Genomic DNA, 136,165 nt, shown 5'->3' with positions numbered 1-136,165 from the left:
AGCAGCAAGAGAGAGCACCTGGAATGCTGCTGGGGGGCAGCGGGGGGGCTGAGGACACCTTCTGCCTTATCATGGACCACCCTCGTTCAGCTACCTGGGGCAGTCACTTACTTTCTCCAGGCTGTCTTTACTCAACAGCACTGCTCGCTATGAAGCTAGTTGTCTCCTATTAACAGCCTGGGGTGAAACCCAAGATATCTGGGTGTCCCCCATTGCTACAGCCCCCCCCGGCAGTGTCCCGTCCCCTGGTCAGGGCAGTGCAGGGCCCCAGCCTGGCCAGGGCTCTTGAGGAGCAACGGGAATGCAAATAGAGCTTGTATTTCAAAAGTATTAGTTGTTGTTTCAGAATTATTAAATCTAGGGAGAAAAAAATTATTAAATCTAGGGTTGGAAGGTGTCTATTTGGTTGAGCACTGCAGAAGGGTGGCAGCGGAGGGACCAAGGGTCCCTCCTTTCCTCAAGCACTTTGCTTGCAACGTCCCTGTCACAAACATGGTATTTTTCATGATGAGAGCATGTGTATTGGACAGCATGCACAGAGGGTGCACATATGGGCCCACGTATGCCAGGTCCTATACCTTGTGCCAGCGTCTCCTGCTCTGAGCGGTGGCTGGGGACGCAGCGAGGCCAAAGGCTATGGTGGCTTCAGCTGGAGGAGCCACCAGCCCCTCGCTGGCCGCAGCTGCCTGACACCCCAAGCCGTGGAGCAGAGCAGAGCCGTGGTGGGTCGCTCGTCACAGCCCGGGCTCTACCAGGGTACAGCCACCCCTGGGTGTTGGCAGGGACCGGCTGGATGAGGCTGAGCCCCCGGCGGGGGGGACGGGCAGGAGGCTGGTGCCATTATGCTCCAAAATGGCTTTGGGCAAGATGCCTCACGCGAGGTGGGGGGCTTGAAAAATTGCTTGAGATGTGCAGCCAGCCCTGGCACGTCTCTTAAATGAGAGCCATCTTTTTAGCTGGGATAATCTGTCATACTTGAAACATCCTGAAAGGCTGTATCTTTCCCCCTAACCATGTTTATCATTTTAATTTAAAAGCTTTTTAAAATTATCACCCAAATAAATGATAAACAGTAACAGGGTAAACTGCTCTGAGCTCTCCATTAGTGCAAACAATGTAAAGCGACTGTGCTCTATTTACAGAAAATTAATGAACGTAAAAAAGATGAACTGCACGTCATTCTAGTGATCGTAAGTTGTTTTTCATGCAAGGAGGCTTGCAGCTTTATACATTAAATTCTGGGACAAAAGAAACATCTCCACAATATTAATAGTTGTAATATATGATTGTATGTGAAGGGAATAGAAATAACATTTATTTTATTTAATGAAGACTAATGAAGTTGTTCTGATCTTTCCATTACAGTTCCAACAAGTTTTTCTAATCAAGAAGATCCTTCTTTTTGAAAGCTAATTTTTCATTTTAAACTTCTGAAATGCCAGCAGAACAGTGAAATGCAAAGGCAGTATTGTAGGATGTCAGAACGTTTCCAGTTCTAATCGGAAATCGATGCGTTTCAGGGGTTTGGTTTTCTTTTTGATTAAAAGAAAAAAAAAAAATCAGGCTACTACAGAAAAGTTTGTTTTTCTGTCATGGTCCTTTATCTGTAGACAAACACGGCCGATACTGTTCAGCGGGCTTATCCACGGCTGGATGGAAAAAGGGTGTCTCATTCCTGAATCCGATCAGGGCGGGATAGTGTGCAGTTTGAAATAAAGGACATAGTGTTGAGGGATGGAGAGAAGGAAAGAGGTAATTACTGAAGCCAACTCCTCGAGGGGCACCAGAGGCAGCACGGGTAGTCTTTGAAAAGTACCCTCAGCTCTCTAAGCCTGGTTACAAATACCGGAAAACAAATAAGACCAGAATTTTTTCTGGGGGGAGGGTGTTCATATTCAGCTTCACAAAGGAGCATGGCCATAGGAACCCACCCGTCTTTGGGACGATGCAAAGGGAGGGCACGGACCTGGCCAACCATATGCACGGCTGGCAGCAGGGGAGAAGGGCACTGATGGTCCCTCTGGTGTTGAGGGCACCCAGACCAGCTCACGGACACGACAGAGTGCCTAGGGCGGGAGAGGGGAAGCTCCTTAAGAGGGGACACAATTTAAACCTGTAACTCATCTGGTTCCTGGGCAAATGAGCTAGCAACAGAAACATGGAGGAAGGGGGAAAAGACAGCTCTGCCCTTTCATTGCCACCTGCTCCCGAAAACCCCGTGGGAATGCCCGAGGGATGCTTATTGCCGATGGGCGTCTCTGTTTAGGTGGACCTGCCCCATGTCCCTCTGGCAGCTGCTGGGTTTCAGGCCACGTGTTGCAGCGCCGGCTCTAGAAGAAAAAAATGGGGAGTAGTTGCACAGAATTTTGTTGTCTTAATTTCTGTCGTATATATCTTATGCTGTATTGGTGCTGCTACATAAATCTGCTGTCTGACAACTTCTCATAGCATTAATAGGGTTGTTGAGCCTTCAACATTTTTCACACCTGACAGTTTCTTAGAATGCATCAATTATTTTCCTACCTGTGTTCACAGTTTTGTTGTCATTTGGAAGAAGGAAAAAAAAAAAGAAAGAACAGAAAGGATTGATTTTATTTGTGATTTAAACAGAAGAACTGAAGTCTTTCTTAGCCTTTACATAAGAACAAATGTGATAACCACCAAAGCTGATGGTGAAATCTGAACTGGTGAACTGCCATTTTCAGGCCGGCAGGTGTGAAGCTGAAGAAGCAGGACAAGAAAGTCATGCTGAAAATAAGATAAATAAAAATCACTACCTGTTAGTGCCATTTCTAGCTGCATTGATGCACCGAAGCACATGTAAACACCCACAGACAGACACAGAAAATGTTTCTGTTCTATAACATTTTATTGCTGTGCATTGGATAAAATTTCCCAGTATCATTTGTCTTGGGCTGAGAAACAACTGTCTTCTTCCATTCCTCCTTTCTTTCCTTAGCGATTTGGCTTTATTTTTGCGACAGCCTTGTGCCCCAGGTCCCCCCCCGCCTCAGTTTCTCTTCATTCCTCTGCTCTCCCCATTAGACACCACCTCTCCTCCAGCTTTACGCTGGAATGATGCCCTGGAGGTGGCAGGCTGGCGAGACCTTCATGGCACCTTCTGCTGTCTCTGATGTTTCTGGCACAGCAGCACGGCACGCAATGGCAGACAGGTTCTTGTCATACTCATGAGCCCTGACGTCATACTAGTCTTTTTTTTTTAAAAAAAAAAAAAAAAAAAGAGACAAAAAGGCTTTTGTCCCCATGTACTTTGTGCTTTCCCTCAGCAGTGTCACCCACACATTTGCTTGACTTCTTTCTTGCCCTTACACTCATAAAATAGAAAGCTGACAATTTTAATAAGTATAGACTTTTCTGCCTAATTGAGATTAACATAGACAGTTAAAGTATTAGCACAGGAGCTGAACCTTGCTGCCTTTCAGGAATTGCTCATCTATTTGCTGGGTCAGGTTCTGATTAGTTATTTTAACACTTACTTAAATATTTGCAGTGCAATGTCATGGGATAGACCCACTTACGCCGTCCTGCCCTTCACTGCAAGCACAGGGAGAGAACCCCTCCCCAGCATGTACACACACACGTGTGCACGTGTACGCACACATATATGTGATGGTCATGCTCTGCCATACTCTTTGGTGTTAGCCAAAACCGTGAGCATCACAGCCGTGTGTGGTCAGGAACCAGCTTGACCCAGCAACCTGCCCCTTTGCAGCCCGCGGCTCCTCCTCGTGCTGGTGCGGGTGACGCGAGACGCTGCTGCCCTCCAGGTGAAACGGAGCAATACAGCGGCTCCAGAAGAAACAGACGTCACATTAAATTTGTAGTGGTTGCAACCACCAGTAACCGCTCGCTGGGTTGGTGACCTTGAGCAAGTCACCTTCACCCATGCCTCTGCCATCCCCAGGAACACAATGTGATTTCTGGAAGACCTGCCCCGCTGGCCGTGAGCGCTTTACGAAGCAGAGGTGGAATTTCTCTAGGGGTTTTTTTGGTACTTTTGTGCCATGTGGTGGGGGACTGACAGCGTTCTCATGCACCAGCCATTGCTGGCTCGGGGGGGGTGGCAGGACGGGGGGAAGCAGGGCGGGGGGGGCAGAGGCTCAGCCCGCACCCCAGGGAAGGGCAGTGAGGTGACTTCTTGGCCGTACCCCGAACCCCGCACCCCGCTGGTATGTGTTTCTCCTTCTGGATGCTTCCAGCAGAGTCCCAGCCCCGCGGGAGCTCTGAGCTTTGCCTGCAAATGACAGCCGGGGGTGGGTGGATGCAAGAGGTAAATCTGGAAGGGGCCATAACCCCCCGACCCCCACGGCCCTGCTGTATTTGCCAAGAGGTGGCTCTGTCTCCAGCTACCCTCCCCCTTCTCCTCCTTCCTTGCCCCCTCTCAGTTTCGGGGGTGTAGAGGTCTCTGCTGGCTCTTCGCATCACAATTTATAACAAAAACCCCATTCCATGTTGCAATGGAAGCAGTTCAAGGCAGAATTTGGCACCCGGGGGAGCGGGGACCCATCTGTGGCTCCAGCCATCGCGGCTGCTCCCGGGAGGGCAGCACAGGGCCGGGGCTGCGGGCGCAGAGCAGGGAGCAACGGGAGAGGGGAAAAAAATAACACCCAGGGAAATTATTTACGTGACTTTGATTTCTGCACAAATCTTGCCCTAAAAAGGGCACAGCTGTCACTCCATTTGTCAACATCAGCAAGTAATTATGTAAAGAAAAACATCATTGTACTTTTGACTTTGATGCTTGTCGTATCGTCCAGAGACCGATAGATGGACCACTTGGATTACGCGAGGTAATCGCACGGTGTGAATGCGCAAAGCTGGAAGGCTCCTCTGGCTTCAGCTAAGCTTGTTATTTTTTCCCCCTAATAATAGAGTGAGAATTGAGAAAGAGAGAGAAAATTAGCAGGAGAAAAAGCAGCTCCTCTTTGTTGAATAGACAGTTTAATTTATTCCTGAGCACAATGTACCTGAAGAATGATAAGAAACAACTTTGATATCGTGCTAAATAAATAAAAAAGAGCTTACATAACCTAATTTTCTCTGGGTTTTACAGCAGTTTCTATTTTATCAGCTTTCATTTAACCGGAGCAAAATTAATAAGGCAAGAAACGTAGGGCTACCTGGAATACTACGAGATTCCTTAAAAAGAAAAAGAAAGTGTCTGTGAGCTAATTATTTTGTGTGCAGGTCGCTGTGTGGCAACTCAGGAGGGCTGACCTCCAGGAGAAGCTGACGCTGGGCGAGTGGCACCGACGGCTGTGTCCCCAGGCCCCCGGGTGACTCCGCGGGGGGGTCCTCGCCCCAGCGCTGGGGCTGGCCAGGGGCTTGGGCTCGGCACGCCAACGGCAGCGTCGTGGGGGCAAGGGGACCAGGGCAGGAGAAACGTCCACCTGAGCCTCAGCCGTGTTGAGCGCAAGCTCAGTGCTCCCGAGCATTGCAAACACCCCCAAGATTTCAGAGGAAACCGATGAAAACAAATTAAAATGATTTACTCCGTGTGAGAGCACAAACAGCCCTTTAGTCAATAATTTCCGCCTGTTCTCCCCCCTGGTTCCCCAAGAACAAGAACTAAGTAGAAAAGAAAGCAAAAGATGAAATAAACATTTATATCTATATATTTCCAGGTTTTGATTCTGCTTGATTTAGAGATGAACCAATACTGCAACTGCAACAAGAGGGGACGGTGACAGCCCCGTGTGTCCCTTCCCCACAGCGTCTGACATTCACGCGCAGGAACACAGAACCCATCGGTCTGCCACCAGCTGAAGGTGGCTTCAGGCTTTAGCCTCTTCGGCTTTGAGTATGTTTTAAAATCAGCCTGGAATGAATAGTGGATAGGAGGGTTCAGATGTAAAATCCCCCAATAAAAAAGCAGTGGTGGGCAGTTTTATGATTTATTTTATTATTTAAATATATTTTATAAATATATTTATTTATTATATAAATAAATATATTTAATATTTATTAATTTTTAATAAAATATTATTATATTTTATTTATTATTTATCTCCAGTTGCATTGCAAAGGGGGGTGGGGGTGCGTGCACATGTAGAGAAAAGCAAAAAAAACCCACCCCACCTGTGAAGAGGCTCCTTTGCGGCAGTTTTACTTTTGATGAGTAAATCTACCGTTAACCCGAAAGGAGAGTGTTGGTGTGTCTCACCAGCTGGGCAGGGGGAATGGCCCTGGTGCAGGAATCCAGCCTGCAAAGCTGCCGCAGGTCGCGCTGCAGCAACCTCTGTTGGGCTCCGTGTTTCCGAGAGGCTTTAAACCGCCACAGCAAAAGGGGGAAAATCCCGTCCTTCAGCTGAGGGGCCCGTGCAGCTGCCAGGCACCTGGCAGGTCCTGCTTTTCCACCCTTGGGCTGAGCTTAAAGGCTTCTGGTATCGAGCGGGGCCAATACCAGGAGTGCCTGGGAGCTGGCTCACCCTGCTCCCGACGGCGATGCCCGGCTGCCAGCTGCTGGTCCCAGGGCAAAAATGACTCTCGTAATGGCCTGACACGGAACTGAGCCTCTTACTTTACAGGCGTTGTAACCGTGCTGCTGGAAGTGAACTTGTATATGCAAATTGTACATCAGTAAACAGTGACAAATGTGGCCTGATTCCTCGGGCGTCAGGCATTTACACTGGTATCTTTTGTGCGCTGGAAACATGAAATGGGACTGGGAGAATAAATCAGCCAGTGTTAAGGCTTATTTCACTAGAACTTATCTTTTTTTACAAAAGGAAGAAACTCCCTGGTTGTGCAGCACACTGAGAGACGCCAGCCGTGAGGACGCAAGGGGCGCTTCTGGCTTGCTCCCTGCAGCGCCTATCGCTGCCCACCGCTCAAATAATGCCAAAACGTGGGTGCGCGTGGCTCAGCGAGTCATTGCGCAGTGCAGTTCCCCCTCTGGCCCGCGGTGCCAGCCTCACTGCTTGTCCCACAGGGACGAGTGACGTACGGAGAGGGGTCACAGGCAGAGGTTTGCTGCCACTCCTGCAAGGGCACCCCTCGCCCCAAACGCACCTGAGACGGGGCAGCGTCACGTCCGAGCCGCGCTGGCACCATGGCTGGGACTCACCGTCGCCGTACCAATGGGCTTCCCACCATAGAGAAGATAACGCAGGAAGATAGCAGGCTGCAGATATGCCTTGCGCTAGGTTGTGGTATAGAAATATATTGCAGATGGCATTTACTTAAGAGACAAGTAAATTTTTATTTGTGTGTCTGCTCGGAATAAACTTAATTAAAAGCTAAGCAGAGTGTTTTCCTCTTCACTTAAAATATTACAATTAGAGGCAACATCTGCGTTGCACAATTTATTATGTGTATATGCGGTGTTGTAAAATACACTTTCCCAACATTATAAACTGGTGCACAAAAATCCTGCAACTAACTAATTAAACAACATTAAAATGCTAATCTAAATTGGAGTAAGAGAACTCAATATACTTTCTTGTCTTTAAAGTGCTTTTCTTATTCCATTACAGAACCCCGGGGAAATTGTGCTCTGGGGTGAGCTGGGGGGGGTCCTTTCACCATATATAAGGTCTGTTAAATATTGTGTTGAACTCAGTATTGGGATGTTAGAACTGGAGAAATGTTGCGCAGACTGTCCTTGAAACAGCAAGATTTGAGTCAAACAAGACTTCAGGGGTCACAGTCACTGCCCTGCGTGTCGCAGGGAACAGACAATCTCTGCGCTTTACGGCACATGGCGAGGACGGCTTTTCATCCCCAGAAGTCACCCACCACAGAACACGATGGGAGTCCTCGCTGCAAGGACAAAAAGAATGGCTCGCTGCCACGCAAGTGTCCAGCTGTATTCAGCTTTCTTTTGCGCTGGTGTTGCATCCTCTCCCTCCCTCCCTCCCTCCCTCCCTCCCTCCCTCCCTCCCTCCCTCTCCCCTTATCTCCAACCTCAGACAACTCCTTAAACAGTCCCCTCCGCTTCCACCCATCCTGCTGTTAAACCCCAGCGGGGTTGCACCCTCCCGGGCGCTGCAGTGCTTGCAGAAGACCTTTAATCCTGTGCCTCCAGCTGCATGGGCAGGAAGGTTGAGAGACACGGGAGGCAGAGCAGCTGCTCATCCTCTGGTGTGTGGTAGGTGCTCGACCCTTCGTGGAGTGACTCACACCCTCAGGAGACTGATTAAGCAGAGGAATACCTCTGTGTGGGTTATAAATAGCCTAAGGAGTACATAGCCCATTTCGAGGCAAAGTCAAGGGTTGACCTTGATTGTCGTCATGGCAGCTTAAATCAGCCTGTGTGCCTTTGCCCAGGGGTGGATCAAGCAGGAGCGCCGGCAAGAGCAGGGAGAGCTGCGAGGAGAAACTCCTTCTCTGGGGACTCTCCTCCGCCGCTGCGTTACCCGTGACTGCAGCTCCCGCCCCGCATCAATAACTCCGGGTGTAAATGCAGACGCATTGCATGCTAGCAGGCATGCGGTGAAGAAGCCTCAGGCAGGACCCTTCACACCAGGTACGTTTAGTCTGAGGTGATGGATTTAGCCGGCGTACAAGGGAGCAGCCTTTCCCACCACCGCAGCCAAGTTTATCAGGGACTGTGAATCGACGCCTACAAGTAGAGCCCTGCGATTAGCGAGCAGAAGTGGGGACACATCAATAGCATGTCTTTTTTGGAAAGACCCATTAACCCCACCACCACTGTTAGTCCAGAGATATTCAACAGGGGGTTGTCTCGTCTCTGCGCTTTTAACCTCAGCTGTGAGCTGCTGCTTCAGCTCTGAGAGTTGATTGCGTTCCCAATTCTACTTAAGCTGGCAGAGTATCTTCATACAGCCCATTACGGCTGCCAGTCATCTAAATTGCATAACTCGCATTGATTTGATTAATACAAAGAGTTTTTACCCATTTGGAACGGAAACTGGTTTTCCGTTGCCGTTGGGCACGCAACGCCTGGAGACGAAGGTACGCCGGGCTCGCTTTGCTCCCCGACGTCTCCCTGCCCACCATGCGGCTGGTGTGCATCAGCTCACGGAGGTACCTCGCCGTGCAGTCAGCGAGGCACGTTTCAGGCCGTTCCTGCTCGTTTCCCACCCACCCGCAATCATGTTCACAATGCTGCGTTTCCGTGTGCTCTTGCCACTTGTCTTCTATCAATGAGATGGAACACAACCACCCGGTGCTATGACACAGCCATGAGGGAACGCACCAAACAATCTCATCACCTCAACAGCCTACGTATTTAAACAAAGTCTTTAAACAACAAAGCAAACTCTTTTCCTCCAAAATGAGGCCATTTGTCTCCTAAATGGGAACTTCCCTATGATGAAGAAATCCAAACTTCCATTGTGGTCACAGCTTCACTTCAACACTGCTTTTCTCCAGTAGCTATGGAGAAATGTAATGATAAAAAAGTAGAAAATTGTATTTTATTGTGTCAGTGAAAGGTGGGATGAAGAGAAAGGAAAAGCTTATTTAAAGAAAAAAAAAAGACAGACAGAGTTTCTATTACAGATGAAAGGTGTAACTGAAAACTCTGGAAAGCCAGATCAAATGCCATACAGATAGATTCCCTCAGTGATTAATTAGTTTGTCAGAAAAAAAATCAAATAAACTGTGTTTTTCACTGTTTCTTTTGCTGGATCCCATGTTATGCTCTTGGCAATCCCAAGGGGAGCCCTCTACTGCTGTATGTCACAAACCACTTTGTTCTGGTGCTCTCTGCTCAGTCCCAGGCTGCTCCCGCCTACAGAGAGCACGAAAAGATGACAGAAAAACCTTGATGCCTGTGGGGAACAGTTATCGTTGGGGGAGGGATCGTCACTTTACCTTTTATTGCACTCTGTTTGGAGGCAACAAGGCTTTTGCCGTTGAGTCCTTTGCACTGCAGTCTGCATTGCTCGCTGACTTTAGGACAAAATGAGCTGCTCATTCTCCCTCATGAAAAATACCCCATGTCTGGAGAGGGAGAAAGCGTCATATATAGCCACATATATATATATAGCCATATATATAGCCATATATATATATAGCCATATATATATATATAACCATATATATATATCTCTATCTGGCTGAACCCTGTTTGTTGTACAGCCAGTGTAACAGAAAAATTGGTCAATAAAAGTTTTGTGAAGCTATGGGAACTGTGCAGCACAAATGGAAGTGTATACATTGGTGTCAGACCTTGTGGCATATGATATATGTTCTTAAGGGGAAAAAAAAAATCCTATTTAACCACTGTGGTAGTAATAGTGCTTTCATCTTGCACTAGACGCCCCCTGGACTGCCACCTTACCCCACGTGGCAGGCCTGGCACACGCCGCTCTGCCCTGCAAACCTGCAGCGCTCTGCCGAATGTCGTGTCTCAGCTCGGCTCATGGCTCAGCTGCGGGAAGAAAGATGGACGAAGACAGGAATTAAAATGATGTAACACTCAAGGAATCAACAGTTTCCTCAGCTGCGCTTGTTGAGGGAATCTGGGAGTAAAATCTGCTACCCCACCAGTCTGATCCTGCCGGCCCCGCGTGGCAGTTTACAGGCAGGCGCAAAGCCCCGCTGCCCCCGCACTGACCCAGGAGCCAGTGGGTATTTTTGTGATTCCTCCAGCTGCTGCCGGAGGCACCTTGCTCCGTCCTGCCGCAAGCTTGGGCTCCTCTCCCAGCCCACACTTACCTTCTGGGGCACACCAGGGTACCACGTCCCACTGACTGTGCTGCAAAACACGGCATGTCGTTCTGCTGAGGAATCGGCTCCTCGCTCCTTTCTGTTTCTTGCTCCTTTTTCTTCTGGTCCTGAGGGTCCCTGGGGCCGTGCGGAGCGGGGCACGGGCGAGATGCTCTCAGTCCTGCATGAGCAGGATGAGCCCCGTGCCACGAGCACCTGAATGCTGGAGCAGAAATCGTGAAATTTGAGCCTTATTTCAGGCTACTGAAAGAGGACTGGCTGTGCCAACGATGTTTAACAAAACATCAGTTTGTCCTGGGTCAGCAGGCACCAAAGGCAGCCGCCTGTTCCTGCCCATCCGCTGCCCGGCTGAGCAGCCTGGACCTGCCTGCTGGCCGGGCTTCTCGGTCATCCGGCTGCCATCAGTTTTCTTCAAGGCTGAAGAAACCAGAGTCCTCCCAGAAGCAGAAGAAATCCTCAGCACGTTATTTTTCTGCAGTTTGTCCTGTGCCCTTCACAGCCAGACTTTCTGTCTGCCGCCACTGGCAACTTTGTCCAGGAAATTGGGAGCCTTTTCCTCTTACACTCCATCGCGAAGGAAAAAACGTGCGTGACTGGGACCTGTGTTTATCAATGTATAGAAAAGAAGTCGGTTGGTGCCAAAATAGCCAGAGACACCTGCCCTGGCCTTTAGATGTACGAGGAAGATATCCATGAGCATGAAGCAATTAAATCTAAGGGAAATGAAGCCGTGTGGAGGTAGGCAGCGGGCTGCCCGGCCTGGCTGCCTCCCCGCTCCCTGTGGCTGACCCGCACCGCGCCAGGGAAGGGAGCGCGCGGGAGCTGTTCGCCCCTCTACCAAACCGGGCGTAGGCTTGTGGAAGATAAAAAAAGGCAGCAAAGATATCGCTTGTGCCCTCCCAGGGCAGAAATGACGGGGAGCTGAGCCCGGGGAGCTGTTCCACTTTGGAGCAGCCAGAGGTATCCAACCTGCCCATCCTCGGTTTTACCGCAGGTAAAGCCCAGGGGTGACAGGAGACAGGAGGAAAGCAGAAAGGAAAGGTTTTGAGGTAGAACCATTAACAAATCCCTGTAAAATATTTTTTCCACTCTCGCTGGTTTTAAAGTATTTTCTTTTTTTTTTTTTTTTTAACCGCTCAAATGATTCCTCTTTTCCAGGCTGAGATTTGATTTAAAGCGCTGCTGGCCTGCTTGGATCTGTTCGGACAAGCCTGCAGGCAGATCCCATTAGCACCTACTCTTTCCCCCACCTTGGTGAAGTCCCTTTGCGTGACCCGGAGGGTGATGAAGGGCTGGAAGTGTGAACTCAGAGACAAGCAGAGACCGCAGTGGTGAGGACACGTGCAGCGACCAACTAAATCACCCACAGAGGCCACGTGGGGAAAGAAAAAATACCGCAAAGAGCCAGACAGTGCAGTGTAATACATACCCACATGCCTCTGTTTCTAGAATATTTGCAACTTCTATTTCCCTTACTTTTAGCAAATGGACCGATGCATCACATGTCTGATAATTCTTAGGAAAGCTCCCTGTCTAAATTTTTTTCTTCTGTGAAAGCTTTTAATAATTCAAATTCAACCTAGAAAATCACCGCAAGGGACACTTTTTCTTCTCAGCTGCGGAGCGGAGAGCTCAGACCCTGCCTCTCTGCTGCTGGACTACTCAAGACTTCCCCTCACAAATTATTAGTCCTAATTTAGCTTTTATTAATTGTGTTTTTTCCTAATTTTAATTCATTGGCCCGAGAGATTGGCTGGTTGACATGACCCTCATGTCAGCCCATCCATTAGCCAAAATCAGCCTAAATTTTGCCGGCCATCATGCCTGTTAATCCGGGCAGCTGTGGCAGCACTAATTCAAGGGGAAGGTACTGGATTTCAACAGTAGGGACCACCATGGCGCTCCATGCCTCGATCCTTAGGCGGGCTGGCAGAGCAGGGGAGGTTATCAACTTACCAAAGAATAAGGAATTGTACATATTAGGAGGTATTAAATAGTACGGGCAAAATGTAACAGATTAATCTGTCTTTTTTGTTAACATAAGTACCTGGCAAAACATGGAACTTATTGGAAATGATACACACAGACACATGCATAGATATATGTATATAAATCTTATGGGTGTGCATGGGTTGCAAAGCAGGGAGGTTGGAAATGCACACCTTTGCTTCCCAGGGCTACAGTATTTCACGATTACTGGGTTTAGATCCTCCCACTACGTAACTGCCAGGAAGAAAATTATTTTTTGGTTCCTTTCCTCCTGTACACTGTTAATTTTTTAATGTCAAATGTAATGCTTTTGACACTCATAAAAAGTACTAATTTGTAAATTAATTTATTTATAGGCTTTTCTACAGAGTTCGGCACCATCGAGTCTGAGTGCCCTTCAGAAGTTGCTAGGTGACACTGTCATACCTCAGTCTGATGAACAAATGAGAGCTCGTAACGTTGATGCAGTGGCTTCAACCAAACATCCTGCTTTCAGTTTGATAGAGGCTTTTTGGTTTGTTTTTTTTTTGCAAATCATTGTAGGTTTGTTATGAACTGCAAAGCAAGATCAAATTATACTTTTCACCAGTTATGATTTAGTTCATAACTAAAGTAGTTCATAAAGACAATGCAAATCTTTCCATGTTGTTTTCATAGAAAGCAGAGCGAATTCATATGTTTGCATGAGCAACAATATTCAGAGACTGATCCAGAAAAAAAACATTTTCACAACTTCTAACCTGAATTGTGTTTATCAAAGATGTCGCGAATTCCTTGTTTTCCTGCCTGCGCTGAAATGGGGCACAGCCGATCTGAAGAGCGCATCATCTTTGTAACACTCCTTCCCGTTCAGGAAGACTAGTTAAAAACCCACCCGTACAGGGGAGCCGAGGTCCTGCATACAAACCAGGAACGTAGGTGTGTACGTACGTGCTTGTGAACCCCGGACAGAGGAGTCGCTTCTGACATACGGATCCTTTATCAGAACATGTGTATTTTTTTCCAGCTCCTTCCCAGTAGCTGGAATCCATAATAGCTAATATTAGAGCTTTATGGCAGGGAAAAGGATGAAAACAGCAAATACACTTTTATTTTTTTCACATAATTTTCCTTATTTTCTGTTCTTTTTTTTAATTTTTTCCTTAGAACATACATTTCCTATTTTTTTTCCTCCCTGTTTTGAAATAGTAAAGACGCCACATTGACTCAGGGTGTTCACAAGGTGTTTCCACTTCCATGGAATTGGTGAGAAATGTGTTTCTAACAATTTCTCTGCAGGCAGGAACCCATGGAGCTGGGAAATGTCTCTCAGTGGGCGTCGTGCAGCAAAGCTGGGAGTTTGAAAAGGGGCTGGCGATGGGCTTTCAAGGCTTTGGCCTGGCTCTCTCTAGCAATATTTTTGAGATCCAAATTGGCGTTGATGCGAGATGTGTTCCTGTGCAGGGTAAACAATAGCTTAAAGCAGCTGCTAATTAGCTCGGCTCTATTCTTTTCTGGCTTTTCATGTCTAGATACCTCCTTCAGAAATAAGAAGCAGACGGAAAACATCCAAGCAGAAGAATCAGAAGGCAAAGTAATGGATGGGGATTGCAAGTGAAAAATTAATGAGGAAAGACCTCGTTTCACAAAGCTGATATAAAGCCGGGCTGCATCTGTGCACAGAACAGTGACCCAGAAAGAGAAATCTGTAAAAATTTAGAGCGCGGTGCAAAACTTGGTGGCCTCTTACCCTCTGAGATGTACCTACAGTCACAAACAAGGATCCCTTGTTTATGGCCACTGCGATTTGGCGATTGGGGATATCGAACCTCCTTCCTTATGCAGTCATTTTTTTCCTGTGCATTCATCATATATAAATATAAATGTTATGTATATATATAAATAAAAGCACTTAGCTTCTGGCCAAGACGAAACCCTTTGTAACACCGCTGCTGCCCATCCGGCTGCCTGACAAGAACTGCCTTTCTGGAAAGCTTGGGATCGTTCCCAGCGCAGGTGAGCAGGTCAAACCTGTGTTTGCGGGTGCAGCAGTAGTCTGCAGAAAGTCATTCTTGTGAAAAAAAAAAAAAAAATTATTTTAAAAAATTATATTTTTATATATATACTAAATGGCACCTGGATAGTATTTAAAAGGATGGAGAATATTTCTCATTATTTTACAATTCAAACCCTCAAATAATGGGCATCTCCTTTCATAGCCGATCCCGGGAGAAAAAGACCTTCGGTACCTCGCATGACAGGGCTGAGATTCTCACCCCAAACACTTGCTACTTAATGCCTGGAAACAGAACTCTTCACAGTTTGCCCGGGAGAGAGAGGAGCATCTGCAGGAGTGCCAAATCAGCACGCCAGTTTGAATTACAGCCCTTGCTCGGTGCCCGTTGCCCTGAGTGGAAACTTAGGAGAATGATTTAAAATGAAAACTTTTGTCTTCTATATTAAGAACATCTCAGGTAAGACTGAGCAGCTCATTCTCTGCTATTAAGGAGTCTCCAGGTATTACCACAGCACTTATCTCTCCTACTAATTTCTCCTGACAATCTTTGCCTTACAATTGGAATAAAGGGATCGAGGCATCATCTGCTATCGCATTGCATGCATAAGTAGCATCATTCGTTAGCAGTCAGTCTAATTTGATTGTTTCCAAACCAGAAAGGATGATTTTCAGCCACCTCCCAGAACAGATTCAAAGGCTATAATCAAAAAGTCTTCTCCGAGAAGTTGTTCAAAGCTGGTGTTTATCACTCTTCAAAAGACTGTGAAGACAATAAACTACTCAATTTACTCTAATGAACAGGTGCAATCTGAGTATTTACTGTCTCGTTAGTATTGACTGGCAAGACCTAAAGGAATCTGAATGCCATGGATGTCAGCTGCTAGACTGGCAGGACGTGAAGCAGTGATGATAAATATTTGTAGTTGCACAAGAGGCTAATTCCAGTTTATTTTCTGAGGTGTTAACTACTGAAATTAATAACATTTAAAACTTGCACTTTGTGAATCTGTTCAGATTTCCCTTTGAAATAATCGTTGTTAGTTCTCCTAAGGTTGCAAGGAACCACCATACATCGGCAGGGATTTCTCCTGATGAATCTCATCTGGGTTCTCTACATTTGGCACCAACACTTCCTGCCCTCTCCCGACTCCCCCACTTCTGCCAGCATCCCAGCCACCGACGACTTAAAAGCATGCTTATGCTCATATCACTTGTGCCAGCCAGGCAGGGCAAAGGACTGATATTTCCCCACTTACACACTGGGAGGGCAACCACAGAAAGACTGGTCCCCCCTCCTGGAAGGTATTTAGCTCTGTCAGCATCACCGAGCGGCACCTGCAACTGATGAACCCTGAAGCCGCGGGTTTTACTTTCCTACATCAGAGCTGCCCAGAGCCTGGGCGATGTCAGCTGGCAAAGCAGCCTCACCATGATTGTTTTAGGGTATTCATGTATTTTTTGTTTAAGACTGCTGTTGCAGAGGGAGAGACTATTAGACCATCTGTTGCACAGCTTTAGGTCTAGAAAAATACACACATCCCAAAGTCTGGTTTCTTTCTGTCTTAGCAGCACATTATCCCTTTTGCTACTGGCAACTGCATCTTTCTGACCCTGGGACCTCTGCACTGAGGGAAGAGCATCCCCGGGGGCTGGCTCAGGAAAGCCTGGGTAGCCAGAAAGTGGCTTCTTCACCTCAAGATACTAATTAAAAAATGCCCTTGAGTTACCTCCAAGTCAGGTAACACAACAAAAGGCCCCAAAAGGCCTGGAGAGGGATGATGTTCAGTAAATAACAGGACCTGTAAGACTCCACAGTTGGTGACAGGCAGACAGTTTCAATACATACAGCTTAAGTCTTACTGAAAGTTGTTTAAAACCATGTATGTACAGTTTCTTTTTCAGAAATAAAAGCAACTTGTTCACTTTCCTTTTCCCAAATATCTGATTATTTAGCAGAGTTGAACTATTAGTAGCTAAAAAAAGAAAGAAGTATACACAAGCTATTAACAATATTTTTACAATAAATTCACTGGTTTGCTTTTTGTGAGCTGAAACAATCTTTTCGATGCTGACAGACAACTGATTAGAGCTAGATAAACAGTATTACGCAGACCAAATATTTCTTGAATGTGAGCATTTAGGGGATTCTGAATAATTTCCTATCCCTTATCAATCTTTAAAATGATTTTCATTTTTCCCTGAACAGCGTATCTAAATAAATTGCAAAACAGGTTTGTCCGTAAACCGTTGACTTTGACTATCTGCTTTTTCTCAAACACGACTAATTTGCCCTTTAAGCTATTTCCTGCTTATTTTTAGGTGATTGTAACTTTCCAGTATGAGAATAAAGCATTATTATATGTAACAAATAGAGCACATCTAAGGACGTACTTTCATTGAGGTAGTTTTCAAACTTTTGAAGTTTGTGACCGTTATCTTGAAGGTTAATGATGATAGGAACAATAGCAAGGCAAGAGGTGCTGAAACTCTTACAATGAAGGAGCAACAAAGTGGATATGAAGCTTTAAGGTACTGACATTTATTTGTATCTATTATCCTGTATTTGACTAACTCCGCAAATTCCATTTTGCTTCAAGATTTCTGCGTGTTTATAGCAAAAGCATTGTATGGAAAGCTGATGTTTTGAAAATGGACTGATCTCATATTAATTCCGCATCATGATAAAACTTTTGCCATTATCCACGTGGCTGCTATGAAATATATGATTCTATTTCAGTTGATTTAGAAAAAAAAGTATCAATTTCTATATACTGATACAGAAATCCAGAAAATCTAGACTGCAGTGAAAGTGATGAAGCCAATTTAATTAGAAAAAAAGTGCAAACATCAAAGATTTTCCCATTTCTCAGTATATGCAGGACCTATCCCTGTGCCACTGAATGCAGCAGAGGCTTTGCCACTGACCCCAGAGGGTGGCGGGGGCTCCCTCCAGCACAGCACCCACCCCTCCTTTCACAAGAGAATTCCCCTGTCTCTTCCAACCTGCCCGTTAAGTCCAGTATGTGCTAATGAAATTGCTCTAATGCATTTGTGATTACTGATCCAAATAAAAAATGTAGCTCCCCTCAGCAGAAACCAAAGATGATGAAGCTTACAACAAAAAAAATATACATTTTCAAATGCTGTGATTAAAAATCCAGTTTCAGAAACACATAATAAATATACACCAGAGAGCATTCTTAAAGATGGGCTATAGATGATTTCCCCGTACAGCTTGTCTTTTAGTTTCTCCGGTTGCTAAGATACTAGCAGTATTACCTTTTGCTATGTCTTTGGGATTTGAAGATTTATATTCTCTTACCCCCTGTAAAAGTCTCCTCCATGTATTGCATCCATACATTTACCTGCACCTTTCCTTTCGGAAAGAGCAGGTGGAGAGCGTAGGTGAGATTCTCCACACGTATAAAGCCACGGTTACTCCAGCGGAGCACTCCTACCTTACAACCACTTACAATCTGGCCTGGGAAATGCAACTGCTTTATTTGGAAATTAACAGTTTTGAGGTTGTCATACCAGGTAATGTAGACTCTTCTATAAATGCAAACAACTTCACTGTCCCAAAAGATGCCAGAATTATTTTATATGAGCTTTCTAATTTTCCAAGTTAACTTTCAAATTCTATGCTCAAATACCTGATTGCCTCAATCAAAATAATTTTGATGTCTAAATGGTTTTGTATTTTACTGCCCTACCATCAGCCTTGAACCATCGCGAAGCCTCCAGGCTGGGGAAGTTATCCTCAGGATGTTATAAATGATGATGTCCATTTCCAGGAGAACGGAAGATGGAGTGATTTGAAAGAAACTCATTCTTTAAAGTTCATCACTCTCACTAAGCGTGATTAAACACTATATAATTTAACATTATTTGCTGATAGAAAATCAAAGCATTTGCCCCCAGCATGCTGACATTTACAGCAGTGGAGAACATTTGCACATTTTATGCTTATAATAACAGATGAGGTATGAAATGGATTCTGATAATGCTTTGAACACCATGGAAGTCTTGTCGTTTATCACAGCATATGAGCTTGCTCTGGATCCTTACCATTATTGTAATATATTTCTATACAGTAGAAGTAAAGAAAAGCTTTATTTCAATGATGGATAGTGAATCTTCAAAAGTCCAGTACGCGGGTTCTCTTCAGGCAAGCCCCACTGTAGTGCTAATCTAATTTCTAGCAGTTTTTTTGTTGTTTTGTTTTTGTTAATAAAGACTTGGGTAGAAAAATAGCTGGTGTGGATTGTCTGTAACTCCTTCCTGCAAGGAGATCAGATTCTGTCTTGAGGTGCCCTACTGTCTTATATTTCTGTGAAACTACGATCTATCACAAATAACCGGTTATGTGGAATAATCTCAAGAAACTGCAAATCAGCCTAAATTTTAAATGAATGCAAGTCAAATGCACACATGGTGCCAGATTACTCCTTTTAAATAAGCTGCTTTCCAAATCAGTTATTAGGATTTAAAATATTTATCTGGTGTGTGCTTGGACTCTTTTATTGAAAGGTGCTGGAGACTTAGATTTCTTTGCGCTGTAAATTTTAGCTTTGGGTTTTTTTTCATCTGAGGACTAATAGCTGCAAGCACAATTCTGGCTCTTTGATGCGTCTGGACTATATTCCCTCCTTACTGTGAAATTGAAGATTATGAAAAGGAGCAAAAGATCTCAAGAACAGATTCCCATCATTTATATACGTTCAAAATTTTTCAGAAATCGTAACTGAATCTTTACAGCACTACCTCCTCTCAAAACAAGATCAAAACCAAAATAATTTTAGCCAACTACAAGTGTGGGGCCATTCTTCACAGTCCTCCATGATTAACCAAGAATGGCTACCATGGATGCATAGTTACTCGTTTTACTCATAAAACCTGTTAGATATGCACTTCAAGCCCCGAGTGACTTCTGAACGATGCTTGAAAGTAGTTTAAGATTTTCGTCTGGAAATCTCCAGAAGGCCTTGGACATGTTCTTGTTCTTTTATCATTGTGGAGCGCTCTCAGTCTTGATACTTAGTCCACCTCCCGCTCTATCCCACGTACACAGTAACAGAATGAAGAATCTGCTCTCTGCTCCAGATCTTGGTTTAGACTGTGACATTACTGGCCACAAGCTGCCTAAACACTGTGAAAGAGGAACCATTCAGATCGAGCATATATAGATGTTTGTTCTTCCTGGCAAAAGTCTTTAGAATTACAGTATTAACAAAACATAATAGGCACTAATAACATTTCAGTTGAATCCAGCTGATTTTAAATGAGGTCTATTGACCTGCCTGCAGCTTACTGATTTACATTTGTCCTTTTTTGAATAAAAGCAATAAATGTACAGGAGCTCCCTAAATGATCTGGTGGAGGTTAAATAGAACAATGTTAGTAAACCAGGGAGGAATACCAGCATACAAAAGGAAGGCCCCAGCTGTGTTTGGACTCATCTTCCAACGTACTGGCTACTTATTTAAAATATTTTTCAGTCTTTGGGAATAATACATTCTTTCTGTTTGAGGTTCTTTAGATGCCCAGCATCTCATGCAAGGTATGATGCCCAGGAGGACTAAAGTATCTGCTGACCCAGTGAAACAGCCAGTGGTACTATAAACATAGCAGCTATGAAACCAACGCATTCATCGTTAGAGCCCAGCTGCACTTTCTGGCTGGCTTCAAACTCTTGTTATCTACTTGGATTTTTGTAAAGATTTTGACACCGTTTCCCACAGCATTCTCCTGGAGAAACTGGCTGCTCATGGCCTGGACAGGTGTACTCTTCGCTGGGTAAAAAACTGGCTGGATGGCCGTGCCCAGAGAGTGGTGGTAAATGGAGTTAAATCCAGTTGGTGTCTGGTCACAAGTGGTGTTCCCCAGGGCTTGGTGCTGGGGCCGGTTCTCTTTAATATCTTTATCAATGATCTGGATGAAGGGATCGAATGCACCCTCAGTAAGTTCGCAGATGACACTAAACTGGGCGGGCGTGTCGATCTGCTTGAGGGTAGGTTGGCTCTGAAGAGGGATCTGGACAGGCTGGACCGATGGGCTGAGACCAATGGTATGAGGTTCAACAAGGCCAAGTGCCGGGTCCTGCACTTGGGTCACAACAACCCCATGCAGCGCTACAGGATTGGGGCAGAGTGGCTCGAAAGCAGCCCGGCAGAAAAGGACCTGGGGGTGTTGGTTGACAGCCGGCTGAATATGAGCCAGCAGTGTGCCCAGGTGGCCAAGAAGGCCAACAGCATCCTAGCCTGTATCAGGAACAGTGTGGTGAGCCGGACTAGGGAAGTGATCGTCCCCCTGTACTCGGCACTGGTGAGGCCCCACCTCGAGTACTGCGTTCAGTTTTGGGCCCCTCGCTACAAGAGGGACATTGAGGTGTTGGAGCGTGTCCAGAGAAGGGCTACAAAGCTGGTGAGGGGTCTGGAGGACAAACCTTATGAAGAACGACTGAGGGAGCTGGGCATGTTTAGCTTGGAGAAGAGGAGGCTGAGGGGAGACCTCATCACCCTCTACAACTACCTGAAAGGAGGTTGTAGAGAGATGGGGGCTGACCTCTTCTCCCTGGTGACAAGTGATAGGACGAGAGAAAACGGGTTCAAAGTTACGTCAGGGGAGGTTTAGATTGGATATTAGGAAACATTTTTTCACTGAAAGGGTTATTAAACATTCTAATAGGCTGCCCAGGGAGGTGGTGGATTCACCATCCCTGGAGGTGTTTAAAAAAAGGGTAGATGGGGCACTGAGGGACATGGTTTAGAAGTGGCTTTTGTCAGGGTAGGTTAAAGGTTGGACTCGATGTTCTTAAAGGTCCCTTCCAACCTCAGCAATTCTATGATTCTATGATTCTTCCAGGGACTGCAGCCAAAATGGAGAACAAGATCTAAACAATTGAAAGCATAACTGAGAGCTCTGACAAGTTTCTTGTCAGGGTTATCTGAAGCAGTTGAAGAGATTAGCTGTGGCAGTTGTGCCACCCTCTTGATGAGGGCAATAAACTGTGGCAGAGAAATAGCCCCCAGGGCTGGCAGCAATGACATGCTAAACTGCTCCCCCCGCCCCAAGTCCCATAAAGACCTTGACTCAGCTTTGTGGGGTTGAACCCATGGGAACAGCAAAGCAGAAGCCAATGACTCGGTTTCTGTGAAGTCAAGGTCAAAATTCAGTTTCTTTGGAGCCAAAACTTGACCCTTTAGTTATAGCGTTGATCATTCATAGAGCTCTGCTCTCCTGCTGAAGAACACAATAACCACACAAGTTCTCTGGGCACTAACAGGGAAAGAAACCTGCAAAGTATGACTGGAGGTGGGATCCTTCAGTAGCTGCACTGGGGATGGTGGATAACCATCGCCTTCAATGCCTTCAGACAACAGACAGTTGCCTCTCTGACGTTTTTAGAAAAAATAGTGATTCAGATTCTATTCAATCTCAGTCTTGTTTATGTAGCTGAAAATAATCAGGTGTTATATTAAAGAGCCGGGCACCGAGTTCTGTTCACAGTTGTCTCATGTACTGATAATTGCAGCAAGTTCCAATCACTGGCAATGTCAAAAGTACTTTGTAGATCTTCAGTGTTATTTGGTCAGCTCTCACCCTCTGTGATCATTATCTTCAAGAGTCTCTTGTCTCCGCATTTATATTTTTACTCATCAGTGCTGCTTACAAGTACCTAATCATGCCACATCCTGCCTGCAGTCACCTTACCCCTAAAGCAAATAGCTCTGTACTCACACACCACCTCAAACTGCAATCAAACAAATGAATTAAACATTGCGGCATCAGCCAACAAAGTGGCAAAATATACACAATTCAGCCTTGGGAAAAGTGGTTTCTGTGCTGGAGCACGATGCACATCTATCTCTACATAGTTTAAAACCTGGTTTTGTATTTCTGAGTCATATAAGAAAAGAAAACGAACTGGATTCTCCCTCTATCACACCTGAATAATTCTGGATTTTTGACTGAACAGGTATTGCTGATATCAAGCAGATAACCAGCTATAACTGCCAAAGGCCACATCTCCAAGATGCTGTCCTAAGACAGACACGAATGAAGTGTAGACGTGTGTGTATTTCCCGCACCTTGTCTTCAAAGAAACTCCAAACAACTTGCCTCATTGGGAACATGAGCGATGGCTCTTCACCGCCCATTGCGAGCAGCCTGGGACTGCAGCTGTTACTCAGCCAATAGACCTGCAAAGTCAGCTCCTCTTCACCTCTATATGAGATGCCACCTTCAGTTTGTCACATAGGTATAGCTCTGTATAGCTGTTGCACATGCAGTATCATTATTATAATAATATCATAGACCAAAATAAAAAGTACACGGTAATTTCACAACAAACCCCATTTACGTTAGTGTTTTATAGTTCAAGTGTATGAAATGTTGAATATCACCAGAGGATACATTGAAAAGTGAGACACCTGTTCTGTTGTGAAGCATTCGCATTAGAACTAATGGAACATGTATCTTGACAGTATTATTAAGTATGTCTGGAAATAAAAAAAAAAACCTACCAAGGAAATCCAGTTAGGTCTTAATAACCCGTTTAGTAAATACACTTCCCCTCTTGCAAATAAATTCATTGGAAGGCTTGCTTTCTTACTGTAGGCTTGCTTTCATTGGAAAAAAATAACGTTATTAAACTCTAGATCCTAATTCCCAAAGGGACTGATAGTCCTCACTAATTTACCTCATGATCAAAGCAAAGTGCCTGATCACCATCTTTTTAACACGAGACAGTTCATGGTCACTGCTTACCTGGGAGCACAGAAACAACCGCACTGTTCAGCAGTGAATGTAGGTCCTGAGCCATGGCAGCATCCGCTTCGGAGGAGGGATGGCAGCATCCTCACCCAGGAGGAGGGGTACCAGGGGAGAGCATTATAAAGCTGCAGAGCCAGCTGGGGTGCAGAGCCCAGGTCTTGCTTGCTTTTGTTTCTGGTTGTTCCAGCTTTCTCTGTCCTCAAGGGTCAGGGACGCTTTTCCTCTGTGTTGCAAACTCTCCAGGTAAATGAACCTATTGGACCGTTTTGTTATAATCCACCACACAACAGAAGTAACAGATTGTAGGTCCAGCTGTAGTGTTATTTAAGCCATGCGAATTTGGATTCTTTCTTTCTTTTAACTGAAATAACTATTTTTGGTTACAGCCTAGAAGCTACTTAGAGAGGGACTGTCTTCCACTTCTTTCATGACCTGACATAGCAGGGACTCCATCGCTATAGAGCTTTTAGGGGCTATTTCGCTGAAGATCATAAGCAATCCTTCCTTCATGCCCCTTCTTAAAAGGACCCTCTCTTAATTATATGCCATTTCTGAACGGTTGCCAGAAACGGTTGCCCAGCTGTCAGGGCAAAATGCATGGCAGAATGGGTCTGCAGAAGCTGTGATGAGAAAACATAAAATTAATTATTGACTTTGAATTCAGGAACGTCTACAGGTCTTCCAGATTTGCTTAAACAGAACCTGTCTGGCCCTTTTCCGTATAAACTCAGTCCCCTCGCACATTCAGGTAAATTTGTTATCTATTTTTGATGATAAGCGTGGCCTACCAGACAGAGGGGTGGCCTCTGAAAACATGAGTTTGCCACTCGCAGATGACAACAGGAAAACCAATCCTCTGCCTCCATTTTTATCCTCTCAACAACACACCAAGTCATGACCATATTGCATTTATTACTATAAAAACACTTCACATTTTGTAATAAAATGAAAAAGAAATTGCATCTTCTTTAAGTTCAAAGGAAACAGGCCATTTAATGTAAAAAAATAGCTGTGAATCTCAAAGACTTGATCTTGTCACCCAAGGTCCGTTCCCAGCTAGTGAGCAAACATTTGAGCAATCTCACACTCCATTAACAATAATCTCAGCTATGCCTAATTCCCTTCCTTTTGTACATCATACAAAAAAAATCTCCTTCTGAATTGTTTTACAGCTGACAATTAATACTTTAACAATTACAGTTCTATATGTGCTCTTGCTCTGGCTACCAGAAACCCCAGTAGCAGATACGCTATTCGATTTTGCCCGAGTTGCTTTAAAGTAACATCTTGAATACTCTAGTGACAGTAATTATTATAACACACATAAGTTAAATTAGTATTTGCTAAATAGGTTATTAAACAGATCACACACTGACAAGCAGTAAATAACTAAATTAATATAGCATGTATAAAAAAGGCTAAAAACCTACTTAAATCAGAACCAGTGGTAGATACAGAAAAGTTCAGATGGCTTGAATTTAAAACGTAGCTAACATTTCACCCCACATTGTGAAGAAAAACTTGGGAAATGGTCTTATTAGTCAACATTTCTATAAGAAATACCAAAGTCAACTTTCATTGCATTGCAATAGTGATGATGGTGACATTTTATGTTGGTTTTTTTTTTTTTTCCTGCATCTTGTTGCCCCGAGATACTGAAAAGTATGAATGTATGATGCATATTTTGGCCATTCTATACCATGTAATTACTGCAATGTGATTAGTGACCTTCATATATTGCTTGTCAAAATCTCCGTTAATGAGATCTCCATCAACTATTAAATGTAACCACCTGTGGGGAGGAGCATGATTTATACTTGATTGAATGCAACAATATTATATAATAATATACGGAATGGAAGGAAGAAACAGAATTTCTAGATGAAAAAGCAGGAACAACTTCAGAATTCTAGAACATAAATCCTTGAATTTGACTTGCTATATCTGTCTGCTTTTGTAGGTATGAAGACGTAGACTCCACGTATCCCTGAGTTATCCTGTCAGTTCTCGTAGTCCAGTATTTGCATCCTTCTACTTCATAAACTCATTTGTCCTTTTCTTAACAGTATCAGGTCAAACCGCAGCCTGCATAAAAATACTGAGCTTACCATTCAGGGAAAACAGACTATAGACCTGACGGTGTAATATGTATAAAGTCCATATATTAGAAACCAGAATATTCTCTGTTTTCTTTCCAATGCTGTTATTCTGCAAATACCTTTAGTACCAGGAGGTAACATTTTTTTTTCCAGGCAGAACTGTGATTTTCAAGTTAGTAAGGTCTTTTTAAGACTTTGATTGTAAAAACCAGAGTGTGATGTGTTACTCTAAGACTTGGCTTCATATAGAACGGCTCCTCTTTCTATTACCTCAATAGCATAATAACATTGAAACATCACTATTACTGTGAAATAAAAATATTTCTTGTTGAAAGGAAGTAATTGTACGTTTCTCAGCAACTGTGTGATGCTCATATAACATTCCTCAAACGAGACAAAACCAGGAAGATCAAGAAGTCATGCAACGACAAACCCAAACTATATATGCACTTAGGGAAAGTTGCGCGTTAGAGATGTTACTGCAGTGCTCCAGCAGGTTTGTAACTCCACGTGCCTCTCTCTCCTTTTGTAGTAAGCATCATGGTTAGGTATAAATAGACTTTTTATTATCCCTATGGTAGCCTTCTCCACAGCTCCAGCGGGCTGTGGATCCCATTTCTAAATGTTTCTTCAGAGTGTCACTGCACTCACAGATCGCCGATGGCTTCCATGGTTAAAACTGTGAGCATTACCTTCAGTCAGTTTGCCACCGTCCTGCCCATGAGTTGTTACCCTGCTGGGTACAAGGGGGTAGTGGCCAGAGAAAGGTCCTGCTGAAGAGTCTGTAGCAGTAGATTCCTCCTCTGCCCACCTATTAAAGAAATAGTAGCCGTCTTCGGGTGTTTGTTTCCTGAAAGGATTCACTTCAGAGGCAGAAAGTCCCTGACTTTCTGCGTCCCCATGAGACACAGCTGCTGCTGCTGGATGTAAAAATGGTGACACGCATAAGTGGCTGATGTTTTGCTCTAGGTCATCATTAGATACAGGTGATGCACCAGAAGTAGTTTGCTTTCTTGATCTCAATTTCTGGATTTCCAGATCCTGTTGTCCTTTAGGAAGCTTATCTAGTTGCTGTGCTTTCAGAATCAGAGATGCTCCAAAGGTTCCTCGTAGAGCAAAAATAACAAACCTGATGAAAGAAGAAGAGAATGGATTGTCTTACCGGTGGGTTCCTTCCATAATCGGCATCACATAACACAAATCCAGTTGCTAATTTTCCATTGCTCTACAGGCATCTGGTAGACACCTTGTACCTGGTAGATGAAAGTGGACTCCTGAATATTAATACAACATGTAACTATACACATCTTGACCTGTATAGAGTCAACTACATGTACATAAATACTAAATAAATGATAATAGAACCATTTGATTGCTGAACAGTACAAGAAAGATACACAGAACCTCACCAAGAGATGCAGCATTTGAGGAGATTGAGATTGCGGTTATACTGCTAAAAAAGGCTAAAGAAGGGATCTTAATTTGGTAGATAACATAAACCCAGAAATCAAAAAACCTCAGCTTGTGGATTTGCTCAGGAACCAGTAAAAAAAATATAATTGTCCTACCTGCCCTTTGCCCGACAATGAACTTATGTAACTATAGACTGCATGCAGTGAGGGGGCACAAGCCCTCTGTCCATGTCATGCCAGTTTTTTCTGAAAACCAAAGTCTCTTTCAAAGCATCTTTCTAATAGGATTTGACCTTTACGTACATGGCCTCAATACACATTTTAAAACAAACGTGGGGACTCTTTGAAATTGCATTAATAAAGCTGTCGTCTTCACATCCTGCTGCTAAACATATGCATAAATAACAAGATTAAAAAGCCCAACAAACTAGACTGAGTAAAGAAAGGGCTTTTAAGGTGATGGATTACTCAGGCCTATCTGCATAAGTAGGAGCGGGTAGACATGTATTTGGTGTGCCTATGCTCGGGCTGATCAACCTCATAGCACCTGGGAACCGTGCAGTTGCCAGTTACAGTTGGGCAGCTAAGGGCACAACTACAGAGGGCCCAGGTTCGTCTCTGCAGATCTGGTGCGGATCATATTGTCCTCTGTCTGTCCTCTCAAGTTGTCCTCTGCATCTTCTGTGCAAGTTGTGTGTGGAGGAAGGAGGAGGACCTTCTGACCAGGAAGGAGGACAGAGAAGGGAAGGAAAACTGTGTCTCACATCCCATGTGCTGCTTTCACTTGCTCCTGCCCTTCCCACAGCCCTGCAGGGTGTGAGACTCAAATACCTGTGGGGCCTCTGCAGGGCTTCCTGGCAGACCACTCTGTCTTCCATGGCTGGAGAAATACATCTGGTTTGTATGTTGAAATCCCCTTCCCTTGCCAATGAATGAACATGAAATTCAGATCCCTTTCTTCTTCTTAGACTCAAGGGTTTTAGTACCTAACGCTGTGCAGTTTGTGTCCCAAAAAAATGTTCAGAGGCAGTTTTGAGATGCAGCTGCAGAGACGATGCACTGGCAGAGGGTGGGCCGGGGAAAGCCTGGGGGCAGGCAGGGCACAGGCGAGCCCCGCAGAGCGCCCCAGTGTCTCAGGAATGTCACCTAGCACAGGCGGCAGTAGCAAGAGGAAGAACTAAAGAGAACAAGGATTTTAACAAAGCTTCTTACAAAGAGACCAGAATCTCAAGGCTCCTACTGGTTTCTGAAGGAGATAGGGAGCAGGCAGCGTGGTGAGATGAGCCAACTGAAACTTAAAATTAAGTGCATTTTAACAAAGGGTGGTTTCACCACTGCTGTGATATGCTGACACAGCTAAGTTGTAGCAGAAACTAGGGGCTGGATATTCTGTGAACTGAGGACTCTGTCGAAAATAATCTGGGGTACCTACATGAAGAAACAGCAGTTCTCCAACTCTGAAGATATCAAGATACAAATCTTTAAGCTCAGTATCCTGCTGAGGCAGCAACACGTTTAACCTTGCTGAATGCCCAAGCTGGAGATACGAGCTCTCTAATCACGTGTTTGATGTAGCTCATAGAAAGCTCAGGGTCAAAAATGACACTGTGAATGAGGGCTGATAGGAAAACGAAAATCACACAGGACCAAAACAGACTGGAAAAGGATGCCCTGCCTAGAAGACATGAGACCTTACTGAACTATGTGTTGTTTATCCTGACCTGAAGTTATATAATGTAACATGAAATCACAAGGGCATCTCAACTCAAATGGGGAAATAATAATAATAATTTGAAGAAAAATATTTAGTCTTAGACAAAGTTAGGTCTCAGATTCTAATGCCTTAAAGAACTTACAAAACCAGATGCTAAAAATATTTTCCTGATTCTTTCAATATTGGTGTGCTGCACCACTGCTTGACAATTAGGATGAGGAGAGCAGCAACGAAGTCAAACCAATTTTTTTTCATTGTCCAAGCAGGAAGAAAAATTTTAAGTAAGTGGTGCAACTCGGACAAAGCATATCTACGTAAGGAATGATTAAGGTATGAAGCATCAAAAGTAGTAAGGTTACCATATACATATATGGGAACAGAATCATTACGTTTTTCGAACCAGATTTTTTCAGCAACCTATCAGAAAAATTATCCCTCTGCAAATATTATTCAGCCTCAGCTAAAGCTATCTTGGACATACCTGATCTTTGCACAGGGGAAAACTAAGATTCTGGATGCAGAAAATTATTTGATATAGAATAGAATATAGAATAGAAACAGGTTCTTAAATTTGGCTTAGTAATGCGTTGCGTAACATACTAAAGAAATAGAATACATTTTGTAACTCTCAAAGCATATAGGAATATTTCAAAGACTTGCTTTCTAGTCTTGATCAGCTCAACAACATTTTGTTTGTAATAGTGAACAACTATGTAGCAGATTTGTACCGGTAAACTTTGAAGCACCCCAGAAAGGAAGGTTTTCCTGATGGGAGAACAAAAGCAGTAGATATATAGTGACTTATCTAGGGCTACGTAACTGAATAAATGAATGGTTCGTGAACTGGAAAGTCGAACCTGGGCATGTGACTTCCACACTGATCACCCATCCCTGTGCAACACATGTGCCCGACATCTCTCATTTCTATATACAACATTATTGTTATTTCACTTAAATGCCTACACATCCACAAAACGAAAATTGAGAGGAAAAAAGTGCATCATCCAAACCTTGGCAAGAGTGCGATGACTGGGGTAACAAGGCACAGTAAGTAGAAGGTGGGGTCTGAAAGCTGTTTCTCCATAATCCAGTAGGGGCTGGTGGGAGGGTTGCAGATCACGCAGGCGGCGTTGTAGATCAGAGAGAAGACGAAGTAAAACACCACGCTGCCCATCATCGTTACCAAGTGGAACAGGGTCTGTAAGCAGAATTGCAGGAAAAGACAGTGATGCTGGTGAGACTGACTCTGAATGTAAGACAGGAGGATAGAAAGAGGGATTAGAAAGAACGTATCCAACAGGTCCCTGTTACTGAAAAGTGCAGCAGGAGAAATACCTAGGAATTAACTTACAAAACAACAGTGACAGGGAATACAGTTCTTTAAGAAACATGTCCTCATATAATGATGTACCAATTGTGTACTGTCCTGTCCAAAGGCACAGTAGAAGCAAATTCTGTCACTGTGCACGTGAAGATCTTATCCTGAGGCAAATAATCAATTCTGGCACATCGGGAAATCTCAGTGCATCTGTTACTTACTTTTTGTGACCCAGAATTCAGGTAAATGACTCTGAAAGACAATGCCAGGTCTACACAGTATGCTATGTTCAGAAAAGAAAAATAGTCACGTGAACAGGACAGGTCAAACACATACCCACGTGTTCATTTCTAGAGCCTGGTGCAAGAGAATGGTCAGGAGGGAGATGGTATTGATGGGGTTTCCAAAGGAAAACACATCTATGTCAGAGTCCTTGTACGTCTAGAAAACAGGCAGATAGGCTGTGAGGAACCTGACTATTCGGAAGTGAATTTTTCTATTTTTTAAGAAGGATGGAAGAACGAGAATATTAATGACGCCGGTACTTACCAAATAGGGGACAAAGAAGCAAATGAGGCTCTGATAGAAGGCATCCAACATTGTAATAATAAAAGTTGACAGGTTGTATATCTGCAGGAGTTTATAGATAACAGTCATTATGATGGGACACACATCCCTAGTCTGATCTGCAGACATAGTTGCTGTCAGTTTTTGTTCCATTCAGACTATTGATTATAGCTAACTGGTCTCCCTTCATGAGTAAACGCCTCTTGAGCAGCTGATTTACACCATCTCTGAACAGGCATTTTCTCTGTATTAACTAAAGAAAGACCTTAGGAAGACTAGGTAGTAAACTAAGGGTCTTAAACGCTCAATGTCATGAATACCCCATCCCCACCCCCACCCCCCCCAACCCCATTCCTTGAATTCTTTTTCAAATACAGCTCTTCCTAAACCTATAGAATTGGTCAAAAATTGCCAAAGCAACAACAATGACCTCTTCAAAATGGTAAATAACATGCATTTCGCACATATGTAAGGTCCAAGAGCTTCTAAGAAAAGGGATGGAAAATCCTTCAGAGAGAATCCTCAGATTCTGCACTCCCTTGCGTAGGTTTCTCAAAACATCATTAAACATGATATGAACGACCAGTGACCATCAGTGCTAAAAATCACGGTCCAGGATAAAAAAAGCAGGTATTAGGAGAAAAAGAAGGAGAGAGAAGAATTCTTAAGTACCCTGCAATTTTGTGATTTAAAACTAAGGTCACTTCAATTTTTGCTCCTTAATATTTTCATAATTTCCTATTAAAATTGTTAAGGCAATTTGGGAATAAGTGCTACTGCACTGTATGTATATGCAAAACCAGGTATGTATGTCTGTACATGTGCACTCCTCGCAAACATACAGAGATCAGACTGGTTCTCTAAACAGGACAGGCAGATTGAGGTAAAAACATAACATACTTCTTGCATATTTTCTGAGGGTTATGAATACTGACTATTCAAAGTAAAAGAAGTAAACAAATGAAAGTTCATCTCTGGAATAGCCTAGGCACCGTACTGTGACAAAATCCTTTGTGTATTAAAAGGTGTATTTCTGAACCTGAGAGTAGAAAAACTGTCGGTCTGTTTATTGATTTAAGGGTTTGCATTTTCTTGTCACTTTTTGCTGTAATCTTTTTAACAAGCTTTTCTTCTTCAGTAGGTTGAGACTGTTCAAATCCGAGCAGGGACCAGCTAAGCTACTTTACCCTCATTCGTCACATTTCTCATCCTATTTTATTTATTTCTCCCTATGCCTTCACTGAGAAATTTTCTATATATATGGTGTGCACATACATACATACATACAGACACACACACACGCGTGTGCACACTTGCTCCATCATCTCTTCTTCAGATCAGAAAGACCAAACACAGGGCTGATTCACTAGCACATCACCTTACTTAGTACAGTGCGGCATGCTGGTACCAAACTGGATTGCTCCATATATTTAATGGCAGAATAAACCTTCCCATTTACATCTTCTAACTCTGACCAAGTAACCCAGCCTCGCTTCCAGGAAGCAACTTCAATCATACGTTCCTTACCAGTTCTTCTGACAGCTACAATCATACCTTCTCTTAGCGGACATCAGTAAACTAGAAACCATAAATGGATCATTTCATTCCAAGTAAGTCTAAACTTGTCTTCCCTCCCCCCTCACAAAACCAAAAAGCCTGTGGTCCTTCGGCTTATTGAGCAGTTATTTCAGCAACCAAGACATACCTCTGAATTTTGTCCATTTTTGTACAACTCCGGCAAACCTAAAAGTGTTTCTGCAGAAACATCTTTATCCAGGACTCCAAAGACAAGAGGGGGCACCGAGGTGAAGAAGAGATTGAAAAAAATCATCTGCCAGTAGTCTATCATTGTGCTGCCTGAGAACCCACAGAAGAACTGGTACCAGAAGAGCAGATTGACGTAGCTCTGTGGAGAAGAAAATACAAACATGATATTCTGTTAGAAGCTGAACTGTGGGTCCCCACATGCACAGAAGCACATCCGTCGTGCTGATGTGATTTCATTTCTCTTTGGGTTGTGGGAGTCGTGAAGCTGCACTTTTCCTGTGGCCACCCCTTTATGTCCTCTGTTCCCTACTATTACAGCTGCTCTGGGCCCTTTAGTTTGCAATGCATACACCGTCTACGTGTCTCTTCGTTCCTTCCACCTATGAGGTTTGTGTAGTACATTGGTTATTAACAGAGTCTCCCAAGAACACATAATTTTGGTTAAAGGTACCGTCAGTAGACAGCTCTGCACTTTATTCCATAAAGCAGTGTATCTTAAAGGAACTACTTCACACCAATCCACGGTGATACAGCTTTTTAAAAGCCATTAGGTTTCTTTAAGAAAATATCAGAGAATAATTAAGTAAACTGTTCACATCTCTGAGCACCAGATTTTAAAATCCTTTTACAAACTGGTTGTCCATGCAGAGTCAAAGGCCTCCTGTTCCCTAATGGCACTGGGGAGATAATAGGACAGCAGCATCCCAGTCTGGAGAGCTGTTTCACGCTGCAAGGAAATATCCTTTGAACTCAAAAAGGATGCCCAATCAAGAAAAAAAAAGTTTCCATTTCCACTATAAATTTTAACACTTATAAGAAGTAATCCTTATTCAAAATTATTAAAAAAAATCCTCCAACAGATACTTTGAATTCTAAGTAAATACTCTTTCATGCTCAGAGTGTATTTCATGTCAAATAGACTTGTTTGCACAGTCTTGTAGAAACTGTATTACTATCAGGTTTTTCCACTTTACATTATTCTTCAATGCACAGCTCATTTGCATATACATTAAATTTTTAATAAAAATGCCAGATATGACTGCATCATTATTTGCAAGTGGTTCCTATCAAACTAAATGCAAAAATTCCGAGGTTTCACAGGCAACCAATTCTTAGTGCAGAGTCATCTTCTATATTCTAGCACTAATAATCCGCTCTTCCTTATGCAAATTTTATTTTGAGGCTCATGGGTATTATTAATAAAGTTTCTTGAACTACCATATAAAAGTTACTAAGCCTCGAGTCCTTTTTCCCTCAGGAATAATGTGCTTTCAAAATACATCTAGAATCCATATTTTTCTCAACGCTTTATGTGGCACATTTCTAAGAAGGAGGTAGCATACTATAAACTTGCAAAGTAAAGAAACAGGAACGGTAGCTTCATTCAAAGTAAGAGAGTATAACCTGCAAAAAAAACCCCCAAAACAAACGCCCTCCGAGCCCTGGACTTAACCCTTGCTAGGATGAAAACTTCCAGAATTTTAATAATCTTACCACATTTTTGTAGAAAAAGTAAATCACCATCTTTGCCAGGCGAGCATAACACCAATGTCCGTGGACAAGAAGCAGTTTTTTGAGATGCTTAAATCGGGATATTGCAAAGTCACTAGCCATCACAGCCTTTGGTAAAAAGAATAGAAGTTAATTTACAAATATCTTTTTCCCACCCAATATGATGAAATATGAACACGGACACTGAAATTATTTCCTACTATTGAATATTGTAGAAAAAAACCCAACACCTTGAGAAAATAGTTGGAAATTTCTATCTCTGCAGATCTTTCCATCTTAGGAGGATAAGGAAGGGAGTTATGTGGGAAAGAATTTGGGGCAGAAAACACTGAAAGAGAATCAACAAAACTTGGAAATACTATAGCAGAGATGATTCAGAAACCAGATGCTAACCTAACACTGGACAGGCATCTGCTGATTTTCCAGGCTTATGAGCAAACACACATTTGTCCATGCATGCTAATTGTTGGCTCCAAATGCTCTTTTTTGGCTGGACCCATAATTATGAACTGCATATTAATTTATGACAGTAATGATGCCAACTTGCATTTTAAGTTTGACACTCAAGAGTATACGGCTGCTATGAAACTTATTAAGCAGCAAGAGACCACGTAACAAAAGAGGAAAGGAAATAAAGTGAAGGGATACCTGCATGCCTTCTTGGCCAGATATTCCAATTCCAACATCAGCTGCTTGAATCATACTTACATCATTTGCACCATCACCTAGAATAGGAAGACAAGAGGGAACAATAAAGGTGCAAGAAAGGGTACTTAATACAAAATGCCTCTATCAAAACAAGAAAAAAACCCCAGCTATGCTGATAAACAAAGCCTACTGTGTACTACAATACATCTTAATTAGCGTAACAGATACTCAGCATCAAGCAATCATGACCTCTAGGCTCTGATCTTGGTTGGAACATCCTCCTTCCCAGCAGACCTAGATCCACCAGGGCTAAGCACGACATTGGGACCTGCTGGGTGGTGGCCTGGACACCCCATTACCATCTATATCTGCATCACTTTGTATGTTTCTGCTTGGTGAACTCCATATGCTCAGCAACATGCTTTGCAGCACCCTATTCACTGAATTCTCCAAAGTACATCATAAATTTTATTGCAGTTGACAATGTATCAAACCAATTTCAGGAGTTATTCTGCTCATTTCAACTTGCAGCAACATGTTAAATACATAACCAAATTTCCATGGAAAGAACAGCCATGGTTGCTGCCTGGAGTGTGGAGATTGTGAATAAGGTTGGCTGGTGAAGCAAAACAAATGAAGCAGAAGGCTGAAAACTTATATTTTGAACTCTAAGGCAAAGCAAGAAATTTTAAAATACATCAGACTCTTCTGGTTGGCAAGGAATTTAGTGGGATCACTTACCAAAAGTGGAGCAGGAAACTCAAAGCGTTTCACATTATTTGGAGGTAGATAGCAAATGAGTCAGCGCTTAATACCGCTCTGGGGATAACTGTGTTTTTACCAGCTGGGAAAATCTGACAGCAAAAGGGCTTTATGAAAAGACAAACCAGTGACTACTATTGATGGCTTTCCATGCCCAAAAGCGAGGGCATTCTGGAGGGAATGCGTACACACGTTTGCACTGGTGTGCCTGAAAGGGACTGCTGGGAGATTCTGAATTTGGAGTGCCTTCATCTTGTTTAAATGGGGGCCAGATTTGCTTAGTGAAAGCTGAAGGAGGACTTTCATATCGCTTTTGATCAAGAAACACTATTCAATACTATTTTCCCGCTGTATCTATCTGAGGCACAAGAAATAGCTCATAAAATATATTCCATACGTTCCTATAACTCATAAAGAAAGAACCTGCTTCCCATTTCTCCCATGAGATTCAGAATGGAAGTACCTATCGACAGGGTCATCACTTTAAGCTGCCTCCGGACGAGCTTGACCACCATGCTCTTCTGGAGAGGGGTGGAACGGCAGCACAGCACCGAGCGGCAGTGCTTCGTCAGCGCCAGGAACTTCTCCTCCAGACCCCCCTGGAAGATGATGTTCAGCGTCCGTCCGTCAATCACCAGTCCGAATTCGGGACTGGGGGCCTCAGAGGCTGAGAAAGATGTTGGGATAAGGCCAAAAAATTTCCTCTGTGGTTTTTCAACCTTGTAATTCTTCCTCACCTCTTCCAAGGTTAAATTCAAGAGAGATTCACAAGTTTCCTGTGAGAAAACAGAAGTGGTTCTAGAAATAGTTATCTCCATCTCCCTTTACAGCACAGCACCTTACAAAGCGTATGTAAAATCATGCCAGTGAGTTTAAGCCTATCAGATAAACATTAGGGAAAACTGACTGGGAAATGCAATCATTCATCAGACTATTTCAATGATGTCATCAAATCCTTCAGTGAAAACGCTGTGCATCTTTGCAGCTAGTTACCTGTAGCAAGGAATTATTTTAAAAGAAAAGGAGGACATATTTGTATTTACAATGATGAGAGTTCCAAAATTTTTTTTAAAATTCCTTTATTTCTAAAGGAAATTTTAAAAATGTAGTTCTGATATGAATGATGTGAGATAGCGCAACATTTGCTTCCCTCAGAAATAAACTGCGGTAGAGAGACAGAGGTCCAGATTTTCAAAATTACCCAGTAACTTTGAAAGTTTGGCCTTTTCTAAGTCACAAATCAGCTGTGTGTCACAGCTGGAGACAGAAATAAACTTCATATTGCCCAGCACTGTGCCTCAAAAACACAAACGAAGTCTTTCCCTCTTCCCAAATCTGCCTCATTTTGGACCAAAGTCCCCTTTTAGATGCAAACAACCAGAACTGACTTAGTATCAAATACAAACAGATTTAAGGGGACCACTTTCACTTCTCCCATACAGATGTCCTAAACTGGCACACTGCTATCAGAGAAAACCCAGAATGATCTAAAAGTTATTTTGCTGCCTGTTAGTACCAGAAATCCTCCTTCTGTGGCATGGCACTGAATACCTGAGGAGCTAATCACTCCCTTTTCTACCTTTTCTGTCAGCTTTATTGAGTGATGATTCAGTTCTAAAATGTTATTTTCACTTTATGTTGCATAAGGTACATGTGTAGGATGTTTGCAAGATTTAAATTACACTTAAGTGGGAGGTTCTGGAATCAAATGTACCTCTGACATCTAATAAAAAGCTGCATCTAGCCTGCATGCTGAAAACCTCTAAAAAATATCGAAGCAGCATCATCTTTCTGTGAACAAACCAAAAATTGCAGTGGAAATTCCTGGTTTGCCTTGGCTTGCCTTTTTAAATGAATCCCCCAAACTACCTACTTGTGTTGCTTCTTCCTAGAAGATATTTAGTTTTCAGTGTTTGAATAAACTGCTGGGCTCAGGAGGGACAGAGAGTCCCTTCCCACTGAAGCCAGTTAAAGGGTTAACTTTGGCAAATTAGTGGGTTAAACGCTTTGCATGTATTATTTGTTTTCCTCCAGCCACTGCCATTGGGAGACTCAGAACCAGTGTCCTCGGGTTCATTTTGAAAGGGAGGGAACCAAATGCTATTGTGGAGCAACGCCAGTGCCCACTGAGCCACAGGGGATCACACAAGCGCCCGCGCGCGCAGATTGCGTCCGAGCCTGGATGGAGGGCCCTACACCGTGCTCTAGGTGCGCGCAGGCGCCTGTGTTTCCTGGAGCCAGGGTGGTCCCGCCTGCAGCATCACTTCTCTGACAGAAACCATCTTCTAATTTCCATCCCAAATATATTCATTCTGCCTTCCGTTAAAGCAGATATGCGTATCAAATGAAATTACACATTGAAGCAAGGAATGTATTCCGTGCCAAATTCCATATCATCTTTGTGTGTTTCCCTATTTCCGTGACATTAAAAGAGAGAGACATTTGCATAGGATTTTATTCTTGTTTGGAGAGCTACTAACTGCAGACAAAAGCAGCTAGAAAGTAGGCCATCTCACCGCTCTATACAATTGCCTATCACAGCAAAAACAGTCGGTATTTTAACTGCATTTAATTAATCCTCACAATAGCTTTATGGAGAAAGGCAAGCTTGTATCTGTAACCCCTCTCCTATGGGGAGAAAAACCGAGGCAACCAAGACCAGTGAGTTGCCTAGTGGCAGTCAGAAGCCCTGCCTTCCCTCCTCATCCTCCCGTCCACCTGCGGAAAGGCTGGGTTACATGTGACCCACGGTAACTCCTGTTACTGCTGAGCAGGGCCACAAGGACAGAGCGGCACACCGGGAAAGGGCAGCGGCTGCTGCCTGGGGCACCTCAGGGACACCCGGGGCTATGCGGGAAGTAAGAGGTCACCAGCAAGGCAGTAAACAGGGCAGCACAGCTGGCACTTTGGACCCTGTTTTGGGGCTTTAGAAATGGTCAGGGCTGACCTCTCCTTAGTAAACGGGTCTGGTTTAGCCATAACGTCTGAACTCAGTCTCCCCTAAATCCACCTCACAAAGCCATCTGGCCCACCAGGATGCCCGGAGAGATGTAGGCGTGCACAGCTGAGGCCATTCTGCTTTCCAAAAGCAAGGCATAGTTTTCCTGGTACCCTACTTATGGTGCTTCACAACCTGCAAAAGCCAAAGTTGCTTTCCTAAAACCTTTTCCTTTCACCATCCTTAATGGCATTTACCCTCTTCAAAAGTTAGGACTCTATTTTGTCTCTTCCGTTCAGACGGTTTCAGGAATAGCCATAGATTGCACCACAGATTGTTCACTGTATTTTAGTGAGTCACAGGAGCTGACAGACGCGCCCTTGAAGCGATTATCCTCATTTTGAAGTATGGTTGCTTTGCCTACTGCCTGACCTTCTTATTGCCCATGCAAATTCAGGGAATATCTGTGCACATCAACAACCACGTGTGCCACCATGGAATGTCAAGAAAGTGACTGTGTTTTTAACTGCCCCACAAGAGCTATATTAGGTTTCCAAGAAGGTGAAATGCTGCTTACACAAAAAGATACTGGATTAAACTGTTCACTAATAAATTTCTGATTAAGGCTAATCCTATTAGGGAACAGGCGACTGGAAAGTTCTGAATTTAATTAAATCTACACCTGCATGCTTTTTCCAGGCTGACTCATACAGCACTTTCCAAACGTCTTCTTACAGATATCACCTAGGGTTAAAATATCATTGTAACTAAAATTTCTATTGCAAGGTGAAAAGACAGTTGTCAGTATTATTAAGGAATCAGGCACTTAAACTGCATATTACCTTCTTTCTAAAGCTCGCTATTCACGTAATTTTTTTAAAGAATATTTTCATTTGGAAAAAACATTGTATTTTAATTGATTAAAACTCTACATAATTGTCTTGTGTTTCAATTCATCCTATTATGTGTGGTCTAAAGAGTTTCTGGCCTAATGCTGCTATATGAGTTTTTGGTTGGCTGTTTTGTGTTGAACGCAGCTTAAAGCAAAATAATGCCAAGCTGCAAGACACAAGAAAGGGAAAAAGATAGCAAATTCTGTGTGTCTCTCTGTACTCACCTTGTTTTCAGTGTTAATGGTGAAGACGGTGTCTCTTTGGTTCAGGAGTTTACAGGAATATGCAATGTTAACTGCTGTTTCCTGTTTGTCTCCTGTCAAGACCCAGATTTGTATCCCAGCTTCTCGAAGAGCCGCAATAGTGTCAGGCACTCCGTCTTGCAGCCGATCTTCAATCCCTGTGGCTCCTGGGCAGACAGGAAGAGAAGAAATGAACTAGTTTTCTTTCATTTGGAAATGATTTCGCTATTTTCTTTTTTAAGAAAAGGTCTTTGACTTCCAGTCATGATCCTGAACTTATCAAGAGCTGAGCCAAGGCAGTGTCCAGCAAATAAACACACCGGTGCAAGATCTGTGTTTGGATTAAGATCTGAATGTCAGCAATCAAGTCCTGGCTCTTCATTTTACTCGTTGCTAGAACAATGTGTTTCATTTCTTCTTAATAATCCAAAGTGGCAACGTGCTGGCAGAGGAATTACACCATATGCATTTTTAAAGTACTGCATTAAGTCCCATCAAAGCAACCAGAGAAAAGAAGAACTTTGACTATTTCGATGAATGCTATCCCTCTTGTCAAGTTAGATACTTCGCCCATCAAAGCGAGAATAAACGTTACAGTAACTTTTCTTTTTTAAAATGCACAAACTTAGAAGCAGATGCCAACACTCATCCTGATGGTAAATCACCATCTGAATGTTATAATGCTCCTCTTCCTATCTCTTCCACTAGAGGTCAGTTTGAAGATGCCGAACTGTGACACATTAAAGATAGATACTGATTTAAGCTAAAAGAACACTTTTTGTGAAATAAAGTATGAAAGCACACAGAGCCTTAAGAGTTGGCAAAGGTAACAGACTCTGACAAGATCTACAGTATCTCTTATGTGGTTCTGCTTATGGCATTTACTGTTATTACTCTAATTTTTTAAATCACTGCAGAGCTTATGAGAAGCCATAATGCTAATAGCTTGCAATCAGAGAAATTAATGATAATGAAGTATGGGCACAGATTGTATTCACAGAAAGATGAGACTGAGACAAGTCTGAAAATCAAAGTCTTAAAGAACAAAATTTTTCAAAATAAAATAGAAAAGAGAGCACTGAAGCGCTGTGTAATTTAACAGAATAGTGTTGTCAGATAAGACGGTGATGGATGATGCACAAGTGCCAATGAATGTAAGTTTTAACATGAAATATCCTTTTTATAAGGTGCAAAAAGCAAACATGACAATGCAACAACAGCATGAATTCACTAGCAAAAATCCTTACATGTGGACAGCATTTTAAGTTACCGTTTTTTATAATACAGTGTAATTACCAAAATTGCCTTGGAATTTGTGCTCAAAACTGAAGTTAATTTATATTATTTTATAGGTTTATCTAAGGACACACACACGATTGGATTATGGGAACTTCATTATCTACTATGCCAGCTGAGCCACAGTTAACAGCTGATGTACATGTTCTTTGCTTCTGGCACATGATAGTTTCAGTAGACTTTTTCAAAGTTACTGCTGCTCAAAATGCACGAGAACTCGTTTAGACACTGTCATTGGACTGTATACCCTAGCCCTGAGATTTCCAAACCTCAGAGGAAGACTTTTTGATATAAATTAGTATAAGCTGTTGTCTGTCTGATTGCCAAGAATATCACAGGAGAGCAAGTGATACTTTATGCAAAGACGATTCTTATTTTTAGCTACCCAGCAAGGTGAGTTTGGTCTCCAGATGCTGCGCTGTCTCCATTAACAGTTCTTCTCTGTTGTCAATTGCAGCTTCTGCCTCCCGACGAAAATTGGCCCATTTTTGAAAGTCATCTTCATTCAAGACCTGCATAACACAATTTAAACAGGCCTCATTTTAATTTTAAATAAGAGAAGAATGCCAACATTCTGGATCACAGAGACTTAACTCCTATCCAGGCTGGTAAAGTACTGTGTTGTCTTTAAAATAACACAAACTTTTCCAAGAGAAGATGACAAGAACTAGTAGTAATGAGAAAAATAGACCTGCCTTCCTGTTTGTATAAATGGCCTATGGCTGAGACTTAACAACATGACCTAGAGGGACTCCTGATCACACAGCCCTTAGCTGGGACGCTGAACAGGAACACACAGTTTCTGAAGGTTGCTCTACATTTCTCTGTAGCTTGGATATGACCTATTTGTTGCACATAGACAACTTCTGTATTAAAGTATCAGACTAAGATGTACTAACCCAGGCTGAGGGCAAGATTTTTGAAAGCTGAATGCCAAGCAAACCAGAAAAAGGTTGGCTCCCCTGTGGACTTTTTATTTCTTGCTTGGAACCACTGTAGAGAAGGTCAGCTAGAGTTACCATAAGAGAAACAGAAATGAAAGTTTTGAGGCTGACCAAAAATCCATCATCTGTTCGCACCGAGGAAAAAGAGGGAAAAAAAGACTGCAGAGCGATCAAATAGAGAGACAAAAAGATGGGCTGTATCTGGCTTGTTCTCTGAAGCAGAAAGAATTATAGCCATTAAATTTTTCTAATAAATCTATTGACATGTACAGAGCAAAGCTGTAAACGATATTAGGTTAATGCCCTCCTACCTTCTTAGCTATACACAGAGTTCTCAGGCCATCACGGGCATAGTAGTCCAGATGCTTCTGTGTTTTTTCTTTTATTCTTTTCATTCTCCTCTCCGCGCTAAGGTCAGCTGTGAAATACAAGGAAAAGATTCCATATTTTAAACACAGATAATTTCAGATCTAATGGCCTAGGATTAAAAAAGAGTGGGCATTACAGAAAACTAGATTACAGTACAACAGCAATTCCTTTAAAAGCTCAAAACTGTTGTCTGCGCATAAGCTGAAAGCTTGCGGAAGATCCTTGTTTCCTTTAAGATAACATTACTTGGATTTTCTTGTTTGTTTATGTTATAGCACTCTTGCTGACAAGCTGAAATACAATGGTCAGGCCCTTATGACAGTATTATTGCAGAGTACGCAATCCACATGCGTTAGCGCTGACAGTGAATTTTAATTAGACCATTCCATATTCTAAACATTACTGAGGTTAAATAAATACCCCAGTTCTGATCTGCAGGGATAGCACTAGAGAAAGCTTATTCTTTTTATGTGCTTCTCATGCCTAGATACAATATTTCATGCAGAAAAGAGTACTGCAAACTTCTCGTGCTTCTTTATATGAGACACAACAGAAATAGCTCATTGGCTAATTACCTTTGGCAGAGTCTTCCAGCAAGTCCATTATAACAGAGTCAGCTCCTTTTGTGTAGACAACAATCTCCTTGGTTAGAGGGTGCCTCACCACTACAGACATCCTTTTCCTTACTGAGTCAAATCCCAAAGTGTAGAGAATATCGAAAGTCAGGAGTGTGCCTTGTGGCAACCGTACCGTCACCTGTTCAGGAGTTCGGGACACTAAAGTAAAACTATACGCCTGGGCAGCATAGACAAGCGCTGCCTCGTCTGGGCTCTCAGCCTCATAACAAAAGTCTGTTGGCAAAGAACGGTTAGTCACGGATTTAAAAACCTCATCCAAGGAAGCACTACCAATATCTGTGCTGCCCTTGCCCTGGAGCTCATCACCTCTACTGCTGGCACTGCAGTCGTTGTCATTGGTGCAGCAATCCAACGCAGCAAGATGCTCCTCAGTGTTCCTTGCACTGAAGCTAGCACCTAGGTCTGAACTAGACTGAGATGATGAAAAGGACTGACTAAGGCTTGCTAGTTTTAGCCTTTGAAATATCTGATGAATCTTCTCCAGGGTGATTCCTGAAGGTTTTATTGGTGGTGGGACTGTGACCTAGAAATATGAGAAAACCTATGGTTAAAAACAAATACATGCGAACTACAAGATACTTTTCAAAACCTCAATATATTTTTCTGTATGTAAATGATGATAATTAGAAAAGCAACTTCCCCCGCCCCCCAATTTAACTGTGGTGGGGTAATTCAGTAGAGGAGTCATAGGTGAGTTGGCATCCAAATTTGATGGTGATTTGTATCTCTACCTCTGAAGCAGAGATGAAATCAAGCCCCTGGTAGTTTTGTCAATGGTATGGGAGATCAGAGAAAACACAGTATGTTCAACAAACTTCCTACAGTATATATAATATAAAATTTAAAAGAAAAAGTGCAGATACTGTGCTAGCCATAGCTATTCATCCACATAAAACGCCATGCTAGGAAGGGACATACACAGGAAGGGAAACAGTAGATACTACACAAAAGGTAACAGAACTAGAGGAGAAGTCCCAGACTATCTTTTACCATTTCAGGTTTCGCTGAACACTGCTGTATGTTGTGAAATGGAAGTATAATCAATTTGCCTCATATACTTAATTACCCTTTGTCTTGGCTCAGTAGTTGTGGAGACCAGGACTGTATTGCAAATGGCAAGGGCAAGAAAGAAGTCAGTAAGGGATGTGGAAGTCTTCATATGTATAAAAGGAGAAAGATTTTCAGTCTGGAGTGCAGCTTCTCTCACTCGCCTCAGCAGCCTGCTATCCGGAGTCACATCCTTTTCCTGGAAGAGAAGTTACTTGAGAGGATTATTCCCATTTACCCTTGACCTCAAGGAAGAACATCAACTTGATATCTTCTTCTTGCTTCTTATTGAATTTACACCTAGAATTATGTAAGCTAAATACCTTTTGTACTTAACATCTAGGGAAAAAAGATAAATTTCTAAAAGCTGCATAACTAGATAATTAGAAGGAAATGTATCTTGAAATAGAAGATGATTTCAGAATTTTATTTCTTTTGAGATCTACTAGAAATCAAGAATAATATATACTGTATCCTCCAACTTTGAAACTGCTGACCAGTGAATTAAAGGGCATTCCAGACGGAAGTGGATTCGCGATCTCCCATTTCAGTGTGGGACCTGATTGTTATTTCAACAGAGAATGTATTGTGCTTATGGCTTGGTTACGCAGTATCACTTTTTGTTTCCAGAGTCATTTTGCTCTGCACCCAGAAAGAGAAGCTGTCTCAAACTGTTCTTCCTCAGTTTTACAATAAATAAATAAATAAATAAATAAATAAATACTTCATTTGTTCCTGAAATGTTACTGTAATTTTACTAGTACAATCTTTCTAATCAAACCTAAATTTGCAAGCCAAAGTACTTAACAATGTCACTTATCTACAATTTCATTTGATGTAGGGCTATGGGAGTATTACTTTTAATGGAAATTTCATGTTAGCAGAGCCTGGTTTGGATTTAATTCAGGGCCATATTTAACAACAGCTTACAAGTTTAAAAGACACCTTCCTGTGAGCCAACACTTTTGGATGCCTTCTTTAAGGAACTGCCAAAAGTGATTTAGCTGCTTTCTAGTTCATCTCGGCTATTACCCTCTCCCCCTTCAATCTGGCATGGTTTTCCTAGGTTCCCTAAATATGCAACAGAAGTCATCCAGCCACCTTCACGGCTGCGTTGTGCTGAGCTGAATATGTTGCATTCTAATTCCTGCTTGCTAAAGTGAATAACGGTTCTTAAATCATCCTAGTAATTGCAAATAAATCTACTGCTTATTTTGCGGCACAGAGCTCAATTGAAATCCTAAGATGGAACAAGGTTTTGCCCTTTCTCTGCCACAGGAGGCTCTGGTTCCTCTGGTTCAGTGTTTTCATGCTTTTTCATTTCACATATGGGGAAAAGTTTTAAGTATAGATGTAGTCCTTTCTCTAGCAAATACACACAATGAGGATAAGTCTGATTTTTTAGTTATCATCTCAGGTCTCTTAAAAAGGATCAGAGGCTGAAAAGTTAAAGCTGTCGTTCTTTAGAAACGCTTTCACAATATTGTACTGCAGCAGATGGTTACTGTGGGTAACTGTGAGTCTGTGGCCTGTACTGTGCTTCCTACGTACAGCAATCCCAAATAGCTTAACTGGACAATTCCAACGAAGAACACACGTGCAGACGCAACTCTCAAAACATTTATGTTGGGAATTATATTAAGTCTGAAACATGAATGATTATAAACGAATTGACTCTTTGGCCCAGCTATTCATATGATTTCCTCATGCATTGCTACAGTTAGAATGAACCTCAAGAACCACGAATTACTACACACAGATCTCAGCCTCTCCTTTCCGTCATCATCCTACACAATTTCTTTTGCATATATCTCCTCAATATCTGCCTCTAGTTCATGCCAAAAATGACAATGCACTAGTAGGTATTCCACTTCAGCAGAAACTTTCTCAACTCAAAATATTACTCTTGAAAAATAGAAAAGTGTCAGGTCAGTTATGACCTCAGAGATAGGTTTTAAAGACAAAGTAATATAAAAATCAATATTTATCAGAAAAGTTTTTCTCATTTCCTTTTTCACATTCAGTGAAAACAGGGCTGACCTGAATTTTGAGCTTTACGGAACTACAGGAGATAAAATTTAGATAAAAAAGTCTGTTAATTGACCAGCCTGAACATATATAAAAACAAACAAATGAACAAAAGAAAGAAAAGTGAAAATAAGAAAAAGAAAGAAAGTGAAATAAAACAGCACTAATGATGACGATCAGTTAAATATACCACCTTTTCAATGTTACCAATTTTGTTAGTAAAAATGCTGATGTTATAAAATGGCTAGTGCCATTCAGATTTTAAGATTTCCTCATTAATTTGGTAACATTTCTTTTACTTGATGGCACTAAAACCTGATGACAACAGGACAATTGAAATCTTCATGAAATGCTTCTAATAGCAAGGCACTATTTATTGGAATGATTAAATCTAGAAGGAAATGTGCTGTCACAATCTTAATTCATAAGAACACCTAAAGGTAGACAGAGGAAATGTTACTGCTCTGTCTTGTTCCAAATTTGCTTATCATTTTATATTTTTCCTACTCTTTTGAAGTTCCTTTAAGTCCTTCTGTCAACCATAGCTCTGTTGTTTTATAACACATTATTTTATTTTTCCCTCTGAGAAGGGCACAAACTGAAACACAGGAAGTTCCACCTGAAAATTAGGAAACACTTTTTTACTGTGAGGGTGACAGAACACTGGCACAGGTCGCCCAGAGAGGTTGTGGAGCCACCATCCTTGGAGATACTAAAAAGCTGTCTGGTCATGGTCCTGGGTAACTGGCTGAGGTGAGCAGGGGGGTTGGACCAGATGACCTCCAGAGATCCTTTCCCACCTCAACAATTCTGTGCTTCTGTGACGTCTGTCTCCCTCCAGATTTTTCATAAACGTTTATGAAATGAGTTAATCAGTCACTATATTTATCATGGGAGATTTCTGAAGTAAAGACTACACTGTTCTTCTTTCCTTTGCATTCCACATAAAACCTAAGACACACACAGACATCGCACATTTTTATGGTATCAATATAAACACTGTAGACTTGGCAGCAATTTTCAACTATAAGTTTTCAGAATAGCTTGAATTTGTGTTCAAACAGATCTGTTCAGCTCAGTCTCTAATTTTCCAAGTGTAACTGTTAATGGGTAGATCTCCATCTCCTTGTAGTTATGTTTAGTACGAGTAGCAAGGGATATGGTTGCTGACAATAAGCTAGGAATTTGCTTTTCCGTTGTCCAAGACATGGTCAAGCTCCTTCCCACTGTATAAACTTTGCCACCGAATTTTTGGAAGCTGTAACTGGACATAGGATTCACCATGTCTGATGAACTGCATAAATCGTATGTAAGGAGGCTCCACAGACTGCTATGGATCATGAAGACTATGGCAAAGGTATTGGAAGGGGCAAAACCACAGGGTAAGTCCTAGGAGTTCGGCTTTGCATCATACCTTGTTACTTTTACTCCAGAAAAGACAAGTAATGCTATTTAGTTATTCTTCTAGGATCTGCAGACTGCAGTTAATTAACTTTATCAAATGCCATGAAAAACCCATCATCCTCATCTCTATCTCAGAGACGCACTGAGATGAACGTTAATTGATAAGAGCTTCTCAGATTTCAGCAAAACATCAAAACTTGTCAAGCAGAGAACACTCTCACAAACAGGCAGGCTGAAATACATTCTGTAGCTGCAGAGCTTCCTAATTGCAGAACTGCTCAGAATACTGAGACAAAGTTCAAACACGCTGATTTGCAGGCACAATCAATTACCACTGTACAAATGCACTTAAAATACCACATGCAACCTGCTTATCACTGATTCATGTAAGGCTGATTGAGAGTAAGTAAATTTTGTGATTACTGCATAGATAATTCTCCTTTAAAAACTGTTCACATATAAATTTGACATTTGTAAATTATTATCTTTTGTTTGGCACAGTTTCTTTCCAATTAAACTCTCTACATTTTGTAGGATACTATTATGTTAACGGCCCTCTTGCTTTAAAATGCTTTTCTTGGCAACAGTTCTGACATGCAGGTGCTCATAGCAGATGCTGTACTAACCCTTACCCAAAAACCACTGTGTCTTCTCAGCAGTGCAAAGTTCTTCAATTTTACTATTACCTGAGGCTACCAGTTTTCACGAACAGTTTCATGTGGCTGGCACATCAAGCCTTGGAAACTCGACATTTATTAAGAAAAAAGCCAACAACAACAAATTGTACAATGTCAGCTACTGGCCTTTGGACTTTATGTTGTTTATTATGTAAAGCATTTCTTTTTTCTCTTGCATTTTGTTGGTCTGAAGAAGCTGAGGCTCACAATTTCATCGTGAGGATTGTGTTTGACAATCATTGACTGCCACTGAATACTTCAATACTTTTATTTTAACAGAGCCATTTATCCAGAAGGGCTCTGCAAACCCTAAATTAATCAAGTCAAATAGCAATCTTTGTGTTTTCAATCACACGTTGTTCAAAGATAGATTTTTCTTAAGAAACTTTGACTACTGAGATACATTCAGGCCCATGATACTATCTGTATAACCGGAGTACTCAAGACGTTACAGATTCGTAGCAAAGTACAAATGCATCAGACAAGGTGATACAAGTTCCAAAGAGCAGGAACCAGAGACAGAGAGAATTTTACTCTCTCTATTTTATTAATAGGGAATTGGTTTGGCTAGTAAAGAGAAACACTGCTGTGCACCATTTGAAGGATATCAACATACAGGACAACCTCTGGGCAATACCTGTGTCTCCATTTTAATACATCTTCATATTTGTCATAGAGGTTAAATGATTTATCCACAGAGAGTGACACCTATTAGCAGCTAAGGCTGGTTATTTCCTTGACAGCAGCTTCATCTTCCTCTACAAAGGAGATGTTTGATACTAGTTCCTCAGATATTGTCTTTACAGTAGGGAAAAAAAATAACATGGCGGTTTATTTACAGAAGAAAGCGAAGAGGCCTGGCAGTAAAAAACATAACTGGGGAGATATACTGGCAAGAAATTCCTTTATCACACTTCAAAAGTCATGACCCATGGGTTCTCAGCAGCCCACGGGAACTGGGCTGGAAAATGGTAGGATAACAACTGACAATGCCCCATATTCCAGGAGCAGGAAGAGTACTGACTGATATCTACTACATGGCAGAGGAACTGAATGAAGCAAGTAGGATCTTAAAATACTTTGCCAAGAAGAACAACTGCAGAAAGTAAAGTTCTGAGAAATCTATATTTATGAGATTTTTTTAAAAAACACAAGATTTGGAAGGGTTTTCCAGCGGTTTAATGTTAAATGGAATTCTAATTTTGAAAGGTGTTCAACTTTCTCCTGGAGTCCATAAAAGGTTTTTCTGAAACGTCTTTTAAAAAAACTTTCAAGAAGAAAAGAACAGTCTGACTATAACTAGGCTGTGTTAAATTTTGGGAAGTTTCAGATGTAAAATTCAGCTGAGTCTAAGATTTTCCCAGAATTGCACTGAAGACATGTACTTCCAAGTCAGTACTTGAAGTGAGGCAGAGGCCACTCTGAGCTACTAAAGGGGGACACTTAGAGCTACTAAAGGGGGACAAGGCTCTTCAGCATCTTGCAGAGTTCAACATCTTGCAGGGTTTAAGGTCTTATTCCGATAAACCCTTTTGGCTTAATTTATATTATCTTTGTGAAAAGTACTGCTTTTTTTTTTTTGTCTCAAAAAAATGCAACATTTATCTTTTGACACACTAACAAACTTCCAGAACTGCTCTGGAGAGTGCTGCTTGGCCCTTTTGCACGCACAGTGGTGCAAGGGTGGCTGAAGACTATATGTTGCAGCGTTAGTAGCAGAAGCAGTCTGTGGCTTTCTAAGCTATGTTGAAACTCTGACTTCAAACCCATACCCTCTTCCTGACCATCATCTCCCCGGAGGACCTGTACCTCCTGTTTCTGCAAAGCCAGGCCCCAGACTCACATCCCTAGCTCCTCTTGCACAATCCCAGCCCAGTATCCCCACCTCGCTTTCTTTGGTATTTTAGCGTACCAGAACAGTACAAAAAGTTCATTCCCCTTTGTGCAAAGTACCTCTTGCTGTTATGAACCATGGCCTCAATCCTTGAACCTCAAATTCGTGTCTTCTCCACCTATCAAGCAACCATCAGAAGAACTCACCTTGTATCCCTACTCTTCTGCTGCAGTCTTTGATACAAGGACACAGATTCCCAAACCTTCACCTGGCTCTCCCCCAACTGCAGCCCACACACTCTAAGCAGGGACCCCACTGCTTTGTTTCCCCCTTCCCTCTCTTAACTCCACCAGGGCTTGGATTTCTCCTGTCCACCTGTTGGCTCCCCATTACAAAATGCAACAGAAAAGAGAACTCCTTAAAATTTGTTAGCTCAGTCTGCTCGTACTCACAATGGTACTGCTGAATGCCACTTGAGACTGGTTGCTGTCACAACGACCGAGTGACCTGTTCCTTGTATGCCCCTGAAAATGAGCTCTAGCACTCTGGCACCTCCTTAAAGGTCTCATGGTCCTCTGCTTATAAGCGGCTGGTCTCTCAATATTCATGGGAGGAAGAGTGAAGTGTTGAAGCTTTGCAAAGTCCTCGTCATCTAAATCCAACTCTTTGTGGGTTTCCAGGCGTCTGGCTGTAAAAACAAAAAATGAAACCTCATGTTGTCTTCTGCTCTTTGCATTGCTCAGGAGGAATTCCTTGGTTGGTTAAAAAAACTGAAACAGACTAACCCAAAGCCAAAACATCTCAAAAGCCAGCACCAGAAGAACTTCACTATCCACTACAGTTTCTGGCAACTCCCACTCTCCAATGTTTATTTTTTCAAGAAAACAAAAATGTGTTTTCAAAGCAATCAGTCACTTTTATAGACTTCTGCTAATGCTTGGTCTCTTTAGCTGCATTTTGCAGTTGATTTGAACAGGAGAGTGAAATATTGTAATTCACAGATTTGTTAATGTTTTCAGTCAGAGAGCACAAACTTCTTTTTGGCAGCTGCTTGCCAGCTTAATAAAATCCATCTTGCTACGTAGAGAGAGAAAGCAGCAACCAAGAACGGGCCTGAGTCAAACCCCCATATTCAGAGCACTGAATGCTAGGGTCGGCTCAAGAAAATGTGTAGCTGTACCTTTCATATCACACAGAAGACTCTGTTAATTACTTTTGGACCCACTGAGTTTAATTACCAACTAATCTCAGTTTGTAAGCTTATAAAAGGTTGGCTGGCATTCATTTAGAAATGGAAGAGAAAATGTTCTCTTTGCACTCTCGAGTGGGTATCGAATGCAGGGCAAAACCCGAGATGTCTGCAGAGGGAACTGGAAAACCTTTCCCATCTCACTTCGGAATCATTTAAAACACCTTCACTTCCGTGAATCTCCATAACAGCAGTCCCTCACAAAATGGAGACAAATCCACAAAGCTCTACGTTCAGTCAGAGGGCTCAGTAGGTTTAAATGTTAATATTTAAATTAATAAAATTTAGTTACTCAGAGAGAAAAGCAAACATAAGAAAGTGTCTCTCACCATTTTCCTGATGTGAAAACTCAATTCCATCAACAGTACAACGTCGGAATACCATTTTGTTTTCTGTTAGTGTCCCAGTTTTGTCTGAGAAGATATACTGGATTTGTCCAAGATCTTCAGTAATATTTAGGGCACGGCACTGTATGGGCAAATCTGCTTCTTCATCATACAGGTCAATGTCATTGTGAACTAAGAAGACTTGGCCCAACTTGACTAACTCAATGGACACATAAAGAGAAATGGGGATTAAAACCTGAAAAAGAGTTTAAATGCTCAGTGAGGGGTGAGACAAGTCTTATTGCTTTCTGTCAGCAATGTCCTGGGACAAGTATACTAACAATTTTCAGAGAAACAGTTCCTCCCAGAGACATATTGTAGGGTTGAATAGTAATAGTTCAGGGGGTGGAAAAAAATCATGCATATAACAGCTACGGATAAAGAGGAACAATAAGTGACAAATTTAAGACAAAATTCCTAGAATACCAAATGCAAAGATGGGTCTTTCAGAGGACGCCCTTACAAAGCACATTTTCTGGGCTGAGAAGCATGCTTGCTCTTATCCTCCTGAAACTCTGAAAGGATGCACTAGCACAGACTCATTCTTAATGTAGAGAAGTTTCACAAGTGTCATGGTTTAACCCCAACGGGTGACTAGGACCATGCAGATGTTCACTCCCTCCCTCCCTCCCCGACCCCCCAGTAGGGTAGTGAGAAGGGGGGGAAAAAGGAGGTGGTAAAAAGGAAAAAAACCCAAAAAACCAAACAACCAAAGAACTCGTGGGTTGAGATAAAGACAGTTTTGTAGGTCAGTAATGAAAGAGGAAAAAAAAAAAGATAATAATGGTAAAAGAATACACAAAATAAAGTGATGCAGCACAAATTGCTCTCACCACCCACAGATCAGCTGCCCAGCCCATCCCGAGCAGTGATCGTGGATCCCTGTCCCCCAGCCAACCCCCGTTTCTATACTAAGCATGATGCCTATGGTATGGAAAATTCCTTTGGCCAGCTTGTCCTGTCTATGCTCCCTCTCAGCTTTTATGGGAAGCTGAAAAAGTCCTTGATTTACTGTAAACATTACTTAGCAACAACTAAACCAATATGTGTTATCAACATTATTCTCCTACTAAATCCAAAACACAGCAGATACTACAAATAAAATTAACTCTATCCCAACTGAAACCAGGACAACATGCAATTACTTCGCACGCAGCACTTCCCACCCACTAGCTTTCCTGCCCTGAAATAATAATGAATTCTTAAGCTGCACAAATATTCTGTTTCAGTAATGAAGAATAATCCCCCAAGGAATCTGTGCGCAGCTCTGAAAGCTATCTTCACAGTTCATTCATATTAAATAAATTCTGTCCACTTAAATCTCAGTAGTTACATCAAGAAATCTGAAAAGTAAATGTAATTTTTTCCCCCATCCCATAAAATGTTCTCTCCCAATTAGGCTTAATCAGACTCAGATATACAAGCATCCTACTTCTAATTTAGCTCCTTTCCTAAACCAGCTGAACCAAACCTAGTTATTATTCCCCACTGGCAAAACCGACAATTTTTGTTTCACTGTTTTCCTGAGATATTAAGTGGCATTCTTATTTTGGAAGTCTGTCCATAGGCGGGGAAAAAAAAAAGCTGACATTTGGATGTAAACATCCTCTTTATTGCACACGCTAGAGATTGTGGAGTTATTTAAAGATATAATACACGTCCTTCCTATCTATACCCTTGTGGGGTTTCAACAGCAAGAAAGAAAAATCTGCAGTTAGAAAGAAAAAAAAAAAGAGAAGACACATTATTTCACACTTGGATGATCTGAAACACTCCTAGCAGTATTTTCAAATAGGATTAAGGAGGCACTGCACAGCTATTAGTTGATATTAATTGTTCCTTAGTGATTATACTTAGTTTTCAATAGCTTCTTCCTTGGAGGTAACAGGGAGGTTTTTGTCTTTTACCTGCAACAGGATTATCATTGTCAAAAACATGTAGAAACCGGCGAGAACTGGAGACAGAAAACTGCCATTCTCATCTGGGACATCATAAGGCGGATGCTCTGAGAAGTTTCCAGTCCAAATGCCATGCCCTGTAGGAATGATATACAATATTGAAATACACCGAGCAATAAGGTGATTGACAAAGCTTCTGAAATTTGCAGATATGGACTGCTATGATAATTAAAAAGAAAGAACATTTCCAAAGCAACAGTCCCCAAGCAATGCTGTAAATCTGTTGGAGAATGCAAAGTATATGCAGAGCTCTGTAGCACATGCATATAATTGATATGCTAGTAAGAAATGAGCGGTCATGGGTATTTTTATTCACCTCTCCTTCAGCAGGTGTCCCCCAGGGCTCTAGCTCTGCACAGATCTTTCCTCATTCTATGTCTTGCTGTTGGACGACTCCATCTCTACCACCTATCTTTAAAAATCCTCAGTGATGAAGACTCCCATTCCTCTTCCTAACAGAAAGAAACCTTATAACCTTTATATGGACAAACTGAAATCTTTCCTATCCTTCCTGACCATTCTTGATTTCAATCTGTCTTCATTAGAGTTGACAATCCCCCTATAGTTCAGTTTGGGCAGCTCGTTTTCACTTTCCCTTTGATTAAGTCATACCCCAAAACTGCTTCTTCCCCTGTCTTAAATATCAGTAGGTGTCATTGCATGACTACGACAAAGCCTGCATTTCAGGACTTACCATCACAATGACTTTACCACTTTTCATGCTGCCCTTACTGAAATGAACTTTGCTCAAGGATGTGACTAAATTTACAGCATCAGAAACTTCACACACAGCTAGGACAAACAACTCGGTTTTCCTCATTACGACATTGCTTTATTAGTCCACTTTGCATATCCAGCTCTGATAAAACTTCTATTAGCACCAGGTAAGCAAGCGGTTGTTTGGCCGCACCTGCCTAATAAAATGCTGCCAAAGGAATTCAAGTTATATCTTGAATACCTTCTGGCTGCTGGAGACCACAGTCGCAGCTGAGCAAGGACAACTATGCTCTACAAGCCACTTCTTACCCCAGTTTTTCACTGTGTGCAAGAAAAATCCTGATAATCGATCCACCAGTGATATTTCTTCCCAGAACTCTACATTCAGACAAGGCTGCAAAGCAAGAACTGATGGTAGAGCTATGGGACATTTTGAATCGATGAAAGCTAATGGACTTGTTTTACGTGTTTCACTTAGGCTATGAACATTTTATATTCTTATTTTTTTCTAAACCTGAATAGATAAATTGGTTTTTAAATGCTGATTTTTTCATCTGAGACTGCTTTAAACCTTAAATTAAAGGACTTTATTACTCAAGGGCCCCTACACACCAGACAAAGACAAGTCTCTAAATCTACATGACAGCAGCCAGGGAACAATGAAAATAAAGTCTCTCTCTCCCTCACACAGAGCTCAGTTGTCAGAGTGAAATCCCATTTCCGTGCCAAAAAAGCCCACTGCAACATGAAGCAGTAAAATTTAAAAAGCGATTAAGTCAGTTCAATTGTTTATCTTTTTTGGATGGCCCTTACTTCTAATGGTGTTACAGTGATGACTGGCTGGTGTGTCACATCACACGCCTCCAGGGCAGGTTCAGGAAAACTTGACAGTGCCACGTCATTTGACTTTGTCGCTACAAAACTAATTCAGAGCAGTAGCGCTAAGCAAGTTATCACCGAGATGGAATCGAGTAAAAAGCAAAGGGGCTTTGAACACAAAGCGCTCATGGGAGCCTCTGTTATCTCTTTAAAGCAGGGAGCCATTCAAAAGTCAGTGGCCTTAAAATTTGGCCCTTTCCTCAGGATTATGAGATCCTATTAATCCTGACCTGCCTGGGACAGATTGCAACCAGAGCTGGAAGGCAAGCAGGTGCTTACATGCAGGGAAGATGATGTTTTTGAGAATAGCAAGCTAGTAAACTCGAGTTAGCTAACCCCAGTTCCTATATTCAAGTGTGCTCCCTTGCAAGGATCCCAGAAAAATGCAGGCTGTTCCCACCTAAACAATTAATCCATCTCACTGCCTGCTGTAAAGGGGCTTTTGAGAAGGAAGGTAGCTGTGGAGAATAAACCGTCTGAAGGAGTCATGTGCAGCTCATGGGCTGTAAATCAGGTGGCTCTGGCTCACATCACTCCTGAACATATTGGAGAAGATGTTACTGAAGTGAAGGTAAAGCTACATCATTTTACTCTTGTTGTTACACACAAGGAACAAACATCCACTCAGGCAGCAGGTCTCAGTTGGCAACTATCAATTCCTACAATGCATCAAACCCAGTGGCTTTCACCTGCCTGCTTTACACATATTTTACCACAGCGGAGATGGGTGTTATCTGAAATATTTACAGCCATGGCTGAATTTTCTTTCATCTGAATTGCTCAGATTTCCCATTTTAACTTGTCTATTGGAAAGCCCAAGGAGCATAAAAACCCCGAGAGCACTCAGCTCTGGATCTGATCTCGTTCATGTCTATAAGATCAATTTTAACCACTATTTACAAAAAAATAATGAAACAGAAGTGCTTCGTACCTACAGCTCCAACAAGACACATCACGAACAGGAGTCCCACACATAAGAATATATCCATATTCATCCGTCGCTCTACCTTGCTGCGCTTGTAACGGGGACCACTGTTATTTAGCATGGCCTTAGTTTCATGACCTTCAAAACAGAAATGAATATCAACATGTTTATGTAATATTTTGTAGTTTGGTTTGTTTTTTTTTTTTTTAAGTATTTCTCTCACAAAATGAGCAGGACACTCATAACATGTTAATTTGACTCTAGTTCCATTTAGTATGCTCACCTTCTCATTTGACTGAACAACAGCATATGTCAGAGAATAAATCTAGAGGTTTATAAAAGACCTCCATTACATTACAGATTTCAGCTGTGATATACATTTTACTTTCCCAAGGAGCAGATTCAGTAGGATCACAAGGTTTATATAAATATTCCTATGCCAACAAGGAAAAAGAACAATAATATTATTTTTTTGTATTTTACAAACAACTTGATTAGGTGCTATGCAGATTCCTGAAATCCACATATGAATAGTTCTCAGCAGTTCTTTAAAAGCCACTAGACACACTTCTTGTATTAACTTAAATAAAATCCAACATGTCAGACCCAGCTGCGAAAGACAGTAATGTTATTTAGTTTTTCACTATGTGGTTGTAAAGTGCTAACAAAACAGTAGGACAAGAAATAAAAAAAAAAAGCAAACGATCCTTAAAACTTACTGAATTAGTATTGAGATGGTATATTTGCAATGGGAAAATAGGGATGCTGTAAGAAGCCAAGAAGCAGAAATTGCTTTTGCTATTCTATTAATGTTATCTAAACTGCGCCTCCACAATTGGGATACCTGGATACCATCTGTTGCTATATTAAATGGTATCTTTTATATTTACTTCTACAGTCCTTTTCACTGAAAATACAGACCCTGCAGACTTGTATTTCATTTTCATTTGTATGTGCATGGTTTGTGTGAGAGGGATGGTTTTCCAAGCTACCTTTTGACTTTCTCCAGGGAAGTGATTTGGAAGTTAGGTACGATTCAATCATGCCTGCTGGATTTTTCCCAGGTTTACATCAAAGGTTATTAATTGAGGCCGAGAGCAAGAGAGAAAATTACTCTCCAGCCTTATGTTCAGGACATTCACCCAAGAGCTGGGACTCTTGTCTTCCTTTTCCAATGAACATGTAATTATTTACACAACCTGGAGCTACGTCAGTGGGACCAGCTTATACCACCAACGCTCCTTGCTTTCCAACTCATGCCTATGTACGTACCCACTCATTCCACAGAGTCGGGTATTCAGGGTACAACTTGCGAAGCAGGAGATGTATGTTCGCTCCCATTCAGGCAGAACTGAGAACAAAACCCAAGTCTTCCCATCGGTGAGCAAATGCTGTAACCACCGAGTTACACAGAAGAGGAGGGTACTGCTGCCTGCACTTCTCTTCCCCCAGCAGCTGTGTGAATCTTGTTCCTCACTTTTCTTTTATGTTGTCAGGCTTAACGGAATGTTTTGTGTTGAAACCAAAAAAGACAAAACCATTCAATCCTTCCCAGAAAAGCCTCAAGGAAATGTCAATGGATTTATTTCAGGAAGAAAAAGGGAAGAGATTTCTTTCCAAATATCAGCTCAATCATTCCCTTCCAGTTCAGACCAACAGGAAAAGGAGACATCTGTAATACAGAAATCACCTTGCAAGAAACAGAATATCAGAAATAAGAGGAATAAGCTACTTTGTTCTCCCCTAACCCTCACAGTTTCATATGCTGTGCAACACAGCTGCACCTACCACCCCACTAGTACCTCGTCTCTCTATTTGTGCAGGCTGATGGGCTTATCTAAAACTTCATTCTGATCCTTTATTATTTGAAAAGTGTGTAATTCTTGCTGCTGCCCCTATCACAATGAGAAAACTACACTGGCTGTTGCTCTGTAATGAGGTTGTTGTGCATTAGCGCTATTGCTTTGTGTAGAACCATTTGGGTAGCCATGAAAAGTATAACCATATTTGGGTCAGATGAGAACCGCACAGGCTGAACAATCCCATTAAGTGACGGCTCTACTCTTCACAAAGACTTCCATTAGAGAGTAGGGTTGAGAAGTAGAGTATTAAAAAGGGAGAATGTGCCATCTTATAATGTAACTGATCTTGACTGTTCAGAAAAGGTCACAGACCATGATTAAAAGCTAGAGCATAATCAATGTCAAAGAACCCTAGAAATAAAGCTGGTACTGTCACAAGTGAGTCTAATTTTAGAAGAAAATGAATAAACTTTTATTCTGACATTAACAATAAGATGTCAGTTGGAAATTGAATTGAAGACTTACTCAGATCAAAGACACCACATCTTGAAAATTACTTTAAAACTCCAACCTTTCCTACTAGCAGCTTAAGCAACGTTAACAGAGATCCATGTTAGGATCTGTGCTGGTGGTCAAAGGAACATACTGGGAATAGACTAGAGAAGAAAAATAGGCACCTTAACAGGAGAAGGGAAGAGAAGTTATTCCAATTCTATAGGGAACGATTCCTACAGAGGTTTTTATATAGTATTTACTTCCAAAAAAATAACTGATGGGTTTGGCTCTCTCTCTCCTCCTCTGTCTGGTAGGCACCATTTTTACATGTGGTGTTCAGAGAGATGGGCAATGAAAGACCCACAAAGCGAAGGTTACTTTGGAAACATATGAGACCTGTATAGTCATTTAAAGTCCACTTTCACATCAGTGAAATAAAATGGCCAATTATCAGGTAAAATAATCTGGATGGTGGAGATTAATCTAAACTAAATAACTCTTACAAAGATGATGACTTCTGTTTTCTCTTAGGTGGCTCAGCCTTGAATTCCCTGCTGCTGATTAGACATAAAACAGGTGACATGAGTCTACCGGAAAGATAAAAATAACCAACAATGGGATTAATTGTTGTATTTAAATTTACTTTTATTTAATCTACAAATAAAGAGGGTAGCTGATACTCTGTTTCTGGAGCAAAAGAGGGCACAGCTGGCAAAACCAATGTTAAATCATGCTCACTGAATAAAAGCAGTGGCAGCACTCCAAAAGTAAAAGATGCTGAAAAAAAGATGAGCTGACCCACCACTGAACCTGGCAGCGCTGCATTTGATCTGGGCACTGACACTGTCTTGCTTGGTTCATGTCTCTACTGCATGAAGCTCATGGTTGCACGGATGCGCTATGTCTATGTCAGCACAAACCTGTGCTGCTGCTGCCTCTTCTGTCACCTCCAGCTGCTGTTCTCACTGCCTCCTGTGTGCTGGCACGGGCACAGCTTGGCTTTGGGATGATTTTTTTTTTCTGGGCAGATCTTCAGCTCCATCAGTTTCTGCCCTGAGGAGCCAGTGAGACCTCCCTTAGGGCAGCCATGTAGATTTTATGCCAGATGGAATTAGTATTATAATCAGAGCTGCAGATCTGAGAGTTAAACTCACCTTAACAATTTTTACTTGTTTGGATATTTTTGCAAGGTATGACAACGATAGCAAGATATTTGACATACAGAAGGGTACCGTCATTTGCCAGAGACCCAGTGCAGGACTCTGGGCTTTGGAGATGGATGCGTAATACCTTTACTTCAAAAAGTTATGTAATTTTCCCATGCACAACCAGTTCTTAAAAGAAAATGTCAAATTGTGGTGCAATATTAGACTACACTTATTTACTTCTGGTTAATTACAGGGAAATTCTATGTTTAGCTAAATGGAAAATACATCTTACCTGCATATATAACAATTCCTACTGCAGCCTCAGTATTTCTGATCGTACATCCACGAAGCAAGAGGCTTTCAATGTTAAAACCAATCCGTTCATGATTTGGCTGCTCCCTAGAAGAAATAAAATAAAATGAAGTAGTGCCTTTTTCTGTTCTACTATATAGTATTAAACAAAATTTTTGTGGCCATGTCTCTTTCAAGTTGAAACCAAGGAACTGTGAAGGCCCTGTTTTGCTTTTATTTCACTCAGCTTCAATAAAGACTCCAGTAAAAAGCGTCAGAGAAGTCTAAGTATTTCTTTTAAAGACCACTTAAATGGTGTTTGTATCATGACGGCAATATGAAGCAAGTTTGGCTTTCACTTGGTGCCTTATCTGGCAGATTCGGTATCTCATAAATGAAGCCAAGATACATTATGTGACTTCAATCAGATGAAACCCTTTTAGAAAGCTGAGGAGGGTTTGCCTGCTGGTAGAGGTTCAGATGAACACATCTGCACCCTGCAAGAGCTTCTGTGCCTCTGTCAGCCCCCAAAGGGCTTCTCATCTTTGTGAAGCTCAGTTTGCTTGAAGAGTCTCTAGGGCTGAGGCTCTCTTCCTCACTCTCACGCTGGATGGAAAACTTTTCATCCTGGCTGAAGATGTCCTGTCACACACCAGATCCTTCTGCTAGCAGAACAGGCAGATGAAAACTTAATGAAAATTATAAGGTCAGTGCTCCATCAAGCAGACAATTTGTTACTTGTCTCTGAAAATGGAAGCATAACACTGCTTTTGCTCCCAGTTTTTGTTATATACTCTGGTAGGCTCCTCCTGAGATCTATGCCAAAGCTGAGATTTTTTACTTCAGTCACTCCATCCGGTTTTGTTGCATAAATATCAGCACACAAAAAGAATTTCTTCTAAAATATGTATCTTCTGCTACTTTGTATTTTATATTTGGCATTGCATTTACCAGTAAACTGCAGCATCACGTAAACGGAGGGCAAAGTTAGGTGCTATCTCAGGGCTAAGTACCGTCCTATGTCTGTGTGCAGCTGCACATGATTACATGACACCAAATAGACAAGTGAAAAGGTTTAGGCACCAACAACCTACAGCTGGCAGAATTGTAAAAAATAATGCCAGAAACCTGTTTTTCTGGGAATCTGTATTCAGTCTTGGTGTACTCATTTAATAGAAACCTTCTTGCATCCCCTTGAGCAGAATTTGCTGTGTTCAGGCATGTCAGATGGATGTCACTAAGTTTGCTCTTACCATTTTTAGCAGAGAGAATACTGCTACTGTTTTATAGCAAGGCAACAGAGCCTCAATAATTTATTAAGGGTTCTTGGAGAAAAATGTAACCCGTTCCAAGTAATTTGCGTTTACAAAATAGCTCGAATAACAGCAAACCAAAGACAGAAACTCCACTAAATGTTAATAAATAATTTTCACTGCCCATTATTTCATCTACCCCTGAAGCAGTGAGAGAAAGGCAACCAATTCCATATTCCACCAAGCAGGTGAGATAATAGGCATTTCCAAAAGAGATTTCTGTTACAGACTTTCAATAGAATCCTGGCTCCTAAAGGTGTGTATTTGTGTGTGTTTTCTTGTGACATATCACCTAGATTTCTATAATCTCAGTGCTCTTGTGCCATGTTACAGCAGGCTAATTGGAAGGATTGCTTCAATTTAGATTACACCCAATGGTCCTCAAAGCCAGCAACCACAGTCAGCAATCGATACAAACTTGACCTCTTTTTGCCTTTTAAGATATCACAGTAGAGGGGAAATGGCGTTGCTATTAGAGGCATCATTCTTACAGGGCATAAATCCTCAAGACCCGATTAAGCATGGTCAGTGCTAATGGGCGAGAACCCCCTGCTTATGTCAGAGGATCTGGCCATTTGCAGCTACTCCAGGTGCAACACTCTCACTGCGTTCTTGCAGAGACATTAAATCCTAGTTTAGCTACTAGTAAACTTAACAAATCTGGGGCATGGATGCGGATGCTGGCACATTCATACAGTTAAATTATTTGTATAATGTGGAGCATACATTGGGTCTGGGGCAGCAGGTATTTCAGACAGTTCTCTGGTGTGGTGTGGGAACCAGCATGGACCAACGACTGCTCTGAAGAGGGCTTTGGGAAACAGCTACCCTGGACTGGGGCACAAGAGAATTTTAGGACATGAACCATGCCATACAAATTTGCCTTATAGCCAGGGAATGGGCTTAAATCTGCTGAATTTGCTAGCATAGATTTCCCTGTTATGCCTGTGCCAGAATTATTTAATGAAGAAAGAATATAAGGAACAGAGGACGTGGCTTTTTCCACACGTACATAGGTTTACACTCAAAAAAAAAAAGCACTTTTTTATACTAGTCTAAAACATTGGTTCAGTAGGATTTTTCTTGCTTGCTTGCTTGCTTTTTCTATCTGTAAGAAGAAAATCACATTTGTTTGTCCTGGATACCTTTTCCCTGTGGCCGTAAGTATGAAGAAACTAAAGCCATGCAGCTGAATATCTTTAAACATTAGGAAGGATTTAGATTTAAAATCTAGCCTAGCCTAACCCTCAGGTCAAATGTAAAAGAGCTTATGTCTGAATTCTGAAAAGAGCTGAAACCTTGTGCAAACAGTTCATATGAAACAACCGCAAATTCAGTGTCAAGCCTTGGTCCTGCCTTGCCTCAAAGCACATATTCCAGTCCACATCTTATATTGACTTCTGAATCCAGGAATAGGTAACAGTGAGATCCATCAATTTCTGCAAAATACATTCCTTCCATCCAAGAGAAATATTAAAGTTCAGATACAAAATGCATTTATGGATAACAAATACTTACATGTACCCTTTGAATTTATTGAGATCATTGTTAGGCATTTCACAGATGATGGTGTTTTGGAAAAATTCGGGTTCAAACAAAGTATTCTGCAAGAGGAAACACACTGAGAATGAGCGTCCAATCCAATGAGTACTTGAAAAGATAAACAATAAGAGCAGCTAAATATAGGCCATAGGATAGTTGGGGTCTGGAGCACTTGCCCTACGAGGAGGAGCAGAGGCAGTTTGCTCATTCAGCCTGAAGCAAAGGTCTGGAGGGGCTGAGTAAAGATCTGAGATTTTTCCTCCCTTGGATTAACAACTGGTTAAATTAAATGAAGAAATGCTGGGTATTGGACAAGACATCACAGATGCCAATTAGTGAAAACATCTGTCTTCATTTAAAGTGAATGTAACAAATAGTTCAAATTATTTATGAAACAAAACTAGCCTTCAACCAAAAGCAAACTCAAATGAAAATAATTTCAGGATTTATCAGGAGTTTGAAACTTTTTTTTTTTTAATATATATAATATCTAAGTACAAGCAAGTAGAGAATCTGATCTAAAAAAAAAAACGAAATTGGAGCAAATATAAAAGCTTGATGACTATAACGGCATTTTGTGTACCTTCTGACCCATGTGGCTGAATGTTAATAGAATCTCTTTTGAGAGGTATCATTCACCTCCACTGAATCTTGTTCAAGACAGTAAACTCAACAGGAAAATCAGTACATATTTGGTTGCGCTGGAAATATTTGTACAACAGGAGATCAGGAAGATGCAAAAGTCACCTAGAGGATTCATTACTAATGAAGAAAGCTAATAGGTTTCTAGCAGGAAAGGGGTAAAGAAAAATGGTTCTTCTCTCAACATTTTTTCCTTTTGATGACAAGAGTTTTACTTTTGAAAATGAAATTGAAAATTTACTTTTGAAAATCCCCTTTTATCCCCTGGCATAAAAGGGAAAAAAAAAATAGTCTTCCTTAGTCTTTTACAGGTAGGCGAATTCAATATTCCTAAGCATATCCTAAACCAAAGAACAAACCCCGGTTCATATGTATTTCCTCCTTCCTTAGAGTCACACTTTATAGACACAATTAGATCTGAATAAGTTTTGTAAAGCACATAAATGACAGGACTAAACAAAGTTCAAAGAACAAGGAAGAAGTGAGCCCACTAAAACCTGTACGTATGATATTTAGCACACTGGGGTTTTTTTTTAGCCAATAGACTGTTTACACTAATACGTTAAAATAACAGGTGAATATAGTCGACTGTTTAAGCTCTGACCTTCCTGACCACTGGCTGTCACCACGGTCAGAACTGCATTCCAATCTGCCAAGGTAACAAGACTTTGTAAGTTTAAACACTTCCGGCCATACAGTTTATCTAAATAACAACTCAAAGTCTAAAGAAAATAACCTTGACTAGGCAGTCTGAAGCATAATTCAGCATGTGGGGATTTTGAAGACTTCCTCATGTTATAAATGACTGAGGCAAAAATTTGCATTTTGTATGATAGTAGAGGACTCTCTTTTCCTCTAAAAGCAAAAATACAGAACGTAGCGTGTAAACTATGGCTATGTGACACAAAGGCAGAATGTTTATTTTTTGTAGTGAAGTAGCCAGTTTATTGGGTTTCTTGCTAAATCTCTACATATTGAAAATTTTCAGTGTTTCTCAGGAGAAAAACCTCTCCCCAGTCATCATTGGAAAGCGCTGGCAACAGTACGCTTTATACTATGTCATCCACAACCCGAGAAAGCCCTTAATTGTGCTTGCAAAGTGATTTCCATTTGAACAAAGAGCAAGTAACGCTGGAGTACAGCACCTGACCACAACTGGCCATGGAAATGGAGTGCTTTTGTTTAATAAATGTGGTTGCTCGCTGGCAGCTGTGTCCCACCCACCAATAACCCCAAAAGATCTTCCTAATGGCACTGCTACTAATGGCTAAATAAATGGACATAATTCCTAGAATTACCTGCCATTTTTTTGGATTTACTGTCTGCTGGAGTGATGCCAATGGAACAAAATATTCCTCTTCACATGCTACAACTCCTTAAACTTGTTCTGTGTTATTTGAAAAACTTTCCTGCTCTGTTTGAAAAGATATTGAAAAATGTAACAAGAACAATTCTCCCTAAGTCATATTTTCTTGTTTTCTTCAGGTTTGTCAAACACAAGTCAAGAGAATATACTAGTAAAGTATTTTTAAAAAGGAAATGATACAGCCTATGGAAAAAGGTGACTTTAGGCATCCAAACTGAATCTCTGCTAACAATCAAAATGATGTTAATCATATAAGTTTTGTTTAACTTCACGCATTTTAATTTACATTGAGTTCCTATTGAAACGCTTATCATACTCCTGTAAAAGATTCCGCTATTTCATTACAATTTAGCGTGCCTTAGAGCATTTCCCAGTTGAACTGCCATACATCCACCTGCCCAGCAAACAAGCAATGGTATGTCAGCTCCAACAGAGAAGCAAATCCATCAGGAAGCCCGTGGCCGCTTTGGAAGAGGCACCACGAGCTGATTTCCAATTTCCAGGCACAAATAATTCACTCAGTATTTTTTTTGCTTTGGTGTCGGATGTGCTGTGTGTCGTGACACCCTGTGGTGCAGGGATGGTGAATACACACGAAAGATTTGCTGCTGTCCCAAATGGTGGTGCCACGTGTTGCTGCTTCAGCATCTGTTGATGCAGTTTTCTGCAAACAACTACTGTCTGAACTAATCTTCCTTTATATACAGCCATCCCTGGGCCAGAATAACAAAAATATTTTGGGATAAACTGCTGCTTTCCATACAGGGCATAAGCTTGGACAGCAAAATGCTTTCATAGCTCTAACAGGGCAACCAGCCCGTCAGAAGCAATTCATGGCTGGAGCTGGTGTGCTGACGGGCACAGGCCAACCCCGCGCTGCACGGGCTGCGTTTTCAGCAGGCTTACCTGGCTGGAGAACCCCATCACCACTTGTCGTTGTTTAAGGTTGGTCTCTCCATCGAGGTTGGCAGTTTCCAAGTGACAGACCCCGTTCTGATCAGAGGAGTACAGCAGGAGGATATCGGCTGGGATGGTCTCGTTGCACTGCAGCTGCACAAAATCCCCCACTCGGACGTCTTTCCAGCATTTCTCAACATAAGCATGTTCTTCCCTGTGACATTAAAAACACGTCATGTGTGAATAGCAACATCAGGAAGTCAGGCCTCCTGGTCAGTGAGGCTTCAAAAAAATAAAATAGGGGGGTGGTGACACATTGCTGTATTTTTTTTTTTTTTTTGAAAGACAGCACAGCAAGCTAGTAATTAATGATTTAGGCACTTCCATAGTATCACGTCCCCATATATCACGTTCAAATAAAATCTTCACATGGAATAAAAAGAAACTACAACAAAAGTTCTTTTTCATTCTAGTATTAGCCCTATAATCTCCACAGCAAAAGACATAAAGTTGTTCAGACTAACAGAGGTGTTTTAAAGTATCTTATTCAACAAATACAGACAAATTACCAAAAAAAAATCATTGCTTTGAACTATGTGACTATTTCTCAGGTAATTTCCAAAAACGACATACAGATCCTGAAAGAAATAAACTGCTACCTCAGCTACGCTTGTTTCAGGTCTCTCCAGTTTGCAACTCTCAAAAGGTAATTACAAATCCTGAGCTTAGCCCACAGGAACAACTTCAAGACGCAGAACAGCAGCCAAATGACCTCTTAATATTGAGCAAAAAGATGCAACTGGAGTCCAAGTGTAATGGAAAAGTTAAGATAAGAAATAAAAAGCTTCTAAATTAAAAAAAATAAAAAAAGGAAAAACAGCCTTGGAGTTCAAGGAAAAGAAATGACTATTTCATCAACAAACTGTTGCTCAATGTTTCAGGAAATAGCAAACTTTTTGACGTTGCCTTTTCAATAATTGATCCTTCAACTGCTCTTAATCATCTAAGCAAACAGAAAATCGCACACTAAGCTTTAAAATTAGTTAATGGGAAAACTACACATGCAACAATGGCCCAGTTCCTCTAACTCTTTGAGAGGAAATTATTTTTTCAATATGAATAATTGAACCATCTTATGTCTTGTTCTGCAAAAAGGAAAATGCTCTTGATACGTTAGCAGACGGACAGTAAAAGGCTTCTTGTTATGACTCAGAGTCTCATTTTTCCTTAAGTTTTTAATCATCCTCATCTATCGCCTGAAGAACATGGTCTTTCAATGAAGCGTTTGTATCATGAGCAGGGGAGCAGTGACAGAGTAGATGAAGTGTTTTGCCACAGCTTCAAGCACAGGTCCAAGCACTGCTTGAGAGTCGGGCCAAAGGCTGCTCCCCGCTAACCTGCCCGCCGGGAAAGGGGCGCCAGCCGTGGCGCTGCCAGGCAAACCCTTCCGCGTGGCTGCTGCCCTCATCGGTAAAGCAACATGAAATAACAGCTTCCTGCAAAGGTTATGCACACCGTTCATTTCTGTGCATTTCCCAGTGGTATCCACTCTTTCTGTTCAAAAAAAGAACACCCAAAGCTGAACTATTTAAATCCCTTTAGTGCTAGATGTCAGGTGCTTACTAAATAATGGTATTGTAGCAATAACTTTTCCTTCTTACATTACTTTTTCTTTCCTGAATTTTTCATTTTTCTTTCTTGTTTTGTCTGACTCTACTTACCTGCGTGTCCTTTTTTTTTTTTTGCTCAACAACAGACAAAAAAGACCACACCAAAGAACCAAAGAACAGAGGTTTGTTGTAAGTTAGTTTGATGTTGCTGTGCATTTAAAAAAAAATAATCCAGATCAATTTCTATTTGAAAATTATTTAAGCAGGTGCATGTTGAGTATTTATTGCTCTACAAAGTAGATACTAATGTTAATATTGCAAAACAACTATGTAACTATGAATCCTTCCCATGTCAAATGCTTTCTGGGTAGAACTTCTTAGTTTGTTTAAAAAACATAAAAATGAGAGTACAGAAGCAGTTTAGAGCAAGCAGATGGCTTTTCCTGCTATCCTAAGACATTTGGATGCTGTGTATCGTTTACATATAATGTTTGCTATGACTTCTGCAGGGCAATCCTCCTCTCTGTATGTCAACTCTCGCACAATTCTGAAGTTTATGGAACGCAGTTCTGATTTTTTCTGCTCACAGAATGCTATAGAAGGGCCTTGCCCAGCTGGCTGTCTTCCACATCAGCCTTAAGAAACCAGGTTAGCAAAAATAATCCACAGAAATCATAGATTTCTAACATTTTTGCAATAATTCCCTATGAAACATACATTACACATAAAGCTTCAGGTTCTGCCCATTCACTAATTATAGAGCAGACGGTGAGTCAGAAAAGCCAAATGATCTCTTTCTGATCAGAGGAAAAGCCTTATTTCGCACAGGGACTAGAGTTCAGGAATTGCTAGAATCCCAAACCTGAGTTCAGATGAACAGACTGTTCCTCTCTCCCCACGAGCACTGAATTTGTTAAAGAAATGGATTTTCTTTTCCTAAAAGAACTATTCAGCTGGAGCTGTAAGATTAACAATTTCCTACCACGCAAAGGTTTTCTACAACTTTGTAGAGAATTACCAGTGGACGAAAGGAAGAAAAGTACTTCACGAGGAACCTGGCACACCCCACCGCAGCACTGGCCCAGTTGCCTAGCAAGATTTTTCAAATGAAGCAGCTTCCTTTTAGCAATTGCTGTAACTGGGAACGCTGCCCATTTTCTGTTCAGTGATTAAAGTTCATAGCACAAGCTCCGGTTGCTAAATAAACAGAGGAGCTTCATAAATCTGAGATGGTCTGACGAGAAACATACGAAAAGGGCAAATGCATTTATCCAATAAAATAAACAAGATGTGGTGATTTTCAATAGATGGAAAGCTGGAAATCTGATTCTTATAGCATGTGGCATCAGGGCTGTGGCACATCAAAGACATGATCTAAGATAAAAGTTTCTCAGTACCTTCTCTCCTTTACCAGCCAATTTATCAACAGCGCACTTAAAAAGTGTTCCCTTGCTGTCCTGGGATAATGGGTACCATGATAATGCCCATCAGAGGATAATGCAGAAAAAAAAGAAGCAGTTAGCCTTGAACAGTCGAAGTGAAGTCCGCCAGAATTTGCTATTGGATTCATCATATCTGACAAGAAGGCCTGAACTAAATAGACTTCATGAAGTCATTTCTGGGAAGACAGGATCATAAAAAAATCCTGCTGCGGTTGGAGACTGTGGGCGAACATGAATAAATTATTGACTTTGTGTCAACAATTTCATTTCATATTCTTGGATTCAATAAAGATAAATCTCAAACAAAAACTGGGTCAAAATGGATGGTGAATGGGAGCAAATAAAAATTATTGTTCTGCTCCCCAGAGAAGATTAGGGTTTTATTTTTCACGTGCACGCCACAGCACACCTATGAGTCCTAGACTGTCTTAGAGAAAGACCTTCAGAAATCTTTATCACCTAGAAGTATTGCGTGAACCAATTAGTTCAGTGAGTCTTATTCCCTTGAATTAACTGCAAGCTCCATCTCAGGATCCTTTGCAGCATGAAGTGAAGACATCGTTTGCTCTAACTTTCACCCCCTAAATTGCCACTAGGTTATAGCACTTAGAGAAAAATATCAGTGTCACAAATACACAAAACCAAATGTTGGTACTTTATAATATGTAAATTCTCTAGAATGTAACATTTGAAAACGACCCCCCTCAAGCACAACCTACTTTATAAAAAATGCTCACGTTCTGAGATTCCAGTTCTACACAGACAACAGGCAGAATCACACAGCTGCTTACCCTTTACGGGCTGTTTTTGCAAATAGAAATCCCACAACTTTTTGTGCTATCAAAGATTACACCAGCATTTACATGGAAAAACGTCACAAAATGTTTTCAAAGACCACTTTGGCGATGACTTCACGTTTATGAGCTACTGCCATGAAGCTGAAAAACTGACTAGGAGCAGATTTAGGACTTGAGGAAGGCACTAGACTGGAAAGGAACTGATTCTGAAACCTGTCCGTAGGTCGGAGCACAGCACAACTTGGCCGATAGTATTCCTGAGCTAAAGAGATTATCCGAGCACGAGAAGGTACTGCATTGTCCGTGACACTTCATCACTGGCTTCTGCCACGTTACCATTACAGTAGCTGGGGAGGTTGTTCTTGTGTCGTGGACATCAGCCCGGCGGCTTCAGTGAATGATGCCATTAAGCAGTGGCTGGTCCTATAACAAGCCCTCATTAGCAAGCAGCAATAGCCTTTCCCCACAGCCCTAAACCCACTCTCATCATTTGAATACTACTTTAAGACAGCTATAAGCATCTTTTTAAGATAAAGGGAGTGAAAATTTTCTGTAGTCTAATAACGCACATCTTTACCATTTTGGCATGCCAAATTCCTTAATGCTAGTTACAGATCCTATCTTTTTATGTGCTAAAACTGTTCATAGCATCCTAACAAGGAAGTTATACTCCCAATGACAAAAGAAGCTCATATTCAACTTCTGTAATCAATTCAGGTTTATGTGAACTTTAAGTAAGTATCAGAACTATTATAAATGTATTATATGTCCATATGTCACCTTTTTTAATCTCTGTCTTGATTGTATAATGACCTGTACCAAATGAAGAAATAAAATACAAGTAAAAAGTATTTTGAGAACACATTTCCTTAGACTTTGCTAGGTTCATTTCATAAGTTTGTAAGTTTTGTAAGTTATGGATTATTGTATTCATGAAAATGTAATTATTTTTTTATTAATACTCCCTTGAACAAAATGCTATTGCTATGTGTGTGCCTGGCACCAGCTGGAACGAACAGGTAACTCCAAGGTCACTTCCTAAATGACTGCAAATCAGTCTGTATTCATTTCTGTATTAAAAACTGTATTAGTTTCTAAAGGACTCCCATTAATTTACCGAATTTCTGGAAGCCACAGCTTAGATCAGCGTTTTTGCTACAGTCATCTCCTTACATGACCATACAGCTCTTGAGGTCACACAGTAGAGACCTGCTTCTCTCCACATTTCAATGGTGTTTTAAAAATTCAGACAGACAGGATGAAACTTAATGCCATGACGTCATGACTCTGCAGGTCTCCAAGTCAAAACCATAGGTTCTCATTTATCTGCCCTTTGTCTTTAGTCATTAGCTTCTGCTGCTCTCCGCTAAACCATTCCACCTTTTCTGTGAAGCAGCTTTAAATGCCTTGGCAGGTAATAGATCTCGACCAAAGCTCTGATAAAGCAATACGCAAACCAGTGGTAACATTGGCAATGTATTTATGGATTTTCTTCCACAAAGACCAAGGATCCTCACTGAAGCAATACGCACTGACTGATGAGAACTGCTAGCTCGCTGCTCTTTGACTTTCAAGTGCTGCTGCCTGGACCAGCTGAGTGTCGAAAACTTGATATTTTTCTTTTGCATTTAGTCATGTATGCACGTCACATATTTCTTCACCACACAATCGGCATGCTCACCATAAGATGAATGCACATTTTAAATTTTTCTTCATAATTTTGGTACCACTGGTTTCAAGCAGTTGCACAGTGACACAACAGACCTGAGCGTACTGTTGGTTTAGGCCGTTTTCCCAGCTCACTGGAATTTTGAAGAACGCCTTGGCTGGCGCAAACAGAAGACACCGTTAGCGCCTTCAGTAAGACCCACTGTTAATTCAGGTATCCAGAGTTAAACTAGGTACAAGAATTCCACAGTACCTGAAGTACATACAAACGTTACAGGGATGGCAGAGCAGATGATGCCCACAGCCAGTGATAGTCCCACACAGGGAACAATACAGCCATGTTTGACATTAAGCAAGGGAGAGGCATTGGGTCTTTCCTGAGGGATACTGAGTTGCAATAATTTTATAGCACATACTAATCCTGCAGTCATTGTAACTTATTCACATTGCTGCTTTTATAAGAAATAATTCATGTTTCAATTGATCAAAGTTCATGCTTTGCAGCTGTTATAGGAATGCACCTTCAGCCATGCAAGAGCTGGAGATCTTCAGGAGATCTTCAGTCTCCAGTTGATGAAATTCATACATTCAGAGAAGGCACCACTGAGTTGTAGAAGCCTTGATATTGCTATACTCAAGAAAATTGATTGCAATTTTGCCTGAGGAAATGTGGTGGGACTTCAGAAGGACCACAGGCTTTAGACTCTCTTTTTTTGGTGCATGAAATGAACCCACAGAAGCCTCCAGCAGGCTCTTTGTTTTTGAAGTTATGCTTTATAAAGCAGAAAGAAAAGGCTCCTTAACAAGTGAAAACTCAGTGCTGCTGAACAAGACTTTAAAAGAAACCATTGCCAACAAAATTTTTGCTTACTGTGCCCTTGACAGGATGGTATTTTTATCTCATCCTGCTTTCTACTCTGCAAACTTTCAGGTTCACCCTGGGTTGAATGAGCTGCATATGATGTTTCCTGGGTCTACAGAAAAGCTGTCTTTTTTTTTTTCCCACCCCTGAGATTTGAGAGTAGGTCAGTTCCTGTTTTCAAGCATGCTCCCTTCCCTTCTTTGCTATCTTCCAGATGCTACAGACCTCTGTTGGTCATTGCATCCCTGGCCAGATCCAGTTGCTCTCACAGACATGGGGAACATCCAGGGGAGGTGCAAGTTCTCCTCCGTTCAGAAGGTCCAGCTGATCAGAGCATATGAAGGAGGTTGAAACAGAAAGGTAGCCTTCATCTATGCAGCTTCCCTAATTTTAAGAAAATATATATTCGGTAACGTGTAGGCAGGCAGATCTCCATTGCTGTCATAGAGATAAATTACAAAACTTTAATTGACTGAAATATTTTAATTCTCTTTCAAACCAGTGAGCCTAGCTTAAGCCAATTCCAGCTTTTCAGCTGTTGGCAGTTTTGACTTTGTGCAACACAGAGATGAGTTCTTTGTTTTTTCCTTATTTGCACATCACTGCTCTAGGACTAACCCAGAGTTAGAGCTGATGCAGAAATCTCTAATTGTTCTAAAACCTTACACTGAGCAGGTGAAGAGTCACAGCTAAGGCCAGCCTGAATTTTTTGTATCACAGACACCAGCGGACCTACAGAGGAAGAGGAGATTGATGCTTGCAGGAACTACTTTAAAATCAAGGGGCCTAAAAGCATCACAGAGGAACTTTCTATTGCCAGAGCAATCAGGCTGTCTCATTTAAGGAGCCTGTTGACTGACTTAGTTATCTGGCAGCTCCACAGGATGATTCAAAGCATATAAACTAGGCTTCTCTGAGTCACTGTCTCAGATATCCGAATTTAGGAGCTTAAAATTAAGCAATGTGAATAGCTGAAATAATGTTAATGTCTTTATGGCTGCTCCTGTCTGATACATGTGCATTCAATCAAGTGCGCTGCTGTGCCATCTTGGACAGTGCACAGTCATTGTCTGTTGAAACACTGCGAAAAAATTAGGTTAAATCTTCCAGAAGCGTGAAATTGATGTAAAAACCTGTCTGGATGCTATAGAGTATTTACAGACCATTATAGCTTAATCCTAGGAGTATATCAGATCCAGTCCATACATTAATTACATATCAAGTAGTTCCTTGAATGTTATAGGTTTTCAAGAGAATAGCTTTTAGCAGCTGTTGGGTTGACGTTCACTTACAGGTTTGTATACGACATTCAGTGCCGGCCCCTGTTGTTAGTAAGTTAATGACAAACTGAAGAGAGTTCAGAGAAAAGTAACCACAGTAGGTCTGGAGGGACTGACTGACAAAAAAGATGAAAAGAGTGATCTATATACAGATCTTTACTAAAAGGCGCCTGGGCGTATAAAAATGAACATGATAAAAATCACACATATTTGAAGATTATAATTAATCTTGTCCCTTCTCTGGACACATTCCAGCACGTCCATATCTCCCTTGTAGTAGTGGCTCCAGAATTGGACACAGTACTCCAGGTGGGGTCAAAACTTACAATTCCAAAAGTTTTGGCTCAGAAATTAAAATCTCCACAGTCTAAGTTATTGCATCTCCCCAAGACAATTTAATGCCTATTAATTGCTTCCTATTTTTTTAATTAAACATTCTTTAAATACACTACTTGAAGTGTCTTTTCCTTTATTTGAGTAACAGACTGGATTTCCCATTCCAGCTGATCTCTGTGAAAAGAAAATTAGAAGTAATGTGTTTACAGGGTAGCCTACTTAAATTCAATTTCCTTTGCTCTGTGTTGAAAGAAGGCAAGTTACTGCATTTCCCCCAGTCTTCAAGGAGGTTTCGGAGAACATTCAGCATTTGGAGATTGTGCTGCCTTCGTATTGCTTTTGGAACAGTAACCAGAATTCTTGTTATTGAAATCTGAAATAAAGGCAATATACTCTCCAAGATTAACTCTTAAGACCTAAGTAATCTTACCTTTTAGGATGGAAGATCAGTTGCTCTATTAAAAAGTATTTTTTGATGCCACATGATTAACAAAAGTTGCAGTGTCTTAAAAAAGACTTTCACCTATGTTAAAAAATTATCTACAGCAGATGATTCATTAGGAAGAAAATTAGAAGACGTGCTCTTCCATGACTTTGCAGCAAGCAAGAAGAACAAGAAATATCAGCTTCCCAAAGCACTATAGAAGCCTGATTAAAATATTCATGACATAATAAGCTGTAGCTGCTGATCTGATGGCAATTGTAATTACCCGTGATTTTTCCAGACAGGATGAATACTATAGTCTGAAGCCCTCCTCATTTTCCTTTCCCTTACATCATCGTTTTGGGACATAAAACTTTGGTGAAAGACAAGATTCTAGACAAGATTTATTCATAGATCAAAGTATTTTTTATGGGATGGGACAACCAATTTTAAGACAGGCCCATGTCAAGTTTCTGCATAAGAAAGTACTCATGGCTATAACTTGAATCTGGATCTGTACGTGTGTTATAATTCCATTATGGACATTTTTCTCTTATACAAAAAAAGTTTTACTGTATTTCCAACTTCCCGTGTTCCCATGGTAAAAGGGTTTCAGAAATAAATTAACATGGTTGCTTTATGCAAAGAGGAAATAAATAAGATTCCTATGCAGATCCATTCATTAGTACCTACTGCACCACCTGCTCTCTTTCATATGGGTTTTAACAAGTGTTAACAAATAATCCATTGCCTCATGGATTAATACAACATTGAAAAGATTAAAAAATTCAATCAGATTGCAATCTCAAAGGTGGGCAGAAGAGGCAATTTGGCCACCCTACCCAAAGAGCTACAATTATTGACAGTCTTCATGGTAAAAAAGAGAAGAAATCTTAAATGAACGGTATTTAGACACTTGTAAAATCTCTGCTTTTTCAGACAAGTTGGCAAGGAGAGCAGCACGGTTTTGTTTCTGACAAGTCATTATCTATATGTGGGGATAAGTTTAGCCCCCAAACAAGCAAATCCATTGTTTTGTTGTTTGACCAGCAGCTTATAAAAATAAAAATCTGACAAACACATGCAAGAGAAACAAACAGAAATGACAGCACCATGTGATAAAAGCCAGAGTTCTGCAAGATCTTGCTTATGAAAGAGTACATGATATACAGCACTGTTGATTAATTTGAGGGATGACAAGCAACATTCACAGAGAAGGAAAGTTTCGGTCTTCTGACTCCCAGATGCAATATTTTAACAGGGAGAAGTCATTTTCTACCTTGCTGAGAACAGTTTTGGTACAATAAAACATAATTTTCAAACTTCTGAAAGTTCTAAAATCAAGAGATCAAGAAATATTTTGAAGAAGTGAGCACAGACACATGTAGTTAATTCATTTAGAAATGACTGAACAGAGGCATATATTACTATCTCCCATTTTTAAACTGCATTTTTATGGTTTTATTTTACATAGAGGCTAGTAAAAGAAATGCAACTGAAAGCTAGTCTACAGCGTACAGTATAAAATTAAATGTAGTTCAAAGGAGTACGTTTTTAAGATGTTTCTTGGCAGCTAAGAATGCAAATAGGTCCCATGACAGATCTTGTTTTGTGCTACCTTATATTTACAGAATTATGACCTCTTGAAAACTCCTTAGAAATCCAGGTGTTCAGTAGCTATTTAAGCACCTGTTTTCAGTGCACCCCACGTTTAAGAGGCCAATGGCCACCTCAATAGCATGAAACTCAAACTTGCCTTCCTAATTTGAAAATGAGGTTTAAAACAAAAAAAGAAATTTCTTTCCCTGTATCAAAACAAATGCCAGGTGTTATGCAGTCACTATGAATTTTACATTTTACTTAATCACCATGAATTTCCAGGAGTTATTTTTTTTTTTTTTAAACAAAAAGCCTCACCGTTGATAAAAGATCTCAAGCCAACTTTTTTTGTAATAAAACTTACCTGCTGTAAATGTAGCATCCCATATGATTGATTTCTTTGTCTAGTTTATACCGCCGAAAGTCCTCCCAAGCATCTTTAATGGCTGTAATGGCCATTATAACACAAATTGGGATCACAGAAACTTCTGGTTGGAAAGCATTCACCACTGGCACAAAATTCAGCATTACAATGACCACAAAATAAATATTGGCAAAGCGGTGAAACTGCTCATAGATATTTTTAGGGAGGAAAGTCAAGATGGTATATTTTGTTGTCTTAATTTTATTGGAGTCATAGTATCTGTTTGGATTTTCCTTCCACTTCTTACTTCCAAAGGGCAAATTAGAGATGATCACTCGTTTATTTTCATTTTTCTTCTTTCTTTTCTTTACTTTTCCTCTCTTTTCCAGCTCTTCATTTTGGATTTCAGTGTCTGGAGCACCACATCGGCAGCAGGATTCCTTGAAAAAATGTTGTTTCCATATCATTCTAGAGAAGCAGCCTGGAACAATTTTCCTTGACATCTTGTTTTTCTCTCAAAACGTAGCCTCAAGTTGAGAACCGACAAAGTTAGAAGAGTTCAATAATCTGGATAAACTCCCAAGTGGTAGAGAGAAGAGTCAAGATGTCGGAAGCCCAGGGCAGACTTCTCCTTTGACTCCAGCCTCCACCTGCCGAGGGACAGGTATCATCCTGACTCAGCTGCACCGGGTCCTAGAGCCTGCTGGGAAGGCTGCACCTCACTTACGGCAAAAGCATCCTGAATGTTTTGTTATTCCTGTTAGCATATGCCTGGAGGCCCCGTTCAGAGCATTTCCCTGGCATTGACTGTCTGTTCGCATGAAGTGTCTGTTTTAGCACAGAGCAGTGACAAAGCCAAGAACATACCCACACCCCTCACGGTTCACTCCATGAGTTTCGGAATCACTTTATAAGCCTGGGAGTTGCCAGGAAGTTCAAAGGTAATGGGCAGAGCTCTGCGTCCCAGAAGTCAACAGAAATCTGCTACAAGCCTCAGTACAGACAGTATTTCTCTCTTTTATGTCCTCTATCTACTATTTGTTTTCATGACCATAAGATGGACTATTAAACAAACAACCAACTCCCATCCCCCCCCAAACCAAGCAAACCTACGACTTGGTAGTTGTGAAGAATGATACATAGACATAGGCAGTTGAAGGGCAGTTTTACCTAGATTGCCCCTCAGCCTGATCCTTCTCCTCTGATAGACCTCCCGCTGCTGGAAAGCCAAAGCGTCCCTCTCTCACCCAGTAACCCCTTCCAGCTTCTCATTTCTTCTTCCTCATTGGTCCTTGTGCTTCTGACACGTAAGTATATGGCACAGATGAGGGCTAATTTCCAAGAGAGCTAATGAGATGTGTACAAAATACAGTAATTTTTTTTTCTATGGCTTAGGCTTAAGGAGAGGTGAGAAAAGGAGGAAATCCAAACATTTAAACTTCTTTTAAATGAAAACTCCTGTCTATTGCATTATGTAGTGACAAGCTAAGTAGTCTCAAGTCAAGTTAGTACTTGGACCAGAAACTCTGATGAAATCGAAATGTTGCAATAAGAATTGCACTTTAAAATATTTCTTCCTTCTGAGTCAGTAGTGAGCAAACATTGCAGCTTACTGCGGGTGCTGTACCATCTCCAAAGCGAAACCGTGCTGTATTGATCACTTGTGTCTACTGGAAGTCGTATAAATTTTTTTTTCCGCTTCTGGTTATGCTTCGCCTTGAATGTAGTTGATTATTAATTTTTGTATTAATAGTTTCAGCATGAGGTGTCCAAAAGACATTGCTCCAATTTGTTAAACAGCCTCAGAAATCATTTCCAGACTTGGATACGTTTCATTTTTCCTCCAGATCCTTCTACTACCTGGAGAGGATGTTGTGTGTGTTGGCAAACTAGTTTAGAAACTTGGAATGAAAACTTGTATATCAGCACACACTGCTGTGGCATGAAACAAAACTTCAGTGATATTAGGATCACTTAAGCAAGACAAATGAGGCATTTTTAAAGGCAGAATAAAACTCTCTTATAACAGGTTTCCAAACTTAATGTACTCCAAAGGTTCAGTGAGGGAATTACTGTAAAATCAGATGAGCAGTTTCCACCACTCCAAATGCAAGGAAAAATAATTGGTTTAGTTTACTTACTTGTCATATACCCTGGTTTTAGACAAGTTTATCGTCTTATCAAATTGGTATTTTCTGTAGTCTTCAATAGCATCCTTAATCATACTGGCAAGGAGAACCACAATCAGAGGCAGCATGGTAATCTCTCTGTGGAAGACTTCCACTTGTGGGAACCAGTTCAGAACCACCAGAAAGAAGAAATAAAGATTACCCAGCCTGCAAAGGTATAAAAGAAATTAAAAGTAGTCAGAAACTAGAATGTGTCCTTTTCTTAATGAACATCCCCCTTTTTGTGTCAAAGGAACATTAATAATTTCACACCTCTACCCTCTTCCTCGTTTCACTGAATGAATTAAACAGTTACTTAACTGAGATGCTATTTTTTTTCTTTAGAAGAGCCTGTGAGATATATTTTCATAATATTATAGCTACCTCCCCTTTTCTGTATATTACAAATGCTTTTTATCTCTAGGAGCTAGAACGTCTTTAATGAGCTCCCAGTGCCTCAGCCTTGAAAATAAGCACAAAATCAAACAAAAGCCAAAAAACCCTTAAAAACCCAAACCAATGTAACAGAATGGGTGTAAAACCCCACTTGTTCAGAATTATGGAAATGTCCCCATGAGGAATCCTTGCAGGTTTCCACATGTGGAAGGTCAAATTGCGCATGTGTAAATCTAATATACGGAATGAAAATTTCAAAGCTAGAGATAGATATGCAACTTTTATTTATCTTTATCATAATGATATTTCCCTGAGCATCTCATTGACGTGATTCATTATGCTGGGGGAGTACATAATTTCAAATCTTCACTTGGAAAGAAACCCAACCTAGCACTTGCCATCTTGGATATAAAACACTGTATGCATATACAAGTATACTGTTTATAAGTCAGTATTCAAAGTCACTTGCAAGCCATAAAAAATGTACTAAAATTAACCTATGAGCCTCTGAGATCTACGGAATTTCATAGGTATCTCAACACAACCAATGAGTATCTTTTTCTGTTCTTAAAAATTAGAGGTTTATTCAACACAGAAACAGAGGGATTTTTAAATAAAAACTTGCCGTTTTTACATGGAAAATTCATCCAGCATTCAGACAAGAAAGCTGGCCAGCAGTTTAAGCACACGTAGGGATTACTTGCTTTAAACCTCCATTTCCCCTCCAAGTGACATTTGGTTACAAATAATCATCACCTAAATTTTAGTAACATGCCAACTACAAAAGCAGCCCTTCTCCATCACCCTCAGATGTCACAGTTTCAGAGAGAGTTCTTTTTTTACCTGTGAAACTGCTCAAAAAGAAATTGGGGCAAAAAAGTGAACCACGTGTATTTTGTGGTCTGTATCCTGTTTGCAGAATAAAACATAGAAGCTTGTTTCCAGTTGTTCCACTGTCTCCCATTGCTGGGAAACACAATCCTCCATTTGTTTAAGTTGAGTTTTGGTTTGTCTCCGAGAGGAAACTGCAGTGGTGTCGATTCTGACAGAGCATGGGAGGGACTTTCAGCTCCTAGTCGCTGCCAACGGTACAGAGCAGAGTCCACAGACAAAGCCATTCACAGCAGGGATGTCAGGCTGAAAGACAAGTGCATGACAAGGACTGAAAACCAATTCCATTCTGTTAGAAAATGCACTTCGTGTCTTGCTATCAGAGGCTTAAAGCAGCAAACAATACTCCTGCTCAGTGCGTTACATGTTCAGTCCTCGAGCTCAGAACTTTCTGCAGAGAATACATAGAACAAAAGGTGTAGCAAAATCTTCAATATGGAAAAATCTATTTCTATCTCTGGGGAAAAAATATTTCAAATCTATTTTCTGTGTGGTATAACAGCAAACTAACATAGATAAAGCCAGTTTATCAGAGATGAACAATCTCTTTTCCATCACAAATTCTCTATCATTTTCCTCGGTCATAAACTGCCACCAAATCTATTCAGGCGCTTTTCTTTAAATGTCTGACTTTGTTACAATACTTTTTCTATTCACGCTTATTTACAAAGGGACCAGTTCAGGTGTTGAATCTTAATAGCTCGGATAATAACGAACTGCAGCATCAGCTTAATCTCATTTACACTCGTGTAACAGTTTTCCAGAGTCTCCATAGAAATCTGATTTGAATGGAAAATGCCAGTCAGCACTAAAACAATGGATGTTTTATTGGTTGCAAAGATAAAGGAATTAAGTCTCCCAATACTAATCCTATTATCATTGAACTCTTGTCTTCTGACTTGTTCACCCATCCACAACTGCAATTGCCATCCAACGTGCAGGATGCTCGGGCTCCGGCAGCGCAGGTGTATATGCTGTTACACTCAGTGCAAACACAGTAAAATCTCAATCCAACAGCTGGAGTTTGAGGACCGCAAGCTGCCTTGCAATGACGAGGCACTAAATGTGAAAAAGCAAACAGAAAAAAAAAGGCACTGGCCTTGTACAACCTCAAGGTTCCACTAAAACAACCATGTGAACTGAAGCCACTGCACTTAGACTGTGGGAAATACAGAGAGAAAAAATAATTTAAACTCTGACAATGGTAATTTAGATTAATTCACTGAAGAATTGGTTTATACTTTATTTAATAGCAGCTGTATTTGAAACAGATTGAGAATATCTGTATGTGTTTGTACAAGTCTAAATAAACACATTTCAAATATATCAAACCTTTGAAATTATTTATGCCTTCATTACCAGTGATTCTTTTGTTTCTCTCTGCTTTTCAGCTTCCTTTTTCCAAAAAGTCTACTTTCAACTGTGTGCAATATGTGACTTCCCTTGCTCAAAAAAACTTTAATTCAGAGTTCAGGTCGCTCGGCAGCGCCTGGGGATCCTCTACTGTGTTGAGCATGAATGGCTAATTTGTGCCTATCAGAAACTTGGAAATACTAGCTTGGCTGATACAAACTTAAATCCCGAACCTAATGAATCTAGACTTAACGTCACATTCCACTGACAGGGAACGTTGAAAGTATGAATTGCTGGGAACATGCAAGGGAAGATAAATATCACAAGCAGCAAGTGAAAGGAGTTTTTAACAGAACTTGCTGTTAATTGTGTTGTGCTTCACAGACTGGAATTCCAGCATTTATCCCTTGATTTTAGATGCCTTCACTGTGTTTGCAATAACTATGTTCACCCATTGAAAGATGAGCCGCTGCAGGGTAAAGCAGCTGCCATTGTGATAACGGGTTCATGTATACTTAAAAAAATGATGTCCAGATCTCGCTGAGTGTCAAGAGAAGCAGCATGCCCACAGGATCCCAGGCCACAGATGAACTGTAGGCAACACGTAGTAAGTCCATGATGGCCTGCATGGAGAGGGACAGCGATTTGATGAAGGTGTGCTGAACCTAAATCTGAGCATCAGACTCTCCTTCACTCTGCTTTTGGGCTGTGTTCCTGGATGGACCTTTGGCACCCATGGGAGCTTTGTGCTGATAGGCAGGAGAAGAAAATTAAGGCTTCACTAGTGAGAACCTTGAGACAAGACACCAACAAGCAGCTGCCTCTTAGTACGATATAGTGGCATTGAGTTTATTCTGTTTTACTATGTGTGAACAGCTAGGAAAAAAAGACACCTAGGCAAAACAAGAAGTATGAAGTACTGGCCTGGAGAACTGAAGGAAAGTCTTCTATATCTTCCAAGCTATAACAGCCAACGGTTTTGGACAACTTGGATCTCAGGAGCCTTTTCTCCACAAGATACCAGATTAAATTACTAACACGAGAGAGGACTGGAAACACAGCAGACTTGACAACAGATTTCCTTGTGTCTGGATTTTAGCGCACTTGGTGCTTTTTACTGAGGAAAATCAATCATTTGAATGTGTTACATTAACATACACAACCTAAAGCTCTGAATGACTTCATGCAGAACCAAATAAATTTGTAGTTTAATCCATAGACAGGATCTCTTGCAATCCGTGTTAACTACTCTGCCAATGCCCAAATGAGTGAGAACTTTGACTGAAACCAAAATGATACTCAACCTAAACTATCTTAGAGCCAGCACTTCCTTACAGTATAACTTTTAATCTTGGTGCTGAAAGATGTTACAATGAATAGGCAGAAAATAATTGTTGTCACTTACTAAAACAGGCACAGCGATCACTCAGTGAAAATGCTATGGTGAAATGGTGCAGCTCGTGTTTGCTAGTTAAAGGCTGGACACTTTTGCCACCTTGTTCTGAGCAGTAAGCTCTCCAGTTGATTTCAGCTCCTTCATAAATTAATATCTGAACAGTGGATGGAAGAGGGGCAATCCTTAGTGGCTCGGATACACAATGTATTACATGTCTTTAACCACATTATATATATATAAATAAAAGTTGCACATAACAGATTTACATATGGAGTTACACACATCTACCAGAGCACCAAATTCTTGCTGTATTTGAGGTATATCAAGGTAGGCTGATGTTCCTTAGAAATTACAAATGAAAAAAGGCAACAGTTTCAGGCATATTACTAAAAATAAAAGCAGACAAGATTAATTAAGGCAGCTTTACACATAAATAGTAGCATATCTTCCACAATTTCCCCTGGGAAATTTTTTCTACAGCTTCACAAATCACTATTAGGCAAGTCTGCTTGACATTCAAGATGCCACCCCATCTTTCACTATTTCCTTAGTGTATAAATCAATGAAAGAATGACTTAGTTTTATTCAGTTTGGAAATCAACCTTCTCCCTCATGGCTTTCTTTGAAATGCAGTGGTCATAAACAGTGCCATACCCATGAAGAGACAGGCCAATTGGTGCCACCTTGCAATTAAATGTGTTGCAGGAGATGTAGAGACTTCGTAACATAAACCATGCAAAACTAGGCAACTGTAAGTATCTGGATTTAAATTAAAAAATTATGCAGATGGATGGATAATCAAAGGAGCAATCTAATGGCTTTCTTGACATATGATTTTTCGATGCTGGCAATGAAAAGAGCAGAAGCGAACATAGTACTTATTATTTCGGATCAGTAAGAGTAAAAAAGGGTCTAAACTTGCCATCAATGTTAGGAGGAAAGAAGAAAGAACTCAAAGACGTTTCCTTCTGTAAAATGACAATTTTCTATAATTCAGCCAACAGCTTACAAGAATCTTTCAACTTACTAGCACTTTGATGTGTTATGCCAGTTACTTTCTGTATGGTAGGAAATCCATAAAAATATTGCATTCCTCTGGCAATATATCCAACGTATCTGTCCCAACTCTTTCTAAAAGAGCTTCATAAAATCCCTTTTCTGCAATTCTAGAATATTTTACATGTGCACACCCATTTGATTTATGTTTTTACAGAGATATTATTGAAAGAACGCATGAAGTGTGAATTTTTTCAACATACATTTACTGAAGTGACTGATTTTCTTCCATCTAGCTAGTGAAGCCTCAGTACAGCAATACATATCCTGAAAAGGAAAGATCAAGGTGGCGCAGACCTTTCCAAGACAGTTAAATTCGGGATTTGCCATCTATTCCACTTCAGCATAGAGATTACCAGTGCTAATTCCAGTACTGGCACATTAGAGCTATTGCTGTTTTGCCTAAGCTCCCCTTTGTCAGCTGCTTCAGAAATGCTTGCCTTTAAAAGGAATCAGCAAGTTCCAGTGGTCTGCTTTATTTCCAACTGGGATTTTGAGATGTCCTGCAGCATGAAGTCAGGAATGCCAGAGAAGCACCAGCCATGGCTGTGGAATGTTGCGTTATGCTCACTGCCCTGTAACTGCTCAAAGTGCAACACCACGAGAAATACGAGGAAAACACATGGCTGTGCTTCAGCTCAGCACTTGTCAGACTTGGAAACCGGACTTGGAAAAGAAGCCCTCTATGTCCTTAAAACCACAGAACCTAATAAGTAGAGAGGAAGCCTGGAGAAATTATTCAGTTAAATCATACAGAGGAATATCCATGAAAATTTCCCTCTATTGCTATATAGTCATGGTAGCATAAGCTTTTAGTGTCTCACTGTCCAGTCTCTTGTGAAGTTGCACTCAATTAATGCTATTACCATCATTCCCGTGGACTCCTACTCAACAGCCTGAAAAACCTCAGTTTAATTTTCCCTCTTTCTTTCTTTCCTTCTATTTCATTATTGACGGATGTATTGTGGGCAGCCCTCAACAGGGCAGAAAAATTTTTCCCATCTGTAACTCCCACACAGTTTTTCAGGGAGAAAACATTGGGCGATCTAGCCTAGGACAAGTCGTCTCCCTCCTTGTGTAGATGTCCCTCAAGGTTCCCACAACCACAGACATATATTCATTATATGAAATTATAAGGAATCATTATCTTACTCTTCCTTTTAGGAAAGGCACTTCTTCCCACAGTCCAAACTTTTGTCACTCTCCTCTGACCTTTCAGTGGAGCTACTGTGGTATCAAGAGACAGGCAAAAATCTAAAACATGTCTAGGTATCTCAATTCCTGAACTTCTGCACTTGGAAGAAACAAGACAAGCAACATAATAAGTGATTAAACTATAATCTATTTATAGCAGCTAGACACCCAGTTACGCTAAGATGTGAGAGAAGAAACGTGTAAGCTGGTGTTAGCACAGGAGGTTAGGTGCAGTAGTCACATTATTTCGCAAGCCTGCATCAAAATTTTATGGAATGTGAAGCAATAACCAAAGCGTGAAAACCTTTGCACCTCTCCCATAAAATTATGGGGGAAAGTACATCCAAGAAAGTTGTCAAGATTTCTGATGTTTGATGAAAGAATGAAGTGAACAATACACTGTAAATGAAAAAGGTATCATTCACACTGTCTTCAGGAAGCTCTTGAAAAAAATCAGAATTTGTTTGCAACAAAAGGAGGACTGACATCATACTCTTTCTGTAGAGTCTGGGGTGTGATTTAATAACTTGTATCATCAGGCAATTCAGAGGCACAATGTCATTAAACAATTTTTTATTTTCCATTTGCATATGGATTAAAATATCCAACTTCTATTAACTAAAAAGAGCGCATCATGCTATTCTTGGGAAAGATACACAGGAGATGTGAACATGTTTGGAAACCAGAGAGAAACAGGATAATTATTTGTTCCTTTTGTGGGGAGAAGAGCTGAAAGGCATATTGGGTTGGCAGAGACAGAAGGAATGATGCTGAGTCCTTTCTGAGTGAGGATTTCAACATGTTCGGATAATTCAGCATTATCAGAGATAAACTACTGTATACTTATCTGTCTCAAGCCCTGTCAGGCAGGCCTATGTTTATTTTTTCATTATTTTATATATATATACACACACTCTAGTGGGAATATGTAGGCATTCTTACACAAGAGGTGAAATTTCTTGTTAAGAGTCGTATCTTAAACAAGAAACAAACCAGAGGGAAGACAGCTCTATAAAACTCAGATGCAGTTGGTAGGATTTGGCATTTTTATCCCCAAATGTTTTCAGCTTGTCTTCTATTTGTGAGTACTGCAATTGTAAGCCAGCAAAAGCGTTTGGGAAATATTTCCCTTTATTGGAAAAGAGATGCTAAAACTGCCCACCGATGGCTTTTTCCTCTTGCATCCTTGTGTTGACAATGGGAAGAGCCCCTCTTGATTTTTCATAGATAGCCTATATGATTAGCGTCCTCCCTGTGATTGTTTAATCTCATCCAACAGCAAAGAAAACTTTCCTTTTACATGACAGAAACAGACTGCATCAGAGAGTCACGCCAATGCTATTAACAAGGAAGGATTAGATATGACACATACTTTACAAGTATTCTTTTTAAATGCTACCTCTTTTTTGAAGATTCTTGTATTTAAAAAAGGTATTGTTGACTGCAAGAGACAGCTCATCAGAAAGTCAGCAATAAGAAAACTACTTTTTCTCTTTTGAGGTTGGCTCATTCCTGCAGAATGACAGGCTCAGCTGCAGATCTCCGCATCCCAGACTTCAGAAGCTGGAGAGAGGAATCTTGCCTCTCTCCTGCGTGTGCACAAAAACTTGTACACAATCATGCCTCATGTGCTGTTTATTAAAGGAGATGATATATCCACATTAAAAGAAGAATGATTCTGCTCATAGGCATATGTAAAAGTAACTTCAGAAGCTAGCAATACAAAGCAGCAACTTTCAGAGCTACCAAAGTAAGACAAGGTCTATAACTCATTTTCAATAGTTTGTTGGGTATTTCTGAAAATCTGACTTCAGGGCAAAATTTCAGACAGGGTGGAGCTTATTTTTGAAAATCAGTACTGTGAGAAAATGCAGCGGTAGCATTTAAATGAAGATGCGTGCATTATCAAGAACTACAATTGAGAGAATGTCCTTCCAAGTTTTCACCTGATATTTTCATTTCTACATTGCCTCTAAGGCAAGAAGGCATTAAATAATACAAGTGCCCTCTAATACTTAATTCCATTATTCCAAAACTTTTATTGTATTTCCTAATTGAAAGAAGTAGCAATTTTTCTTCTTGATGCCCTGTATGGGCAATGTGGCACCCATTCAAAAAAGCCATTCCAGAGAAGGTTTGGCTGGAGAGATAAACATTACCTCGTGAGCAGAGTATTACAGAAATTTCAGCCACAAACTTCTTTATCTGCTTTGCAATTATCTGCGAGGAAGCTCTTTCGTTTTTTGGTGGTACTGTATAGAAATTCTTCCTCAGTCACATCAGTTCAGAGGAAATATTTTGTGGTTAAGATTAATGGAAAAGGGGAAAGCGACTAGGAAGAAGGAGGAAAGCAATTACATTGATTAGTAGCATACAGACCACAGCCTAAAATTATGCTGTAACATTTCATATCAGAGAAAGAATACTTGCAGTATGAAAGAAAGTTGCTAGAAATGAAAAAAGCGCTCCAAAGAACTGCTTCATTCAAAAAAAGCTGGTCATTGCAGACTGTTGTCATTCATCTGACAAGGGAAATGTATTATGGATTAACAAATATATAATCTTTTTGAGTGCAAGTTTGTGTTTGTGTGGGATAAACAGAAAAGAGCTTTTCATAAATCTAATACGTCATTAGACCACACGGCTTCACTATTCTATTATTATATTAGATTGACATGTTTTTCATGTCTCAACTAGATTCTCTTTCCTTGGGGAATAAATCCAAAAATCTTGCAATAATAGGTTAATTATTAGACTATTTCTCGAGGACAGACTAGATTTCAGTGCCTGATGCAGAACTTTCCTTTAGCTTGATCAGTGCAGAGGCATGTTCAGGCAGCACAATCTTCTGCAGGGCTGCAGCTGTGTTATTAAGACTGGTTTCAAAATAGATGTGCTCTCAGCACATGCTGACATACAGGTCATACAGACAAGGATGATTATCAGATATTATTCAAGAAGGAAGTTGCCAACTTGCAAACAGTAGTGCTGGATGCCGTCTTTAGATTCATTCTGTGAACAAGGAGTTTGCTTTGGTCTCCCATATTACACGCTCATTTAAATGAAGCGTTAGACTATAATTATTTGGCTAGCTGCAATGAGCATGATTGCTGCCAGCATGCCCAAATACTACAGTGATCTATTCTTATTACATTTGGGCCCCCTGCACTTTTCACAAGCGTAGGCAGAGATAGCTTCTGCATCTTTACCACCTTCCAACGCAGTAATTACATTTGCTCCGCTCACACCTTCAGCTGAGGAGACACTGGGAAGAGATACTCGCACAGAGCTTTTACAAAGTCCAAAACCGTCAAGGTGTTACTTGGAGACATCAGGTTGAAAGGGCAGCCAGGGCTGTGGTTTTCATGGCTTTGGGTGAGATGCTCTTGAGGTTTCTCTTGTAAGTTAGTGCTCAGACATGGGCAGTGAATTCCACTATACATCCTAAAAATCTTTTATGTGCATATAGCTTTTCAAACAAGTAAATATAGCTCAAGACACAAGACTGCAGGCTTCAGGCCAGTGCAGAAGTGAGAGCAACCATTGTAAGAAATAGTTAGAACTACACATCTTGACACATATGTAGTTTTGAAGATGCACATGAAGGTACTCTCCTAAATAGAGATGTTTTATGAAATCAGGCCTTTATTCCTCTTATCCAGAGAAATATAAGAGCCATAATATAGGAACTCTTATTCACACTTACATTTCACTTTAAATAACATTAAAAATTTTTCTATGCCACATAAACATACATTGGCCTTAACAAAACTGTATACAATACAAACAAAGGTATGTGCCTATACCATGTACCATGGTCTTTGCAAACAACCTCCATGTAAATTCTTACATACAGGCAAACATTAAATTATTTCTTTGTTCATAGAAGAAAGAGTAACTGACAAAGTTCATGAAGAACAAGTGAAATTAAAAACGTTCCAGACCCACCTCCTTCCTGAGCTCTAGAAAACTACATCTCCATTCTTGCCATAACCTGGTTCTCAGAAAAGAAAACCCAGATAAGGAAATGAAAAGATGCATATGCTACACTACCTCTCGCTCATTCATCTGACACGTCACACATCTCCAACTCACCTCTAGTTCTTGGTAAACAGCAAGTTCTGCATCTGAGGACTCTGCCTTGTTTATCCACAAAAACACTTAAGACACTAGTAATCAGAGAAAGCAGCAGCAACCTGTATCACCAGGTGTTCTACATTTCTGACTTCTCTCCATGGTGCGGAAAAGTCCATCTTTAAGGATTTAAAAAGTATTGAAGAATTTTAGGCCCCGTTATTCAATTTCTTGTTGGGCCCAAAACAGTCAGTCTAAAAACACTAATGGAATAACGGACTGCAATAAGCTCTCCAAAACATAAAATAAGCATGACAACAGAAACTCTGCTGGAGCAAAGTAACTTCCATGGCACACACAACCCAGGTGGCAATCAGCATTGCCATTTGCTAAGCCACCTCCACCCAGATCCTGGAGAAAAAGAAAGCACAGAGAGACAGGTACGCCAGGTAGCGTAGCAAGGCAAGGTTAGGGTGAGGCAGACTGTGGCAAATTATACCTCCACTGTACTGGAAACTCATTAAATCAGAAAAGATTTGCGTGGTAAATGATGGCAAATATACACATCCAGCACAGTATCCTAGGCGGGGGTGGCTTTTGCACAGCTGGCCCTTGTTTTTCTGAATTTGTCACGTGAGAAACATTCCCATTGCCGCAGGTTGGGGAAATTTTCCCTTGTGCTCTCATCTGGCTATTCAGAAATCTTTTGAGTTTGCTATCGCAAAAGAGACTAATAGCTGTTTCAGTCCAATGTATGCCTCTATCTCTAGCTCTTTGAGTGGTCCTGCACACTACTTAATTAGAAGACCATGTATTTCAAACTCCGGCAATGGCAGAATTTACTTGCATTTTAGCCCAGAAATGAGGACACCAAAATTAGAGCAATTGTCTGAATAATAATTTTTTTTTGTTTGTTCCACTTAATATTCAAAATCAAAGTGAAGTGGCCTTTAAAAGACAATCTAATATTTATAGCCTGTATGATTATAAAGCACTTATGATCAAAATTATGTTGCAGATGTTCATGTGGGAACTCAGCAGTGCTGAAAAAGTCCAAAAGGAAACAGAAAAATTGAAAATAAATTGGAAACTGACCAGAAGATCCTTTATATGTAAAAACCTTTTATGCAACTATGTTTTTGTGAGAATGTGCTGACTCTAATTTCAGTTCTCCAAATCTGAATATTAAACTAAAGTGCCTCAAAGAGAACAGTTACTTATTCATATGAAATGGAAAGAAAAACAGAGAGGCCAAAACAACTGCCAATTCAGTAGGGCACAGCTCCACGTCAATCAAAGATCAAAGGAAAGCTTAATCAGGATCTAATCACACAGTATTGTTGAAGGCATGTCCAGTAACACCTGGGCTGGTGAACCAGGTGTGTATGCAGGATACACAGGATTCTGGTTTGGTCAGGAGTGATGATTTTCAGGCCTCTGAAAGAATGACATGAAAAGGCCTTCAGTCCAGAAAAGTGCTCCTGGCAGTAGTGCACCACACTGAGAGCATCAGAACTGAGAGGACCGTGTCAGCTAGTGGAGGATGGGACTAGGTTAAGACGCAGGAAACCCATCTCCCCTTCCTGCTCAGCCACAGCTTTCCTTGGCCTCAAAGACAACCACAAATTTCCATATAAGAATCTGAGCACAAAATGCATAATAACACCATACTTCCGAAATGCTCCTCGGAAGCATTAATTCTTTTTTAAAAACAGTAGTAAGATTCCCTTCAATCCTATCTCTTTTTTCCTCCTATACTCTTTCATCCTCCCCCAGACTAAGGTAACTGGGATGCACATTTTTGCATTCAGTTAAACTAGATAGATAAAATAGGGTAATGCAACAGAAACCATTTTATAAGACCACAAAAATTATAGTACAAAAGTTCACTTATTGACAAGCTATTTCTGCCCAACCTCGTGTTAATAAAATCTAAAAGACAAAAATTCACAATACTCAAGGCTAGTTTTCTTTCAAAGGTATCTAATCACCTTATTCTATCTATATCTCAAATCCTTTGCGATCTTTCTCTTTCCTCCTCCTGTCAGGACACAGCAATATAAGATTAACCTCAGGAAATGCCACCTTGTCCCAGAGAAAATGAGTCACTTGACCGGCAGCCAGGTTGGGCAGCAGTGACGGGGGAAAGCAGGCAAGGAGAGGGGCAGGGGTAAATGCTGCTGCAAATTATTACAGGCTCTTTCTAAAGCAAGAAACCAAGGAGCAGTTCCTACAGGTGATGTTCAACAGAGACAAAGGGAGATTACTTTTGTACTGCGAGGTGACTCAAGCCAGACCTTTTGCAAGGGAGCTAATTATTAAGAAATCTTGGGAAACTTCACATCTTATTCCCACTGAAAAACACATACCGAAAACAAGAGAAATGAACCCAGTCACTTCAGAAACTATGTATTTAAAGAATATCAGATGTACTGCAGTGAGGCAGCACAGAGACTCAAAAGTACATTAAAAAGGTGAGCTTTAGAAACATTTCAGAAAAATGAATTTTACTCCATCTACTCAGGCTGCACGTAGAGAAAATAGTGATTATATTTAAATATCAGCACTATTAAGCAGAACTGGGACAGACCTGATGAAGCACCTCTTTGTTATTCAGCAGCGCAGTTCTTTTATAAAATTAGGCAAGGCAAAGACTTGCCAAGACAAATGGGCTGATGGGAAGCATAAAGCTGTAATGTTCCACGCCGTGACTATTTTGGGCCTAAAAGAGACAGTTATCCTAAGTGAGCATCTCCTCATGCTGGGGTACAGATACTTCCTTGCCAGAATCACTCAGGAGCACAGACACAGAGTTCAAACTTCCTCTCCCAATCTATGTTCAAGCTCTACGTTTCTAGCAAGGTTTAACACAAGATCTGTTACAAGGGAATGAAAAGTAAGCTTTGGTAAATTGTTATTTCTGGTCTGAAACTTCATATGGAACCTTAAAGTACAAAGCAAACATATGAATCTGTCATCCTGAAGATTCCCTGGGCTCAATTTTTTGTTGCTTTGCATCTTGTGCAGTCATTTACATGAATGCAAAATCATCATGATAGTGAGCAATCAGTTGACTGATTCCAAAAAATGAGAGGCAGAACAGGATACAAGTGATATCAGAACAGCAAGTGAAACCAAAGGGAATTTAAGAAATGTAATTCTAAACCGGAGTTTCACTTGCTACTGGTTGCAACATCTGAGACCATATTATCATAACCTGTGCTGTTAATTACTACCTAATGAATGGAAATGAAGAAACTTTAATTCTACTGGAGATTGCTTAAGTCTGAAACATACCTTTAAAGCAGAATGATAAGTATCAGACTGTGAAAACATTCTGAAGAAATGCCTTAAATGACAAAAAACGTATTTTTCAGCTATTGTTGTTTTAATTTCTAAAATATCCAAGAAACTGTTTTAGAACCTTGATTCTAAAAGATGAAAAGCGGTTTTGTTCACCCATCCCGAGGGCTGTTTGTCTGGTTGCGGTAGATGAGAACTTTATACTAACATAAACACTGGCACAAAGTCAGGTTGATGAAACTATGTAATTAAAAAGCAGAACATGAAGTAAACCGTCAGTCTGATGATTTGTAGCCAAGGCTTGTTTCAACAAAAAAGGCAAATCCTTTTTTCCTTGCCTTTAAAGTATGATGGTGGCTGATTTCCGATGCAAATTGAAAGACTGGTTATTCAAAGTACTCCATTCATTTCATTATAACCCAAAGCAGGTGACATTCAAAGTCAAACACAACAAAAAGTGTTAGTAAGCATAAGTGCTGTGTGTCTGATGTATAAATGACTTCATTTCTAGGCTGACTTTTTACATACAATAGTTTCCACTGAAATTGCGTTAGATTATGAATCTGTTTTTGAGTCAAAGGACAAAAAGTTCTTATCATCCTCCTCTTGCTCATACTGTTGGCACAACAGAGACGGGCAGCCAACTCTTCCTAGAAAAATCTTAAGTGTTACAATGGGCCCCACAGAGCGCGTGAAAGAGCTTCTCTACCGCTGCATCCAAAGACTGTGTTTTTGTCAGAGCAGTCTACTTGTGTGTTACTACCGTGATTTCAAGCTGACATTTTTTTGCTTTTAAAAGCACCTGATTGGGTTTATATCTTCATGCTGAAGCTGATTACAACCTGCTGTCACACGTGGCACTCGACTCAGTCATCTTCTCCAGTTATCAACTGAGCTATGTTTAGCTGTAACCCTGAAGTGGATGATGGAAACCGTAATTGTTTAACAGCTTTGTTTTGAGCAGGCAATACTATGAGCCTATGAAGTAGTCAATCTGACTTCCTGGAATTTGGCTCATTGATCAGTTATCTTATGTAAGCCCAGCTGACCTGCTGAAAACAATGACATTTCTTTCCCTCTAAACTCAGAGAGACAATTTCAAACCTTCAAACTGTGTTCCCTTTTTCTTTTCTATTTCCTAAATATTGTCTCTAACTTGAGTGTCCCACTGTTCCTTCTCATTACATCAGCATATGCTGAAGTTATAAATATCATAGGGTGCTGGGAGTTACGTTTCCTGGAATAAAGGTGCGACATTCATAGGCTGCTTGCAATAACTGACTGACACAGTCACTTGAGTGGGTGAAGGTTATAACATAACCACTGCAATCTGTAGTTACTATTAAACCAGTCTAAACCAGAAGCTACTGCACAGCAATTTTACTGTTTCCCTTAGCAGTTACAAGACAAACTCTTTAGGCAAAATCATCTATTTCTATAGCCAGTGTACCCCCGTTCTCATTCATCAATGCACTGCAGCACCTCAAGATGTGGTTTGTTATGGTATCATGTGAATTCCATAAAAGAAATTATTTTCAGGAGTAAGCTACCCTTCAACAAAAACCATAGGTCATGTTGGTCAATCTCAGATATTACGGATTATCTGAGCACCTTTTTCAGGGAACACTAGTATGAAAGACAATGTATACACCTTAGGAACCTTGTTCACAAGGGCTATTGGCGCAGACTTTACCAAGGAGCTGTATTTCCATTGGTAAAAGTGAGTTGTTTTTAAAACTGAAGTGTCAAGGCTCCCAGTTTTGTACTGTCTGGGGCACGAGATTGCATAGCCTGAATTCCTATTAATACTGGCCAATACTTTTATCAAGTTGTTCCTGTATTGAGGCTAAGTCTGTACTTGATTTAATTCTTGATTTGATCATACCAAGAAATAAAGTAGAGGTTTCTCCTAAACCATATCTTCCTTAATTTCATAAAATACAGGTATATAGCATATACAGACACATTCAGGGTGATTTCCTACAGTAATCTGAAAGGAACAAGAACAATTTCAAGGCTATCGTACAGGAAGCTCCACCCTTTGATGACAACAAATGGTGAGCGCTGCCAGCTGTTGGTGATGGTTCTTGGGATTTGTGGTACAACATGAGGCAGTTCTCCTCAAGAGATCTGTCACCCGCTTTGCTGTATATAGACGTTACCTAAAGAACAGCAGCACAGATGCTAAGATTACAGAAGGAAATGTATTTTAGTGATTTTTCAGTGGAGAGGCATGACAAGGGGTTTGCGCAACCCTAGCTAACCACCAAGGGCCTACCCTTGTCGCATCTGGGAGAGGGTTTTGCAGACGTGGTTCCTTAGTTGCCCAGACGCTGGACAAAGCTAAGTACATCTTGACTCCATCCGCGCTCCCTTAACTAGATTTCCTTCTAATAGAAACCACAACATACAGTCAAGTCTGCTTTGCCCTCAAACCTCACAGCTGGGAAGCGCTTCTGGCTATCTCTGTTCAAATTAAGCCCCTGAGACCCCATTATTGGATTAGAGCTAAAAGTCCACAATTGCACTGGTAACTAGCGACAGCTCCAATGAACAGGGAAGAGTGTTCAAATATTAAATGATGCCGTATCCAAGGGAGTCCGGCTCTGATCAACATAAGAACAGGATAAGAAATAGCTTACCACTTATTTTAAAGCCCTCTGTCTGTTTTGTAATCATTAACTAGGTAGCCATTGTAAAGATTTGATGATGTAAATGAATGACCCATTTTGCAAATAGGAAAACAGCTTAGTGTCACAGCAAGGACAAAAATTCAGGAACAAGTATCTCGGCGTTAACTCCATCCCAACAGGATCTCACCATACAGACAGAGTTGCCTGTGTAAATATAGAAATGTGTGAGTGCGTTGGGTTAACCCACATCAGCTGGTTAACTTACAAGTTACAGAGCCTGGCAAATTTGCGGCTGTGTTTTTAGCAGACACAATACTTTAAAGGCAAATAGCAGACAGAATATGGGATTGAGGGCTCTGTTTTGGGTTTTTTGTTTGGTTTTTTTCCTATGTTTACATGTTTTAGCTTTGCAGGCCACTCCCACTTTTAAAGAAAGATTAACATATTATTTTGCCCCAATTATGCATGTAACAGCTTTAAAGTACGCTGATGCCATTTATTAGAAACAAATGAACGTTTTAGTGCAAACAGGCATTTCCATTTGTCTTGTTGCCTATAAGGAAAAATCCTACAGATTTTATTATTAAAAAGACACTTCTCTACTGACTTGCATTCTGAAAGTAAATTTATTAAAACCTTTCCCCTAGAAGGGGCCCTTCTTGAACTATAGAAACTAAACAAATTTCCTTTCTGAGCTATATGGTGTCAAGAAACAAATAAAAATAGTAAGAACCTTTCCTTTCATATAATGCGTAAGAGTGAAAGTAGAATTAGATACGTGTCTATTGTAAGTTTACTAGTTGCACACAGCCCAGTTTTAATTTTCACTATGCAGCGCTGCAGAGGTTAACAGGAGAACAGGCACAAAGGCAGTAGATGGCTGGCGCTGCACGCTCAAGATGAGCAGAAGAACTGCCTCAGAAAAAGCTCACAGATGCTTCTACTGAAAATATCGCCACTCAGTCTGTATCAGGCAGCCAGTGAGGTACCAACAGGGCAAAGACAACTCTTTAAGTAGCATGTATTTATTTTACAACCCGCCCACCCTGCCTGCCTGCTTCCTCTATTAGAGCACTTGGCCGTACACATGAAGAGCTCTCCTGGAGGCAGTTACCTTTATGAACTGTTTGCTCTCTGCTCGCCTTGCAGCCAGTAGCGGCACAACCATTATTCACTCCGAGGAAAAAGGAACCAGGTGAAGAAAAATGACTCTCCCTGAATACCCTCATAAATTCACATGGAAAAATAACCACGCACCACTACCCAAAACCTTTAGTTTTATTAATGGCACGAAGGCAGTATTACTATCCAATAAATCTTCTTAGCTTCACCTACTGGTCAAAATGGGAGATGCACCATTTTGGCCAATTCTACTAGCCTTCTTATTACAGGTCCTGCAAAATATTAAATCATGTAATCTGGTTCACAGGACTGCCTGCTGGCAGGAATACACTCCTGGAGAACAAATAAGTAACACGGGAGGTTGAGCACCAACACATCTCCATGCTCAAGTACAACTCCAACGGCCCTGAGGAGGGCAGTAGGATAAGCAAGTGGCGGAAAAAAAAATAATAATCTAAACATAATCTGAAACCTGAATGAAACCTAAAGGAGAGTGACAATACTGACAACAGTGTCAGAGGACTGGACCAGAATACAGATCTCAATAATACTTATTGACTTAATAGGCAGTGAAACGTTCCTTTCTTGATGGATAATTTTCACTGTTCATAGCATGATGATAATATTTACCATCCCATAAATGTGCTTTGAGGCTAGCAACATAAAAATAGCCAGATACTCTAAGTATTACAAGAACCACAGGAAGACCAAACTGGTGGTTATTCGCTTGTAGCTGAACTGGCTTCAGTGCAACTGTTACATCACTAGGGGAAATGAGCTGAACCCTCCACATTTAAAAATTAATAAATCCCCCAGCAGCTGTACCACAGTCCTAACTGCAGAGCTGAAAGTGCTAGACCTCAGGCCTATGGGAGACTGTGTGTGGTTATTAGTATGTGCCTTTTGCAGATACGAAATGACCAACACAAACTGCTGTGTCAGGAGCCAAGGAGAGCACTGCCACCATCTTTTGTAGTTTGTCTAAAGAAAAAAGAATATAGCACATGCAAACCGAAACCGAACCAATCATGAGCCAAGTGCATGACTTAAGTGCCCATACAATAGTTCAGGTTATATTAAATATAAGAAAGTGTTTTTTCAAAAATAAGTGCAGATGAAGCAGTGATTTCACATCTCTTCCAACAGTGCATCTTCCTGGACTCCCACTGTTTGCCACTGGTAAGGCAAAGTCAATTGTGCCTTTGAACCAAACTGCATTGTACAGGGGCCAGGGGCAGAGGCACTTCTCATAACAAGTATAGGAGTGAACAAAACCAGCATCACTGCTCAGCTTTGCAAGAATATGCTGTAGGCAACATGTTTCTATTTAGCCCGAATGAAAAAGGAAGCATGTGCAGTCATGGTATCAGTCTGTACATCATTCCCCTTTCTCTCCCCCAGCAAGAAATTTTGAATCAACTAAGTTCAAATTCAAAGACATTAAAACCCTAAAACTTTTGTGAAAAGAAGCACCCAGACTATAGAGACACCCTCGGTAACCTCCCCCGAACAAGGGGGTGCTGTGCAAGTGCAGTTGTGACATTCTGCAGTGGCTGATACAGCCAGGAGACTCTTTCCTCCTCCCCCAAACCAGGCTTTAGAAGTTGCACTGCTCAAGCAACTACTACTTTTTTTTTTTTTTTTTTCCCCAAAGCCTGACGTGCATAAACACTATGAGGGCATTATCCAGGTTACTGAAATGTGGTATTATTAGCAGGAACATTACAGATTCATTTTTTACTACAGATCTTTAAGTGGGAGGCTCATTATGGTGTTGTTTTCAAAAGCTGAGAACAAGTTTGCAACTTTCCAATGTGCTCCACAGGCTTTGTTCTGCTTTCTTTTCTTTGCCAGTGAGCAACATATTCTCCTAAACTAAGAGACTTTTTTTTTTTTTTTTTTTAGAGGCAGCTGCGGGAGACAGGATGGAAATAGCATTAAAACACATTTTCCACAAGAATAATGTGAAGTCTACCTTGCACAGCTTAACATTTTTAATCGCTTCCATGCTTATACCTTACGTGAGGAATAAAGTTAAAATGATTTGTTTACTGAATGGTGGCAAGCCTAAAAATGCACAAAACAGATGAGCGGATACTCAAGTATCTGCTTAATTACAGTTAAATATAGGAGAACATGTATAATTTCAGCCTTCAATACCCGCACCTGGCACTACCCACTTCAGAGCTTTGTGTGATAAGCGCTCTGAGCATCAGCCTTCAGATGGGCCTGGAAATGGGATTCAGGCATAATGTGGGTTGCCCGGCCATTGGGTTGACAAAATCCCCTACAACACTGAAGGTGCTGATACCGATCTACCTAATTCTGTACTAATTCATTATGTCTGATTTGAGGTTATGACTCAACATCATGGCCAGATTCCGGAAGCGAGGAAGCTTCTGCAGGGGGTCTCCAGCTCTGGAATAATCTCTTCTCATCACTGAGTTTCAGGTCACTTTAACCACAGGGGACACAGGCCAGTGATGCCTTGCATATACTGAAAAAAATGATAAAACCCAAGGAAAAGGTAACAAAGACTTACTGCTAAAACAACAGAAAGTAACTATGACAGAAGAACTTTGAAAAATGTGTATTTCTAGGCAAACCTGAGGTGAGTACTTTACAAGTACTCTTTGCAGAAATATATCATTGGGGAGACAGCAGCTGGGATGAGGCGTGCATGAAAAATTATATTTTTTTTACACGGATTTGCACTTTATGATGGGGACACCACAATCCATACCAGGTCACCTCACTTGTCACTGAAATGCAGTCGCCTACAGAGTGGAAGGTAGTTACCAATTAAGACAGATAGCAACATTATAACAGCTTTGAGCAAGGGATTTCAAAAAGCCATAAGGGGAATTTTAGGTAGGCAGAATGTAATTATCCATTTGGCATTCAGCCAGCCACACACAACTTTCTAAACTCTGCATTCGCTGCCAATCTAAATAACACCGCATCCCCACAATTTGCAGCGGCAGGATTGCTAGGCAGGTCACAGATTAAGCACTAGGTACCTCATGAGCTATTTGCAGGATGGTTATAGCAAACCCTGCTGTCTGGGAAGGAAAAAGCCCGAAAAAGAGCCAGAAAAGTATCAGGCAGCATGACAAACTCTCTGCTACTTTGAAGTCAAGGGCAAAACCTTTTTCACACATTAGAGATATAAAAAGTTATTTGGCATTTCAACCTTCTTGCGAGCAACTGCAGCCACCTGGCTTGCTTTCAAAGCTCCCGCCCAGACAGGTCCTTTATTTATATAGCCCCTGGGGAACGTCACACATTTCTGACAGCTCCAGCTGACGGGCACTTTCCCCTCCCTGTTCCTATCTGCCTGTATCTGTGCTTTGGCTCACGATAGCTTTCTGTTTCCAGACATGCTGCCGAAGCTGGAAACAAGTGCCAACTGAATCGGATCTTTTCAACAAGACACACTCGAAGCTATGTTCTCTGCACTTAACAGGCCATCTACAATCCTCTGGGCACACGCTCTCGCTCTGTTTTCCTTCTCCACACTGTGCTATTCATTTGAGGAGACAAGCATATTACCCACGTTAGCAACATGGGTTGGAAAGAAGCCCTCAGAGTCCGTCCAGATCACTTCACCTACTTAGTGCTGTAGTCTATGATGCTCTTTTCATCCAGTCTGTTTAAGCACCGTTTTGAAGAGAGCAACACAGTAGACCGTAGAGGAAGTAAAACCCTCCCCAGCTCCTGAGTGCTTTTCCCTGCTGACTTACTAGACAGAGCGTAAGTGATTTCTGCTGGTTTCTCAGCACGTCTTTCGAGGAATGGTTAGAGCTTGAAAAGTAATAGCAAAACCCAGAGATTCATAAGGGAAAATGTATGATACACTGGAAGTACATTTCTTGCTGTCAAGATTAGAATAATATTTGTATCATTTATAAACATACAAGATCTATGGATTCTCCTTTATCTTCCTGCTCCAGGGGATGAACCTGTTCTGATTTGAGAGATTAAAAGGAAACTCTTGCGAGGTTATGCCCTGGGCTGTTGAGTTTCGAATCACAGAATCATTTGGATTAGACAGGACCCCTCAAGATCCAGCCCCCTACACAAGAGGAGGGCCATCTTCAGAGTTATATCAGGTTGCTCAAGGCCTCGTCCACTCAAGTTCTGTGTATCTCCAAGGATAGAAGCATCACAGATACTTCTTTAAAAAATTCAGAGATGTGCAGACCAGAGGTCTGACAAAGATAGCAATTCCTGTCTGTGATTGTAATAGCTCTGGGGAGATACTCAGAGGCAAAATATCTATACTCAGATTCTAATCCGCCTTTAGCTAAAAGGAAAGGTGAGAGTCCTGCAAAGTCTCATTTGAGAGAATCTATCTGAGATAATACAAGGAGCCTGTCTCTTCTAATTATGTAAACTGTCTAGGGAAATAAGTCTACTAGGCCAATGCTTTAAATTTAGTATCTACATTTAGGAGGTGTAAATATCCAGTAAAGGATAAATAACAATTTCCTAAATATCAGGAAAACCTAGGAAAAACAGCACCACCCACTATTACTGTAGCACTATGGTCGTCCAGATATGACACCGATGAACTTATTTAGAAATCTCACCAATTTCACACCACCCTCATTGCCTCAAACAACCAAGCCAGTCACACACAATATAAACTGCCAAATACAGGTGATTTGGGAGAAGTAGGCATGATCTGAAAGGCATGGTTTTTTACCCAAGTAACTCAACTTTTTAAGTAACTCTTTTACTAGAGCCATTTGAAATTGGACAAGTAGTGGAAAAAGGATAGGAGAAGAAATCAGGTACTCTTCTTTCTGCATTGTAGAATTCATCCATGCTCCAGAGAGGTACAGATTAAAGGGCAAACTTTTCTGCAGCCAGACTGCAATACGACTCGAGTTTATTATGGGTAGGGTGCCCTCATTTTTAATTATCAGTGCAATACATGTTTTAGGCCTGTTAACCTTGACAGAATGTCTTTAATTAGCTACCACATCAGAAGTGGGACACCTACATTATTTCCAACACAAAGTAGTTAAGGTATAGTAGAATGATTCAAGGATTTACTCAATCAAAATTTAACATTCAGGAAAGTATGATACTTGTTTTCATTCAGAAATTAGCTGCCACAATGTCTTTAATGCAACTCCTTTGACAACAATGTTTTCATTATGTTTAACTAAACCCAGCCTTTTTGAAGCAAACTGCTAAATTTTTAATTAAGATTTTAATTGAAAGCTCAATTAACGGACACAAACAATCTGGAATTGTATACTCAGATCATGATATGATCTGAATCAGCGTGGAGTAGACTTCAGGTGTGACAAAACTGACAAGATATGGTCAGCAAAATCAAGACTATGAATTTTTCATTAAAACCATAACGGATATGTGAAAGCTTTGCAGGAAAGCTTCAAAGTTGAATCATCTCTTATTTTAACACATTTCTAAGGAGCCGTAGTAAGGATTAGCGACCCTAGGCCTGATGAGAGAAGACTGTGAGAGATCCAGCCAGACCAACTCTGTCCACCCTTGGCAGAGAGCAAAGTACGTGTCACAACAGAGATGCCAAGGGGCGCTTAGAGCATAAGGTTTGTAAGCTGCATTACGGCGCGTGAGCTGTTCCTACACAATTGGTAGTGAGGGTAAGAACTAAAAGTTAAGCTAATCCCCCACACCCCAATAAGTGCCAAATAAATAGTTTGAGGTTTTTTAAGCTCTTATTTGATTGTCAGCTAACAAGAACCATAGCTACACTCAGGTATATTGGATAAATTATTCAAACTACAGCAGTACAACTCTCCTCATTTTCTAGCAGAAATCTTCTCCTCTGCTCCTTGAACAACCCCAGCTAGTCAAGCAGAAACCAGACCCAGCCATCTCAGGGTATTCCGTACATTGCCTCCTCACTGCCAGCCATATCACTAATGAAAAGAACCACGATTTTAAGAGAGCACATGTTTAAAACCGTGAGGGCAGTGTTAGGTTAAGGAGTGCAAGAAGTCATAATGCGGTTATGTTACATCATTCACTTGGAAGAACTGCTATCAAGTCCATGAAAACAGCATCCATGCCACTGAAAGACAAACAATAAATACAGAACGCTATGCTGTGTGATTTTCTACATCAATTATTCCAGCTGCGGCTTATTATTAGATGTTATTTAAAGCATGACACAAGTGTTTGAACAGGCTAAGTGGCAAGGAAGCAGAGCATTACAGGATATTTTCATTTTCAGGCTCCTGATTGTAAAGCAATGTATTCTTTCAGCGGCCAGTTCTGCCAGAGAAGTCAGTTTAAACGTTTTAGATTTTTATGTGGGTTTCCAAATGGAAAGAAGGACTTGTAGCCAAGCAACACGTTTGAACAAAAGATTGCTAAACTCCTGGACAAAGCACTACGTTAGCACTTGCCATCTAGAGCCCTAGAGGTCAAATCCTGCTTAAGTCACTCAGGGAAGGTGACTGGAGAGGAGCTCGTGTTTATGTACCCAGGGAATAGGAGTTTCTGTCATGAATCAGCAGCAGCATTTGGCATGCTTGGCAATCTGAGCTGGGCATGAGCTCCAGATGTTGCAGGTCACTCTTAGAGCTGCTTGGGAAGCTCACAGGGCATCTGTGGGCCTGTCTCTGGCTGCTGTACAGGTTGTGGAGAATCAGGCTTCAGCAGAGCTTACCGCCAGGCATTTCAGGAGATCAGGAAACTGTTTCTGAAGCCATATTTTTAAGCGTTCTTGGCAGCCAGTGGCTCTTGCTGAAAGACTCCTAGGCAGATTTGCAACAGAGCTCAGAATGGAGTCTCAAGCTTAAGCTCCTGACAATCTGCGAGCTTCCCAAGGAAGAAAGATTTCCCGAAGAAATCTGTCATACCTTAGTCACTCACCATCATTCACCTGACAGCAGCCCAAACATGGTTAGAAGAAAGTTAAAGAAGAGGTTGGGTTTTCAGCAATGTTTCTAGGTAACATGCTGCAGAAAACTAATGACCTGTCAGGAATTATTCAAAATACACTCCTTTCAGTTTTCTCCAGAGAGCTCAGAAAACTGAATAGATATGAGAAACTAAGATACAGAATGGCAACATCGGACTTCCTGATCATTTCCTATTTTCTCTATGAAACCTGTGCTCCCTAACGGTCCTTTTAGTTCTTAAGCTCTCCAGATGCAGAAGACCAGAGGAAGAGGGTGCTTCTGAGCAATGAAAGCGAACTTGCAAGCAGACTAACCTTCTGAGTTGCTGCCACTTCATTTTCCTGGGCATCTGTCAATGTATTCATCTGTGCTACTCTGCTGCACAGAAGTTTTTTGCTTTGAAATGTGTTAACACAAGGCTCAGTAATGGCCCTTTTACGCAAAAATTCCATTGCACATGCCTGGGTAAAAAGCAAGATGAGACCAGTGACACCCATTTGGTTTTCTGACAAAAAGATTGGTGTCTCAGTAGATTTATGTCATATATGGACACTCTGTTCATTCTCCTAGGGGGAAAAAAATAAATCTTTTTTCATGTTACCCAGTACGACTGTCCTCAAGCACTTTTACTGAAATAACTTGAAAAACACAATGACAGTTTTACAGATACAGCTGGAAAATGGCACTTAACTAAAATGCCAGGTTAAATGACAGATCAAGCAGTTTGGAGAGGCAGCAGACAGGGATATTTTAGAGTTACAGTTCTCTTGATTTGTTTAGGGAAAAGGGATTTTATTCTTAAGTAGTAGATTGAAATCTTGTGGCTTGAATTAGAAGAAAAATCTGTCTCTCTGTTCACCCCTCCCACTGTTAAAAAAATTAAGTGTTCTAAAATCCACTTCATATTGTCAGTCCTCATCTATGAAAACCCTCTTTGAGACATCCTGCAGCAGAAAGAGGCAGCAATATCTTCAGGGTCTCTGTGTCTATTTGGCAGCCAATGAACTTGTCAACACATTCACCATTAGAGCTCTAGCAGCATAACCTATTCTGGCATAATTATCGCATAATGATTTTCTTTGACTATTCCACAGGAAAAAACAACATGTTTATAGTTAATAATATTCTAGCCTTTATCTCAGTCAAAACTGCCAACTGAGGAACAAGCTAAAGTAAAGTTTAAATTAAGATTTCTTAAAATGGTTATCCATCTTTTCTATCTCCTGATAAAAGTGGGATTTTTCGATAATCCCTCCTCTGCATGGTCTAATACCTCTCTTCTGTATTTGTACAAGCCATACGTAGTATAATACATCTCAACATTAGGGACTGGATTGCCCTTCCTATTTACCACACCTAGGAGGTACCGATGTACCGTGCCGTTTTCAACTTCAAATCTCCTCCCTGTTTCAAACATCCAGATAAATCAGCCTTGCAGCACGCTCTAAAGGCCACTAAACTTTAGTTCCAACAATTTTTTTTAACAGTAGGAGGAATGTAGTCTCCAAGGTTACTGGGACACAAGTAATTTAGAAATTTCAAGTAGCTCATTGAATTGCACAGAGAAGATATGTTCCCTGCAGGAAGCAACATTGTGAAAGCAGATAGACATTGTCTGCATTAACTGAAATTTCTGATTGCTCTGCAGAGTCAGCCCTGCTCAGCAACGCAGGCTGGGGGCCATGAAAGCCTGGATTCCTGCAGTGGGGTCCTGCTGACCTCTCGACTGTGCGGATGGAAAAGACTTGGCAATCCCCATGCTTGGGGTTCAGAACTGCTTCTGAGAGTCCAATCAGACTCCGCGTGGACACCCACGATGCTGTACTCATGCCTGTCATCATGGAACAGAATTTGCAATTAGATGCAGAAGCAAAGGGAACCAGCTCCTTTCGATTCCCGTCATACACAGCTCTCCTCTGTAAGGGATCAATTGCCTGATCATTTTCTCTGATGCATGCAGGAAGGACAGCCCTAAAGACGTTTTCTGACCTTTCCTATCTCCATGAAATACTTTAGGGTAGAGTCCAAATATCAGAATTAGTGTATATTCCTCCACTTGTAACAGAATGAGCCAGGTAAAGGCCTGATCTCAGTTACCCGGGCAACTGCAAACAGCACGGCCTGCTCATACTCATTAGAACAGTTTTTTAAAAAACATTCAATCCTGGAGTCTGCAGTGCTTCCAAGTAATTATATTCATATGGTGCATATATGCTGCAAAAATAGCTTCTTCATTTTCTGCCAGCCAAATTAACCATGAAAACGGACCAGTTTAAGAATGTAATTATTATAGAATAATTTGGGAAACGAGGCAATCAGTATTACCTCAACCTGGGCAGCCCGATCTCCTGGGATTTCACTCGCCTGAGGCTTTTCACAAAGAGCAAGACAGCTTGGAGCATGCACTAGGCAGGGAGGGCAGGTAGGCAGAAAGAGTTGTGATGCAAAGGGCTCTACTTTGAGCTTTGTTTCTGCAAAAACACTGCTGTAAACCTTCAGCAAAAGCTCAGAAAATTTTTGGTATGGCAATGGGGAAGGGATTATCACCCCCACGCCGGGAGCTGGGATCAAATGTCTTCAGAGCTTAAACAACTAGTTAAATGATCCAGACAGCCCCATCTGAACTGCAGTTTGAGGAGCAGGAGCCTCTGAACTTAAAATGGGACAGTCAGTGGATGTAAAGGTAGGGCACACAGGTAACTGTATCAGGGAAAAAACCTATCTGTTTCCAGATAGAACACGTATTTCCTATTCTGGACCCTGAGACTTTTAAGGTGGAGTAGGTTCCACAGTCTGTCTTTCAGGACGGCTGTGTGTCCCTCCCACGTTGGTGCTGCTGTGCAGGGACTGGTCCTGGTAAGAGGAAGAACAAATTTCAGCCGTGGCTGGCAGGTTCCCTGCCCCAAAGTACGGGCCACCTTCACCTCCTGCCCCATCCCGGCAGCAGCAGTCAGCGCAGCTTGCTTAGGCCTTCAGATGCTGCAAAGGAGCTGAAAAGGTGATTTGCTGCTCTCAGCAGCCTGCCCTCTTTGCTTTCCCCTACAACTTGCCCTTCCATGCAGGAACCCAAAACCAGAACCTTAGCTGGCCAGGCTGAGTTTAAAACAGCTCGTCTCCTGCAAACGGACCTGCTGAACCACCTACGAGCAGGGCTGGAACTTGAGGTGAAGGAAAATAAGACCGAATGTTTAACACAGCTTCCTAATGCTCTCAGCAGCAAGTCAGAAATCCCTCGCACAGCTCTGCAGCCCCAGGACACCGTTCAGCTACCTGGAGATGATGACACACAGCATACCCCGTCCCCCCTTGCTGAGAAAGGAACGAGCCTTTCAGAGCAGTGAAAACACAGGATGCCTTTAAAGACTGTAACTAAATGAAGATTTCAAAGGAGAAGCGGAAGAACACACTGCTGCCATTACAAGCAGTCTTGAGCATTGGTGGAGATCTAAAAGAACAATTTTAAAGATGGCAAAGAACACAGAAAAGTGGGAATCAGATCTTCTTGGGAGAGATGGCATTGTGTTGATGAATCTCTCAGCAAAGAGCAGTTGATAAGTCCTTCCTCTTATGTATAATGCACACTGGATGGCATTTCTCAGTAGTGGTTGACCAATTAGTGTATTTACTGGAAGATGAAGCAGAGCTGAGTTCAAATAAAAAAATATTATCATCTTTCTTCTAGCAATTTTTTTCAGGCAAGACTAGTTAAGCACTCTGGGTCATACAGACAGGTTCAGTATGCATTGTCCAAATTGGGTGAAAACAGCGCTGGAATGAATCATGCTTACATCTCAGGAGTTCCCCTCAGACCTTTGGAGTCTCAACTCTGGCCCTACCTTCAACGCCCTCACACGTCCACCTCAACTGCACTACAAGTGTTCCTGGTCTTCCCTCAGCCTTAACGATCTGCTAAGCCACTTCACAAGAAAGCCAGTTAAAAGAGGTTTTTTCTCACTTTTTGCAATATGCAGATAGGAGAGCAACGGACCTCCTGGGATCGGTTGGGAACAGGCCCAAACATAAAGGCAAAAATTATTCTTTGAATGCAAGTGTAACAGTTGCACTGCAAGCTTGTAACATTTGAAAATTAAGCCTCTAGTGTTCAAAGTGATGAGGGAGCTAAATTCATAAGGATTTACAGGACAGTTGTGAAAAAGATCCAGGGCAAGCACCTAATTTAGACATGGTTAACCGGGCACTAGAGCTGACGCCGTTCAGAAGCAGGATGATCCCCTCACTTTTCCATGGGCTATAGGAGGCACCTAACCCCTATGACTAGCTGTTACAAATTCCCTGCTAAATTCCAGGACGACTTAACTTTAACAACAAAAGTTGGTTTTGGCTTTTATTTCCTCTCTGCTAATGGCAGGGATGGAAAAACAAAAAAAACCAAACTATGTTATTTATGCTGCTCAAATACTGCAGACAAATTTCAGTAAAAATACAGTATTCTGAAAAAGCAAATATGGATTTCCAGGTTACTGCCCTGGCTGGATAACCTCACATGAAAAACGTCAGCAAGTGAAAAAAACAAACAAAAAGCCTCTACTATTGCCCCATATTATGGTAGTGATGCACTGTTGTTTTCAAGGCTATTTCTACACCTGTTATGAAAAGAATGGATATTGATAATTACAAAAGACTTTTTTCAAGTTAGATGTTGATAACCCGTTTCAGTTCCTCTACTATAAAAAGAAACAATAAACATTAAGGCACAATGAGGTTTATGAACATGAAGTCATTCTTTAGATGATGCTTGAAAGACAGCAACCAAAAAGCTATCAAGACTGTCCAAAAATAAGGACAAGTGTGGATTTTTACCATTTGGAAGCAAAAAAAGATACCTTCAAAGATATAGTGACCATAAGTCAGTGTACATAAAGCAGGAAAACGAGAATAGACACAGCAGACAGCAAAAGCAATTAATAGCTATGGGGAGTGTTAGCCGGGGCACTGTCAACTGATTCTCCACTTTTTGTCCGTCATCTGGAGTGACTGTCACAGAAGCTGGTCACTATTATCCTGACTATAGACACTTTCTCTATAGGAGATTTATCAAGGTGGACATTTTTATGAAATACCTTTAGAAACAAAAAAAGCTCTTTTTTATTATTTTTCATAAAGTGGAGATAACTTGACGAGGATCTTCCAAAGCGTCTGACTATGTTTTCTGATATAACCCATGTATTAGCTGTAAAATCTTTAATATAAGATCAATTTGTTAAAAAAGATTAGTATAAATCCATATGAAAACCTTTGCGTTCTTTTAGAACCTGTCATTTCCTGTTGAATGTTCTCAGTTGGCAATTGTTATTGTACCCGGTGTGTTTTTTTTTTTTTTTTTTTTTTTACTTTCATGTATTGTGAGCTGGGTGGAACAAAAAGGTCTCTTACATCAAAGAACAAATATAAAAATAAATTCTAAAAGCCTTGCAAAGAGGATGCTTTAGAAAACACATCAGATGCCATTCTAGTGTCCAAGCAAAGTAGAAGTTATCAAACCATACATCTAGAGTTAGAAAAGAATGGTTCACTCCGCAGGAAGAAGATGAAAGCTCCCTAGCTGTTAACAAAGACAAATAATAAGTAGCTGTTAATGTCTGTATGGATATGAACAGCTACAAATGAAGGGCCGTAATTGCTACTGTGCTCTGGCTAAAAACTGCACACCCTTGTGATGTTTGTCACCTCTCTTCTATCAGCTTCTCGACGCTTTTTCGGTTGATGTTAATCCCATGGACTATATTTGCACAGAACACCTCTGGGTAAATACTTGGTTCTGAGATAACTCTAATCATTCAGAGAGGATTGAGAGAAGACAACTTCCACTTCTAGGAAAAGGTGATTCATATTCCACGCTGCGTGCTTGGCTGCACCCTCTCTCAGGCCAGTTCCTCTCACTTTTGAGGTGGCTTTAGCTCTCCAACTTCGTATCCTCAGGAACATGAAGGGTGTATTGCAGCTGCTTTTCTGTAAAGCAGGCGGCTTTTACCATCTGGTGCACTGTTTTTCTGTGTTTAGATCAGACATGTGAATCAAGCCATTTATTTATGCATTTACTTCTGCATATACTGTAGGCATTTCTTCCCATTCAAAAGAGGAGGAAATCTTTGAACACAATGAATATTCTTTTTACTTTATTTAAATTAAATGTAGACTTTCACTCAAATGAAAAACAAAACTTCAAAAAATGATTGGTGGGATCATCTGAGCAATTATTTCAACATCAGAAAAGTTTTATAGTATAAAGGTGTTTGCTCCAATTAAAAAACTGATGTAAGGGGGGACCCTACCTTTAGAACTGTATACAGCATTACCCATTCTACAATAAACTAATCACCTTATTTTTTAATCAGTCCAGAAACACACATCCAACTGTTCTGGCATCTAGGATTTTCACACTGGTAAAGAGAAGCTGCATAGTACACAGAACCATCAAAATTCTGTCCTTATGTCTCTTCAAGTCCAAAAGCCAGATTCTTTAGCCAAAGCAGCTATACTACAATCTTTATGAAATCTTTTATTTATTTATTAAATCCTTGAATCGATTTAGCACCCCAGAAAGTAAGAGCCTACTGAACTTTCCATTTATTCCAGTCTAGCTCTGACCCATCATTGTATTTGACATAAGTAATTCATCTTGTTCAAGCCCCCGTTTAAAGGTTATGACAATTTGCACAGGACACGATAGAACTTGTAACGTCATCACTGACAAGGCTACAACCTTCACTTGTTGACATCTTATCAAGTAGTCTCATTCTTGTTCAAATCTTGGTCAGAGTTACTTAAAATGACAGTTTTCTATTGCCAGTGACTGAGTCAGCCTGTAAGTGTTGCCCAAAATAATGCAAATTCATAAAAATACATGATAGGAGATAGTTATTTTTAACATGTTTGACTTGGTTCCCGAAATATCACTCAGTGACACAGAATAATAACTCATGCAAAGGGTGAACCAGCTAGAAAGCTGGAGTCGATTTACTCATGGGATTGACGGCATTGCAAGTAACAAGACAGGAGGCTCTGCCGCCTCCTACTTCCTTCCCCCCCACTGCTACACCCAGCTTTGCACAGGACCTATAAAAACACTCATTGTGCAGGTCATATATCTGCCAAACTCTGTCCAAACAGCAGGAGACCTTGAACTGCTTGGTGAGAGACACATGAGATGAGACAGCTAAATTCTGGGTTCAGTCAAGATAATATTCATTTGCCATCTAATCAGGATTTTAAAGCAAGCCTTCAGATAAGAAAGAGTTAAACATTTTAACTGTTAAGCGCCTTCTCTCCAAAGCACAAGCTTGCAAATACTGACACAGGTACACCCTTAATAACAGTCAGATGTAGCACATCAGTAAGTTAAGACAAGCTGAATTTCAATATCACAAAGACCACGAATCCCAAGTTAAATCCAGGTTTACAGCTACACAAAGTATGTTAAGTTAGGCAATTATATAAATGAACTTTTCATTATCAGTAGCCAGAGTTTTGTCACATTCTCACATTAGCATACAGCATAGGTCAGAGCTCCTGTGGAGAAAGCACTGTCCCCAGGCACTGAGCCAGCTCGTCAGTGGCTTCACAGCAGCCATGACCCTTTAGAGCCACCACTGACCCTGCGGGTGAAAGGAGTGCAGTCTTACAGGAGCTGATGGAAACCAGAGACCATCAAAGCTGCTAGTGATGCTGAAGCTGACACTAGCTAAGAGTCTGCATTTAGTCTGGGAAAGGCAGACTCCCTCAGGGGAGGCACAGTGACACAGAAGGTACAAGTCTAGTCTTTGAAATGAAATGCTAAATATATTAATAAAGCTGCTGAGCAGAACTGATAGGTGGGAACAGGAAGCTTAAAAAAAAAAAGCACAAAAAATCCTACAAAAACTCAAAGAACCCAACAACAACAAAAAGGAAGAGATCCGAAAGATCAAGACATGAAACATTAGCAATAATTGATTTGCTTACTCTTCACACAGCCATTGGCTTTAACATTGTTTTTTAACTCTGCGTTCCCACTGCCAGCTCATTTCTTTTCCTGAAATAGTTCCAGTTCAATGGGAGATAAAAGTAATACCTGGAGCCCCGGTAGCACGCCGTGATCGTATAGTGGTTAGTACTCTGCGTTGTGGCCGCAGCAACCTCGGTTCGAATCCGAGTCATGGCATCACCTGGCGGTACCATGGCACACGGGCTCACTTTTAGGGGCACAGAGTCTAGTTGGAGGTCAGTGACGAGTGGTGTTCCCCAGGGCTCAGTACTCGGTCCAGTCCTCTTCAATATATTCATTAATGACCTGGATGAGGGGATAGAGTGCACCCTCAGCAAGTTTGCTGATGACACAAAGCTGGGAGGGGTGGCTGACACACCAGAAGGCTGTGCCGCCATACAGAGAGGCCTGGACAGGCTGGAGAGCTGGGCAGAGAGGAACCTTATGAAATTCAATAAGGGCAAGTGTCGGGTGCTGCACCTGGGGAGGAATAACCCCATGCACCAGGACAGGTTGGGGGCTGACCTGCTGGAGAGCAGCTCTGTGGAAAGAGACCTGGGAGCCCTGGTGGACAACAGGACGACCATGAGCCAGCCATGTGCCCTCGTGGCCAAGAAGGCCGATGGCATCCTGGGGTGCATCAAGAAGAGTGTGGCCAGCAGGTCGAGGGACCCCATCCTCCCCCTCTACACTGCCCTGGTGAGGCCACACGTGGAGTACCGAGTCCAGTTCTGGGCTCCCCGGTTCAAGAAGGACAGGGAACTGCTGGGGAGGGTGCAGCAAAGGGCTACCAAGATGATTAGGGGACTCGAACACCTCTCTTATGAAAGAAGGCTGAAGGATTTGCATTTCTTCCGTCTGGAAAAAAAGACGACTGAGGGGGGATTTTATCAACACTTATAAATACTTAAAGGGTGGGTGTCAGGAGGATGGGGCCAGGCTCTTTTCAGTGGTGCCTGGCAACAGGACAAGAGGTAACAGGCACAAACTTGAACGCAGGAAGTTCCACCTAAACATGAGAAGGAACTTCTTTACTTTGAGGGTGACAGACCAGTGGCACAGGCTGCCCAGAGGGGTGGTGGAGTCTCCGTCTCTGGAGACATTCCAAACCCGCCTGGACGCGTTCCTGTGCAACCTGCTCTGGGTGACCCTGCTCTGGCAGGAGGGTTGGACTAGATGATCTCCAGAGGTCCCTTCCAACCCCTATCATTCTCTGACTGTGTGATTCTGTAATGCATTTCTAATTAGAAGACTTTTATTAACATAATATGAAAAAAGGAGTAAGTTTATAAAATCTAGAGGTGAATACGTTTCCTTTATCTTTTCTGTTCCCAAGGTGGTGATCTAATCACGAAGACATGTGCCCTTTTTTGTTAACAGTGTCTTGTTCTCATGGATGCCTGCTGCCAATAGTGGGAAAACGAATATAAAACTGTGTTGTCTGCACTGGGGTGGTATTTGGGAGACCTTTACTAGTTTTCACTCTGCCACAGGCTTGTTGTGTGACCTGCATCACTTTGTGATACTTTTTAAACTACCTAAACTAGATTGCAAGATCATTGGGGCACAACTTCTTATTCCAAGTATGCCACCAGGGACTAATAACAAACATATTTATTGCACCCCTTCCCTTAAAACTCTAAAATAAAAAATAACAGAATTTAACTAATCATTGACTGCTGAGCATCTGTTCTGAATTTATCATGACCTATAATAAGGTTCCTGTTCTTCCTCTTTCCATTGAGTATAGGATTTTTTTGTTTATGACAACTTTCCTCTTAAATCAAGCGTTTGTTTCTAGATTACAGTTCTCATTCACTACTGTGTTGAAGATTTATCTAGCATGTTGTTATGAAGTTACGTGAGTTGTTTTCCAAGCTGATTTTGAACCTGGTTTAATCATGTTTTACATTTGTCTGCTCTCTATGTTGGAAGACTTCACCTACACTAATATATCCTGCTGAATTAAGTAAATCTTTTGGAAAAATATTTATGTCATGAACCAGATCAACCCCCTAACTTTTAAGCTAGTTTAACCATTATTTACATCATTAAGCTGTTAAATTATCAACTTGAGATTCCTAGGATCTCCAAGTCAAGGCAAAGGAATACATTACTACATCTTTTATTATCAATGCTCCTTCTTGCTTTGTACAAGAAGCAGCCTCTGTATACAAGACGAAAATCTAGCTGTGTCTGCATTGCTGCGGTAAAACTTTCTGCCTCTGCCCTTCTCAGATGTCCAAGATGCAAGTTTGCCATTTCATTCATAGCACAGCAAATCACTCTGAACCTCATCAGTGCTCATCAGTGAATCTCATCAGAACATGAAAAGACAGTTTTTCCACTAAGCAGTTGCTGTCCATGATTCTACCACCATTTATCTTTAATTAATATCCTGTTATTGTAGACAGTATTATGTTGCGCTATCCAGAGATCGCAGAGTGCTTCCCTTTCCTCAGCAGCACCTTACTTGCTTTGGCAACAGCATATTGCATTTCTAGATCAAAGAACAGCTGTTTCTCTTCATTAATCAATTATTTAATCAATAAGTATGTGATATGCCAAGAAGGAGTTACCATTGAAAGATGGGTAAAATTTGCACAATTGGTTCTGACACACTTCTCTTGCGCATGTGTGGCTCTGGCTTACAGCGCTTGGTTTGACAGAAACTGAAGCCCAATTCTGCATTAACAGACAATAAATCAAGGGCCAAAGCCAACAGAATCAGACATATTTCAGTTTGCACTCTTACATCTACCTCTGCTCTTGCCAGACAGATCCAGAGAATGAGCTGAATGACCTAGTTAAAACTGCCCAATTAGCTGAATGAATGACACACCGCTGAAGAAAGTGAAAAAGAGCAATTCTCTAGGGAGGGAGCTGTCAGGGACTGTGCTGGGAGTGGGGAAGATCATCCTACTTATGATGAGACCAGTCTTAAGTTTCTAATCCTGTTACTCCTACTTCTTGCAGATATAGGAAACTTCACAGGGTAGGTCAGAAGACTTATAGTGGAGGATGTATTATTTTCCTATGGGTGAGACAGATTGTACCCATCCTCAAAGAAGAAAGGCCAACACTTCTTTCAGATGCTATTATAAACTGCACTAACTGGGAAACAAAATAGCAAAACCAAACCGAGAGCTCATCTATTATTTTTTCGTATTTTTCACTAACAAAATACTAAATTTCTCAGGCTTATTTGCCGAATGGTAGCACCTTCTACATTACTAGGAAAACAAACACATTTACCATTTATTTCCCATTATTATGCTTAAGGACATACAGGTTTCACCTCAAGATAGCAGAGGAAAAAAAAGTGAAAATACCAAAATAATAGCAACACTTTGGATCAAGAGAATGGACCAAATTCAGTTATGCTGATTTCCTTTGACAGCAGCTCTACAAAGGCAGCAGAGTTACAGTGGACTTACAGAACATATTGAAGGATAGCCTCTCTCGTCACGTCAGCCAAGTCTCCCTACTCTGCCACTGCAACTGCATCGGTGGTCTTCAAGATTTCCAGGCCACTGAGAAAAAGTCTAATCATGACACATTAATTAATACATTCAGAGTAATATGAGTGTCTCATCCTCTTGACGAAAAGGCCATAAGCTGAAAAGGAACATTTACTATTCAGAAATTGGGCAGAATGTCACAGATTGCACAGGGGTCAAAAAAAATATAACACCTCACCTCTAAAAAAAACATTTGATGTAACCGCTCTTTTAGAATCATGAAAAGGTTAGAGTTGGAAGGGACCTTAGAGATCATCTAGTTCAAGCCTCTGCCATGGGCAGGGACACCTCCCAGTAGACCAGGTTGCTCAAAGCCCCATCCAGCCTGGCCTTGAACACTTCCAGGGTCTGGGCATCCACAACTTCCCTGGGCAACCTGTTCCAGTGTCTCACCACCCTCACAGTAGAGAATTTCTTCCTAATACCTAATCTATATCTACCCTCTTTCTTTTCTGCTAATAGATTCTTCTGCAGGCAAAGAAAATTAGCAGAGTGAGTGCAATGTTACTCAATCACGTCTGGTGCTCAAACAGTATGGCAGGATTTCCTTATTACCAGGCACTAATGATGTAGCATTTAGGCATGTGATTATCTATTATTATAGCAAAAGGTTGTATGGTATCTCACAGTGACAGTGTTGCCAAATGAGCAATTAAGAAGCAAGGTTTAGAGTCATTGCTTTTGACCAGCTATAAAAGTAGATCATAGCTTGTGGGATGGTAATTCTTCAGCAAGGGACATGCTCTTGTCCCTCCAAACCTTTTCTCTGTGGTTTGCATGGAAGTGATGCTGCTCAGGTAAACCATTTTCTCCTATTCCAAACCCACTCTTTTAATTTCTCTATCCCACAGAAATTTCTATATGCTGATGATGACTTTATTTTTTGATTCACCTCATTTGACTAGACAAATTATTTCAGTAGTGACAAACTCATGACTCTACTGCAGTCTGTACTGAATGGTTTTTTTTTCAGGCAAACAATGAGTCTTGTGGGTGGAATGCATTTCTCCTCACAGAGATGCTGAAAGCAAGAGAACTGGGAACGAGGTATAAATCACAAGGTACAATTTTTTCCAGATGATGCAAAGCTATAAAACAGGCTATACATCTGATCTCCCAACATGCCCTTTGGTGCCGTGCAAGTCCTTATATCAGATGTCTATAGTTGAACAAATAAACGTTTGCAGTCCAGACCAGACATCAAGACCTAAATAAGACTATAAAATAGAAGGGCTTCAGGCTCCCTCCCTCCCAACACCAGTGCGTCAGATTTTGCATACCAGAAGGGAAAGGGTCCTGCAGTATAAGTGACATGGCTCCAGCATCCGCTGCAGCTCACATGGATGAATTCCTTCCTCATGTGTTGCTGGAGTAGCTGAAGGGGAGGCAGTAGTGACTTCTTGCTGCATCCTTGAGATTAGCGGATGCAAAAAGGAAACTATCCCTTTGCAAGGACAATCAGTACCTCAAAAGGGATGTATAGTTTAAGAAGCAGAGCATGTAGCGTCTCTGGGAATAAAGTCACCATTTATTCTTCTTCCCTGTACATAATTAAATTCTCTCTCACATTTTTTGTTTCAGCCCTTTCCTCTACCTGAAAATAACAGAACAATAAGAAAAATGAGAACACATACATGCAACTTAAGACAGGAGAACCCACTAACATAAAACACAGGTCTTGTTTCTAGTTCTCATTTCCCAAGAGGGAGCTTTTCTGATAAAGGAAAGCAGTACAGAGTAACAGTGAATCACACATCTTGGAACACGAAATTTCAACATGCTACGGAAAATTGTAAATGTGATCCTTCAAGATAACGCAGTCATCGTATTCAGTACTTATAGGTAGGAGAAACCAGTTATTTTACAAAATCATGGGAATGTTTCTTAATTTAAAGTCTGTGAATAAAGCTAAACCCCAAAACAAACAAGGTCATTATAGCAATTACAAATGTTGAGTGAACTTTGCTGTCCTCTGACTGCTTGATGTGAGATTCCTCACATACACGTTAGCCAAAACGAGCTTACTGTACAGTGTATTTTCTTCATGAGTAACCACTTTGGTCCTTCGTAACTCTTCAGTGCTATTATAAATCAAGGTGGGTTTTAACAAAACCTTTTCCACTCTCAAAGATTTTAATATTGTCAAGATTGTCCCTTCACCTTTCAATCAATTATGAAAATCAACAGAAGGGGAAAGTGTTATTTCTGTAATGAACAGCTTTTAAGTGCACAGAACCTATGTGGCATACAGATTTTACAATACTTACAAATTCGATATGTTCTGCACAATTGCTATATTAAATTAAATCACTAAATTCCATCTGCAGACAAATTCTCCAGATACTTTGGGTTTCTTCCTATCAAATAGCCTGCAGGTGTGCAAATAAGCATTCACAGTCCATACCAGATGTCAATGTCTAATTAAAATACATAATTTTAAAGGGTATGCTCTTGATGCTATCTGTGATCTGTGATATTCTGTACAGCATATTGCTGCTCTTCACTATCAGTATGGAACAAACAGATGTATTGACAGAAACTGGTGACATATACAATTGAATTACTAATTAATCAAATTCTTCGTAGAAGTATAACGAAAGCATTAAATTTGATCCAAAGATTGCCACTACTTTCTCAAATACCACAAGGAGCTAAAAGCTGTTTCTCTCTCATTATGAAAAATGCAAGACCAATTAGTACCTAGCTCATGCACACAATTAAGAGGATGACCAGTATCACGGACAGCAGGACAAGCAGTAACAGCATTAGTCTGGATCTTCCACTTCTGATGGACCGGTCCTACAGAACTGCCTATCAATGGAGATTTGTGAAAATTCCAGTGTTTAAAATAGTGACACCCCCAACATAAATGTTTGAGGGGGATGCTTCAATACGGTTAGCTCAGAACAGGACAATCACTGTCAAGTATTTTCTAGACAAGTAATGAGCAAATAGTCTGGCAAACCCAAGAAATATAGTAGTCTAGGAGAAAAGCTCTCCTCTCCATCCTTAATACAGGAAATCTAGTCACATCTCTCCCTAAGGCAACGTTCTAGATTTTAGTCACAATTTCTTCTTTATAAAAAGCTTAGAAAAATAAAGGTCTCTGAGCATGTGTTGAAAACTGAAATGTATAATAGCTTGCGGAATTTCTTGGAATTTCTTTAAAACTCTAGAAATATCCTTCTTTTTTCATCTCAGAGAAGGAAACTCTTGTTCATAATATGTACATATTAATGAAAGTTGCATCTAGATCAGGGGAGGACTACAGTCTCAAGTGTCAATGTGGATATCAAAGACAACACTAAATCAAAGACCCTGTCTTTAGAACATAAATAACTAACAAAGACACACTGAGGATGAGGAGGTACTTCATAAAACAATATGACCAGCGGGGTGGGGGAGGCTGGATATTCTACTTTTTTCCCTTCTTTTGCAAGTATCAAATCAGGAATTTCTTCTTTCATTTTTAACTAGCTATTAGTTATGAGATTAGTTATAAACAAGTAGACAAAGCAACATAAGAACTGAGAAGTTTTTCAATTATTTTAAAGTTAGAGCAATTTAACCACCTTTATTTATGTGTTCTTGAGGTGAATGACATGAGAAGCACCAAAGCCGATTCATTTTTGTTACAAGGAGGCTGTTTAAAAGTTGGCTCCAGCAAAAAAAAATACCAATGAGACAGATTCAGTACAAAATGCAGTTATGGTGTCAAGTTTTGTATAACAGCTGCTCCATTGTGCAGTAAACACAATTATGGTATCAAGAGACACTAATACTGTTTACAATAGTAAGACTTAAAGCAATTAATCAAAAGGCAATATGGTGGCATAGAATGGATTCTGGCAAATTGCCACCGTGAAGAAGAACAGAGCCCATCAAAATAATAATAATAATTGCACAGATTTCGCCCCCCCCTCCCCCCTGCCGTAGCAGAACTTTCTGTCCCCTATTTACACATCAAGTATTGGGTCAATGAGCATTTGAGAAGTCGTCTTTTTTCCCTTGGAAAACACACATGCACATACACAACTAAAGGACAGATTTCACATCAGCCAAAAATGAATACAAGCATTTCTGCACTCTTGTTTATAAGGGTAATAATTCTAGGCATTGTATTTCTACGACATAAACAAATAAATAGTGACAAGTGGTATCAGAATATGCCACCATGATCTGACTAGCAGAAGGTCTAGGCAGGCAAATCTAAAGACTGCTCTGCGGACACCCTTTTTAAAAAAAATAATTTCTTGCTTATAAATTAGAACCATGGGTCATTAAGCTTTCTGTGCTAAACATAATGTTACCCAACTAGTCAACCAAGGCAATGAGCCATGAAGGACAAACTAGATTATATATTTTCCTAATTTCAGTTTGGAAAACAGAAGAGAAACTGTCAAATAGCAGTGATTTTGTTCTGTATTGATCTGCAATCATGTAATCCAGCTATGACATTCAAGAAAATATTGCCTTGGAAGTTACTTAAAAAAGGAAAAGCTCCACATTCTCTGTGCAGAGAACTTTACAACTGTTTTACCTCATCCTCACTACTTCATAACACTTACATGCATTACCAAGTACTGTGTACCTGACCAAAAGACTGCAAAACATTCCAGGAAACGGAATGCATGATCACAAGAAAGAGTCTGTAGCCTTATCTGAACCTTTTTGGAATCTTTCTTCCCTTTTAGGATATATTCCATCACTTACACTGCCTACGACAGTCCTGAACTTCTTTTCTATGTAACCTTTTGTTAAGTCAAGCTTTGCTCTAAGCTTTTCAATAGATTCTTTTCCTTTTAATTACTTTCCTCACCTCAACAGGACAACCTCATTCCTATCCTCTTACCCAAGGGACATGCCCTGGGTGTTTCTCACAAAGACTTGAGCTCTTCTGTTCCACTCTTTACTAAACATCACTTTACTGTAAAGTGATTTTTGAAACCCACTTTGTATTTTTCTAAAGTCTTGTATCTATCATCAGTTTCTGTAAACAGAATTATTTATTAAAAGAGAATAATAAGAGCACTACGAAATGGTTTTTGAGGGAGTAGGTTAACTATAGATTTTCCAGTATGTCTCAGAGCTTCCCAGCTTTTTGTGTTTTTAGTGCTCAGCATCATCATTTTACTCTTTTCTGACAGGAACATATTAACTACATTTAAACTATCTATGACAGTTTAAAAATATTTTACATTATTGATTTTTTTTTTTCAAAAGCACCATTCTGAGTGCATTCAATAATAACATTCCAAGTTCTACCCAGTCAGATATTTTAAATGAGGACATCTTAACATAGTACACAATTTACAGGCTTGTCTATTCTCTTAATCCTCCATCAACTTATGCTGAAAAAGACAACAGAAATTCTTAAAAAGTTAGCACAAAAACTGTGACAGAGGGTGGTGGAAGAAATTGCTTGCTGTGGTAATTCACTGGAACAAGACAGTGAATAAAGTTTTCTTTCAGATAGTGTATTTATGTACAAGGTGTTCCAGAGTGATTTACGAAGTACAAAGTTATAAAGCAGCCTGGCAAAACAGATACTGTGAACTGAAAGACACATTATACACTCAGAAAGGTTCCAGAATGTTTTTCTGAAAATTAGGCATGTGAAACTAGCTGCAAAATTGCAAATACTCAGGTTGAGATGGAAAATGAGGAAAAATAGTGGAGAGCATTCCCAAAGGACTACAACAGGGTCTGGTGGATGAAGGATCATCCAAATGTCAGGATAGGAAGAGAAGAGGAACTTTTATTTTTAATATTTGCCCAATTACCCCATTATGTTGACTGATATGCCATATTCAATTGAACCATCAGACCCTGAATAAATATCAGTAGGATTATAACGTTAGCCTTGAAGTAATGCCAAGGGGTTCATCAGTCTCAGCCTGTCATGGGAGACCACAGGGAAACTGCTAACTCCATCCTGATCACAGAGAAACGCATTCAGTAATGTTAAATGGAGGTCCACAGAGAGCTTACTCTTGCCAGAAAATACTCAATATAAATAAATCATAATATGTAAAAAATGCATATTGCCAATCAAAACTGAACTCTCTTAGAATTCAGGTCCTTCTCAGACCTTCCATAAGGAAAAAGCACTAAGTGTGTGAATACATGTTGGTAAACACACATACAATCTCTCACACTATTTTAAATTGTCCTTTGACGATCTTTCTCGTCTAGACCTTGAAGCATGAAAACAAGAGCGTGTATCCTGGTATTTGAGATGTGACCATACACTGTAGTTCCAAACCAAAAGCCTCTCTGTCTTCTTTTAAATAACCAATCCCAGAGACCTCCGCACGTCAGAAACCAGCTACTCTCAAGATTAATCCTTCTTGATACAGTGGTAGGCATGGAGAAGACAGCAGGAGTTGCCTTCTCTTCAGTAACCAGACACCACGACGCTCTGCCTAAGTATTTCCGCACTGTCTTTCCCAAGTTCTCCATGGCTGGATCAAGGCAGTGGCCGAGCACACCTTCCAGATTGCCATCCAGAGACTTAGAGTGTGAGGTCTGTCTTCACAGTCTACTCCACACTAAATCTCTGTGCCATGAAAACTAAGGTTGAAAAATTTTTAATAAAATGGATATCATACGGCAACAGGCTTAAGAAATTCTGAAAGTTAATTTTGTCCATTTTTAGATAATCGGTCCCAAATGCATGCTGTGTTATAGAAAAAAATCTGCTAAAATGAAAAAGGAATCACATTAAATAAGAAAATGTGATAACACAGATAAAAAACCCATTCATTAAAGTTCATTTTTGTAAAGGAGAAGAAATTTATATCTCAGCTGCCATAAATTGGATTTTCAGCATTTAAAAACCTTTCTTTGCTTATAATAAAGACATACAATAAGACTGGAAATGCAAAACTTTTCACAGGAGGGGAACTCTCCTTTCTGTTCTGATCCAAGTGGTTGAAGCAGTGATTAAAACCTGCAGAGTTTCACAGCTGCAGCTGAAACAAGCCATCAAATGCGAAGGTTATTTTATGGAGACTACTTAATAATCTAAATGGATGTACAGGTCTCTCACTTCTCAGTCTTTGTCATAAGAAATCAGTGATGAAAAGAACATTGCTGATATCTTTTGTTGCAAAGTATCAATGTTTTATCCTTTAGATAAAATAAGTGCAGTTTCTTTATCAATGCAACCAGTGGCAAATAAGTCAATCTGAAAAAACACATTTCAGCTCTGTAAGGAGGAGATTGTTGGAAACAATCATTGCAACAGATTTTTACTTAAAAGACTATATCACTGATCCAGAAATGGTTATTTCATAACGTCATTTTTTTCTTGTTAATAAAGTTTTGGTAAGTGAAAATTAAGCATAGAGTAACAGAGGTATTTTAAATACCCGTTTTTATTTACTGAAACTAAATGCCAAATGCAAACTACATTTTGTAAGAATTCACAGTGGTCATCACTCCAAACACAATAAAATCTGTAGCTGATTTTCCCCTGCTGAACCCCACTGCCAAACACTGAATGAAAGTATTAGCTTTCTTCTTCCTTAAAAAATAAATATTTTTGAGTGTATTGCTCATGGTTATGCTCAAAGAAATACATAGGACAATGAACTCAGAGTGAAAAAAATAAGGTTTTCTAAGAAAAGAAGTGTCACTGTTAAGCTGCTAAGCACCATTCCACCCCCCTCCGGTATTGCTGGAGAAGGGATTTAAAAAGCTGTAAAAAGACAATAGAAAAGTTTGAATCTTTAAGCTTTCCTAGTTGGGATCTTATTACTATGGTCTCAGACAATCAATATTTTGGGAATAGTTTTCTGGATCAAAAGCCAAGAAGCATCACCCTATTCTTTTATTTCTCTAGTGTGATTTAAGTACTTCTAGTGCTAGAAGATACAAAAAAAAAAATACTTCTGAAATAGTCTCTCACTTTTAGAATTAACTTTTGGTTGGATAGATAGCAGCAGTGAATTATCAGATAATTAGGATTATGGCAACTTGTCCCATTCATTTGATTCAAAATATCCCATGTACAAGATACAACCTCAAATGTATACTTTCACTTTTTCTTACTTACTGAAGTCAGCAGAGCATCACAGCATCACATCTCAAAGACGAACACTGTCACATATGCCAATGTGACTCTGTGTTGTCTACTTATTATTTTGTCGGCAGATAGAAGTTCACTCAACCCACATTTTGAGCTCACTAGATCTGAATCAACTCCAAAGCAGAAAGCTGTGCATCTGTGGTTGAAAGCGCTGAGCCCAAGCTAATGAGCCCCTTCGAGACGCAAGATATAATGGCCTGGACTCAGTGCCCGCTAACACAGCCACGGTGCAGCCTCTGCCTCAGACGGGACTTGTGTTGAGTAGGTGGAGCAAAGTCTGCCAGCAAAGGCAGATCAGCCTCCCCTTATGAGCCTGTGCCAGTGGTTTCATAGAGAAACTCCCAAATCACACAGGTACAATTGATAATTCTGCTCGCATTTCCTAGCTCAGGACAGATTGGAAACAACTGGCAAATCTTGCAGTAGCAATTCAGCAGGTCATGTCCCTGAGCTCTCTGCCCAGCTCCTCTGCCAGAGGTCACCACTCCTCATCACTGACCACGTGCCCGCGCACACACCTCCACCTCCTCAGGGCACCAGCTCACAGATCGGCTCCAACCAGGACACTGCTCTGGGCCAGCAACTACGAACCTTCCTGCTGATTCCTCTACACAGCAGTGACCCAGAGCTGAGGTTAGTAACTTCTAAAACTGCTGTAACAAGACTCACTCACACTCATCTACCAAGAATAACTGCAAAACTGTTTGCAGCAGTGGCATAAACTGGCTGTGTGTTTAAATTATGTCCAAATTACTTGGTTGCTGTGGACAGCACTGAGAATCCAACTTTGTTCAGGAACCAGACCTTCCGAAACCTGCCCACTCCTTGAAGATCATCACAAGAAGCAAAGGCAGACACTAGGGTCGAACAGACTGGAGTGAAAAACCTGCTTTTCATGTCACATAAGAGTGTCTTTGGCTTTTAAGAGCCTCAGTTACAGAGAGGCAGAAATTTTGGCAGAAAGAATCTGCTTGTAGCTCCACGTTAAAATGGGAGCTAATGGCAGATTGTGCTACAGTCTTCATCAGCTTGGGAAGGGCCAGTGATACTGCAGGACTCTGGGGCAGCTTTTGGGCTGCCGCCTTCTGTTTCTCCTGTTTTTGTTCATTAGTTTGATTTGGGTTCTGCCATGCAGGATGAGAGTGCAAGGTATCGTCTGTACTAAAGAAAGGTTTTAATAAGATTTGAGCTGATTTAAAGAACATTTTAGCCCCATCTATTACGAAAGAAGGCAATCCCTACTCTCTTTTGTAGTGCAAAACGATTGTCTTGGGACTGGTTTGGATTTTAAGGTGAAAAGCCACAAATCGGTTCTAGAGCAGTAATAACTGATCAATCTTAGTTTAGGAATCTTATTCCTCCTCTCAGCACAACAATATGAACCGGAAAAAACCCACCCATTCTGACTTCATTGAGCTGATTTTATTGAACTTCTAACTGTGAATCTCAAGGTAAGAAAAAAAATCTAACTCCAGGGAGAGAGTTTTAAAGCATTTTTATAGGAAACTTTTATTTCATGATTTTTACTAGGCATAAAAATGTTAAAACCCACAACGTTCTCAATGGACACTTACCTCGTTTATTAAGACCAAAAAAATGCTAGAGAGAATAATTCTTGAACACTACTTTTTCCTCATCCTTTGACAAGCTGTCTTTATAAAAAATTCGCTTGTCTTCCCTCTTGTCGACTACTTCACCATGTTGGTAATAGTGAAAGAACAGTAAGGGGAACACAGACACTATTTCAACCCATCTTGTTTGGAGCCCTTGCACGCAAAACCACAGCAACTTCAATGCTTACATTCCCTTGAGACAGTACAGAGTCAAAAAATAAGGGTTTTTTTCTCTCATTATCAGGAAAGGACACACATGAGTGGGTTGCTGCTAACTGAAATAGCAAAGAAAATAAAACACACCGTACAAGAACTTTAGCTATTTGGTATTTTAGTCTTGGAGGTATGCAAAACCACTGAACAACTCACGAAACAGTACAGCCTATCAAGCTGAAGATGTAAACAGGGCTCTTCCAGTAAAGTCGATCCTTCCCATAATACTCTGGGTCTCATTAGATTACTAAGGAGTTCTTAAATACTTTATTAAAATGACCATTTTGCCTGCTATTGCTTTGGTCACTCTCAGCAACACACAGACAATAAGCACTGAAAAAAAAATCAGGACTAGACTACTGCTACAATACTGCTTTTCCTCATAAATATAGGCAAAACATGCAATTTCTTCTTACAGATCCTGTGTCTCCCGAGATTATCATAATACAAAGAGACAAGAGAGGGAAAACATGACTCTTTTCCCAAGTGGTTTTACTTTGACAGCACTTTCTACTTAGTCAATATCATTGCTTTTCTTGTATTCTCACTTTTTGTGTCTACATCAAGTTATTTAATTTCCTGGCACTATCACACCACCAGTGGGAGTAACATAGCTGTCACATCACCTACATATTTTCTGAGGTCTGGGGAAAACGGTGGCTGTGCCAGCTGCCAGTCAATCACAGCAGATGTAACGCAGAGGGAGAATGAAGGAGAAGAGACCACTGCAGGGAAGACCTTCACGTGCCAGTTTCTGTCTTGGGCAGGTCTGACACAGGAACAGAGAAAAGATGCAATGCAAAAAGACGCCAAAGAGGAGCAGTTTTGAAGCACATACAGCACCTGAACCGACCTTGCAAGAGGTGAACAGTTTAATTAAAGCTTGTAAATGAATGAGAGCTTCTGACAAGACACCACATAAGCACAAAGAACAAATGAACAATGGCAAGTCAAATAATAAAACCTGTGATGCTGCAAAATTACAATAAGAACACCAATAGGAACACCTACAGCTTCTATATCTATATCTATATGATTTATGTACTTCAAGAACTACTTAAGGTCAAATTTCCAGCTGTGAGTACTATGGCTGTTCCCCAAAGGTGTTTGAAAGCAGTGATTCATGTCCTCAAATGCTTTGATAGAAGCTTACTCAATGTGCCAATAGACTAATTAAGAGAAGAGGGGTGCGTGTACCTAATAGGATATTTGGCCTTAATATTTGCGTAACCTGCCAACTCCTTTCTTTATAACCAGGAAAAAAAAAATAATCTGACTAGACTGAAATCAGACGGGAGTTTGGCCTGAAGGCATACACACACACAGAGGTCCACAGTCTACTGGCCACACTCCTTAGAAAGCCTCAGAGCTCTCCAAACCTCTCTCTGGTTAATTAAATTCCAGACAAGGTAGAAAATTACGATATTAGCTCTGTACTCTCCATGCTGGCTGGTTTTATAAGCCATTCCTAGCAGAACTACCTGAGCAGTCTTTTAGCAAAAATAACACGAGTTAGTAAAAAGTAATAATAGAAAGCACCCACCCACCCACCTTTTACTTCACGAACAGCAAGCTGTACACCTAGTATGGAAAGGCTAATTCTGAGGATAGCAAGGTATCATCTTCCAAAGGCTGCTAACGAAGAAGAGTTTCACTGCGCGCAGGGGGAGGAGGAGAGGCAGGGAGATGGAGCACAGGGAGGATGGCTTAGGAGAAAGGCTCCATCCCTGCTGGCTCCCCAAACGCCTCCTAAGTAGGTGCTGGCAGTTTGCTCTCCAATTCAGAACAGACTTTACAAGTTCCTTGCAAGACTCAAATCCACAAATTAATTTTAAATAAGAGGCTGCAAAATTGTTTCAGTGTGAAAGGAACATTAACACTGCCCAGTAGATGCAAGTACTGAATTCCTGAATTTCTGCTTTTCAAAGGTACTTTTAACTATTCTGGGTTAAAATATGTATGCTGCATGCTCAGGCAAACCTCCAGCTGCATAGAAATGAAATATTACTGAAAGAGGTTGTTTACAAGAGCCGGCTGGAGCAGCTAATACATATTATAATATGCTAAGCTCCGATAGTCCCATATCAGTTGCAATTACTTAAAAATGCAGGAGCTTTAAGATTGAGGCAAATTAAATTCTCGTTATTCATGAAGTAACTAAAACAATGGGCAGAGAAATAAAAGAGTATCTGTGGTAAAAGGTAACAATTGGTAACAGAAAGGCTGCAGGCAACAAAATATGCTTGTTGACAGCACCCTGGAGAATGCTAAAGAAAACACCCAGTTTTCTTTAATTGTTTCTTACTTACATTGTTTGATCCAGGCACATAAGCTCTACTAAACCACTGAAAACAGCTTCCTTGGGTTTACTCATTACATACAGTTTATTTCAAAATGAGACTCTAGGTGCCTAGCAAAGACTCTCAACTTTTCCGAAGAATTTTTGAGAACAGCATAGACATGCAGAAGCCCAACCTGCACACAGAGAGGCAGGCCCAGGTCCCCATCTGTGGACAACTCGGCCCACTCAATCAAGATGTATACTCAGATAATTAAAAAGCTTTATGAAAGCAAGAACAGGGGAAGAAACATGGTGTTGATTGGTTTGTTCAGACTGATGCTGCACAGAACTCAAGCTAGGAATAAAAGCAGCACAGCCCGAGAACAAATACAGAACATGCGTCATTCTGCAAATTTAAGGGTTGTACTCTTTGCTTACACGTGTATAGTACCACCAGCAAAATTTCACCTACCTTTGCTAGCCCTTGTAAATTGAGAATAAAAATGAATGCTGGGTTATTTTCAGTTTTGTCATTGGTGGAGAAACTGTTAAAAGCATGTTCACAGAGCAGATTTAATGGAATAACCACCATTTAGAATTAGATAACCTCAAATTAGGGCACGTGCTTGGAGGGAGCTGCCAGCAATGCCACATGGGAGAAAAATCTGCCCGAGTGCAGAATAACTTAAGGGTGTTTGCCATCCGAGGTGTGGGAGGGCACGAGAGTGAGCACTGGCCGCTGAACCTAAAGTTGGCACAGACTGAGGAAACAGGAACAGGCAATTCCCAGAATAACATTATCTAAAGATCGGCACATCTCTGAAACGGGAAGAAAAAGTTGTTCAGCAGAAAACAGTAAAAAACATAAATATGCGCGCTTATTAACAAGAAAATAAAAACCTTACTCTTCAGTAGAACCCAGAGGTCTCTATTATAAAATATAATAGCAGCAATATGCCAAAATTAGCTTTGTTTCAGAAGAGCGGTGGGTATGGGGACAATGGGGTATAAGGCCTCGATCTGTAAATACAGGGGACACAGAAAGGCTTACAAAAGGATAAGGCTATTCGCAACATTAAATAATTTAGAAAGAGGCTCTTAGGTTCAGGAAGTTTGGTAGCCCCTGCCCTGAAGTTTCACTATCTGCATTAACTAGTGCTCAGTAGCTCAGAAGCCTAAATCCACAGAAGATTTGCGCAGAACTTTATCCACAAAAGGTGGGAAGAACAAGCAGCTGAACTAGTGGTCCAAATTAAGCTGCAAAGATAGAAGAGAATTCAAATATTGGTACATGTTCCTAGTCCACACCCTCCTAATCCTCCTGAAATTACCATATAAATAAAGTGTCACTGTGGATTTAGTCAGTTAGTGATCACTCGCAGGTAAACCTCATTACTGGTTACGCTAATAGGAAGATTGCAAACAGATAAGAAAAATAAAGAGAAGGAGATTTGAGTCTACCACAATTTTGTAAAAAGAGTGTTTAAAACGAACCCTTTGTAAATCTTATCTTAAATACAACATTATTGCACAGATGGACAAAATACGGCATTAACGTTCTTCTCTTTTTGAAACAAATTACTATTAGCCACCACAACCACCACTCCTGCCCCACCTCCCCCACAACCCATACCCATGGACACGACTGACAGAGATTGATTTTTCAACTTGTCTAATTGGCCTGAGGATGTAGGAAATCAACTGGATCCTGCTCTGCCTGAGCTAGCAGCTTTTCTGTTTGCTAGGAACCGAAAGCAAGCAAGATTACGTACTACTTATTGTTATGTCAATTTTTTTGCTAGAAAAAATTAGAGGTAGTTTTCTCTGCCGGGGTAATTATTTCTTTTGCATAGAAGCTCACAGTCTGTTTTGTTTGCTTGATGCTTGCTTTATTTATTTAATTTCAAAAAGCTTTTTTAAAAGACTGGAATTAAGAAGATTATTTCTCTGGAATGGGGAATGATGAAGGATGACTCAAAGTGCTCACAGAGGTAAATGCAAACACATCACCACTTTTCTCAAAGTTCACACAATAGCTCTGCAGTGAAATAGCTGAGGGCAAAGGAACATGCAGAGTACTGACGCACCAGCGTTACTAACATACCACGCATCCTTTTGAACTCTTTTTTCAGACTCTGTAAGCAGTCCATCTTTGCCTTATTTTTTCCTTAATTCATCTTTCAATACTTGAAGCAGAACCAGTAGGCAACCTCTGAGAAACATTGCCCTGAGCACCACCACCATAAAGCCATGTTTCCTGCGGCTGCCTCCCGGTTAGAGTTCTTAGCACCTAACATTAGGACTGAATTTACTCTGCAGCCTTCGCATTAGCGGGGTCACTTACTCTCTGTCTTCTTTCCACAAAACCTGTCAAACCTACCTGAAGCTATTGCAAAAGTTATCTCAGGATAAAGGGGACAACAGTTTTCACCAGCGCTTAAGCATCCCTCCTTAAGTGCTCCCCAAACCAGGCTTTCTTTAAAATGTGAACCAGGCATAAAGCTCACAAAAGATCCCAGTGCAGTATTCTCTTCTTGTTTTGTTAACAAAAGGATTAATTTTTTATTCCTGTCCCCTTGAGAATTCTTTCATTTTCATATTTAAACTTCTATATTTCTTCCCTGGGTCTCCCTGGAAAGAGATCTTCCACAGTCTTCCATGAAGTACTACCAATATTAGTATTCTGCTGCTAATTCAGCTCCTCTGCTCCGCTGCCACACAGCAGAGTACCCTAATGTAATCATGTTGTCTGTTATCCGCAGCAATAAAGATTATCTTTTCTGAACCCCCTCGCATATTGGCAGTCTGTGATTTAAGGGATTACTCTTTGGAGGAGTTTAAAAACACAGCTAAAGTGTAAAACAAAACTTTACCAGAAACAGCTTCAAAAGTCAGCAAGACAACTAGTCCATACTCAGACTGAAAGTTCCTATTTTTATGCTCCATTTCTTTCCAATATGGATTACTTGTTACTGAAAAAGTCTCCTTTTTGCCTGTTTTAAAACCTGGGTGTTTTTAAAGACCCTGTAAAAATTAAAAAGTCAAATCAGCAATGCATATTAATGTTGCTTTTTGTATTACTGAATTCTGCAGTAATGTTTACTGTTTCGAGGGGAGTTTATAATTATGCAAATTGCTGAGCAGTCTGCATAATGTACAACACGTTTGGCTTCACTGACTAGAAGCTGAGATACATTTCTTTAGTGCTGCGTGTATGCTATGCAATTCAGTTTGCATTTCTTACGCTCCACTGCGCTGTACCTGTCTCCAGCAGTATCCCCTGCATTTCAGAATTTACATGCAACCTCGGTACCTTTGCTGACATTTGGCTTTCAGAAATTACTTAAATAATTTATGTGTGCCAACTTAACATTTTGCAAAGCAAAGCAACATTTTGATAGCCCTGCAGTTGCTGAAACCTAGTGAAGAGACTTTCGCCCTTTTCATCACAAGCTCAATTGTTCTTGTTACAGTTATAACTTAAACATTGTAAAAGCTGTTCTAAGCTGCATATATGACATTTAAGTGGGTGTTGTTTTTTTCTAATCAAATCAAATTTTCTTGCATGTACTCCATTGCTTTAAACACTGCATACCTCCTTCATATCTTAAATATCCTGGCTGTAGTCACTAACAGACTGTTTCCTGATCCTGTTTCTAAAAGCAGACACCATTTTCACCTTCTCGTGCAAGGCAGTTCTGAATGGATACACCTATTCTGCTCCTGGTGTCTGGCCATAATGCATAATACCAAAATGGTAACAGAATATTTTGAGGTGGGCTGGCAGGGGCCAACAACTCCCCAGGCCTGTTCTATCAGCCTGTTGAAACATCCCATCCTGTGAGAAAGGTCGATCCACTCAATCACCTTCTTAAAATACCACCTAAGCAATCACCAGGTCCCTGAAAGCCAAACAGAAGTGATTATATACCCCTATGGACAAGTGCAGGCAGTGATCAAGCTCCTCTGGTGTTCCCAGCTATGAATGGCTCTGTCACGACCTCGTGAATCCTATGTCCTGTAGCCCTGCTCATGAGTCAGGTTTCCTTGGCTGCACCCAGAGGGCGGTGGTAAACAGCTCCTTCTCGAACTGGCAACTTGTCACAAGTGGGGTCCCCCGGGAATCAATACTGGGCCCAACGCTGTCTAATATCTTCACAAGTGATCTGGATGATGGGATCAAGCGTACCCTGACAAAGTTTGCTGATGACAACAAACTGAGTGGGAAAGTGGACACTTGGAAAGGGAGAGCCACCCTGCAGGAAGACCTGAATCAGCTGGAAGAGTGGGCTAACAAGAACAAGAAGTTCAACAAGGACAAGTGTAAGGTCTTACACCTGGGAAAACATAATCCAGGAGTGCAGCACAGGCTGGGGTCTACCCAGCTGGGGAGCAGCTCTGCAGAAAGGGGCCTGGGGGTTCTGGTGGACAACAAGGTCGGTATGAGTGAACAGTGTGCTGCTGCAGCAAAGAAAGCCAACAGGATGCTGGGTTGCATCAACAAGGGCATCACCAGCAGAGATAAAGAAGTCATTATCCCACTCCACTCAGTGCTTGTCAGGCCACACCTGGAATACTGTGTTCAGTTTTGGTCCCTGCTATGTAAAAGAGATGTGGACAGGCTGGAGAGGGTCCAGAGAAGGGCCACCAAGATGCTCAAAGGACTGGGAAGCCTGTCATATGAGGAAAGGCTGAGAGAATTGGCTTTGTTCAGCCTTGAGAAAAGGTGTCTCAGGGGAGACACCTTATCACCGTGTTCCGGTATTTAAAGGGTGGCTATAAAGAAGATGAAGACTCTCTTTTTACAAGGAGTCACATGGAGAAGACAAGGGTTAATGGGTACAAGTTACTCCTGGTGAGATTCTGATTGGACACAAGAGGAAATTTTTTCACAATGAGAACAATCAGCCATGGGAATAATCTCCCCAGGGAAGTAGTGGATTCCCCATCATTGGACATTTTAAGATTCAGCTGGACAAGGTGCTGGGCCATCTTGTCTAGACCATGCTTTTGCCAAGAAAGGTTGGACCAGATGGTCCTTGAGGTCCCTTCCAACCTGGTATTCTATGATACTATGATTTTAACTTTAACAACAGCTTCTCAGGATCACAGTTAACACTGGCTCGTGCCCCTTCTGCATACATCCCCTTGTGCCATAATGGCACAATTTTAGCACGTGATTAATTAGACCCATTATTAACTTCAGCCCATCCTCAGGGTGTGGACCATGCTATGCAAACTGATAGACTCAAAACCACAGGTCTTGACTCAGCTCCGGTTATGCTTTTATAAGGTCTCTGTGGGACAGTGACGCTCAATTGACTTATATTACAGTCTACGAACTTAATAAAGATTTTATAGTTAGAAGATATCTGTGTCTTTTTTTTTTTTTTTTTTTTTTTTCCAAACTCTCATGTCTGATATTAGCTGAAAATGGCTTTTGTCCTGGTACGAGCCTATAGTGGGTTAGACCTAGCCAGTCTAGGTCTAGGCATGGGAGAGACTGTGCAATGCCAGTATTGATTTTCCCTGTTCTCTCTTGCAGTCAGTATGAAATCTGCTCTTATTAACTGTTTCTGAAAGATATAATATTCATTCCACATCCACCCTTTCTAATAAAAGGAAAAAATGTGGAAGAGAAGCTTATTTTTTTTTCACCTTGTGTCTCCTTTCCACGTTAGTTATTTTGTGTCTGTAGTTTAGCTGAAAATGGATTTTATAATTTTCTTATATCCACTTATTTTAAAAAAGGATTTTTTTTTTCAGCACTTTCTAGGCTCCCTTGTGTAATTATACAGGGAATATAAAACATTCTTCCTTCAGGGAATAAGCCAGCTCATGCAGTTAAGACGAAATTTTCCTTAGAGAGAGATAATTTTATAATTAGTCACTACAGGATTTCTTGTGACTTCCAGCCATTATGGGAGAAAAGATATTTGAACAGCCTGGCTCACTGGCCTCAAACAACATCACCGTCACTGCTTTCTGGCTAGACTGAAGTGGAGCAGACAAAAGCTCTGGTAAAAAAAACCAAACAGTCTGCCAATGCTAGCTATGCCTTCCCTTTTTTTTTTTTCTTTCAGGTTTTATTTAAGGTTAATCTTAACTCACCTATTGAGTTTATGTTGAATAAATTAAACATCATTTGTATCGGTCAGATCATTCACCTTCTACACCTATGTTCCTTCTGGAAGACTTTGTGTTTTTCATCTGCCAGATTAGATGATACTTCTGCTACAGACTTGCAAGGTCTAATACTGAATGTGCACATGCAAGACTCAGTGACATGGGATGTCAGTACAAGTCCTTTTGTTTCTTTGTGAAGTAGTTTCTTGAGATCTTTCAACAATCAGATCTTCTTGTGGCAAGACATGTAACTTACCAAAATATGCAAAAGTTCCAGCCTGAAGGAATACACAATTTCATCGAACAAAAGAACACGGGAATGAGAAAAGACGACTATAGAAGCACGGTGAGAAAATTACTTGTCCAACATTATAAGAAGAGACTCTTGAGAAACCCAGAGTACAAGTCCAGATCCTCAGTAAGAAGCCACCTTTATTGCTCTTTCTGAAAGGTGCTCATTTCCTCCGAACAGATGAACCATTTCCCAGCCCTGTGCCAGCTGTTACGGGAAATAGAGCTGGTATAGCATTTATTAACATTGTACCTTGGACTTCAGTGATCACGGCATCTCAACCAGATATTTAATTCACATTGCCATTTGTGCATTAAATATCTTTCAGTCATTGCTTCCTGTTCAAAAAATCTGCTCAAATCAGTCATACCCTTTAACGTGCCATTTGGATGATTGTTGCCCAGTCAATTGCTAAGCAAACGCTGCTTAACTAGCCATATCAGTGGGTCTAGGCAGCAGGAAAGCTTGAAAGAGCACTTGGGTAAGAACAAGTGAGAATGTTACGTACTGCAAGCCAGCCTGAGGAAAAACAATCAAAGAATAGCTCTTAAAGGCTGAGGAGATGAAACCTAATGATGGATGGATGCAGGGAAAAGAAAAATTTATGACCTGAAGCAAATGTAAAAGAACCATAATTGAAATATATTAATTTTAATCCAAGTTATTTCCCTAATGTTTTTTATTATCTTACAGTTTGATCTTGCTAAAGTTAATACTTGGTATATATTTCCCTTCTCTTTCCCCATACAAGCTTCATACCCAATCCGAGCCTTGCCCCTTCCAGCTGCTTGGTGCAGTCTCCCTGACCAGGCTCAGCTGCTGCAAGAGGGGAGCGTGACCTTCCCCTTCAGCTGACCAAGTTCACAGGCTGGCGTCTTGACCAGAATTTACTCCTGTACAGGCTCCCTGGTCACAGCCTTTGCTTTCCTGAAGAGCCAGGACTGCTCCCCCTCTGTGCCTAACACAGCGTTACAAACACAAAGACCAAAACTAGCGTTAAGTCGATACTCTCATATAGTAATTTTCAACACAACCTTAATACACATTTCCCCCCTATGGAAATTATTCAGACTAGCTATTGTCTACCAGTTCAGGAACATTTTGAAGTGATCAAGCATGGTGAAATACAAATTTCTCATATGACTACATTCATATTGCTTATTAAATTCTGACCCATGACTCTCATATTTTAAAAGAATCCTGAAAAAACGAACACCTAAACCAGTCCGATTAAGCAAAAGAAGTGGGTTAGCCCTGCACTCCACAAGCGAAGAGTTGAAGCTTCCCAAGGAAAACAAATGCTTAGCAGGCAAACACACGGAGACCGTATCAAGGACCTTATCTCAAAAAGGGATAGTCAAATGGAAAACAGATGAAATTGAAAGAAGCTTAGCTTTAAATTTATTTAAGCAAAATACCACAACCTCAGTATTTCCAAGCAGAAAATAAATTCCTGAAATAATGAATTACGATTGCTGACAATTTGACAGATTTCAGTTGCATCTTATGGCTATTAGGATGAATATGCTTATATAAAGGTTGTACAGTTATTTCTAACACAAGTCTACAAACACAAATCAATAAGGTTTGTGAGAGGGCAGCTGGGTGTTCTGCTTTTTGCTGAACAGAGAAACAGAAGTATTCAAAAAGGAGGCAAGACTCGTACCACCTTGGAAATAGAAATACGGTGGTTTATGGGTAAGGAGAGCACAATTTTCTTAGATAGTAAAAAAAGTGCTAACTTGATAATGCATGTATTTTGAAATATTTGCAGTTAAGCTGTTATAGCTGCAAATGTTCTCATCATAAGTTAGGTGAAAATGGACAGTAGATATTACTAAATAAATACTGTGACTTCAAGTGATGCAAGTGTAACTATCTGAAAAACTTCTTTCGAAGTTATTGTTAAGAACCTAATGAATGAAAATCACTTATGAAGACATATGTAAATTGGTCAGATTAACTGCTAAAATAGTGTGCTAAGATTAGTTAAAAGGTTGAGATCTCATATTTGCAGTCCTTTTTCTCACCTCCAGCAAAAGGTAAATGCTAATATTTTACTTTGCTGTAATGTTATTCAGTGTTAATAACATACAGTGTCAACCTATATTTATTTTTTTTCTGTTTTGAAAGCATAAAACAGTTCCCCAAAAAAGCTGTAATAATTTTTACATGACTATATACAATAATGAGCCTCAATAAACAGCAAATATTTACCTGACTTCTTTTCAACAGATAGCCAGGTGCACAACTGCTTATTCCTTAGGCACCGCTAACATTTGCTTCCTAGAGACTTATTAATTTTAAATGCCTGTACCTATGTTAAAATAGCTTTAGAGTGCTTTTTTTCCATTTCAGAAAAAAATATTCTCTTAATTTCACTGTCATGTAGAAAGCTCTTTTGAGAGACACAGGAAATATTACAAGCAGAAAGAAAATGAACGCATTCCGAGTTGTTTAATATGTAATTCTAAATTCTGTAAGGCAAATGGTAGAGAGTAACTACAGCATACATTATTTTTTTTTCTGGAAACAGATTTTAAATAGAGATGGGCTCTAATTTGTAACAGATATTTACAAAAGAGAACGGCCAGAGAATAATCTTCTTTTATGAATCACTGTGCTCAGATTTTTCATTACAAAAAAGCCCAAGAAGCAGATCAAATGAAAGTACGACTACAAAAGTAACAGACATTTTTCATTAAACTTGGAGAACACAATATCTGCTTTATCTCTGCATACATTTCTATATTAGGTTTTGATTGCTTGATGGTATTCATAATAATTTGCAATTCTAATATAATTTTGTTTGGGATGAGACTCTGTAGCTATTTCAAGGGGTGAAGGGCTAATTCAGATGCTATTTATTGCGACTTTGAGGGCACCGAAATATGAAGGACTAATCTTGCTCCAGATACATTACATACAGATTACCCAGTAGAGCTACTGAAAGCATTGCTTTTGGGTTATTTACAAGTCTTGTGATAGCACCTGGGTTATTCATATTGGAGGGATACCCATCACCAAAGTCATTTCACTAGCTTTAGAGAATTATTTTCATAATTTTATATTAATAAGAGCCTGGCAGAACACAGGCATGGCTGGTCAGCTGTTTCCTTGGTCCCCATGGAAATTAGCAGGCAGTACTTGCCTGAAGGAAAGCTTTTTTTCAGCTATGGCAGGATGAGGTAAGGTCTGAGCCAGGCAGCTCCGTGTAGAGCAGACAAGACAAACCATGGAAGCTCTGCAATTTCCACTGGTGAGCTACCTTGCTGTCATGTTTCTCAGACATCTGACGCAAAACTTCTTGCTAGCTGATTTCACCCATCTTACATGTGCCTTTTTTCCACCTAAAACCTGAAACAGCGTGTCCCAGGGGGCCTTTCTCTCCTGTAAAAACCTATGACAGTCATGTCGATGTATGCATGATCAACTCTATCTGTGCTCACAGCACAAGCCTATACCTTATATAATGGTTTATCAACTTGCCTGATGTTGAGAATGGGTTCGGAAGATCTTTACTTCTGGAGGACTAGATTCACCTCCTAGTGCCAATGCCTACTGTTAAAATGAGAAAAATAAAGTAACCCTCCATACAATAAGGTATGTGTATTTGAAGTAACTTATAGTCCAGAGAAATGCAAGCATACTGTTAATGTATACAAAAGGAAGCCAATGATAAAATATTGCTTATCAACAGACAGAAGTCGCTTCCAATTCAGTTAGACGCAGTATTTACTGTTTCTATCAAGCAAACATCAGTTTCTTTGGTTAATAGATTTGCAAAACTAATTTGTCTACAGTCCTGCAACATATACACATTACAACTAAACAACACTTACGTATCACTTACATATTAAATATTGTAGCAATGAGAACCTACAAAATGATACTTGCTTAAAAAAAAGTGTCATTAGTTTTCACTGAACAGGAAAAAAAACAAACACACAAGTGAAAATAAAACCCCAAATCCAACTAAGAAACAAAACCAAACCAGAATTGCTTTTGTTATGTGAGCAAAGCTTGCAATAT

General features: G+C 40.8%; 1 protein-coding gene and 1 non-coding gene across 4 annotated transcripts; one reads left to right on the top strand and one right to left on the bottom strand.

Moving 5' to 3' along the window:
- Positions 1–24,528: 24,528 nt before the first annotated feature.
- Positions 24,529–79,205, bottom strand: ATP10B (ATPase phospholipid transporting 10B (putative)). Of its 3 annotated transcripts, none has more exons than XM_074603601.1 (22): positions 78,928–79,205; positions 77,662–77,856; positions 65,148–65,352; positions 62,210–62,295; positions 59,380–59,486; positions 55,649–55,780; positions 53,071–53,198; positions 51,107–51,359; positions 49,981–50,216; positions 43,605–43,784; positions 42,476–43,061; positions 41,843–41,949; positions 40,973–41,099; positions 39,274–39,458; positions 35,682–35,994; positions 34,457–34,533; positions 33,791–33,916; positions 32,235–32,435; positions 30,512–30,592; positions 30,299–30,403; positions 29,655–29,842; positions 24,529–26,647 (listed from the first exon to the last, which is right to left on the bottom strand). In XM_074603601.1, exons 1-22 carry the CDS (start codon positions 79,200–79,202, stop codon positions 26,149–26,151), a joined length of 4,392 nt encoding a protein of 1,463 aa, XP_074459702.1. In that variant the 5' UTR covers positions 79,203–79,205; the 3' UTR covers positions 24,529–26,148. The 3 variants fall into 3 exon arrangements, with proteins under 3 accessions (XP_074459702.1, XP_074459701.1, XP_074459700.1); XM_074603600.1 differs by having other exon boundaries at positions 51,107–51,323; positions 78,928–79,202; XM_074603599.1 differs by lacking the exons at positions 77,662–77,856; positions 78,928–79,205 and adding an exon at positions 75,521–76,023.
- A 30,895-nt stretch (positions 79,206–110,100) lies between these two features.
- On the top strand, positions 110,101–110,172 carry TRNAH-GUG (transfer RNA histidin (anticodon GUG)). The gene has a single exon. It is a non-coding gene; the product is annotated as a tRNA-His (tRNA).
- Positions 110,173–136,165: the final 25,993 nt, after the last annotated feature.

The sequence above is a fragment of the Larus michahellis genome, chromosome 11 (genome assembly GCF_964199755.1).
Source record: "Larus michahellis chromosome 11, bLarMic1.1, whole genome shotgun sequence".
NCBI classification, from domain to species: Eukaryota; Metazoa; Chordata; class Aves; order Charadriiformes; family Laridae; genus Larus; species Larus michahellis.
Note: the sequence above shows the minus strand (reverse complement) of the source record. Positions and strands in the feature narration are given on the sequence as shown.

Excerpts from the sequence above, each read along its gene's own strand:
- ATP10B (XM_074603599.1), bottom strand. The coding sequence starts at position 76,023 with ATGTCAAGGAAAATTGTTCCAGGCTGCTTCTCTAGAATGATATGGAAA. Across the intron at positions 41,950-42,475 it reads GCTGGAAGACTCTGCCAAAG|CTGACCTTAGCGCGGAGAGG; the intron begins GTAATTAGCCAA and ends TGTATTTCACAG. Across the intron at positions 39,459-40,972 it reads GACCAAACTCACCTTGCTGG|GAGCCACAGGGATTGAAGAT; the intron begins GTAGCTAAAAAT and ends CTGTCTGCCCAG.